Source organism: Adiantum capillus-veneris, chromosome 16 (genome assembly GCF_014529385.1).
Source record: "Adiantum capillus-veneris isolate H3 chromosome 16, ASM1452938v2, whole genome shotgun sequence".
Classification (NCBI taxonomy): domain Eukaryota; kingdom Viridiplantae; phylum Streptophyta; class Polypodiopsida; order Polypodiales; family Pteridaceae; genus Adiantum; species Adiantum capillus-veneris.
The window spans coordinates 126,163,291-126,307,469 of NC_140946.1; the positions used below are offsets into that span (position 1 = coordinate 126,163,291).

The following is a 144,179-nucleotide window of genomic DNA, read 5'->3' on the forward strand; positions in this document are numbered from 1 at the left end:
TAATTTAAGCTCATTCAAGAAAATTTATAGTGCATAATTTCTTGCAAAACAACCATTGCTATAAATAACTAATGTTAGTGTGCATATAGATTCCCCAATTATGTCCATATGAAGTATTTGTATATAAATAATTGAGATGAATGAGCAAATCTAAAAGTGGACTTTATTTTAAGGATAATCTTTGATAAACAATAATTTTAACATGCATATTTTTTTGGGATATGATATAAATCAACAAATATGGTTTGCATAACCATCAAATAGTATCACCTGAAGTAATGTAGTGGTAGATCTAGTATATATTCTGCATAAGACAATGTATATTTAGATGAACTAAATGTTTTATGTGATCGTTAATTGAATTCACAAATGTTGCATATTTGATCCATAAGACTTTTGATATTTAATTCTAGTCACAAAGAAAAAAAAATCAAGCACATATATAAATAGTTACCATGGATTATTGCATGCACCCTGCTCAATTTCTCTTAGACTAAGGTACGAGTTTTAGTGAAACATCCACTGATGTTTTTGTGTAGGTGCTTTTCATGAGTGTAGCTACTATTCCTAATAAAAGGTATTCCTAATGGCTTCAAAAAATTTAAAAGGTGCTCCTAATTGAAAGATTCCACTCAAAAACAAGAAAAATGATGCGTTAATCTATAGCACGTAACGACAGGCAATGACAAAGCGCGTGCGTGCACACACACACACACACACACACACACACACACACACAGAGAGAGAGAGAGAGAGAGAGAGAAACGCTAAAGAGAACTTAGAAGAAAACGTTAAAGGAAAATGAAAGAGTAGAGAAACACCTATTTATATGGACACAAAAGGTCTTTTGACTTTCCATCTTCATTCTTCTTTTGACTTTTCACCTTCATTTGTCTTTTCATTCCCTAAACTCACCCTTCACTTATGCACTTACTATGTTTTGAAAGAATTTTTATTTTTCTAAGATTGGGGAGTCCTAATGAGGTTATATACAAAAGTGAAGGATTATAATTTTTATGAGTAATTTGGCTAACATTTTATAAGTTTGCAAAAGTATCTCTTAAAATCTTCTTAGATTTTATGTGCAATTTTATTTAAATTTGTGAAAAAAGGACACTAAAGTGTCCTTTCTGGTACCAACTTGTGTTAAAAATATATATTTAGATAGAAAGATAGAATTAAACATAAATATCAAAACTTAATCAAAAGTGAAATGATTTGCTTACCGATTGAAACTTCAAGTTTTGATATGTCAACAAAGTCTTAAATTATAATACATGTAAAGGTTAAATTGATGTCAAAGAAAATGGTCTCTCTCTCTCTCTCTCTCTCTCTCTCTCTCTCTCTCTCTCTCTCTCTCTGTGTTGAAATTCTCTTCTTCTTCTTCCTCTGTGTGTGTGTGTGTGTGTGTGTGTGTTGAAATTCTCTTCTTCTTCTCCCTCTCTCTCTCTCTCTCTCTCTCTCTCTCTCTCTCTCTCTCTCTCTCTCGTGTGTGTGTGTATGACATTTTTGGTCATAAAATAGCCCCCTCCACATATTCTATTTTTTGGCAGGCCAAATAAAGAACAACACCCTCTCATGCATGCATGTCATCTTTATCTACATCATTTGCTTCTTTGTAATCGATTCCTTCACGAAATTGAAATGGGAGATTTCAAAACCACTTGTGACACCTTGTCCACGAAATGCCTCTGCCTAAGATCCAAATTCTTCTCTCTCTCTCTCTCTCTCTCTCTCTCTCTCTCTCTCTCTCTCCACTGGAGTCTCCACCATAGTGATTGCTTGGAGCTAGTGCACGATCATGTGGGTAAGTATAATATTGTATGCATACAAGACAATGAGTTAACTTTGCTCTTGGCCCAAGGATGGCATTGTTGGATCCTATGTGTGGCACAATGCATGCTAATGCAATGAACCATATCTTCGACATTTTGTGAATGCCTTCAATCAATCTTACGTAAAATCCCCTTTTCCAACCATGGTACCAAGTCCTAGCTAGGATAAGCTTCCCAATCAACTGCTTCAATGATGCTTACACCCTCCCCGGCATGGAATGTACATGTAGAGAATGGATAGGAGTACACAACCACATGCTACATGCTACATGCTACATGCAACATACATGGCTGTTAAGATGTACCCCTCTTGAATGTCAAGTTTTTCTTTGGCAGTTTGAAAAATACCCATCTCTAATGTCAAGTTAAATGAATACCCCTCTCTAATGTCAAGCTAAATGAATACCACTCTCTAATGTCAAGTTTTTCTTTGGCATTTTGAAAAATATTTTTTCTTTGACTCGATCTCTTAATTTTGTGCGTTGTCTTACAAATGTACTTGCATCATTTGAACACTCAATGACTATAATTTATATAAAAAATGTACGATGTAGATGATGCTTCAAACATATTACCGAGAGAGAGAGAGAGAGAGAGAGAGAGAGAGAGAGAGAGAGAGAGAACTTTACGTCGTAGGAAACTATCCCAAGAGACCATAAAGTTCTATCCGACGAGGAGTTGAACTCAAGACCTGTTATTCAAGAGGGAAATGGCATAACCAATCTACCACACTTGGGTGATAGAAAGGTTAAAACTCTCTTCCTCTTCTTATTAGCACACACCCACACACACACCCGAGAAGGAAGGGGGGGGAGAGAGAGAGAGAGAGAGAGAGAGAGAGAGAGAGAGAGAGAGAGAGAGAGAGAGAGAATAAGAAGAAGAAGAGAGTTTTAACGTCGTAGGAAACTATCCCAAGAGACCTTAAAGATCTAGCCGACGAGGTGTTGAACTCAAGACCTGTTATGAGAGAGAGAGAGAGAGAGAGAGAGAGAGAGAGAGAGAGAGAAGAGGAAGAAGAAGAAGTTGTTTCAAAGTCGTGGGAGCAATCCCTAGGGACCACAAGGATCTATTTGATAAGGGTTTCAAAACAAACAATACACAAGTTTCCTTGCATGGGGGAGCTTGCATGATCCCCTCCAATCTTTTACAATACATGGGAACGTGCTCTTTCCACGTCAGATTTGCTCAATAAATTTCCTTCCAAGTAGGAAACTTTGTAATTATAACCCACCCTCTGTAATGGAGTTTGCTTTTGATTGTACATTTGTAATCAGCATAAGTGAGTCAATCTAGAGAGAAGCCCTTGCTTTGCAATTCAGCTGCCTCGCCTGTGTACTGATCAGGTATATGTCATTTGGAGAGTAGTCCTCAACCATCACAATCTGAGTGACTTAACACATTGATAAAAGTGTTTGTTTTTGTGGACATGCACTTCTGCTTTGTACATGGACCTCAGTCCAAAACTCCCTTGCCCAATATCCTCCTTTAAGGACAGTCCAAGAGACCACATCTGGAGCTTGCTCTTTATTTTCCAAACATAGCCTGAAACCGGTGTTTGCGTTAAGTGTGCCTCAGCTTAGCCTTGAGCCGGTTGGAAAATCAAAACAGCCAGTTGAAGGGAGAGGAAGAAGGAGAAAATCTGCTTGAAATTTTGAGTTAAAATGCAAAAAATGGCGGTTATTTTGAAAAAAAATCCTCTTTGAATCTACCTAAAGGGACACTGCCTGAAACTTCTTGCTATTGGGATATCCTGCAATCATTTGTATGAAGAGACTACACATGGACAAGACACTCATCAAGAATCTAATGTGGAAAGTGTCCACAAATCATAGCCAGGCACGTTTCTTTCCAATCAATACTAAGTTCAAACTCATCTTGCATATTGTCATGTCTCCAAATTTCAAGCATAGGTGGTCAAAGTTGGTAGAAGAAAAAAGAGAATTTTTAATGCCTTGAGAACAATCCCAAGAGATCTGAAAAATCTATCGGAAGTAGCAAAAAAACCGTGCATCCTGCATTTCACGAAAAAATTCTCTGAGGTTCCTTGCGGCTCCTTTGGTTTCAATCCTTACTCGGCAAGTCAATTTCAGCTTCTAAATTAGTGGTCGAAGCCAGCTTCACCCCAGCCAACAGGGTGAAAGGCCTGCACACAGATTTGTTACTTTTATGCTTGAAAGACTTGTTGGAGTACTTTCTTTTGATGCCTAAACATAACACCCTATCATGCAATGCCAAGCAGAGCGTTGATAGAGAGAGAATTCAAATTGAACAGGTGGCCTTTCAGGTTTGATCCTCAACACCTGATGATAATGGGCCATAAATCCTTTTTGTCCTTAAGAGTGGCTATTCAAAGCTCATAAAACCAGGGACCTTAAGCTAGTCAATGAGGGCTGGAAGCAGTGCCTAAGACAGCCTCATGTGGAATGAGCTGTAGTGTGAGGAGGATAATAGAAAGAGGCCTCTTAGCGACAGGTGCAAATGATATAAACTCTTAGTGATCACCCGACTCAAAATCATTTAACAAATGGGCAGAGCCATCCGCTTTCCAGCCCTCCTTCGTACAATATTTGGCATGAACAAATGATTCAAACTGCATGAAAAGAATTTCGAAAGTTTCTTCTCCAAGTCTACACTGATGTGTCTAAAGCACCTCTTCACTGCACACATTAAACCACCTCATCCTTGAACTACATTTTCAAACGTATAATACAAACATGGACACATACTGAATTTTGAAAGCAAATCAATGCGTTGCACGATTCATAGAAATTTGCAAGCACATGCTGTGCCCTCTTGACTTTAAAAGTGGCCATATGGGCCTAACCTTACACTGACAAAAGCTGAGGAATTCCTCAACATCAAACTAAAATGTTCCTTCAAACTCGAAAAGGGCAGATTGAAGTCCAGACAATATTCAAGAGCAGTGCTTAAAGAAAGCTGGATTTCATTTTGCCACTGCTAATAACCACAAAACAGGAAGATTAGCCTCTTCCTTGAAGAAACACTCGTTCTCAACTTATAAGGCCACAACTCTGGAGGAAGAGAAACTAAGCATGCTTAGAGTAGTGTGAAGGCACCATGACTGATTGCACATACTTGCATTCCAGTATTGAGGGTGTAACCTCACACCTGTCTGAGATAGCATCACATTGCTCTCAACACCTGAAACAATGGTGGCCTGTCTTCAGATGCCCTTCTGGAAACCCTGCTGTTGTCATCATCAATTTGATGGAAGTGTGCAAGCCACTATAACACTATAATGTGGTTAAAGATCTTGCCACCATTGGATGCGCAGTCTCATGCCTAGCTTCTCTGAAGGTAAGCTGGAGTTCTTTCTAAGAATGCACATCAGAAAAGGCTTGGGGGCCTACTTGACCTCATCACAGAGACCCAATTCAAAACTTCTGCTACGGAAGCCTCCAGTCCGTCCGACCTATATTGTGGTGTAACAAACGGGGAGCCAAGCTCTGTCAACAAAGAGCCAATTGCAAATTTCACCTTAGTGTTGTCTTCAGGAAGCGTAAGTGAAAATTCATCCCCTGTGATAAGAACCATCTTGGTAGCATCATCACTCCTCCCCTCTGGCGGCTCTTGCTCATCAGAGAGCCACTCCATCAATGCAACTTTGGCTCCTCCAATGCCAAGGCCCCTTACATCCAAAATCCAATCAGTTTCAACTAGTCGAGGTTTGCTGTATCCAGCATACAGTTGCCTTCCCAGATCCAATATCTCCTTCGCTAAATCTTTGTAGCCTTTCTTCCAGAAGTAATCTATAAAGGCATTGTAAACTAACCCTCTGGCTTCAAGACTAGGCACCTCTTTCCAGTCCTCAAGAACTGAGAAAACTGCTTCCAAGACACTTAATTCCAGCTTCTGCTTCTGTAAAGTAGCATGAAAAAGAGAAGTGAGCACCTTGCATATTTTAATCTCGCTCTCTTCCACTGCCCTTGCCAATGGCGTGGTCTTGCTCTGCAAATAACTGAACGACCGGATGAGAGAATTATGAGCTACTGCATCTAAGGCTACCCCTTCCTGCTCAATTTCTTTTAGCAATGCAGCTGCATGATGATACCAAGTCCCATCGACATAAAGCGCTAATGAGACTGAGTACTCAGTGCTCGTCAAGTTGTACGGAGCTTTCCTCATAGCTTGATATATCTGCACTCAGGAAAAGGCAAATAATAAGGTAAGAACGAGACGATATCAATTGTGAAAAAACTGAATGCTAGTAATTACCTTATGTCCTTCCCTCGTTTGGTCGCATTTTTTGTACAAACGAATCAAAGTTGAGAAAGTGTGCAAGTTTGGTTGGATTCCTGTTCTGAGCATCTTCTCATACAATTGAGCTGCAGACTGAAACTTCCCCACCCTTGCCATGGCGGAGATAATACAACTATAGCTAATCTTTGTTGGCCTATAACCATACTCTCTAATAGCTTCAAACATCTTCAGAGCTTCCTCATGAAGGCCTTGCTTTCCATACCCATCTATCATCATATTTATGGAAATTGTTGTGGGCTTTGTACCGAGCACCTGTAAAAGGGAAGTGATGTTACTGAAGAAAAATGGTCAATCTCTTGAAAGCTGTTGTGAAGGTTTAGCACACATTAGAGTCGGCCTAATGTTTAAACTTTTTACTCATGGATCATTATTTCCCCAGGATACATACAGCTCTGCTGCACTTACCCATCCCCAGTCTCCCAGATGCTGACCTTTTCAGTAAAGGCTAATAGATAGGAGACCATCCAAAAGACTTTAAAATTGATGATCTATAGTTGACAAACGAAGATTCATCATCACACCTATGGTTTTGATTGGTTCAGTTTGTTTTACCGATAGCATTCCTTGCAAGCCCACAGCTTCTCTCTATTGTCTTGGATTGAGGCAATCAGTTGAATCCTTGCACCTTGAGGAGGTGTGGCTAATGTACAGTGACATGGTCTTCTGACAAAACATGGGCAGACTTCACTGCATGAGAGCCAACCAGGTATGGCCGCAGAGCTGAGACTAGCAGAAGCAGAGAAAATGCATTTGTAAGTCTGAGTGCAGCTCAACTACCGTGTCCCCTTCTTTGCCGTCACAGATTTCTCACAGCTGGCCCCGAGTGATTCTTACTAGTGTGAAGGCCCCCTCCTCCACTGTCAAGGAGTGCTCGTAGCTGGACCAAAGTCATTGTTATCACTGTGAACGCCCCCTCCTTCACTGTTGCAAAGTTCTCTCAGCTGGCAGAAAGAGTCATCCTTGTCACAGGAGTTGCAGTTTAGTGCTGTTGTTGCCATTCACCAGGAGCCCAGCTGTGTGGACTCTGTTGCTGGTGCAGAGAGGAGTGAAGGGAAGGAGAGCCCCTAAGCCTGAGCCTTCACTTCCACTTGCTGCCAGCATCTGCTGCTACAGTCACCAGATCCCCTTTTCTCTTGCACTTTCCTTTGCTCTGTTCTGTTGCTTTTCGCTTATTTGATTTCTGCTTTTCTTTGCGTTTTGTTAGGTTTGTTTCTTCGTGTTCAGGTTTTTTACTTGTAGTTGTAGCTGTAGTTGTGTGTGCACATGCCAGTGCCTGCGTGAACGTACGGAGCATTCTCAAACTGCCAAAAATCAAGTTTTCTTCCAAACCTTACGCATTACTATCATGTCAAAGGTGAAGCAGAAAAGGTGAATCGGATTACGATCTAATCTGCAACTGCAAGCAAACCTCCTCACAAACCCAACAACCACCTGATCTCGGATCTACCGCAACACAACTCCACCAAATTAGCCTCGGAACAAGGGCAGCCCACCGCACATGCAAAGTGCAGCACACAACTGCACACGAAATATCTGCAGCAAGAGGCTAGAGAGAGGGAAGTGAGATCACAATGGTAGAAATAAAGAAACATTTTTTAACGTCTACTAGAGGCCGAAATCAGCCCATGAGACAATTTAAAGTACATGAGGTAAATGCCCTCTCTGTATCCATGAATGATAAAAGATACAAAAGTAAAGATAGTATCTTATGTGCTGGCTGGGGAATGAGGGGAGTGATACATGGAGTTGAGGGGTGGAGCTCTAGATCTAGGCAGAAGATGCAAGCTTATATGATGAGGGGAAGTACAATAATGGAAAAAAAAAAACATCATAACTCTAGCACCATCTAGTATTGTAGTTAGGGTGTAAGACATGATGCATGGGTGGGTAAGGTTTTCTAGAGGCCAAAATGACATATGAGACCAAAGGGTTGCATCATGGTGAATCTGATACAAGGTCTGCATAAAAAGAAAGAAACTAACTAACTAAACAGAAAAACTACTAAAAAGGTGGGTATCAAGAGCCTAAGGGGTACACATACAAAAGGTGGGCATGTATCTCAAAGAAAAAATATAAAATGGTGAATACATGTATCAAAATCTGGAGATGACTCGCATCAGTCGATGCATGATCATGTCGATGTCCTCCATGGTGAAGGTCTGCACAAGGTGTCTCCCATGTCTCGCCAGTATACATATGACTCTTCTGCAATCTCCTCCGTTGATAGGAGCATCCCCTCGTCCTGGGCCTCCTGGATCTCCCTAACTCTGTTGCTCAATCACTCATTATACCTCTTCTAGTGATATGCCCTGTATCCCTCCTCTCTGGCTAGTCTCGTCTCTGCTCAACCTCTAGATGGAAGTAAACTGTGCTCTCCTACAGAGCCAAGCCCACCTACCAGCACCTTCTTTACCACTGAGATGGTAAAGAGAGCCATTGACAGGATGAGGACCAGCAGGGCATATGATCATGATGGTCTAGTAGTAGAGCACTTTACACATGCTAGAGATATGCTTGTAGAGGTTGTTGCAGTGTTGTTCAATCGTGCCATGTGTGAGGGGTTACCTGAGACTTGGAGGTTGTCTACTATTGTGCCTATCTTCAAAGCAGGTGATCCTACAGAGCCAGGGAATTACCGCATTATTATGGTTGGGCACACATTGGCACGGTTGTATGCATCCATTCTTGAGCAGCAGTTGAGTCATTGTTGTATGCATCCATTCTTGAGCACCAGTTGAGTCATTGGGCAGAGGGTGAGGGTGTACGAGCGAAGGGTGAGGCCGGTTTCAGGAGGGGTTTCTCCACTCTTGATCATATTCTGACACTCGGAGCCATCATTGAGGAGGGCAGGTCACATGGGAGACAGATTTATTGTAGCTTTGTGGATTTCCGCAAAGCATTTGGCAGGTACCAAGAGCTCGATTGATGCGCAGATTGCGGGAGATAGGGGTGCCCATAGTGTTGATTTGGGGGATTATGGCTCTATACAGATCAATGATGGGACATGTACGCACTCCAGAGGGGATATCTGATTTAGTTCACTCCACCATTCGGTTGCCCATCGTCTCCTACTCCGTTTGGTATGTATGTTGATGAGGTGTCTGATTACATTGACAGAGAGGATGATAGAGGTGCCCAGCTGGCAGGGACGTAGATCCCATTGTTGTTATATGTTGATGATCTTGTGTTGATCTCCGACTCACCAAAGGGTATGCAGCGACAGTTGGATGCATAACACAGTTTTGCAAAGGATAGTGGATTGTTTGTAAACCTTGGTAAAACCAAGGTTATGGTGTTTAACACCACATCACAGTGGAGGAGATCAGCACCGACTTTCACATATGGTCAAGAGATTGTAGAGTATACAGATGCATACACTTACCTTGGGGTTGTCTTCACTGGGCCGAGGTTTTCTTTGGGGAGAGCAGCAGAGACTAGACTGACTAGAGCTTTTGCGGCCTTGGGAGGCTTGGAGAGGATGTGTTCGCAGGTTCAGTTCCAGGAACCTCGGACAAAGTTATGGCTCTTTGATACTTCAGTAGCCTCAGCTATGTTGTATGGGTGCAGATATGGGGACCTTCTGTAGGCCAGGATGGTTGGAGACATGGAGAGGCCCTTGGTATCTATGATCTCTCGACTCATAAGAGCCAAGGCCTCCGTACCCCACACTATCATTTGAGCAGAGCTAGCTGCCCCTCCTATGGAGATTGAGGCGCTTACCACATCCGTCTCCGTTGTGCACAGCTTGTGGGATACTACTAGAGACAGATATGCATGACTGCCCTTAAGTCTTCTAGACAGTTAGCTCTTCAAGGTGGTATGCACAGATGACATCATGGTTTCAGACACATGGCTTCACCATGGACATGCTGCCCCCTTTCCATTACTCTCTTCAGGCACCCTCCATGTCTCTTACACAGGTGGAGATTACTAGACTCATTCGTGAGGACCTAATCCAGTTGGATACCAGGAGGACATGGATAGAGCCGCCACAGGAGTTGGGCACGAAGATGGCTTTCTACAGAGAGCATCTTCTCCACCTCACAAGAGATGGGTTTGTGATTCGACCCAGCTACATGGACACACATACGTCTCATGGTTTACAGTGTGCCATTGGTCAGATACGCACATCCTCACATCAGCTGGAGATTGAGACTGGTAGATTCAGAGCGATACCAGCAGACAGCACGATATGCCGCTTATGCCAGTTAGAGCCAGAGACAGAGCTACATTACATATGTCATTGCACAGTGTACTATGAGATACGGGGCCATTTCCACTGCTTATTCAGAGAGGGTTTCGGTCCTTTCTCTAGGGTCATGAGTTATGAGGATCACAGATGTCGTGGGCTATATCTACTTGAGTTACACAGATACAGACACTTTACGGGGGGGGGGGGGGGGGGGGGGAGAGAGAGAGAGAGAGAGAGAGAGAGAGAGAGAGAGAGAGAGAGAGAGAGATTTCGTTTCACTAGATATGGAACAGCCAGAGGAGCAGCCATCACTGCAGAGCTCGGCCCACACTCATTCAACCACTACCGGCACTCTCATCCGAGCACTGGAGCTACGGAGATCCAGACGGCCACGATTGAAGAGAGGAGCTACACAGCATCGACGGAGACTACATCAGAGGATTCGAGCCATACTCTCTCGACATCCAGAGTGCAGATGAGGATGGATTCTAGTAGTAGTATCTTTGTTCTTTTCTTCTAGTTCTATTGTACCCAGACATGGTACTAGATTCACCATTTTGTAACAGGTCGGTCTCATAGGTCATTTTGGCCTTTTGAAGACGTTAATATAACATCTCTCTCTCTCTCTCTCTCTCTCTCCATCCATCCATCCATACATGCATGCATGCATGCATGCATGCATGCATGCATGCATGCACAGACACAGACACACACACACACACACACACACACATACATATACATACATATATATATCTGTGTGTGTGTGTGTGTGTGTGTGTGTGTGTGTGTGTGTGTGTGTGTGTGTGTGTGTGTGTGTCCTAGAACAGTTGGTATCATGAGGAATGTCGGGACACTAGAGCTAGACTTCAGAAGGAAGTGCTTTTGGGGGACATCACTCATAGGCAATCACAAATTGACCTAGTGCGGCGGAAGAAGAGGGCATTTTTGGCTCGCTTAGAGCAGGATCTATACCAGCTATTCTTGAGTCAGGACTCACGTGAGGCATCGAGGCTCTTTCATGAGCACCCCCCCCCCCCCCCCTCTGCCATCACTTCTACAGAGGCTTGGGGCCAGTATGCATCATCTCTGTACACGGTTCCTGAGCAGCCCCCCCTTCCCGACCCCCCCGATCCATGCCCACACACATGTGCTTTTTTCACCGCTGAGATGGTGAGGAAGGCCATTGACAGGATGAGGACTGAGAGAGCATATGATCATGATGGCTTAGTGGCTGAGCATTTCACACATGCCAAAGATGTACTAGCAGAGCTTCTAGCAACTATGTTTAACCGTGCCATGTGTGAGGGCTTGCTTGATACTTGGAGCCTATCTACTATTGTACCTATCTTCAAGTCGGGAGACCCTATGGAGCCTGGGAACTATCGCACTATCATGATTGGACACACATTGGCACGGTTGCACGCATCTATTCTTGAGCAGTAGCTGAGTAGATGGGCAGAGAGGGAGGGGATACGCGCAACCGGGCAGGCAGGTTTCAGGAGGGGTTTTGCTACTCTTGACCATATCTTGACACTCAGAGCCATCATTGAGGAGGGCAGATCGCGTGGGAGACGGATCTATTGTAGCTTTGTGGATTTCCGCAAAGCATTTGACACAGTGCCCCGAGCTAGATTGATGCGCAGATTATAGCAGATGGGAGTACCCACAGAGCTCATTTGGGGGGTCATGGCATTGTACAGGTCAGTAGTGGGGCAGGTACGCACCCTAGAGGGTCTATCCACACCGGTTTACTTCACTATTGGGGTGAAGCAGGGCTGCACGCTCTCTCCTACTCTATTTGGTATGTATGTAGATGAGGTTTCTGACTACATTGAGAGAGATGGTGATAGAGGTGCACAGCTGGCAGGGACATGGATTCCACTATTGTTATATGCTGATGATATTGTGTTGATCTCCGACTCTCCGGAGGGGATGCAACGTCACTTGGATGCTTTGCATAGGTTTGCCCAAGAAAGCGGTTTGTCCGTCAACCTTGGTAAAACCAAGGTCATGATATTTAATACCACCCCACGGTGGATCAGGAGGTCAGCGCCCGCCTTCACATACGGCCAAGAGAAGGTGGAGTATACAGATGCTTACACTTAACTTGGAGTGGTTTTTAGTGGCCCAGCATTTTCATTGAGGAGGGCAGCAGAGACTAGATTGACCAGAGCCCATGCAGCATTGGGTAGATTGGAAAGGATGTGTTCACAAGTTCAGTTTCAGGAGCCTCGGACAAAGCTCTAGCTCTTTGACACTTTGGTGGCTTCTGCATTGCTTTATGGAGCTGAGATTTGGGGACCTTCACTAGATCATCACGGGAGGACAGGCCGCAGTGATGGATGGGGGGACATGGAGAAGCCTCTCGTCTCTCTGATCTCGCGGCTCATTAGAGCCAAGGCTTCAGTACCACGTGCTATTGTACGAGCAGGACTAGCTGCCCCCCCACTGGTGGTTGAGACACTCACTAGATCTGTCTCCTTCATACACCGCATGTGGGAACTTCCCAGAGACAGATATGCAGGCCTTGCACCTGAGTCCTCTAGACAGTTAGCCATGCAGGGAGATACAGCATGCTGGTATGGGGAGATGACATCATGGTTTCGGGCGCATGGGTTCAGCATAGACAGATTGCCTCCCTTCCAGTACTCACTGGATGCACCCTCTCTGACTCTTACACACTCCGAGATCACCAAGCTCATTCGCCAGGACTTGACTCGGCTAGACACCAAGAGGACATGGATACAGCCAACACAGGAGTTGGGCACGAAGATGGCTTTCTACAGAGAGCATCTCCTCCAGCTTACGGAGGATGGTTTTGTCACGAGGCCCAGATACATGGACACCCACTTGCCTCATGGGATACGATGTGCTATTGGCCATATATGCACATCTTCACACCAGCTGCGGATCGAGACCGGGAGATACAGCGGAGTACCAACAGAGGCCAAGACATGCCCTCTGTGTGACATCGAGCCTGAGACAGAGTTGCACAACAAATGCCACTGCCCCGTCTACTACGAGATACGAGGCCGCTTCCATTGCTTGTTCAGAGAGGGTTTTGGACCATTCTCTAGAGTCATGTGGTACGAGGATCAGAGATGCCTGGGTTTGTTTTTGCTCGAGCTACGCAGACACAGAGAGAGCCTGATGAGAGAAGAGGCTAGCCAGTCTCAAAGACAGATCACAGACTTCTTTAGAGCTGCCACTGGACACCCGAAGGAGTTACTACCACAGCAGAGCTCATCGCTTTACACCAAAGGCATACTTATCGACCGAGCTGCTGAGATGGGGAGATCCAGATGCCCACGACTGCGGAGGACTACACAACATCGACGGAGGCTGCATCAGAGGATTCGGGTCACTTTGGCTCAACATGCACGACGCTCGGTCAGACTACTGACCATGGAGGAGATTGTGAGATCCGCCAACGACTGATGCTGGATCTCATGTGATCTAGCTATCCCAGCTAGCTGTTTAGCTGCTTAGTCCACACCTAGCAGTTTAGAATTCCATAGTATTTTATTTTGTCATTCTGTTATTTTGTCATCTTGTTACTCTGACTTTGTATCAGATCCACCACATTGTAACTTTTTGGTCTCATAGGTCACTTTGGCCTTTTGAAGACGTTAATATTTCATCTCTCTCTCTCTCTCTCTCTCTCTCTCTCTCTCTCTCTCTCTCTCTCTCTCTCTCTCTCTCTCTCTCTCTCTCTCTCTCAGATCCCATCACACTCTCAATGTAGTCTGAAACCTCATCCACATACATACCAAATAGTGTAGGAGATAGTGGGCATCCCTATTTCACCCCGATAGTGGAGTGAACTAAAGTAGACAGCCCCTCTGACGTGCTTACATGTCCCACTATTGACCTAGAGAGAGAGAAATGAAATGAAATGTAATATTAACGTCTTCAAAAGGCCAAAATGACCTATGAGACCAAAAGGTTACATGTGGTGAATCTAATACCAGGTCTGGGTACAAAAAGTACAAAGAACTGAAAAGAAAATAATGGGTAGGGGTGGGGTGAAAGCTGATACAAAGGGAAGACCAAGGGTGAGCTGATACAATGGAGCTCTCTGACAGTTGAGGCATCATATACATATACATCAGTATCCAGGACGACTCCTATGTCGTGCCAGTATGGTATGGATCCTCTGTCGCAATCTGCGTCGATATCGAGAGGGCCCTCTCATCCGTGGGTGACGGGACCGCCCCAACTCTATCGCCCGATCAAGCAGTATGCCTCTCATGCCTCTAGTGTTGTTATGTTGTGGGGGCTACTCGAACTCCTCTGTCTGTGACTGAAAGAAATCAGTGATCTTCCGTTGTCGCTGGATCGCTCTCATTGTGCCCCTCTTTAAGAGATCCTCTCTGTGTTTGCGAATTTTCAGTACGTATAATCCGAGGCATCTCTGATCCTGGTATCTCATGACTCTAGAAAGTGGTCGAAAACCCTCTCTGAATAGACAGTGAAAGAGGCCTCTTATCTCATAGTATACTGGGCAGTGACATATGTAATGTAGCTCTGTCTCTAGCTCTATTTGGCACACCTGACAAATCTTGGACTCAGCGGGTACTCCTCTAAATCTGCCTGTCTCAATCTCTAGCTGATGTGAGGATGTGCGTATCTGACCAATAGCACATCGTATCCCGTGGGATAGATGAGTATCCATGTATCCTGGTCTCGTCACAAAACCATTCTCCGTGAGTTGGAGAAGATGCTCTCTATAGAAAGTCATCTTCACACCTAGCTCATGTGTAGGTTGTATCCATGTCCTCTTCGTACCCAACTGAATCAAGTCCTGTCTGATGAGCCTGGTAATCTCTCCCCTTGTGAGGCGGATGGAGGGTGCATCCAGAGAGTACTGAAATGGGGGTAGCCGGTCCATACTAAAGCCATGTAACTGAAACCAAGATGCCATCTCTGCATACCAACATGATCTATTTCCCTGCACTGCCAGCTGTCACGAAGACTCTAGTGCTAATCAAGTATATTTGTCTCTAGGGAGAGCCCGAGTGCTATGCATAAATGAAACTGATCGAGTGAGTGCCTCCATTACCAATGGAGGAGCAACGAGCTCCGCCCTAACAATGTCATGTGGTATTGAGGCCTTGGCCCTAATCATCCGAGAAATCATAGACACCAAGGGCTTCTCCATACATAGTATTGCCAGCCCCATATCTCCACTCCGTACAGCATGGCCGAAGTGACCAAAGTGTCAAAGAGCCAAAGCTTTGTCCGAGGTTCTTGGAACTGAACCTGCGAACATATCCTCTCAAGTCTCCCCAATGCTGCATAGGCTCTGGTCAATCGTGTATCTGCTACACGCCTCTAGGGAAAATACTGGACCACTGAAAACCGCCCCAAGATAAGTGTATGTATCTCCATACTCCACAGTCTCTCGACCATATGTAAAAGTGGGGACGCACCTCCTTACCCACTGCGCCGTGGTGTAAAACACCATTACCTTGGTCTTACCGAGGTTCATAGATAATCCACTGTCCCATGCAAATACATGCAATGCATCCATATGACGCTGCATCCCTTCTGGAGAATTGGAAATCAGCACAATATCATCAGCACATAATAGCAACGGAATCCATGTCCCTGCAAGCTGAGAACCTCTATCACCCTCTATATATACATAATCTGAAAACTCATCTACATATATTCCAACGACAGTCGGAGATAGGGGACAACCTTGCTTCACCCCAATGGTGGAGTGAACCATGTCGGATATGCCCTGAGTAGTGCGTACATGTCCTACCACTGTCTTGTATAAATCTAAGATCCCCCAGATCAGCTCTATGGGCACCCCCATGTCTTGCAATCTACGTATGAGTCTCGCTCATGGCAGTGTATCAAAGGCTTTGCGGAAATCCACAAAGCTACAATATATCCTCCTGCCATGGTGTCTACCCTCCTCAATAATGGCTCAAAGTGTCAAAATTTGGTCAAGAGTGGAGAAACCTCTCCTAACCCCAGCTTGTCCTGCTGCCTGTATGCCCTCTCTCTCTGCCCATCCACTTAACTCATGCTCAAGAATTGATGCATATAGCCTAGCCAGAGTGTGACCAACCATGATGGTTCAGTAATTCCCGGGAAGCATAGGATCTCCCGACTTGAAGATAGGCACAATAGTGGACATAGTCCAAGTCTCAGGGAAACCCTCATACATAGCTCTATTAAACATCATAGCAAGAGGCTCTGCAAGCATATCGCTGGCATGGATAAAGTGCTCTGCTACTAGACCATCATGATCTTGTGCTCTTCCTGTCTTCATCTTGTCAATGGCTTTCCTTACCCTCTCAACAATAAAGAAAGTACATGTTTCTGGGCATGCCTCTGGAGGGTCAAGCAAAGGTGGCTGCCTCGATGCTGTATAGAGAGATGTAGCATATTTTCCCCATGTCTCTGTGGAAATGATGGCTGGCTGGGAGAGTGCTCATTGAAAAGCCTCCATGCCTCGCTAGATCTTGACTCATAAACAACAAATACAGATCACGCTCTAATTGAGATAGGTAAGCCCTCTTCTTTCATCGCACTAGGCGGCGGAAGATAATACGTGACTATCTATGTGTAGTAGTACCCATGAGCACCTCTCTCTCTGAAATTTGATCCTCGTCTCCTACACTCCTCATCATACCAACTGTCCTGAGGCATGCTCCCGGATCGTCTGCGTGTAGGCTGGCTGTGGGGATATGCCTCTGATGCTGCATCATGTAGCGTCTCTGTCAAAATCTGGGTGAGCTCATCTAGTGGTCGTCCTAGCTCCTGAGTGCATAGCTGCTTGTATATCTCATCAGTGTACACGTGATCCATCTCCCCCGTGAAGGTATACCGAGTATGTGTGGAGGCCTCTCCCAATGGCGCTGTGTTGAACTGGAACGATAGAGTGAAAGACAAGATAACATGATCGACTGCTACCCCAACCGGTCTAGTTCCCACCACGAAATCCTAAAAGGAAGAAATGAGTCCTTGCGGAGCCATAACATAATCCACTGTACTAGCGCCATGCCGATGTGGAAAGCATGTAAAACCACCAGCTGCAGGGAATCTCTGTAGGCCATTCAAAATGGCCAATCCATGTGCAGTCCCCATATCAATCAAGTATCTACCATACTCAGTGTGCTCCTCATCCTGTGATAATCTAGACATGCCCATTTCTATAATATCAAGCTCCCGCATCAACTCCTCTGAGGTATCATAGAATACTGTCTGGTGGTGTGCAGTCCTAGCATTGAAATCCCCCAAGATAATAATGTTGCCGCCTCTGGAAAACTACCATACATCTAGGTGATGCATATACTGACGTACTAGGAGGAAAATAGCAAATAGCGATGTAGAGTGTGTACCCACAGGTCTCGTGTCGTCATACGGGGCGCTTCTCCATAATAACCACTCGTCCATCCCAATAGAAGACCACTTTCCCCTTCTCTCAAGCTGTCATTATCTCGAGCAGAGAGAGAGAGAGAGAGAGAGAGAGAGAGAGAGAGAGATGAAATGAAATGAAATAATATATTAATGTCTTCAGAAGGCCAAAATGACCTATGAGACTAATCCGTTACAAACTTGTGAATCTGGTACCGTGTGTACAGAAAAAGAGATACTAAAATGAATCTAGAGGTGCTACTAGCTAGAACTGTGTGGGGTATGTGAGATCATTGATACAATGGGTGCCCAATACAAGAGAAGATACAATGAGTGATGAATCCATCCTCATCTATACTCTAGATGTCGAGATAGTATGGCTTGAAACCTCTGTTGTAGTCTTCGTCGATGATGTGAAGCTCCTCCCCTCAGTCGTGGGTGTCTCGATCTCCCTAGCTCCAATGCTCGGCCAATGAGAGTACGCAGGTGTGAGTATGAGCTGAGCTTGGCAATGGTGGCTACTCCTCTATCTATCTAGTGTTTGGTGTAAAGAAATCAGTAATCTGTCTTTGGGATTGTCTCTCTCCAGATCTCCCGAGTAAACTATCTCTGTGTCTATGTAGCTCAAGTAGAAACACGCCAAAACATCTCTAGTCCTTATAGCTCGTGACTCTCGAGAAGGGTCCAAGTCTTCTCTAAATAGACAGTGGAAGCGACCCTGTATCTCGTAATACATTGTGACTGACATATATAATGTCTCCGTCTCTGGCTCTGTATGACATAGGCAGCATATCTTGCTAGCTGTTGGTATCCCTCTGAATCTACTAGTCTCAAGCTCAAGCTTGTGTGAAGATGTCCGTATCTGACCAATGGCACATGGTAACCTATGAGATAGATGTGTATCCATATAGCTGGGTCGAATCATAAACCCATCCCTTGCGAGTTGGAGAAGATGCTCTATATGAAAATTCATCTTCGTGCCCAACTCCTGTGTCGGCTATATCCATGTCCTCTTGGTGTCCAGCTCGGTCAGGTCATGGCAAATGAGTCTAGTAATCTCAGCCCCAGTAAAAGACAATAATGGTGCATCAAGAGAGTAATGGAAGGGAGGCAAGATGGCCATGCTGAAGCCATGTATCTAGAACCATGATGACATCTGTGCATACAAGCAATATGTGTCTCCTTGTAGAGCTGATTGTTTGGAGGACTCAAGGGCCAATCTGGCATATCTATCTCTAGTAGTATCCCATAAGCTGTGCATAAAAGAGACCGATATGGTAAGTGCCTCTATCTCCATAGGGGGGGCCGCTAAGTTGCTAACTCCTCTCTAATGATCTCGTGTGGCACGGAAGCCTTGGCTCTAATCACCCAAGAGATCATAGATACCAAGGGACTCTCCATACCTCTGCACCCAACCTGACCCACAGAGTGTCCCCAAACCTGAATCCCATAGAGCATAATTGAAGCTACCAAGGTATCAAAGAGCCAAAGCTTTTCAGGGTTCCTACAACTGAACCTGCGAACACCTCCTCTCCAATTCTCCCAAATTGCTCTCTTCAAAGAAAACTTTGGCCCAGTGAAGACTACCCCAAGATAAGTGTAAGCATCTGTTTACTCCACAGTCTCCCGACCATAAGTGAATGTAGGTGTTGATCTCCTAATCCACTACGGTTGTGGTGTTAAACACCATAACCTTGGTTTTACCAAGGTTTACACACAATACACTATCATTCGCAAAGCTATGTAATGCATCCAAGTGTCACTGCATACCCTCCGGTGAGTCAGAGATTGTCACTAAGTGATGACGTGGTTGCCAGAAACCCTAATTCTGCTAAAACCCTAACCCTAAAACCAAAAACCCTAATTTTGCTGAAACCCTAACCCTAAAACCAAAAACCCTAATTTTGTTAAAACCCTAACCCTAAAATCCGAAACCCTAACTCTGCCCTAATCCTAACCCTAACCCTAACCCTGATTTGTTGGACATCAGCGTGATTTACGAAAAGCTGGGCAGCTTTTTGGTGTTGCTTTTTCTACGCAAATTGTTGAGAAAGAGACAGAGAACCCTATTTGCTTTATTTTAGCAAGAGAGAGAAAGAGAAAGCCTCTCTACTTTATTTATTAAAAGAAAGAGAGAGGAAGAACTTTTGCTTTTTTCGCCAAGCTTTTGAGCTTTTGATTTTCAGCTTTTGGGGCTCTGCTTTTGGCAGCCCTTGTACTTTAAATAAGTGAGCAAGCCTCTCACAACTGAGAGCATCTGGACGCAGAGTCTGACTCTGAGCGCCTGCCCGCACTCTTGTACTTTGAACTCAGATTAATACAAAAAGAAATACCGAAAGGGGCGCCAATCTTTGGGGCCAATATCTCTAGGCACGGAACTCCGCCGGGCCAGTGTCGAATAAACTGTGAACTGTGAACTGTTTTGAAGTGGTTATTTGGTGCTGTCGTGGTAGATTCTTGACTTGGAGTGTCCAAGTCTGTTACAGTGGTATCAGAGCACGGCCGATTTCTCTTCTACGGGAAATCCGATCCCAAATTTTTTTCTGCGGCACCTATGGCTTCACGCAAGGATCAGTCGACTCCCTCTACATCCGGAGATGCGGCAAGGGATCACAACGAAGATTCCGGCAAGGAGTATGGCCCGCCTCGGCCTACTTAGACAGAGCGTCGAGAGATGAAGCGTCAACGATTGATCGGCAACGCAACAAGGATGATGCTCAATTTTGCGAAGGATCCAAAATTTGCAAAATATATAAGCAAGACCTCTTTCGAGGAGGTGCACATGCAGTGGCGGCAGACCACAGAACCACCCAAGAAACCTCCTACTCCCAAAATGTACACAGAGCAAGAATTAGAAAAGGTGGTTGATGCAAGAATTGCTCAGCTTTTTGACACGCAAAACAAAGCTAAAAGTACGGCAAAAAGCAGAAGAAAGGCACTGACTTCCCGAGCTATTTGGGTCGTCAGTCGACATTTGAAAAGGCTCTTGGAAAAGGGTCTTGTCGAGCCTAGTACTTCACAGTATTGCTCTCCAGTGTTGTTGGTTTTGAAGAAAGACGGATCTTGGAGAATGTGCATCGATTATAGAGCTCTCAACAAAATCACCATTAAGAACAGATTTTCGATTCCTAGGATCGATGAATCATGATATACTCGACAGATTACAGGGATCCTCATGTTTTAGCAGGATTGATTTGAAGAGCGGATATCATCAGATCAGAATCGTACCGGGAGATGTCTACAAGACAGCTTTTCGGACGACTTTTGGGTTGTTTGAGTTTTTGGTGATGCCTTTTGGCTTAACCAATGCTCCTGCGACATTTAACGGGATGATCGACAGGATTTTTCGAGAGTACAGGCTATTTGTTGACACTTTCTTTGACGATATCATTGTTTTCTCCAAGAATGAGGCAGAACATAGAGATCATCTGATTCAGGTCTTTCACGCATTACGAGATCACAAGTTAGTGATTAATGCGAAGAAAAGTGAATTTTTCCTTCCAGAGATACAATTTTTGGGACACATTGTCTCAGCAGCAGCAGTGCAAATGGATCTGGCCAAGATAGAGACTATCCGTGATTGGCCCCATTTGAAGAATGTCCATGAAGTTAGAAGCTTCTTGGGATTGTGTTTGTACTACAGGCGGTTCATTCAAAAGTTTGCAGAGGTTGCTTCCCCTTTGCATACCTTGACACAGAAAGGAATCCCTTTCTCGTGGGGACCCACAGAAGTGACAGCCTTTCAAGAATTGAAAAAGAATTTGACTACAGGACCAGTTTTTGACTTTGCCGGATTTGCAGAAGTCGTTTGAAGTATATTGTGATACTTGTGGTCGTAGTCTGGATACGGTCTTAATGCAAGAAGGCCAATGTCATTGCCTATGAGAGCTGATTGTTTTCAAGGCCAGAATTGACAGTACAGATATGTGAGAAAGAGCTTTTGAGGGCTATCCATGCTCTTATTCAGTGGCGACATTACCTACTCGGAGTCGATTTTACAGTTTTTCACAGATGATGGGAGTTTATGCTACTTCTTGTCATGGAAGCAGCTATCAGAAAAGCAGATGCAATGGGTAAATATCTTGTCACAGTTTACTTCCGGATTGTCCATGTGCAGGGACAAAAGAAATTGGTGGCAAATACTTTGTCCCGAAAGCCGTTGGTTCTGGCTATTTCCGCGATACATCATAGAAACTTCGAGGTATTGGTCGGTCAGTACGCTGCAGATACAGATTTTGCAGATGTATTCCGTTGAATACAGAAAGGGGAGATGGTAGCGGACTATTCCATTCGGGATGGCTACTTGATTTCGGAAAACCATGCTGTGCGTTACACAGCCATTGAGGGAAAAGGTTATGACTGAATGCCACTGTCCGTCTTTTATGGGTCAGAGTGGCATTGCTACCACATTGAAAGGGGTAGAAAGATACTTCTATTGGCCGAGACTCAAGAAGGATGTGGAAGAGTTTGTACACAGTTGCTTGGTATGCCAGAAGGTCACGTTTTGACAAGCATAAAGCACAGGGACTGTTACAGCCTTTTACCCATCCTCACCCGCCCCTGGGAAAGTATTGCAATGGATTTCATCTCCCGAGAACACAACGTGGGCACGACTGTTTATTGCCCAGGTCTTCACATTACATGGCATGCGTGAGACGATTGTCTTCGACAGGCACCCCAGGTTTACGAGTTTGTTTTGAACGGCTATTTGGGAGAACATAGGCACGCGGTTGCAGTTCTCGTCATCATTCCACCTGCAGACTGACGGGCAATCAGAGATTGCTAGTTCAGTGGTACTGGATTTGTTGAAGTCTTCTTTGTTGGATCAGAAGACTACTTGGGAAAGGTTTTTACCTTTGGTGGAATATGCCTACAAAAACACGCTTAACTCTTTGATGGGGAAGGTGCCATTTGAGATTCTTGAATTTGCTACGAAGGTTTCATCCTTCCTTAGCACGAAAGATAAGATTTTTCTTGAAGCCGACCGGTTCACGAGGGACTTGGTCCGGAAGGCTTTACAGAAATTTCGGTCAAAGACAGAAAAAGGCAGCAGATCATAATTGTCGCGATTTGAAATTGAAGGAGAATGATTGGGTGCTCTTACATTATGGGAAGGCACTCTCAAGAAAGAAAAAAAAAAAGGGGGAAAGGAGCGGCTTCTTTGAAAGCTTAGCATGAGATAGTTTGGACCTTTCCAGATTTTCCGAAAAGATAAATGATATCTCCTTTGGACTGAAGCTGCCAGAATACTTGGAGGATTCACAATGTTTTTTATGTGAGTCTCTTAAGGCCTTTTGAAGACGATGTGCCCAATGATGGGAAGCCAGATGTGCAACCCGAGTTGGACGAAAACGAGCAGATACTCGTTCCAGAACAGAAATTGGCACAAAAAGAAAGAAAGAAGGTAAAGCGAATTGACGGTTCTTGGTTTAATTCAAGACCTACTTCGCAATGGATACGAAGCGCATGGAGGAGGAAGACCTAGCAGATATTCCTCGGAATTTGAAGCTTTTGGTTTAGCATTGTCTATTTAATGGAACCCAGAATTTAGCTTGGCCGAAGATCTGGTGCAGTGGGATGCACAAGAGGGGAGTTACTCCGCTCCTTTGTCAACAGATGCCTCGATTTTGAAGACTAGAGTCACTGATGTCTCTTTGAGCTTCAAGGATCCTAAGAGCTGACAGTATTCTGCTGGATGACTTTATGAAATAAAATTCCGGAAATTATGAAACTGACTTGTTCTTGACTTGTTTAAGTGCAGGAACTGTTGCTGATAAATCATGGTCTAAGATCCGAATGAATGTTGATTTGTCATGTGATGTCCTGTGATGTCGTGTGATGTGACTGTCAATTGGTACATGTGCTAGATGTGTGTTCCTAGTGCGTAGGTATTAACAGTTAGTGTCTGCTAAGAAAGTTTATGGCTTTTGTCTATTTTGCAGGCGTAATCGAGGGCGATTACAATGCTTTCAAGAGGGAGGTATGTCACAAAGTGATGACGTGGCTACCAAAAACCCTAATTCTGCTAAAACCCTAACCCTAAAACCAAAAACCCTAATTTTGTAGAGACCTTAACCCTAAAACCAAAAACCCTAATTCTACTGAAACGCTAACCCTAAAATCAAAAACCCTAATTCTGTCCTAATCCTAACCCTAACCCTCATTTGCTGGACATCAACATGATTTACGGAAAGCTGAGCAACTTTTTGGCATTGCTTTTTCTACGCAAATTGCTGAGAAAGAGAGAGAGAACCCTCTTTGCTTTATTTTAGCAAGAGAGAGAAAGAGAAAGCCTCTCTGCTTTATTTATTAAAAGAAAGAGAGAGGAAGAACTTTTGCTTTATTCGCCAAGCTTTTGAGCTTTTGATTTTCAACTTTTGGGGCTCTGCTTTTGGCAACCCTTATAACTTCAAATAAGTGAGCAAGCCTCTCACAACTGAGAGCACCTGGACGCAGAGTCTGAATGTGACGCCTGCCCGCACTCTTGTACTTTGAACTCAGATTAATACAAAAAGAAATACCAAAAGGGGTGCCAGTCTTTGGGGCCAATATCTTTAGGCACGGAACTCCGCCGGGCCAATGTCGAATAAATTGTGAACTGTTTTGAAGTGGTTATTTGGTGTTGTTGCGGTAGATTCTTGACTTGGAGTGTCCAGGTCTGTTACAAAGATCAACACAATATCATCAGTATTCTCCCAATGTATCAAAAACCTTATCTATATGCATACCAAATAGAATAGGGGACAATGGACAACCTTGTTTCACTCCAATAGTGGAGTGCACTAAATAAAATATCCCCTCTGGAGTGGGTACATCTCCCACTATTGACCTGTGTAGAGCCATGATCGCCCAAATCAACTTATTGGGCACTAGCATGTGCATCAATATGGCTCTCGGCACCATGTCAAATGCTTTGCAAAAATTCACAAAGCTACAATAAATCTGTCTCCCATGTGCCCTACCCTTCTCAATGATGCCTCTGAGCGTCAAAACATGGTCGAGTGGAGAAGCCTCTCTTGAAACCGGTATGTCCCGTTGCCCATACGCCCTCACTCTCCGCCCATGTGCTTCTCAAGGATAGATGCATACAATCGTGCCAATGTGTGTCCAATCATAATAGTACAATAGTTTCGAGGCTCCGTAGGATCATGTGCCTTGAAGATAGGCACAATAGTAGACAGTCTCCAAGTCTCAGGTAGACCCTTACACATGACACAATTGAACAGAACTGCAAAAACCTCTGTCAGCATATCTTTAGCAGGTATAAAGTATTCCGCTAGTAGACCATCATAATCATATGCCCTCCTGGTCCTCATCCTGTCAATGGCCGTCCACCATCTCAATGGTAAAGAAGGTACTCGTAGATGGGCATGGCTTAAGAGGATCTGGAAGGGGTGTCTGTCCAAGGACCGTACATAAGGATGTTGCATACTGACCCCACACATCAGGAGAAGTAATCATTGAAGGAGAGGAGTGCTCATGAAAGAAACGACATGCCCCTCTCTCTCTCTCTCTCTCTCTCTCTCTCTCTCTCTCTCTCTCTCTCTCTCTCTCTCTCTCTCTCTCTCTCTCTCTCTCTCTCTCTCTCACCTTACGAAGATTGAAGACAAGCTCAACGTCGCCATCAAAGAAAATAAAAAAATGACGGATCCGACACTCACATCCGTCATAAAAACGCCTATGCAAACTCGAGAAGGACGGAGAAGCCTACATCAAAGAACGCAAAGCATGGGGGAAAGAGAAGGAAGAATGGGAGCTAGAGAGGGTGAAAGAAAAAGACGAATGGCTCAAGGAGAAGGAAGCAATGCGGGAGCAAATCGAGCTCCTCAAAGCCTCGATCGCATCCCTCACCCCCGAGGACAGGGAGCTCAAGGAAGAGGCAAAGGAAGCCCTCAAGGTAGAGTTAACCCAAGCCTTGACCGCGAGCATGGAGACCAAGCTAGAGGCTACCAAAGAGGGTTGGGTCGAAGTAGTGAAGAAGAACATTAAGAAGGAGGCGAAGGAAGAGGCACAAAAAGAAGAAGCTCTCATTGTGCATACCACTCTTGAGGAAGAGAAGATGAGACAAGCCCAGCGTCTCAATGTGCGCATCACCGGCATGGTGGAAAAAGAAGGCTCTACTCCGGAGACAGATGGGAAGACACTATGCAAGAAGCTTGGCTACGGAGACCCTCCCGTTCATCAAATCTTGGAGAGCGGGGAAGGACCCCACGAGGAAGAGAGCTCTCATTTTACACTTCCCCTCCGAAGAGGTATGATCCACCTTCCTTCACAAGAGGGTGATCTTGAGAGGGCTTGAAGGCCCCCCCATCTACCTTGATGACGATTTCACGCCTATGCAGGTAGCTGATCGCCGGACATGTATAGCGCGAGTACACCAAGCTCGCAAAGAGGGGAAGAAGGCTTCATACAGAGACGGCCGGGTCATCATTGATGGCAAGGCCATCCCATAGGGATTCGCGGCCTATGAGACACCATAGGAGATACATCTTGCAGTCTGGAACTGCAATGGAGATCTATAAACACATCCAGAGAGGCTTGAGGAGGTGTGTCGAGACAGGGATATCATTCTCTTGACAGACACACATGAGAGCCCTGACAGGAGCCTACCTCGGGTTCAGGGATTCCATTGGGAGTTTACACACAGAGATTGTACACGCCAGCACACTACGAGAGGATCAAGAGGAGTAGCCATACTCTTCAAAATTGGGCTCCAGAACACAATACAGATTCTCGCACGTGATCCCATCCCACCGCCACCCGAGCCTCGCCCTACTAGCTCCACTTTCTTCACAGCAAGGATGGTACAGAGGGCCATAGACCAACTACAGCATGGCCGCTTGGCCGACCATACAGGATTGCAGAGTGAGCATCTAATATACACAGCTTCCACTATAGCCCCTTTGATTGCACATGTTTTCAACCGGGCTATAGGGGAGGGCTTCCCAGAAGAGTGGACCAGGCACACTATTGTGGTTCTCCACAAATCTGGCGACAACCTGGACCCAGGGAACTACAGGACCATCATGATTGGCCACACCATGGCCAAGCTATACGGGGCGGTACTTGAGGCAGAGCTCGGTTCATATGTAGAGATTGAGGGTCTACGAGCACGCGGCGAGGCAAGTTTCTGACGGGCCTTCTCCACTATTGATCACATCTTCATTCTGCACTGCCTCATTGATGGGGCAAAGGTGCGGAAGAAGAGATTATATTGCTGCTTTGTGGATTTCCGCAAAGTTTTTGATACAAAGTCACGAGAGAGGCTCTTCCGACGCCTCCAGAGCTTGGGGATACCATCAGATATGATTTGGGCCGTCTATGCACTCTATGAGCAGGTGACTGGGAGGGTATGCTGTTCAGGAGGTTTGTCTGAGGCTGTTGCTAGCACCATTGGTGTTAAGCAGGGCTGCCCACTCTCCCCCACTCTATTCGGACTCTACATCGACAAGATCGAGGACTACATTCTACGAGTTGGAGGAGAGGGGTCAGACCTCGCAAGTACACCTGTATACATTTTATTATATGTTGATGACATTGTATTGATTTCAGAGTCACCCGAGGGATTACAGCACCACTTGGCTGCCTTGGATGAGTTCTGTACACACAGGGGTTTGACAGTAAACCTTGGCAAGACCAAGGTCATGATCTTCCACACCTCTCCCATGGTGAGAGCTACAGCAGTATTCACAGCCGCCTTCAGACCGATAGAGGTCGTCACTTCATATGTCTACCGTGGAGTCACATTCACGAGTTTGCCTGGTCTTTTCTCCATGAGACAGGCAGCTACAGACTGACTGACATGGGGGTACGCAACGTTGGCCATGTTAGAGCGGCGATGTCACCAGGCACACTTTCAGGAGCCCCGTACGAAGGGGTGGCTATTTGACACATTAGTCACACCAGCTATGATGTATGCAGCGACAGTTTGGGCCCCAGGCCTCACAGACACCTAGTGGAGTGCGGTCGAGAGGCCCTAGGTACGTATGATCTCGCGATTATTTCACGGGAAGCGGACACTTCCACATGACATCATCAGAGTAGAGCTAGCGGCACCTCCCATGATAGTAGAGGCATTGTTCCAGACTATCTCCTTCATTCAGTAGATGAGAGAGCTCCCAACAAACAGACTCACACGCAGAGCATTTGAGGCAACTATACAGATCTCAGAGACAGGGTATGACAAAGCTTGGTACACTCAGGTTAGAGCATGGTTTGACAGACAGGGTCTAGACATGGATAGACTACCACCCTTTCAGTATGACCCAGATTCACCCCACATCCGCCTCTCACGTAGTGAGAGGAAGACTGCTCAGACAAGATCTTTGGCAGCTCTACACCAGTCGGACATGGCTCACACCCGACCTGGCATCTAGACGGTCACATTACCGAGATCAATTCCAGGACATACTAGCAGACAGGTTCATTCAGCGACCACGATACATGGATACTTACATGCCTCACAGCTCGAGAGTAGCTATTGGCCAGCTGAGGGTTTCCTCACATCGACTAGAGATTGAGACTGGCAGAGCATCAGACACCCCCAGAGAGGAGCAGATATGCCAGGTATGTAGAGTAGAGCTAGAGGATGAGGAGCACTTTGTATGCAGATGCAGAGCATATGATGACATCAGAGGCAGATACGAGGGTTTATTCACAGGGCAGCCTACCCTTTGAGAGATCATGGACTCCAAAGATCAGCGCCAGCTGGGGCGATTCTTACTAGAGATACAGAGCCACAGAGAGGCCTTACTTGAGCCCACGACAGCTCAAACAGGAGGAAGACAGACCCAACTCACTGACTTCTTCGTCTCACGACATCTACCTTCCCCCCCACCACCCGACACACACAGAGGGGTGACTCTTCAGCAGGCTGAGACCTCCAGAGCTAGGAGACGGCCCCGGGCTACAGGTTGCCGGGCCCCCAGACTTCATCGACGCCAGATTGCGGAGATTCAAACCCGTGATCGCCGAGCCACTGAGGAGAGACGAGCCCAGATGATGGCCAACCCCACTGCAGCCATCCGAGTAGCCCTCGCTCCAGCTCCACCCATGTACCACATCTTACACCCACCCATTAGCACAGGATGGAGCTAGTTTAGTTAGTCACCCAGATGCATATCATGCGTGTACTACCCTCTTGCATATAGGCTACCATAGTGATAGCGCTCCACACACTCACACTCTCATCATGGAGATTTGTATCAACTTTATCAGTCAGTCAGTCAATCAATTTTTTCAGCACTTTTGTCTTTCCGATTGACGGAAGACACACCCAAGTACATTGATTTGTCTCATAGACCGATTTCGGCCTTCTAATAGACGTAAACCTTTCTTTCTTTCTTCTTTCTTTCTCGCGGGGGGGGGGGGGGGGGGGGGGGGGGGGGGGGGAGAGAGAGAGAGAGAGAGAGAGATGAAATGAAATAATATATCAACGTGTTCTTTGGCTCTCTCTGACACAAAAAGCACAACCTGGCCTCGGCTAAAATGCATCAAAATTGGCAATCTCCAATGTGCGTGCGTGCGTGGGTGTGTGTGTGTGTGTGTGTGTGTGTGTGTGTGTGAGAGAGAGAGAGAGAGAGAGAGAGAGATGATATATTAACGTCTTCAAAAGGCCAAAATGACCTATGAGATCAATCCGTTGCAAATTGTTGAATCTGATATCATGTCTGTGTCACAAACTGCTCACGTGTCAAGCCACTGAAGACTTGAGCCGATTTACAGAGCCCAACCAAGGGGCCTAAACCCTAAGAAGAAGCAGTAGAAGAAGAAGTAACAGCGGAGGCAGAAAAAGTTCCCACCAACTTATGGGACCCCGTCCGATGGGGGCCCAATTTTGACTAAAGCCAAAACACGACCCACAAATGACCAACGTAAAAATATGATGATGTGGCAACTGTACGGACGCCCGCGAATTGCCTTGGCAATGCTAATGTGGCACCTTTACAGATTTCTGTGTTTTACGCTAAAGATGTGGCAGTTGTACCGATTTCCGTGAAGCGCGCTTGCTGCTTTTGACAGGCCTCATGCTTTAGAACTTAAAGAAATACTGAAAAGGGCACCAGGGTTTGGAGCCCGTGCTCTTTATTGTTTGTAAACCTTGGTAAACACCACACTGCAATGGATCAGGAGATCAGCCCCTGCATTCACTTATGGTCAGGAGACTGTGGAGTACACAGATGCATACACTTACCTTGGGGTAGTCTTCTCTGGGCCAATGTTTTCTTTGAAGAGAGCAGCAGAGACTAGATTGACCAAGAGGGTATATGGCCTTGGGAGGATTGGAGAGGATGTGTTCATGGGTTCAGCTCCAGGAACCCCGAACAAAGCTCTAACTTTATGATACCTTGGTAGCTTTAGCTATGCTCTAGATTGTCTCTCTTCAGATCTCCTCAATAAATTGTCTCTATGCTTGTGTAACTCAAGCAGATACAATCCAAGATATCTTCAGTCCTGATAGCTCATGACTTTGGAGAGGGTCCGAAGCCTTCTTTGAATAGACAACGGAAGGGACCCGTATCTTGAATACATTGTGCATTGCATATATAATGCATCTATCTCTGCTTTGTATGGCATAGGCGGCATATCCTGCTGCCTGCAGGTATCCCTCTGAATCTACAAGTCTCGATCTCAAGCTGGTGTGAAGATGTCCATATCTGACCAATGTCGCACCGTAACCCATAACCCATGAGATAGATGTGTGTCCATATAGGTGGGTTGAATCACAAACCCATCCCCTGTGAGTTGGAGAAGATGCTCTTTTTAGAAAGTCATCTTCGTGCCCAACTCCTGTGTCGGCTTTATCCATGTCCTCCTGGTGTCCGTAATCTCCACCCGTGTAAGAGACAACGATGGTGCATCAAGGGAGTACTAGAAGGGAGGTAAGATGTCCATGTTGAAGCCATGTATCTAGAACCATGATGACATCTGTGCATACAAGTATGATGTGTCCCCCTGTAAAGCTAATTGTCTGGAGGACTCAAGGGCCAATTTAGCATATTTGTCTTTGGTAGTATCCCATATGTTGAAGGAGACTGATCTGGTAAGCCCCTCTATCTCCATTCGGGAGGGAGGGCTGCTAACTCCACTCTAATGATCTCATGTGGCACGGAGGCCTTCGCTCTAATCAGCCGAGAGATCATAGATAAAAAATATGGCTCAGATAAAAAAAAATCTCAAGACTCAAATCCTGCCGATCGGCATGCACAAATAAGTCGTACTTAGCAAATAATGATTCCAAGAACTCAAAAATGAACAATGGCTAAAAGCCCTTTCTTGTAAATCTGTGCAACCCTTCTAACTTCAGGAGTAGTTGACTCTCGTAAGCTACCACAGCCATCCAGCATCAACACTACTACATGCTTCACAATGCACTTCTAATCACTGCTGAACACCCAAAAGAATCAAAACATGTCCTGTAGTGTGCTTCCATTATCCTATCAAAAGTTGTGATCTGAAAAGGTCCCCAAGTAAATGGAACAACTTTCTTTGTAAGGGCATGCAACAGTGATCGATCTTTGCTAACATTCTGATGAACCTCCAACAGTAGGACATAAACCCAAGAAGCTCCTCCACGCACATTCTTCAGCTCCAAATAGCTTCTACCTTGGCCAGAGAACGTAAAGAATTTGATAGGACCGTCATCCTTGAATGCTTTGGGGGTGGGAGGTCACAGGAGCTGGCATGGATGGTAAGGCTAAAGCCATAATGAAACCATGAGTGGCTGGATGGTGGTGGCGGCCAAGATGGAGAACCTATGGTGGTAGAGGTTGACTTTCCTAAGATGCATGCTTAAATAACTAGAGGCTAAATGTTGAAATAATCTGCCCAAAACTGAGAAGTATCAGAAGAGGTTAAATGAGATTATGAATAATGAGATCAAATAGAATAATTAGAAGAAAATCTTTGTGTAGCTTCTGACTTTAGAGAGAAAATCATTGCGCAAATAGGGAGGATTCTGACTTTGACCAAGAGTTAGGAATGGAACACCATTATATGCGAATCGTCAACCAGACACAAGAATCTATTGCGTCTTTGACCACGGGCAAAAACTGAAACCCTAAAACCTGTCACACCTCCAATGTCAAGGTGGCAAGAGTCAAGGCTTGATCAAGATCAAAGATTTGGCCTCCATGTTACCAATTTGCCAGACTTCCATCAATCAACAGTAAGCCAGCACGGAGCACCCATCATGTGGTCTCTTGGCTATCATGGGTATCAAGAACATTCATACTCTATGAGACTGACACTACAAATGTTGCATCATCAAATCAGCCAACTAGGAGCATCCATCATGTGGTCTCTTGGCTATTATGAGTACTTAACCATATACCTATTCTCCAAGATTGACAATGCAGATGTTGCATTCTACATACATTGTGGATATTGTTTAGCAAACCATTTTCATTAGAAACAACAAGAGACTATTTATTAAACCGATCCTGGCATGTGCATGTGACGAGTATCATCAAAAAGGGCTTGGCTTTTAACTAATCTATGGAATGCCAAAGAAGTTCACTGACAAGGCAGTAGTCTCCACATGCTGAAGAGACTCTGCCAATGCTAAGAAAAATTTTATATGAACATATACAATTGGCACAATTAGGTTTACACACAAAAGATTGGCCTTAAAAGACACAATTTTTTTGTCTACATTGTTATCACCAGATGTTGTCCAAACAATTAGAAGGAGTCTCATTGCAAATGTATTTGAATGGAATTTACTTACAGAAACATAAGAAAGAAAATTCAATGCATCATACCGAATCGAAGTTGAGGAAGGCCTCTTTAGCCTTTTCCATCAAGCCAGCCTTGCAATAAGCATGGATCAGATAGTCATACACACTTGCATTTGGTTTGAGCCCTGATTTGTGCATAAGCTCCACCAAGTCTACGACCCGTTCATGTTGGCCTCTTCTTCCATTTAGTTGCATAAGCTTGAAAAAATCCTGAACAATCAAACCAAGGTAAACATCAATCAAACGAGAACTTATACTCCACCTTGCAAAGATTGAGAAGCAAGCTTCAATAAATCCTGAACAATCAAAACCAAGGTAAACATCAATCATACGAGAAAATATACTCCACCTTGCAAAGATTGAGAGGCAAGCTTGCAGCAAATATGGAAAATTTAACATTTCATTAAATGGCATAAAAGGCATTGTATTTCTTTAGTGCAGAGTATGAGCAAAAGTCAAATCCACCAAATGTAGCTTTGTTCTAGAGACCTAACCCAAGGTTCGATGACCCTTTGCACATATATAAGGTCACAAAACTCTGAACTTACAAACCAAAGAAAAAGACTTGCAAAAAATACACAATCTAAAAACTTACACATTTAACCGAAACATGAATTAATTAAAAGGGAAATTAAATATAAATGAAAGAAGAGTACCAAAATTAAACTAATCCAATTGTTTTTATTATATAAGACTTTCAGTCATTCACACTAGGACCAAGAGATATACACCAAGATTTAGTTCTTGAATTTCAAGCTCTTCTATCTTCAACACTAGATACTTGTTAAAAAAGTATATCAAATATGATGTGGAGGTCCTTGATCCAATCAATCTCAACAAGGCGGTCGCGATTGCTCTCGCACAGGAGATGAAGCACAGTAAGCGAAAGCCTAAGGAGAACAAGACTTCTCAAGGAACCTCTCAAACTTCTCAGAACCCGCAAAATGGTAAGAACGGTAAGAATGGTAAGAATGGTAACTCTTCTAGCCCATCTTCCTCTAATCCTTCAGAAAAAATCTCTCAAAATGAATCTAAGGGTAAAGCTAAAGCACCTGCAAACCCTAAGCTAGCCCCATATGAAAAAGCCACACAAGGAATTATAGGAGGATACATAACGGCTGAAGAACAAGTGATTTATGCTAAAGAAGGTAGATGCTATCAATGTCACGTCAAGGGTCACATTAAGAAGGCTTGTCCTAAGACAGACCCACCTAAAGAATCTAAGGCACCCACAGCTACCACAAGCACTTTAATGAACCAAGCTGAATCTTCTCATGTCTTTGACACACATATTGATGAGTCTCTCATGAAGTGTTATGGTCATGTAAAGGGTCAGCGTTTTATCATAGTGTTTGATCTAAGCAGTATGCATGATGTGATTAGTGCCTCTCTTGTTGAGAGAGCCCACCTAGAGGTTAGTCAGAAATCTCCTCTCGAGGTGTCTGTGTTGCTAAATGAACTATTTTCTTATTTTCTCAAGTAATTTCTTTTTATTGAAATTAGGATATTTAAAAATGTGCACTTGAACCGTAAGGTTAGGAACTGTAGATCTACTGGAATTATTGAAAGCCATCAGGAACGGAAAACTCTGATGTGTCATATGATGGGTGACATTAAGCATCGCGAAGGGGTTTTACCGTTAGTTCTGTAGGAGAGACTAGGAAACGAGTATTCCTGATGCGTCACGTGATGGAGTGACAGGAGCATCGGAAAGGGAATTATCTCATTGGTCTCGCAAGAAATCCGAACTGGAAAGAGGAATACGCGTAAAGACGCAAGCACAAGAATAAAGATGGGTTCTGAGAAACTTTTCTTAAAAAAGCGGAATATTTTAACGAGTTTTCCGGGAAGAGCAGACACTTTCTCGCGAGGAATCTATGTCTGCATTGCATTTGTGCATGTGGTTGCATCCAGGGACGCCTTGGAAGTGTTGTGAAAAGCATTGTTTTAAACTTATAAGGTTTTATTGAGTTTTTGGGCAAGTTCAGACCAACTTTAAAATATGCCGGCCACCCACTTAATAAGCGGGCAGCCACTTAGAAAATAAAGCAACAAAACCAACCAGCGAATTCTCTCTCTATTTCGGGTAGAACAGCAGGGGGGGGGAGGGAGCGATCTCTACCCGGCCAACCTCTGCTCGACTATTCCTGTTGTGGCCAGGGAGCTATAAAAGCACCACATGCCTTCACTCAGAGCAGGAGTTGCCAGCGCCAACAAGAGAAGACTCTGCCGCCGGAAGAGGCAAGAGATCGTGAGACTGCGCAGCACGGAAGTCGCTTTTCCTGCGCAAGAGCGACAGGTATCTATTGTGGATTCGCCATACGAATTGTTGTCCCATGTTTGTGTGTGTGTTTGCAGGTACTTCATCGCAAAGAAGAAGCGAGAAGGCTTCGGCCTACGCTTGGGAATTCCGAGAACAGAATTCATAAATTGTCTGCGGAGTCTCGACTCCCAGTACAGACGGAAAAAGGATTGAGAACTCGTTTCCCTTACGGGAAGGAACGATGTCACGTGACACATCGAACCCTATGTGTCCGTGGACAAGCTACAGCACGACAAGGGTTCAGTCAATCCAGTCAGTCTAGATTTAGAAGTGTTCTGGCACTTTTGTGAGTCTGTTCGCAGACCGTGCATGCCCAATCACTTAGTGTAGATGCATATCCTCTGGTTGCACACAGCATGATCATAAGCATTCCCATCAGAATCCTTCAGGGGAATTTTCCAGTGCATTTAGCCTATTTTCCCTACTTTTGACATTTTTCACTTATTATTTTTAAGTGACTTTTGTTGGAAAGTAGGTAGGGCAATTTTGCTAAGTTTGTATATAAGCAAACTAGAGCTAGCACTATTTGGCAGAAGAGGCAGCAGGAGCCAAGCTCAATAGGCAATTTCTCCAACAAGACCCCTTGGTGGATTTCCTCCAAGCAAGAAGAATCAACCCTAGCGTTTTCTCATCAGCAGATCACCGCGACGGAAGCAAGCCCAGTGCATAGCGTTTTCACTCAGCATCATCGCCAGATCAGCCAACAAGCTAGCGTTTTTGGGAAACCAGCATACCTAGCGTTTTTTGACCTACATCAGCCTAGCGTTTTTGAAGATTTCAGCCACAGCATGCAGCGATTTCAGCAGTAGGAAAAACATCAAGATCAGCCCTAAAGAAGTAGCAGATTCAGCCCCGTAAGAACCTCAATTTTCAGCCTTAACGAACCTCAATTTTCAGCCCTAAACCTGCAGATTTTCAGCGACAAAGACCCACCGAAAACAGCCCCCAAATCAGCGTTTTTGGACTAGTCGCAGATTTCAGCCCATAGCGTTTTTGGACAGCAGCCCTTAGGTCACTCTCGTCGTCCCCGTCGTCATCGCCGACATAGCCTAGACTTGCATCAATCTCATGCATTCAGTTTGTACCAGTTTGTGCAATCATAAATAGACCACGCTCGCCGACGAGAGTGGGGCCTTCGGAGGAGGGTTTTACGTCGTCTCTGGTGTCGTATCTCTCTTCTCTCTCTATCTCTCAGTCTCATACACTTGCACGCACAGTGTCCATTCACTTTGTTTGTGATCATAGCATTCTCTCATTAAGAACGGAAGGCTCTCCCTTCCATAAGAACAAAAGGAACCTTGAGCACAATTCGGAGCACTCATCTTGAGCAAAGCGTAAACATTCATTCCGCTGCACCTAACAAACGACCATCGAGCCAGACAATTAGAACGGAGGGGTTCTTGTGCTTGTAAAAAAGATTCTCCCTAATAAAGGATTCTCTTTAAGGGGAGGGACCAGCCCCTCTTCTGGTCCCAAATACTGTGTCAAACTTCTCCCTCAACTCTGTTTAGTTGAAAGATTATTTATGCTCTTATTCGTGTGCGCTCCCGTTTGTGACAGTCTGGCTTCGCTCCCATTATGAACTCTCTCATCACGAAAGAATGCCTTGATGTGTTGTTTACAATTCAACAAGCTACTTTCCGTAGGAAATTTCTCGTGTCTCCTCTTTCAGAATGTGATATGCTTTTGGGCATTACATGATTTCGAGAGCATAACCCTCTCATTGATTGGGAGGCCAACACTCTCACATTAAATGCCAAGACTGACTCTCCCATGATCATTTGTGCTAAAGAGGGTCTGCATTCTTTGCCTCTCATTTCACATGTGCAGGTAAAGCATGAATTACGACGAGGAGCACAAGCGGCATTCATCTATGCTGCTCCAGTTTCCCAGAGCATTCAGGCTCCAGACAAGTATTCAGCTTTGTTTACCAAGTTTAAGCATCTCTCTTTGCAGGATGATCTTCCACCCTTGAGGGGCCGGAGAACCATCACATCGAGCTTATGGAGGGGACACATCCTGTCAGTAAGGCTCCCTACCGTTTGAACAAGACACAGGAGGAAGAGTTAGAGCGGCAACTCACGGAGCTGGTGGCTCGAGGATTCATACGTCCGAGTGTAAGTCCTTTTGCTGCTCCTATTTTGTTTGTCCGCAAGAAAGATGGTTCGTCTCGTTTGTGTGTTGATTACAGGGCATTGAACAAGATGACCGTCAAGAACAAGTTTCCGATGCCTCGCATTGAGTATATCCTTGATAGGCTCAATGAGGCAAAGGTTTTCAGTAAAGTCGATCTCAAGAGTGGATACCATCAAGTACGAGTATTCAAAGGCGACATCTTCAAGACCGCTTTTCGCACAGAGCGAGGGCAATGGGAGTAGTTGTTATACCTTTTGGATTGACAAGTGCCGTGGGTACATTTAATCGTCTCATGGTAGGCCGTTTCGACGATATGGTTGGTGTATGTGTGCTCATCTTTCTTGATGATGTTCTCATTTTTTCTGCATCGTGAGAACAACATGAAAAGGATGTCGAAAGGATACTAACCCGTTTGGATGAGTGTCAGTTGTACATTGCAGCTAAGAAATCTGAGTTTTTTCTCACTGAAGTTACTTATCTGGGTTATATCATTTCTGCAGAAGGCATCAAGCTAGACCCCGCGAAGGTGGAACAGGTACGTAATTAGGATTTGCCCAAAGCTGCATATGATGTGCGTTCTTTTCTTGGTTTATGTCAAGCATATAGTTCGCACATAGAAAATTTTGCACGCATTGCCGCACCTATGACTGATGTTTTGAAAGAGGTAAAGACTCGCCAGCAGCGCAAGGACTTGCTCGAAGCAGCCATTAAGGCTTTCGCAGCTCTCAAGGTTGTGGTGACAGAAGCACCGTGTCTTATCCTTGAGGTATGGACGGATGCGAGCAATGTCGCCATAGGCGCTGTGCTTCAGTAGCATGGTCATCCAGTAGCTTTCCTTAGCCAGAAGCTCAATAGTACAGAAAAGAACTATTCATGTCACGTGACACATCCAACCCTATGTGTCCGTGGACAAGCTACAGCATGATCAGGGTTCAGTCAGTCCAGTCAATCTAGATTAGAAGTGATCTGGCACTTTTGTGAGTCTATTAGTAGACCGTGCATGCCCAGTCACTTAGTATAGATGCATATCCTCTGGTTGCACACATCATGATCGTAGGAATTCCCATCAGAATCCATCAAAATCCTTCAGGGGAATTTTCCAGTGCATTTAGCGTATTTTACCTATTTTTGACATTTTTCACTTATTAATTTAAGTGACTTTCCAACAAAAGTAGGTAGGGCAATTTGGGTAAGAAAATATATAAGCAAACTAGAGCTAGCACTATTTGGCAGAAGAGGCAACAGGAGCTAAGCACAGCAGGCAACTTCTCACAAGAACCTTGGTGGACTTTCCCCTCCAAGCAGCAGATTCCCTTCCCTAGCGTTTTTAGAAGCATCTCCAAGCTAGCGTTTTCTGCATCATTACACCATCGCCATCATCCCCAGAGCTAGCGGTTTGCACCAGTTGTCATCACCAAAAGACCACATTTACTAGCGTTTTTGCAAGGACCCAACCCTAGCGTTTTCTGACATCACCAAGCCCTAGCGTTTTTGACACTTCCTGGCATTTGCAGATTTCAGCCTCGGACAGTTTTAAGCAACGATTTCAGCCATGAAATAGTTGCAGATTCAAGCCTTGAAGAGTAGCAGATTCAGCCCCGGAAGGACCCTCAGTTTCAGCCATGAAGAACCTCAGTTTTCAGCCCTAAACCTGCAGAATTTCAGCGACAAAGACCCACAAGAAACAGCCCCAAAAATCAGCGTTTTGGGACCCGCAGCAGATTTCAGCAATAAGCATTTTTGGACAGCAGTTAGAACCATCTCATTTTCAGCCCTATTGTCGTCACCGTCATCCCGGTTGTCGTTGTCGACATCAGTTTTATGCATCATCATTGTACCCGTTTGTGCAATCAATCGTAGACCGCTCTCGCCAAAGAGAGTGGGGCCTTCGGAGGAGGGTTTTACAACGTCTCTGATGTCGTATCTCTCTTCTCTCTATCTCTTAGTCTCATACACTTGCACGCACAGTGTACACTCACTTTGTTGGTGATCATAGCACTCTCCATTAAGAACGGAAGGCTCTCCCTTCTATAAGAACTAAAAGGAACCTTGAGCAAATATGGATCACTCATCTTGAGAAAGAACAAACATTCATTCCGCTACATCTTACATTGGTATCAGAGCTTTGGTAGTGTTCTGTATCACTCAAGGAAAGAACCACAAGAATCACAAGAATTTTTTTTGCTTGGTGCGGTCGCACGAACCCAAGTTCGCTTGGGTGTGTCGATTCCTAATCGTGTTTTTGAAGAGTGACAGGAATCCCACGAAAGAAGGGCTTATCCAGCCTCTCCCCTTGTGTCTCTTTTCACTCATTGAGAGCGGACCGTGCACTTAGCGGCCGGCCAATCGACGTGAGGTGGGAAAAAGCAACCTTGGTGTGAGCGCAAGGCCGCCAAGGGGTGCGCCTGCAGAAAGGAGTAGAACTCGGGTGAAGAGAAGATCCTTCTCAAACACGGTTTGCAAGCGAAAGGAAACCTCAAGATCCTCAAGAACCCAAGAACCCAAGACCCTCAAGAACCCAAGTTCCTCGTGAACTTAAGAACCAAAGATCCTAGTGCATGGTCGTCACTCGAAGAGGAATGGATACTTCGCATACAAGTGATGAGCATGAGAGAGGCGACGAAGAGTTCTCCCCACCAAGAGATTTTTCCGACCCTCCCCCTTCGCCATCCACGCCACGAGTTGGACCAACTTCTATGGAGGCGATGGTCAAGTCGATGTTGGACATGATGGCACAACAAGAAGAAACGAATCGAGTTGCGTTGACACAACCAGCAAGCAAAGCAAAACAACAGGAAGCTAAGGACCGCGAGCGCGATGAAAAAAACAAAAGAATTGCCGCACAACAAGAAGCAAATCGCATTGCTAAGGACCGCGAGCAAGAAGCAAATCGCATTGCTTTAGAACGCGAGCGCGACGCACGAAAAGAACTAAGAAAGGAGGAAGCGACAGCATGAAGCGCGGCCTTGGAGATCGAGCGTGAGGCTCAAAGAGAACTACGCACTCAAGAGTTGATTCGACAAGTACTTGCGTCGAAATCCGAACCAGCCAAAGATCGTGGGAGTTCCTCAAGTGGCACAAGCCATGATGCGGATTCCAACCATCCAGTCACAGAGAAGTTCACTTTCAGTAAGTATGATGGTAAGATGGATGCTACGGTTATTCATTCTTGGTTGCATCAATTTAATGCTTATTTTGCGACAACTAAGAAGACAGAAAATAGCAAAGTTTTGACGGCAGCTATGTACCTTGCCGGTGATGCCATTAATTGGTACCACGCATGGCAAGAGGCACAGTTAGCCGCGCACCTAGAGGAAGTCGATGAACTCACGCCCCTTTCCTTCAATTGGGCTAATTTCCAAGACAAGCTCAAGGCGCGGTTTATGCCACCTCAGTAACTCGTACGATTGAAGGACGATTGGAATTTGGCGTGCTCTCAAGCAAAATGGTATGCCCGTTATGTCTTTTTCTAATCGTGTTTTGCAGCTAGGTACCCAATTACGCAAGTCGGATGATGAGCGCAAAGAGGAATTCCTTTATGGATTGGACGAGTATATCAAGTACGATGTCGAGGTGCTCGATCCAATCGATCTCAACAAGGCGGTAGCGATTGCTCTCGCACAGGAGATGAAGCACAACAAGGGAAAGCCTAAGGAGAACAAGACTTCCACAAGTACCTCGCAGACTTCTCAGAACCCTCAGAACGGTAAGAACGGTAAGAATGGTAAATCTTCTAACCAATCTTCCAACAGTCTCTCAGAAAAAAATTCTTCCAATAAATCTAAGGGTAAGGCTAACACAATTGCTAAACCTAAGCTTACTCCATATGAAAAGGTAGCACAAGGAATTATAGGAGGGATACATCACGTCGGAAGAGCAAAGCACTTATTCTAAGGAAGGTCGTTGTTTTCATTGTCACATTAAGGGTCACATAAAAAGAACATGTCCTAAGCTTGAATCGAATGAATCTAAAGAATCCACAGAACCAACTTCCTCTGTTCATGCAATTAATGATAACACGAGTGTGCCCCAAGTTTCTCATGACCCTCCCATTGATGATTCTCTCATTAAATGTTATGGTCATATGACGGGGCAACGTTTTGTCATATTGTTTGACCCAGGTAATATGCATGATGTGATCAGTCCCTCTCTTGTTGAGAGAGCCCGCCTAGAAGTTAGTCAGAGATCTCCTATCGAGGTCTCTGGCTTTGTTCCCGGTATGGACGCTCTCATCACGGAGAAGTGCCTTGATGTGTTGTTTGCAATTCAAAAAGCTGCCTTCACTAGAAGATTTGTTGTCTCTCCTCTCTCAAGATGTGATATCATTTTGGGCATTGGATGGTTTCGTGATGCTAACCCTCTCATTGATTGGGAGGCTAACACTTTCACTCTCAATGCCAAAAGTGATTCTCCCATTGTCATTCATAGAGAGGACATTGTTCATTCTCCATCTCTCATTGCTGATATACAGGACAAGATTGAATGGATTCATGCGAAGGAGACTCTCTCCGGCTCTTTTTCTCCAAAGCATGATACACAGGATTTGCATGATGATTTGAATGACAATGATAAGCATGATGATTTGGATGTTAATGATGAGCATGATGATTTGCATGATCAAGATGTGATTTCTCACAAGCATGATGATTTGCATGAAGAAGATGTGGTTGTTCACAAGGATGATGTGTTAGTTGATACTTTCGCTAGTGAAGCTAACATCGTTACAGATTCGATCAATCACGAAGAATCGATCTTGGCTTTCGAGTCGAGGTCCAAAGAACCCCCATAGGACGATTCGATCATTCAAGAAGAACCGATCTTGGCTCTCGAGCCTAGGTCCAAAGAACCCTTACAGGAAGTATTATGTGTTCGCATGATTAGTACGCACGCATTGATCGAGTGTTTCGTTCGTGATCATTTCCTGTATTTTAGTCAGCGTCTTTATGTGATCCCTTTTATTAGGCATGACATATTATACGTTGAGCACGTTTCACTCATGGATGAGCACGAATGTATGCGGATTTTTCATGAAAAGTTGAAAAGTATGCATTCAAGGAAGTCACATTCCATGTCTCTTCCTTGGCATGACACATTCGTAGAACGAGCACATCAAAGTATGAGCACCAAGCATGGGCATTTCCGTTGTGAATTGCCAAAGTTGATTGATTTAGATCAAAATGACAAGATTCGATCTCATTGTTTGCGTGTGTGTGATGAACGGTTTGACACTCCGTCTATTTGTTCATCTACATTGCATGCACAGTCTTTGACGAAGACAAGATTTTTTCGACTCCCTTTACATGGAATAGGTATGTTCATTGTTTTGTGTTGGAAATGGTTTCAAGAATTTTCAGCCATGGAGATTCTTGAAGAAAAAAGAAGCATGACTCTAGACGAAGTTGAAGCACCGAAGGAGCCACAGAAGACTTTGTGTCGCTTTCGGCGCGGCCCAAAGAAGAAGGCATTGCAGACCTTTATGAAGTTCAAGTACCGTACGACCCACATATCAGAGTGAGCCGGCGAAGAGTCCCTTCCAGGATTCCGGATGCTATTGGCGATCTCCCTCGACGCCATACAATTCGGTACCAGTACCTCAATTTGAAAAGGAGGGGATGTCACGTGACACATCCAACCATTTGTCCGTGGACAAGCTATAGCATGATCAAGATTCAGTCAGTCCAGTCAATCTAGATTAGAAGTGATCTGGCACTTTTGTGAGTCTATTCGTAGACTGTGCATGCCCAGTCACTTAGTGTAGATGCATATCCTCTGGTTGCACACAGCATGATTGTAGGAATTCCCATCAGAATCCTTCAGGGGAATTTTCCAGTGCATTTAGCCTATTTTACCTATTTTTGACATTTTTCACATATTAATTTAAGTGACTTTCCAACAAAAGTAGGTAGGGCAATTTGGGTAAGAAAATATATAAGCAAACTAGAGCTAGCACTATTTGGCAGAAGAGGCAACAAGAGCCAAGCTCAGCAGGCAACTTCTCACAAGAACCTTGGTGGACTTTCCCCTCCAAGCAGCAAATTCCCTTCCCTAGCGTTTTTAGAAGCATCTCCAAGCTGGCGTTTTCTGCATCATCACACCATCGCCATCATCCCCAGAGCTAGCGGTTTGCAGTAGTTGTCATCGCCAGAAGACCACAGTTACTAGCATTTTTGCAAGGACCCAGCCCTAGCGTTTTCTGACATCAGCAAGCCCTAGCGTTTTTGACACTTCCTGGCATTTGCAAATTTCAGCCTCGGCCAGTTTTAAGCAGCGATTTCAGCCATGAAATAGTTGTAGATTCAAGCCTTGAAGAGTAGTAGATTCAGCCCCGGAAGGACCCTCAGTTTTCAGCCATGAAGAACCTCAGTTTTCAGCCCTAAACCTGCAGAATTTTAGCGACAAAGACCCACAGAAACAGTCCCAAAAATCAGCGTTTTTGGACCCGCAGCAGATTTCAGCAGTTAGCATTTTTGGACAGCAGTTAGAACCATCTCATTTTCATCCCGGTTGTCGTCACCGCCATCCCGGTTGTCCTCGTCGACATAGCCTAGATCTGCATGAGTTTTATGCATCATCATTGTACCCGTTTGTGCAATCAGTCGTAGACCGCTCTCGCCAAAGAGAGTGGGGCCTTCGGAGGAGGGTTTTACAACGTCTCTGGTGTCGTATCTCTCTTCTCTCTATCTCTCAGTCTCATACACTTGCACGCACAGTGTACACTCACTTTGTTCGTGATCATAGCACTCTCCATTAATAACAGAAGGCTCTCCCTTCCATAAGAACTAAAAGGAACCTTGAGAAAATATAGATCACTCATCTTGAGAAAGAACAAACATTCATTCCGCTGCATCTTACAATTCAATTTATGATAAAGAACTTTTGTCTGTCATTCACTCTCTTAAGCATTGGAAGCATTTTCTGTATGGTAGAGAGTATAGTTCGCACAGATCACCAAGCCCTCAAGTGGCTCCAGTCTATGCCTAGTGTACATTGGAGTGATCGCCAAGCACGGTGGTCACAATTTTTTGAGCAATTTGGAGGTTTGATTGAGTATGTGCCTCGAAAAGCTAACCCAGTTGCAGATGCGTTGAGTCGCAAAGGACAGATTTTGGCTCTTGAGTCAAGACCCACAGTTTCTATTCAGGGTGTGTCCTTCGACAGCATGAAGAACCAATATGCAGATTCTGAGTTTGGTAAGCAGTGGTTGCAGGATCTTGCTTCCCAAGGGCCAAGCAATTATCTCATTCGTGATGGTTTGTTGTATTTTCGTCAACGTCTATGTGTGTTGCCCTCTCTCAAGCCAACCATATTGCATGATGCACATGACTCTCACGGGTGGGCACAGGGGAATGAACACCACTCTGGAAAAAATAGAAAGATTCTTTTATTGGCCTAAAATGCGAAAGGATGTGTTTCGTTATGTCACACAGAGCACTATATGTCAAAAGGTAAAAGCTCCTTGGGGTAAGCAGCAAGGCCTCTTGCTTCCGCTGCCTATTCCCAGTGGACCTTTTCAAGATATTTCTATGGATTTTGTGACTAACCTTCCACCTAGTTTGCATTCAAGGAACACTCAATGTTTGACAATTGTTGATCGTTTCAGTAAGTTTTGCATATTAATTCCTTGCAAGGCCACAGTCACTGTATAAGATGTGGCACGGTTGTTTATAAAGCATTGGTACCCCCTCTGTGGTTTGCCAAAATCGATTGTTTCAGATAGGGATGTTAAGTTCAAGTCCAATTTTTGGCGCGCACTCTTTGAAAATCTTGGCACTAAGTTGAATTTTTCATCGGCTATCTACAGTCAAATGGTCAGACAAAGATTTACAATCAGGTGGCTTTTGATGTTTTAAAATCATATGTTCATAATTAGTAGTCTCAGTGGGAGCTCTATCTCTCATTGATCCACGCTATTTTGAATGACTCTTTTTCCTCTGCCATTGGTCGAACTCCGTATGAGGCAGCTCTTGGCCGTCCGTTCCAATCACTTTTGACTCGCTTCGTCTATCAAATGCCTGATGCCAATGCTGAAAGTCAGTCATTGGATGAGATCGTTGAGAGTGTAAAACTTCGGCTAAGCAAGGCTCAAGAATCTTATTGACGGCAGGCTAATAAGCATCATCAAGATGTTTCGATCAAGGAAGGGGATTGGGTGTATTTAAGAATCATGAAGCAACGTCTTAAGCAAGTTGGAAAGAAGTGTCCCAAGTTGTCTTTACGAATGTATGGTCCATTTCCTATCATTAAAAAGATAAATGAGGTTTCAATGAAATTTGCAATTGCCTAACTCATGGTCAATGCACAACGTTTTCCATGTTTCTTGGTTGAAAGTGTTTCAAGGAACACCTCCACACGACATTTCGGAAGAAGAAGAACCGAAGATCATCCATGAAGCTGAAGTCGTGGAGCCGGAGCAAGTGTTGTTGCATCGGTTTCGCCAAAGAAGCAAGTGAGACGATACTTTTTGAAGTTCAAGGATCGAGGAACCCACGAAGCAGTGTGGGTCGACGAAGAGTTTTTCAAAGATTACCCAGAGTTGTTGACAAACTACAAGGAAGCCATGCAGCTCGGTACCAGTACCTCACTTTAAAAAAAAGAGGGGACGTCACGTGACACATCTAACCCTATGTGTACGTGGACAAGCTACTTCATGACAAGGGTTGGGTTCGGTTCGGTCCAGTCAGTCTAGCTTAGAAAGTGTTCTGGCACTTTTGTGAGTATGTTCGCAGACCGTGCATGCCCAGGTACTTAGAGTAGATGCATATCCTCTGGTTGCACACAGCATGATCATCAGCAGTACCATCAAAATCCATCAGGAGCAATTTCCAGGGCATTAAACCTATTTTTCCTATTTTAGCCATTTTTCACTTATTATTTTTAAGTGACTTTTGTTGGGAAACTGGGTAGGGCAATTTGCATAAGACAATATATAAGAAAACCAGCGCTAGCATTCTCTGGCAAAAGTGGAAGAACTGCACAAGGCAACAGGCTTGCAACAAGCATCTCTCCCTCTCTCTCAAGCAAGACCCCTGAAGCTCTCGCGTTTTCAACCCTAAAACCTCAACGTTTTCAGCAAGCAAGACCAGCGATTTTCAGCTTGCCTCTACAGCGTTTTTCCACCAGCACAACCAGCGTTTTTCAAGCAACACAACCAGCGTTTTTCAAGCGAGCATAACTGCGTTTTTCAGCCCTGCATGGTGGCGATTTTGGACCAGTACATCAGCGTTTTACACCTGCAGCAATCAGCGTTTTTGAACCCGCAAAGGCAGCGTATTGCCACAGCAATTCAGCCGATAAGGAATAGCCCGAAAGAAGTCAATTCAGGCAGTCGTCGTCGTCACCGTCGTCTTCACAGCATTCAGTTTTCAGCCTTAGCATCGTTGACCTCGACGTAGCATCACTTAGATTTGCATCAGCTCTTGTACCAGATTTGTGCAATCAATAGCATAGACTTCTCTCGCCACCGAGAGAGGGGCCCTTGGAGGAGAGTTTGACAACTCTCTGGTGTCCGATTCTTCTCTCTCTATCTCTCAGTCTCAGCGCCTTCATTCACAGTGTTTATCCACTTGTTTGTGATCACTTGCACTCTCTCATTAAAGGACGGAAGGCTCTCCCTTTCCTAAGTAAAAGGAACCTTGAGCACAGTTCAGAGCACTCATCTTGAGCAACAGCACCTTACAATATGGGTAAAGGTTGTAAAAATCATGGAGCCTTGTGCCTCTCAAACTTGATCTTTTGGCATACTAAGCAACTGCCACAAATGCATCCACAACCTTTTTGAGCCTTGGTCAGTAAACACCCTTCAAGATGGAATCTATGCTGCGCTGGCCGGAAAAAGGTGAACAATGGAACTCTGTCAAAATCTTGTCTCCCAAAGATTGTGTAACACAACATCGTTTTCCGCATCAAATAGCCGTCCCATATGGAAGAGCCTGCAACTAGCTCGCCATTCTATATCGGATGAAAGATGTCGGCAAAGTTGGGATCGGTGGCGTACTGATCTGTCACGTGCGCACTGCTACGTGGACATGCTTCTGCCATAGTCTAGCATGAGTCTTAGCTTAGGACTGAACCTCGCACTTTGTGAGCCTCTAGCAGGACGTGCATGCCCAGGCCGGTCATAGTTGCATACCCTCTCTTGCACAATACAATCAGTTAGCATGAGCATTTTTCAGGGCATTGAACCCTTTTTGCCAAAGTACACAATTTTCACTTATTTATTAATAAGTGACTTTTGTTGGAAAAGTAGGTAGGGCAAATTGCTAAAGAGCTATAAAAGAAACCATATTGGGCACTCAGTAGAAGCAAAAGAAGCAAGGACATAGAAAAGGCAAGCACCGCAATAGACCGGCAGGCACCCTCAGGCTCATAAGCGTTTTCTCAACAGTTCAGCCCAATGTTTTCAGCCATCAGCCACCAGCGTTTTCAGTTCAGCCCTTAGCTTCACAGATCCTCCCCATTCCGTTGCAGATCCTTGCCACATCGGCCAAGCAGAACCCAGATCAGCCTAGCGTTTTGCATTTTCAGCCAAGACAGCCTTGCGTTTTTGCATTTCAGCCCAAGTGCGACTCGGCGGTTGCAGATCCAAGCCGCAATGCCGCCACAGTAGCAGATCCATAGCAGAACATCTAGCGTTTTCAGTTTTCAGCATTGACGCCGTCGTGGTCGGCACCATCGTCAACATCGACATCGTCATCATCATCAGAGTCCCTATCTTGACGACGACACCTTCGTCTTCATCATCGTCATTGCAAATCCCTATCTTGACGACAATGACGAAGGTGTCAAGATAGGGGGATAACGATGGTGTCGTCGTCAAGATAGGGACTACGATGACAATGATGATGTCGATGTCGACGGTGGTGTTGATGACGACGGTGTCAATGCTGAAAACTGAAAACGCTAGATGTTCTGCTATGGATCTGCTATTGTGGCGTCACTGCGGCTTGGATCTACAACCACCGAGTCGCACTTGGGCTGAAATGCAAAAACGCCAGGCTGTCTTGGCTGAAAATGCAAAACGCTAGGCTGGTCTGGCTGGAACTGAAAAGCTAGGCTGACCTAGGTTCTGCTTGGCCGATGCAGCGAGGATCTACAACGGAATTTGGAGGATCCGCGAAGCTAAGGGCTGAACTGAAAATGCTGGTGGCACACAGAGCTTTGATACCAATGTCAGGTGCAGCGGAAGAGAATAAGAATTTTGCTCGGATCTAGTACTCCGCACACAAACACAAGGGACACTTTACTTCACTTGAAAGAACTGAATTGAACTGAAGGAAAGAGAGTGACACAAGAGAGAGAAAGAGACGACACAGGCATGTCGGGTCCCAACCTTCAAGGGCCCTCTGGGCCCTCTTGCTCTGTTGCAAGAGCAAGAACTTTCTTTATTCTTGCACAATGCTGATACAATGACTAAATGCTCAGATGCTGAGCTAAGGGTACTAAAGTTGTGGTACTTGATGTCCACTATGTCGACGACGTCGATGACGACGATGATGTCCCTGTCAAGTCCGGGATCTGCGACGATGGCGACGAAGGTGTCGTCGTCAAGATAGGGATCTACGATGACAATGATGAAGGCGTCGCCGTCAAGATAGGGACTCCGATTACGATGACGATGACGATGTCGACGATGGTGTCGACGACGACGGCGTCAATGCTGAAAACTGAAAACGCTAGATGTTCTGCTATGGATCTCCTACTGTGGCGGCACTGCGGCTTGGATCTACAACCGGCGAGTCGCACTTGGGTTGAAATGCAAAAACGCCAGGCTGTCTTGGCTGAAAATGCAAAACACTAGGCTGATCTCGTTGGAACTGAAAACACTAGGCTGATCTAGGTTCTGCTTGGCCAATGCGACGAGGATCTGCAACGGAATGGGGAGGATCCGCGAAGCTAAGGGCTGAACTGAGAACGCTGGTGGCTGATGGCTGAAAACGCTGGGCTGAACTGTTGAGAAAATGCTAGGGAGCCTGAGGGTGCCTGTCGGTCTGCTGCGGTGCCCGTCCTTTCTGTGTCCCTGCTTCTTCTGCTACTACTGAGTGCCCAATTGTCTCTTTTATAGCTCTTTAGCAGTTTGCCCTACCTACTTTTTCAAGAAAAGTCACTTATTAATAAATAAGTGAAAAATGTGTACTTCGGCAAAACGGGTTCAATGCTCTGAAAAATGCTCGTGCTAACTACTGACTGTACTGTGCAAAAGAGGGTATGCAACTATGACTAGCCTGGGCATGCACATCCTGCTAGAGGCTCACAAAGTGCCAGGCTCAGTCCTAAGTCAAGACTCATGCTAGATTATGGCAGAAACATGTCCACGTAGCGCAAGTGAAGTGCGCACGTGACATGATCTGTCATATCCTTGAAGCGTCGATGATGTATCACGGAAATAGCCAAAACCAAGGGCTTCCAAGATAAAGCAACTGCCACTGAGTGTTTCCGTCCCTGAACATGGCCTATCTGGAAGTGAAACTGTGACAAGATGTTAGCCCTCCGCATCTACTTTTCCGAAAGCTTCTTCTATGACAAGAAGTAGCGTAAACTCTAATGATCTGTAAAGACTGTAAAATCAGCTCCGAGTAAATAGTGTCGCCACTAAGTAAGAGCATGGATCACTGCCAATAGCTCTTTTTCATAAATCTGTGCAACTATTTCAGAATGTAAAAACACCCTGCTCTCATAAGCAATTACATGGCCTTCTTGCATCAAGACTGCTCCCAAACTGCGACCATAAACATCACGGTAAACTTCGAATGGCTTTAACAAGTCTGGTAAGGCCAACACGAGTCCAGTAGTCAACTTTTCTTTAAGAGTCGCAAAGGCTGCAATCTCTATCGGTCCCAAGTAAAAGGAACTCCTTTTTGAGTCAGCATATGCAAAGGAGAAACTATCTCTGCAAATTTCCAAATAAACCACCGATAATATGAGCTCGAGCCCAAATAAGCTTCGAACCTCATGAACATTCTTCGAAAAAATCAAGCCAATAACAAATAGTCTCAATTTTGGTCGGGTCCATCTTTACCCCTTCTGCTGAGACAATGTGTCCCAAGAAGTGTATCTCAGGGGGAAAAACAAAAAAAAAAATTGCTCTTTTTCGCTTTTTATAACCAACTTATGCTTCCGGAGTACTTGGAAAAACTCTTTGAAAATCCAAAAGTCGTCCTAAAGCTGTCTTGTAGACGTCTCCAGGAGCAATTCAGATCTGATGATAACCACTCTTCAGATCAATTTGACAAGTAGAATCTTGGAGTCTATCGAGTATATCATCGATCCTCGTAATGTGGAAATCTGTTCTGGTTCATTGTTTCTTTATTTTGGCCTCGGCTAACTCTGTAAGGTGGCCGGTTTGGTGGTGTACTACAGGGAATCAATCATGTGATCTTCAAGACGTGAAGGAAGCAACTCGCCTAGTACGCCCTCAAAGAAGCAGTCAACCTGAGCTTGCAAAAAAATCTTGTCTTTCCTTTTTCGAGGTCTTTTAGATTTTCTGTCAAGTACAATCTCTCTGCCCTTCTCATTCTTCCAAATGGCTTTCCCTGCCCTATAATCGACCACGGCACTTTGGGGGAACAAAGGGATTCCTCGGAGGACGTCACACCCTCCAAAGGCATGATGTACAAGTCCTCGTGCCCTAAATACCCCCAGCACTGCAAACGTAGTTTGCCAATGACCGACGTAATGGCAACATCCCGTCCGGGTTCCGCTAGAACGGCCTCAGCTTGTGGCCCCATTTCCTTGGGCGTAAGTCCAACTCGAGTAAATCTCATCAAATAGGTGTTTCACAAATCTCGAGTCTCTAGAGTACTTCATCAATCTTTTCATACATATGCCAACCTGCAGTTGACGTTTGTACTCTGTTCTGGCAAACTTTTTTGACAAAAAATTTGCCCAAATATTCATTCTTTTCTTCAATTCCCGCGCCGGATTTTGACTTTTCTCTGCCTCCCCACCGGGAAGTGTTATCTCTGTAAGATTCTCCGCGAGAGCCCATGTATAATCTGGAGTTCTTTAAGGCTTATGCCCTATAAGACAGAGTGATGAAGACGGGAGCGCGCCCGATGCGTGATGTACGAAAGGTGGGAGTGATTAATAAGTCCGGGGTGGGGCCACGAAGATTCTTTTACAAAAACCTGTGTGTGCTACAAAAAGGATCGGATCCTCCGTAGAAGAAGAATCTTTCTAGGCTCTGATACCACTGTAACAAGCTTGGTCACTCCAAGCGAGAAATAAATAGCAACACACAAACAGAAACTTCATAATCACTGAACTTTTAATAGAGAGAGAGAGAGAGAGAGTCAACACGGACCAGCGTAGTTCCGTGCCCAGAGATATTGGCCCCAAAGTTTGGCGCCCCTTTCAGTATTTCTTTTTCATTAATCATTGCAAAGTACAACTCCCGAAGGACCTCTGCTCTCAGACTCAGCGTCCAGATGCTCTGCAGAGTGAGGCCTTAGGGGCTCTTATAAAGTTTACAAGGGATGCCAAAAGCAGAGCCCCAAAAGCAGTTAACTCAAAAGCATCTTGTCCAAAAACTGCCCAAAAAGCAATTAGCGCGATTAGCGGAAATGCGTACAGCCTGCCCACGTCAGCAGCTGTCAGCGCAAAACACGAAAATCCGTATTGTCTGCCACGTCGACATGCCAACGCAAATTCTGGAAAATCCGTACAGTTGTCCATGTCAACCTGTCCGTACTGCAGACATTGCCACCTCATCATTTTCTGTCCGCGGGTGGTCATGCCATGTCATCAGTTTGTGACAATCGTCCTCGCCATCTCCACCACAATCCTATTCTTCTGCCGCCCCACAACTCCATCCTTTGAGGATGATCCCGTATTCACAAGCTCTCACATAATGCTATGGTCTAAAATTGTATAAAAGCATTGGATGTTAACTCCAAACCTTGTCCTATCGAATTCACTTCGACACGTTGCTGCTTTCCTTCTCCACGAGTGTACATCAGTTCTTGAGAAGATCAAATGTCTCTAACTTATGCTGTAGAAAATATAACCAAGCAAAGCGGTTGAAATCATCCATTAGCAACATGAAGTAGAGAGCTTTGCCCAAAGATGCAAGTCTACATAGGTCCACAAAGGTCGATGTGAACCATCTCCATTTCCCATGCTTACTCCCTATATCTAGCCTTCAATCAACAGTTCACGAAAAGCATCGCGAAGAGCATCAATGTTCAAATGACAAAACCGATAATGCCATAAATCACATGCAGACTTACCAATCAATGAAGAAAGCATGGAGCCTATAGACATTGTGCTCCATCATGCCCCATCTAACCTCCTTGTCAAAGATTCGATCCCGTACGGAAGCTGCATCCTCTATGAAAATGAGCTCCATGCCTAACTTCCATACTTTGTGCACCGACATGAGATAGAAAACCAAGCTTTGGAGCATAAGGAACCTTGGAGATATGCATACCTTCTCTACCGTCTATAATCAACTCCATGGTACCCTCATTGTGAACAAATATCTCTGAATTGACGCCAATGAAAATGGAACCACAGTGTCATTGCATGTTGGGTAATTGATGCTTCAAAGGTGTCATGTATCGTGAAGCACCACTATCAGAGATCCAATTCCGAGCATATCGGACATCAAGAGTTGTCTCAACCTCCAATGTCCCTCGAGAAGCCTCTAAAGGTAGCAGCTCCAAATAAACAAAGACCGATGATTATACTGCTGTCGAAGAAGTGGTAGCATCACCAACTCGCTTTGAAACTTCCTACTTTCAAAGCATCTTTTTCAACATGGGAGTGTTGTTACTTTTCTTCTTATCCTTCTGCTTCTTATTGTTGTAGTTGGAAGAACCGGACAAGGCTTCAGGGCCTGCGCATTGAACCGCTCCTCTTGGTCCAACACCATAAAATAATCTCGTCCAAGTAATGGTGTTCAACCTGCCACTCGTAATCAACGAAGAACAAAAATTGGAATACAGAGGAGAAAACTAGGCCAAGCTAATTGGTCATGTTCTCTAAGCTGATTTGCTTTCCCATCTTAAGTATCTCCTGTTGGAGTTTCTGCATCTTGTTGATAAGGTTCCTCATGGAGGTCTATTTGGCATCCAGGGTTCGCAGTTGCACCTCCAAAGCAATCCACTCCATTATCGGAGAAGGTCAATCCCAAATCTGCTTCACGTCCTTCATGAATTGGATGTGACCGATGACAAATGGTGTGCTATTGAAGATGATAAATGACAGAATCCGAGCGTTGAGATGTTCCCAGAGCTTCACTCTCACTGGATCCTTTGGCTTCAAAAAGTTGCTATTAACAAAGCCTCCAAGCTCGTAAGTTGAAAACCACCATCATAATTTCCAAATGAAATAGTTGTCTCCATCCAATTGCCATACTGAGGGAAAAGTATGAAGGGTAGGTACCTTGATTGGTTGATCACCCGCATTGAAGTAGAACGGGACAAATCTCCCTCGTTGATTGTTGTTCCATCAAGAACTTCCTCCTCTCGTCCTTCTTCATCATGGACCGAGTTAAAGTCAAAATCATCAACCCACAACACCTTAAAATCAGCCCCATGAGGGGAAAAAACAACAAGACAGCAATATGCCTCTTTTCATAACGAAATCAGCACCAAAAACCCGCACAAGTCAAGGATCCGACGCAAGAGCATGCCTTGGCTCTAAAACCATGTCAAAGGTGCAACAGAAAAGGTGAATCAGATGATGATTGAGTCTGCTACCACACGCAAATCTCCTCTTGAGACTGGGCAGTCACTAGATCTTGAATCTACTGCAACAGATCTCCTTGACAATGTCCTCCGTGTGTCGACCACCCACCGTACGGGCTCTAGATGCAACACTGCAACAACTGTAGAAAGGAAGGAGAGAGCAAGGGAAGGCAAGCACTAAAGAGAGTGAGATCGCAATGAAAAGGCCAAGCAAGAGAGAGATATCAAGTTCTCTACAAACGCTAGAGAGAGCCTGAGAGGGGAGAGGTAACACGCTAGAGAGAGGGTGATACCCAAAACGCTGGTTGTATCTGCTCAATAACATTATGATGAATACAAGGAATGTGGAAGTCCCTAAAAATGCCTTACTCACAGCCCAGCCCTCACAACTTGTAATAATTGGGGGCCACCCTAATAAATATGCAATATCACCTAAAGTGATGATAAACTACGCATATAAAGGGACAATTGCAGATCACTAGAGACTGAAAACCCTAGAAGCAGGGGTCCTACCTAATCCCAGCCTACCGGACACAACACGTAGCTGGTAACGCCGAGAAGGTACGTCTACCTTAGGTGCAGCCAGGCACAGCCACAAAACAGCCCTCACTCCCAAATCTGCTCCTGAGAAGTACTGGAGCCACCACCAGATAGGAAGGTGCAACTCTAATAGAGGGGAAGGCAAGTTGTCATTTGCAAGAGGTGGGAGAGGGTTAGAGCTTCAAGCTTGACTTGCAAGTGCCTAGGCCTAAGTACTATGAGAGTCTATAAGAAGAGGAGGGGAACAAAATCTCTTATTTAGCTAGCAAATAGAAAACCCTTTCAAATACCATTTTCAAAGAAAGCAAAAATGTACCGATTTGCCCTGCCATTTGGCCATTCTAGAATTCAAAAATGTGTTCACAAATTCCCTGGCCAATTTGTTCGACATATGATAAACAGTAGATCCGCACATAGATACATATGAGCATTGTGACTCCTGAGACAACTTTCTTAACATGTTTCGATAGATCTGCAATCTCTCTTACACCACAGGTATTACTATCTTGAGAAGCCACAACAACAATTCCATCATACCAATGGCTTACAGGCATGTTAGGTTGGAAACTTTATGCAGACTAGTCAATCCCTTAATATTCCTCTCTCTAGATTCTCCCAATCACCACCCTCTTTCATTGCATTCAAATTCTTCTCTTAATTGAAACAAAAACTTCATCTTCAACCCAAAAAAAATGCAGTGAAACGCCTCATCTATATCCTTAGCTACATGTCCCAGAAATCAGCATCTCCTGGAACACGTGTCAACTCCTAAAAGTTTACCTGCTTAGCATCATGTCCAGTACTTACTTCAGTCTCAGAAAAGCCATGGCTCCTAGGTATCTCGTGACCTTCATTCTTGATAGCTACCACTACAGAACTTGTCAAAGATTGCTCAAAGAAAACGTACATTTCAACCTTTGCAATTGCAGTGTTTCACCCTACTCGTCTCTCACTAAATAATCCCCCATAGAACAGATTATTTTAATTTCACTTGCTATCCAAGATGGGCTTCAATCTAGTGCGATTGGCAAAGACCTAGGACACAAGCCTCTTCTTAAAATATCATAATGTTCAAATCGACTGAAACGCCTCCAACAAAGATATCGTGGATTTCAATTTGTTTCATTATGTAAAGAGAAATAATTAATGTTCACCTGCATAAGGATTCTTATACCTCATGCGCATTCAAACCACTCTCGTCATATGTTTATCTTTTCCCATTACTGAACCAACATTATTTAGGAACTGCTTGCCCGAAATTATCCAATCAGAACACAGTCCCACAACCTAAAAAATAGAGTCTTTTCAAAAGATCCAAACCGTTTTGACTAAAGAAACCTAGTCATATAATATAACCAACCAACACTATTCATTGCACCAATAACATGTAATATTGGGCGTGTCTAGATCCATTGAATATGGCTCAACAAAGTACCACTTTGAATAGGTCACAAAAGTCCAATATGACCTTGTCAGGATTACAAGGCGGAGTAACAAGTATTATGACAATTGAGCAATGCTTAAACTGCACCTAAAAATTTCTTGAAAAAAAGACAAGATGAGCTGATGCAGGAACCACACATGCACATCAATCATAACATGAGAAGGAATCAGTTACCATGCCTTCATTTCTGGAGTGTGACCAGCAACCAACAAGGCCTCAAAGGTCTCCTCAGCACCTGCAACATCATTGGCTACCCAATGGAGTTTTAACAAGTTCTGGTATAGCGATGGAACAGCTGATGAATTTCTTGACCTCAAGTCTTCTACGATTTCCTTGAGTACCTCTATGGAAGCGTTTCCTTCATCAGAATAAACATGACAAAACTGACAAGCAAAAAACCTTGATATCAGTTTTCCAAACGGGAACTCTCTCTCTCTCTCTCTCTCTCTCTCTCTCTCTCTCTCGTGTGGTAGATTGGTTATGCCATTTCCCTCTTGAATAACAGGTCTTGAGTTCAACTCTCCTCATTGGTTAGATATTTAAGGTCTCTTGAGATAGTTTCCTACGACGTTAAAATAATCTTCTTCTCGGGTGTGTGTGTGTGGGTGCTAATAAAAAGAGGAAAATGGTATAACCTTTCTATCACTCAAGTGTGGTAGATTGGTTATGCCATTTCCCTCTTGAATAATAGGTCTTGAGTTCAACTCTCCTCGTCGGTTAGATCTTTAAGGTCTCTTGGGATAGTTTCCTACAACGTTAAAATAATCTTCTTCTTCTCTCTCTCTCTCTCTCTCTCTCTCTCTCTCTCTCTCTCTCTCTCTTTTGGAAAAAGTCAGGGCTGTATATTACTGAGTACAAAATAATCCCAGCGGATGCCAAAATAGCCTATCACACGGGGAGTACAAGCTGAATGAAAGAAGGAGAGCCACTATAGTGACTACTCGACTAGAACAATCTCATGGTGGTCGGTGTGAGGAATGAAGGAGAAACCACTGAGGAGGGGCATAATGCCAAGTAATCTGACCACCTGTCAATGTGAAGAAGAGTGGGGATCGTGCCCAATGTCGAAGAAAGGCAAATCGACGAGCCTCGGCTGCTCTAGATGTACCGGAGGAGGAATCCCACTGCCAAATCAGGGTGTGAATGGTGTCTAGCCAAATGGCAGTGAGGATATCCTGAAGCAGCTGTGGAGCCGCACTGAGAATGTGAAGACAACGAGCTCTCCAAATATTCCATAGTGTAATACTAGTGATGATTGAGAAAACTGCATCACGTGTCTGCGTATCTCCCTGCCAAGCAATCTGTGGTATCATAGCCAAAGTCCCTCGTCGATAACCAGTGGATGTAAGCATGAAGGCTGGATCTGTGGCTGAGCCCTCGTAGAAAAGATGCGGGCCGGGCATCGACATCAACCATGAGACAGATCCCCAAGTAAGAAATCCATGCTGAACACCTGATCTGCTGAGTAGAGAGCAAACTGCAAGCCACACTACAAGGGAAGCTGAGCATGACCAAAGACAGTGAGCAGGTGACTCAAGTTGACGCAAAGGGCAACGAGTACATAACGGATCATGACCCATAGTAGCTAGCCAAGTCCCAACTGGTAGTCCCGCATGAGCAATCATCCACATGAAAAAGGAAATACGACGAGCAACATGTAAATCCCAGATCGCGGACCAAAACTGCTGCAGATAGGCATGAGAGAGGCCTGAATGTAACCAGAAACGCATTCGAGTGAGCTTCTGAGGTTGCTGTCTCATCAATGCTAATCTTCCAATCCGGACAGTGTACTCAAAGAAAGATACGGGTGCCCCTGTGGGATCTGAGTGAGGCCAATGCCACTCTCCTGGGTCCCAGTAAAGCTGCGATAGGGCATGGCCCTCCCACACCCAAAGCCTCCAAAGTGCAGCATCAACGGAAGCAAAACGGGGATCAACACAACGACGCTTCCCGCGTGAGCCAACTACTCGCATGGCCTCCCATCGAGCACCGGAGGAGATAAGTAGTGGAGAAGTGGCCGAGTATGTCAATCGAGCATGAATCCCCTGAGAATTGTCAGTATCAAGTGTGAATAGCATGGAGTCCAAACGAACTAATAAGAGAGTGTTGCAGTCAAAGAGGCCTTCCCAGCCACAATGAGGAGGCATCTGAAGCGTGCCGCGCATGACTGCATCCCACTGTGAAGGAACGGCAGAATCAATCTCAAGCAGTCTGTCTGGCACCCCGCGACCAATGTCATAATGTTCTGTCACAAAATCTGCATGCAACATACGTGTCTCATAAAACAACCGCATAGAGGCTGCAGGGCCAGAATCCCAAGCAGCCCAATCAATGTGAGTCCTCTCTCCAAGCTGACGAGGTGGATGAACCGAAGAATCAAGAACAGTAGCATTCCAAATGAGAGGCTGGCGCTCAATCTCCTCACGACATGAGGGAGGTGAGCGTACGATAGTCCGTCTCATGGAAACCCAAATCTGAAGGAGCGATCGTAGAAAGGGTGAGAGGGTGGAAGTAGACAAAGGAGCATCCGTAAAGAGAAAACGATACCCTGAATGCCAAGTATGACCGTCTCTAGTGCCGAGTCGTGGAGGCACTGTGCAAAGAGCAGCCTGAAGAAGCATCTTCCAAGGTTCTTGGCCAGGAAAAAGACCCCGAACAATAAGCTTGGTAAGAAGTGCGCGGCTCTATAACTCTGGATCAATGATGCCAAGGCCTCCCTCTGATCTAGGACGAATGATCGTGGACCAGCGAACTCTAGCACGAGTATCAATAGTCCCGTCTATGCCACTCCATAAAAAGTTCCTTACTAGTCGGCGGAGCTGAGCTATCACACCAGAATGTAACATCCAACAAGAAGCCGTATACCATACTGTAGCCAGAATGACTTGGTTGGCGACCAATGCACGGCCAGCCAACGACAGATGACGTGAAGACCAATGGCATAGCTTCTTGCGAATAGACTGTAGTACGGGTGCAAACTGCTGCTGTGAGGAAACATCAAATCCAACCTCGAAGCCCAGGTATCGGCATGTCTGACCCGGCTGTAGCCATGTGAAACCATTAGCTGCCCCCCAAGTAGGTATGTCATCACTGCCAACCAATAACCCAAAGGATTTATGCCAGTTAATGCGTGCACCACTGGCAATGCAAAAAACTTGTAGGGCCTCCCGCATTGCATCAAGAGCGGGTAGCAAATAGCGCAACATGAGCATAGTGTCATCAGCAAACTCTTGATCGATAAGGTCTGGAGCTATAGGTACTGGCATGGTCAATCCCCGAAATGCATGACTCTGAGCACGAAGAAAGTCAGACATAGTCTCTCCCACAAAAAGATACACATAGGCTGCTAAAGGACATCCCTGACGAACAGATCGAGAAAGCTCAAAACTGCGACTGACACGGCCACCAAAGGTAATAGCGCTGCTGGCAGTTTTGAAGAGAGCGGAAATACCTGAAATCCAACTCATAGGGAAACCCATCCTAGCTAAAGATCCTTCGAGAAAGTCCTAGTCAACACGATCGTATGCTTTCTCGAAGTCTAGGATGAAAAAAGCCATGGGTTCAGAAGATGATCTTGCCCACTCTACTGCCTCATAAAAAGTGAAGTTATTATCCAGAATGCATCGATCCATAACGAAGCCTGTCTGAGAAGTATGAATAATATCTGGTAGGAACGACCGCAAGCGGTGGCTGATCAGTAACGCTAATATCTTATAGACCGAAGGGAGTAGGGTAATAGGTCTCCACTGTCGGAGCTGAGTGGTGTCACCCCCCTTCGGAATAAGAGATATGAGACCTGAACAAAGCCGGATGCATATATCCCGAGTCGAAGATGTCCTGACAACCGCGAAGCAATGGTGTATGCAATACATCCCAATATGTCAAAAAGAAGGCTCTAGTGAGACCATCCTCGCCTAGACAAGAGGATGGATCAAGACTGTCTATAGAAGCATGGAGCTCTGTAAGTGTGAAAGGCGCCAACAGGATCTCTGCCATAGTGTCTGTACAACGATGTCTAGTGTGCTGCCAGATTTGCTCACGGGCAAGTAAAACCTCAGGAGTGCATACATCAACAGTGAACATTGTCTCAAAATAATCTGCAGACATATCAAGAATTACATCAGGATGCATATGTAGTGTCCCCTGAGCATCGCGCAAAGTCCGCAGAGTGGTGCCAGGAGGGCGTTCTTTATGTGCCGCGAAGAAGTCTTTATTCATTCGATCAGCTTTAGCTATCCAATGAGACACTGAAGCATGATGCGTGAACTCAGACCTAGCCTCCTGCACGCGACGAATCTCTTCTGTGAGCTCCGTCTATCTAGCAGCAAGATAAGCATCCTGAGGCCACTCCTCAAGCAAGCGCTGAGTGGAACCAAGAGGGATGTGAAGATCAGACTCACGGACTCTCAACTGACGATGAATGATAGCAGTCTGATCACGGCAGTAAGTACTAGACTGAGAAATGCAGTGAGCAAGAAACTCTCCAGGGGGTCCACTATAAGAAGCATCCGAGGACCACAAGTCATGAATCTGCTGCTGTAATAATTGAGTGGTGAGAACACTGTCAGGGATGCGACAGCCTCGTCTCTGAGCAGAGGATCTAGTGAAGGAGAGGAATAATGATGTGGGAAAATGATCTGAGAGACTGGTTCCTCTCCATATAGTAGTAAATCCGCCTAGAGTTGCTGCCCAAGTGCCAATGTAAAAACGGTCAAGTCGCTCTAATAATCTCCCCTGCTGTCGCTGAAACCCCCAAGAGTAATGAAGAGTAGCAGGGTGATGACCAAAAGAGGGTATGTGCCAAGCGTCCACACCTTGAATCGCTAGGAGAAATCGATCCCAAGCTGGCTGCTCATCGGGAGAAATGGATGATAGAACAGGAGGTGTGGTGGCTCGCCAATCAGAATCGCTCTCAACGTTGTTGAAATCACCTCCAACAACCCGAGTCTACAGCAGGTAGAGCAACAGCCAGGGAGGACCAAAAGTAGCCCTCTCCCGAGGGGTAGTGGGTGCATAGACTGACATAAAACCAATGATAGATTCTCAAATCCGAATAGAAGCATAAACTGCTCTGCCAGCGACTAGTGTGCCATGCTGCTGAACTGAGGCCAAGAAACGTGACCCCACTGAGATGCATACACCACAACTCTGACCATGAATGCCCACAGCAGGCTCCCAAAAAGTGCGGGCGCCCGATGGCATGAGATTGCCAAAAGGAGCGACAATCTTATGCTCCTGTACTAGTAGTATGTCCACAGTGCCCACTACATGAGTGTGTAAATCTCTGCGAAGTAAAAGCTTACGGGACCCTTTTACCCGAGAAGTCTGTAAACCATTAGCATTCCAAGAAAGTACATGTAAATCCATAGACTGCATGAAAGAGTAGGTATAATATCTGACTAACTGCGCATCTTCTTGGAGGCAGCAGGACCATCCAAGGGGTGAGCTTCAGGCGGTAGGAAAGCAACCCGCAAGCCCTCTCGAAAATATGGTGTTTCATTGCACCAACTGCAAACCTCAGCTTGTTTACATTGCATTACCGATGCTGCAGCCTTGACACCCCAAATGCGCATAGACATAGGAAGCACCACATCTGAGGATACATGAATGACCATAGGCAATGAATAGCAAGCATAAACATCACTCCACTCCATAGCACCAATACATGAAGGATAGTGAGGAGACAGAACATCGAGGGCAGAAGTAGACAACCATAAATGTAGGTGAGCCATAGTCTGGGCGTGCACAAAATGGAGAACCTGATCCTCGAACCATTCCTGAGCAGCGTTGAATGGAAGGAAAAAGGAATGCGTAGGCTGAGAGCAGCTGCCAATCAAAGAAGGAACACCACCTGTCTTGTGATGCATAAGGTAGAGTTGTACCCGCAATGGTCCGTCGGAGTCACCGCACATCTCAGCCCGATGAGTGCCCCAGGAAAGAGGGCAAGAGCTGAGAAAACTGCGTGGGACGTAAGTATGAGCTGCTGAGGGAGGGGGGGGGGCAGAAGGTGGCGGGGGGAGAGCTAGGATAGGAGGAGGAGGAGGAGGAGGGAGAGGTAGTAGCGGTGAATGATCCATCTGCATGGGAATAGGAGCCTCTGGAAGAGGGGGAGGAGCGAGAGGAGGAACAGCAGGTGGAGGAGGAGCTGGTAGCAAAGGTAAGTGATCCTGTGCTGAAGAAGAAGAATGGTGAGGAGAAGCAGGTGGTAAGGGGGTGGTGGAAACTTGAGAGGGAGCAGGAGAGGTAACACTAGGAGCTGCATGCATTGGAGGTTGCGGACGAGGACGGAAGGAATGGTTACGACCCACTGTCTGCCATGCTGCCTCAGTAGGAGCCGAAGCAGAGGGAGGGACATGGAGGGTCGAAGCTCTAGGAGCACCTGCAGGCTGAGGAGGTGCTCGAGAAGTAGTAGGAGGAGCCGCTTGTTGGCGCTGACCATGTGGCTGAGTATGAGAGCCACGAGCCGGCTGCTGTTGTTGCCGATGGCGTGGCAGTGTGGGGCATCCTCGCGCCAAGTGTCCAATCTCGTGACAGCGTAAGCACTGTCCTGGACGGCCAGTGACTACCATTCGGCAAGAGTAGTCTCGATCGCGCACAGCCACAGTAACTGAATCTGGTAATGAAGTATCCCCAAACACCAAAACCTGAATGCGAGGTGGACCAGAGGAGAAGATGCAGGATCCCGGAACTACTGTGCCAAAGTGAGCAGCAATCATCTGAAGGAGATGCTCATCAATAAAATGAAGAGGCATATCCGGGAAGGAGAGGGTCAGAGGGAATCTGGGAATAAGGTGTCGACTGTCAAACTCCTCAGTAGTAAACTCGGGATACCACCGCGTCAGGTATATCATCCTGCGATCACAGAGTATCGGAGAGCGAGCCAGGAGAGCTGATGCAGTGGCGGGATCGGAAAGACGTACCATGAATATGCCTCTGCCAAGGAATGTAAGCTCTGAGATCCGTCCCTGAGTAGTGCCCAATGCAGTCTGACACCAATCGCGGATAGAAGATCGAGGTGGAGACTGTCCAATCATCCGGCCAACCAAGGCATGCTGTGCCAAGTGTTGTACTTTGGAGTCAATGCGTGTCAACAGGTTGCCAGTACAGTCCACACGACAAGCAAGTGGTGATGGAGCGCCGTGTATAGCACTCGAGACCGGCAAAGCCGCCATGAAGAATGGACGAAACTGACAAACGGGGAAAGCACGACCCGAATGGAATGCTGGACACTTTCTCTCTCGCTCTCTTTCTCGCTTTCGCTTGCAGGCGATTGAAAGAAGACGCGGTTAGGGTTTGGGACGGTTAGGTTTTTGGATTTTTAGGGTTTCGTTGAATTAGGGTTTTTGAAACTGTTAGGGTTGCACGGAATTAGGGTTTGGCTGGCTGCAGAGCACGCGCAGGCCGCAAAGGAGTGCAGGCAACAGAGCGTGCGCAGGCAGCAAGGGTGTGCAGGCAGCGCGTGCAGGCAGCAGCACATGCGCAGAGCAAGGCGCGACGGCAGGGAATAGGGCGCGCAGCAGGGCAGGCTGCAGGGTCGCGCGCAAGAGAACAGGCTGCAGGTTCCCACGACGGCCTCTCTCTCTCTCTCTCTCTCTCTCTCTCTCTCTCTCTCTCTCTCTCTCTCTCTCTCTCTCTGGGAGGGGTTTGGGCCTCTACCTAGAGTCATGCAATTCAACGACCAGAGATGCCTTGGTCTATAGTTGATGGAGATACAGCAAGCAGGGCTCTTAAGAAAGAGATAGAGCTAAATTTGGAGAAAAATACCTAGCATTAGATCAAAGATTTTTTCATGCCAGATCACAGACAAGAGCAGCCAGACAGCAGAGATAGAGACCATATCATCCGTAGAAGCATAATGACTGATCAAGCAACCTAGATTGGGAGATTCGAGGATGAGAGGCCATTCTTCTAGAGATGAAAGAGACTTCAGCAACAAATCAGACATGGGGAGCCATTGTCACGTGCACATGGCTTTGTGTGCCAGGTGGACATGCTTCATCGACTTCCAAGGCCAGTTTTCCTGGTCTTCCTAGATAGAAGTGTCTAGAATCCTAGGAGGATTAGTACCGGCAATTTTGTGAGCCTGTTTGCACGACCTGCATGTCCAAACGAGTCCATTAGGTTAGGTTTTCCAGTTTTGGAACCCTCTTGCATAAATGGTTTATATACGCATTTTGACAAATGTTATTACACTACGGTGGGCATCTGCCATGACGTGCATGTAGTGCTAGGTTAGAGGAATCCAACGAGCCATTCCCGTGTCAATCAGATTCTCAAGTGGGCATATGTGCAACAATGTCACCCAAAAACTGATCCCCTGGTCCAATTTATTAATAAATCATTTTTGTGATTTATTTTGTTGGGTCTGCCCTACCTAGCCCTTAGCAAATTTATTAAGTCAAAAACTGGGCCTATAAAGGGAGCACTCATCCTAGCATTTTCAGTCACATTTGCCAGCGCTAGCAAGGAGCAGAGCAACCTCAGCGTTTTCAACAAATTCAGCCAGTGTTTCCTTCAAGTAACCCTCAGCCTTAGCGTTTTGCAGTTTACTCTCTAGCGCTAGCCTGAGCCTAGCAGATCAACCAGCGTTTCCAGTTTTCAGCCCATGCCATCGTCGGGTCGTGCGAGATCTGTTAATGATAGCTTCTCCCAAATGCGGTCCAGTACTTCAGAAGCCCATTGAGCCTCCCCTCAGCCATTCCCTCACTGGCATCGAGTGCTCCATTGCTGCCCATCATCGTCGCCATAGAGATCAGCGTTTTCAGCCCTGCTTTACGCGAGAGATCTGCTGCGTTTCACGTCGGAGATCTGTGTTTTTGCAGCCAGCTTTCAGCCCTTCATTCCTCTCACCTCGGGAGAGCAATTCAGCCCCAGATCTACCCCTTGGTGGCCATCCGCAATCGCACATCGAGAAGGATCCAAAGGTGCATCAATTTAGCCCCGAAGGTGCCTCATCTTGAGGAGTTACCACAGCGATAGTCATCATTTGAGTCAGTAGAGTCTGCACTTGAGGTACTGCATGTTCCATTTATGCAATCAAAAGCAAATCCCACATTGGCAACGGTGTGGGGGTCCCTTGACAGCGTTGGTTGGGACCCCATGGGGTGTCAAGCGAGAGAGAGAGAGAGAGAGAGAGAGTAGGGGGGGAGAGAAAAAAAAAAAACCTCTTCTTCACTCCTGTACTCCCTCTCCCTCTCCTGTTGCGGCCTTTCAATCATGAGAAAGTAGAATGGCAAGGATGACCCGGTGGAGGATGCAAAGAAGAATTGAGCGAGTCCATCAACAAGATCAACCGCCACCTCTTAGGTACTATTAACGGACTCGACGCACGCGTGACAACACACGAAAGCACGATACACACACTCAAGGATCGCGTGAAGGCCCAAGATGAGGAAATCGCACTTCTCAAGAAAGAGCTTGCACAGGTGCGATCGCAAAATGTCCTCGAAGAGGAAAGCTTCAACCCTCTGTCATTGAAGAGCTTAACACGATTAAGAAACAAGTGCAGGCCATCAAAGAAGGTGGGGAGCAACAAAAAGAAATGACGACCTTGTAGGTATATGTCATCACAAAGACCCAACAAAAAGCAAAATCCTTTAGGGGAATTTTCCGATGCATTTAGCCTAATTTCCCTATTTTTGACAATTTTTCACTTCTAATTTTTAAGTGACTTTTGTTGGAAAGTAGGGAGGGCAAATTGAGTAAGTTTGTATATAAACAAACCTAGACTAGCACTAATTGGCAAAAGAGGCAGCAGGAGCACCTTCCCTCAACAGGCAACTGCTCAGCAAGAACCCTTGGTGGCCTTTTTCCTCCAAGCAACTCTCTAGCGTTTTCATCAACAAGTTACCCTCGCCATAGACCCCCCAAGCATTGGCGTTTTCCAGCCATCGCATCATCGCAGACAACCACAATACCTTGCGTTTTTCCTCCAAGGCGGATTGCAGCCCTAGCATTTCCAAAACCCCCAATCGCCCCCTTTTGGCATGGCGATTTCAGCAGATAGAGCACCGACAGATTCCAAGTTTTGACCACCTAAAGACCAATAGATTTCAGCCATTAAGAACCAGCCATATCAGTGTTTTTAGGATCAGAATCTTCAACGTTTTCAGCCACAGCAGATTTCAGCCCATTTGCGTTTTTGGACAGCAGTACAAGAACAGCAGATTTCAGCCCTTAGATCGGTCTCGCCATCCCCGCCGTCGTCATCGATCTAGCCTAGACTTGCATCAATCAAATGCATCCACTTTGTACTAGTTTGTGCAATCAATAGTAGACCACTCTCACCGACGAAAGTGGGGCCTTCGGAGGAGGGTTTTACAACGTCTCTGGTGTCGTATTCTCTTCTCTCTCTATCTCTCAATCTCATACACTTGCACGCACAGTGTTCATTCACTTTGTTCGTGATCATTGCACTCTCTCATTAAGGACGGAAGGCTCTCCCTTCCATAAGAACAAAAAGGAACCTTGAGCACACTACGGAGCGCTCATCTTGAGAAAGAACAACATTCATTCCGCTGCACCTTACATTGGTATCAGAGCTTTGGCAGTGTTCTGTATCACTCAAGGAAAGAACCACATAATATTTTTTGCTTGATGCGGTGGCACGCACCCAAGTTCACTTGGACGTGTCGATTCCTAATCGTGTTTTTGAAGAGTGACAGGAATCCCAAGAAAGAAGGGCTTGTCCAGCCTCCCCTTGTGCCTCTTTTCACTCATTGAGAGCGGACCGTGCACTTAGCGGCCGGACAATCGACGTGGGGTGGGAAAAAGCAACCTTGGTGTGAGCGCAAGGCCGCCAAGGGGTGCGCCCGCGGAAAAGAGCAGAACTCGGGCAAACAGAAGATCCTTCTCGAACACAGATTGCAAGCAAAAGAAGAACCTCAAGAACCTCAAGACCTCAAGACCCTCAAGAACCCGAGAACCCAAGACCCTCAAGAACCCAAGTTCCTCGTGAACTTAAGAACCAAAGGTCATAGTGCATGGTCATCACCCAAAGCGGAATGGATACTTCGCATACAGGTAATGAGCATGAGAGAGGCGACGAAGAATTTTTCCCACCAAGAGGTTTTTCCGACCCTCCCCCTTCCCCATCTATGCCACGAGTTGTACCAAATCCTTTGGAGGCAATGGTCAAGTCGATGTTGGACATCATGGCACGACAAGAAGCGACTCGCATTGATAGGGAACGTGAGCGCAAGGAACGCAAAGAAAGAAAAGCAGACACAAAAGTAGCTATGGAACGTGAGCGCGAGCAAATGCGCTTGGACGCCGAAGCAAGACGAGTGGACTTCGAGGCCGATCGCGAGGTTCAAAGGGACCTCCGCACTCAAGAATTGGTTCGACAAGTTCTTGCCTCGAAGTCTGAACCAGCCAAAGATGTTGATAGTTCCTCAAGTGGCGCAAGCCGGGATGCAGACGCCAACAACCCAGTCACAGAGAAGTTGACTTTTAGTAAATATGATGGTAAGATGGATGCTACGGTTATTCATTCTTGGTTGCATCAATTTAATGCTTATTTTGCGACAACTAAGAAGACGACAACTATGTACCTTGCCAGTGATGCCATCAATTGGTACCACGCATAGCAAGAGGCAAAGTTAGCCGCGCACCTAGAGGAAGCTGACGAATTCACGTCCCCTTCCCTTCAATTGGGTTGATTTCCAAGACAAGCTCAAGGCGCGGTTTATGCCACCTCAGTATCTCACACGATTGAAGAACGATTGGTGCGCTCTCAAGTAAAATGGTATGCCGGTTATGCATTTTTCTAATCGTGTTTTGCAGCTAGGTACCCAATTACACAAGTCGGATGATGAGCGCAAGGAGGCATTCCTTTATGGATTGAACGAGTATATCAAGTACGATTTCGAGGTACTCGATCCAATCGATCTCAACAAGGCGGTAACGATCGCTCTCGCACAGGAGATGAAGCACAGCAAGGGAAAGCCTAAGGAGAACAAGACTTCCACAAGTACCTCTCAAACTTCTGAGAACCCTCATAATGGTAAGCACGGCAAGAATGGTAAGAACGGTAACTCTTCTAACCAATCTTCCAGTAGTCTCTTAGAAACGAATTCTTCGAATGAACCTAAGGGAAAGGCTAACACAATTGCTAAACCGAAGCTTACTCCATATGAAAAGGTAGCACAAGGAATTTTAGGAGGATACATCACGTCGGAAGAGCAAAGCACTTATTCTAAGGAAGGTAGTTGTTTTCATTCACATTAAGGGTCACATCCAAAGAACATGTCCTAAGCTTGACTCAAATGAATCTAAAGAATCCACAGAACCCACTTCCTCTGTCAATGCAATTAATGATAAAACAAGTATGCCCCAAGTTTCTCCTCACCCTCCCATTGATGAGTCTCTCATTAAATGTTATGGTCATATGACGGGGCAGCATTTTGTGATATTGTTTGACCCAGGTAGTATGCATGATGGGATCAGTCCCTTGATGTAGATGCATATCCTCTGGTTGCACACAACATGATCATAAGCATTCCCATCAGAATCCTTTAGGGGAATTTTCTAGTGCATTTAGCCTATTTTCCCTATTTTTAACATTTTTACTTATTATTTTTAAGTGACTTTTGTTGGTAAGTAAGTAGGGCAAATTGAGTAAGTTTGTATATAAGCAAACCTAGACTAGCACTAATTGGCAAAAGAGGCGGCAGGAGCGCCATCGCTCCACAGGCAACTTCTCAACAAGAACCCTTGGTGGCGTTTTTCCTCAAGCAAGAACACTTCACTCTCTAGCGTTTTCATCAACAAGTTACCCTCGTCATAGAACCCCCCAAGCATTGGCGTTTTCCAGCCATAGCCTCATCACAGACAACCACAGTACCTAGCGTTTTTCCTCCAAGACGGATTGCAGCCCTAGCGTTTCCAAAACCCCCAATCGCCCCCTTTTGGCATGGCGATTTCAGCAAATAGAGCACCAACAGATTCTAGGTTTTGACCACCTAAAGACCAACAGATTTCAGCCATTAAGAACCAGCCATATCAACGTTTTTAGGAGCAGAATCTTCAGCGTTTTCAGCCGCAGCAGATTTCAGCCCATTTGCGTTTTTAAACAGCAGTACAAGAAAAGCAGATTTCAGCCCTTAGATCGGTCTCGCCATCCCCATCGTCGTCATCGATCTAGCCTAGACTTGCATTAGTCACATGCATCCACTTTGTACCAATTTGTGCAATCAATAGTAGACCACTCTCGCAGACGAGAGTGAGGCCTTCGGAGGAGGGTTTTACAACGTCTCTGGTGTCGTATTCTCTTCTCTCTCTCTCTCTCTCAATCTCATACACTTGCACGCACAGTGTCCATTCACTTTGTTCGTGATCATTGCACTCTCTCATTAAGGACGGAAGGCTCTCCCTTCCATAAGAACAAAAAGGAATCTGAGCACACTACGGAGCACTCATCTTGAGAAAGAACAACATTCATTCTGCTACACCTTACAGTCAACGAGCAGACGCATACGATGGCTTGGAGAGTGGGCACTAAGAAAAATGGGAACAACAGAGAAACCTCAAAGGAAAGGGTACTCATTCTCCGCTTCCCCTCCATGGAAGCGAAGAAGGACTTCTTGAAGAAGAGACCGACTCTAAAGAAGACTGACATCTTTCTTGGAAATGACCTCCCCCTCTCGCAGATTCCTCATATGCAAGAAGTAATGCCGGAAATTAGAGCAACAAGGGAAAAGGGGAAGATTGCTTTTTACACGGATGGAAAGGTGGTGATATTGGAGAGACGCCCCGCATGACGGTGCGAGACCTATGGGACCACACTAAAGATGGAAACCTAGAATTGTAATGGGTCACTCCGTCTTGATATAGGTGTCACGTGACACATCTAACCCTATGTGTACGTGGACAAGCTACTTCATGACAATGGTTCAGTTCAGTTCAGTCAGTCTAGATTAGGAAATGATCTGGCACTTTTGTGAGTCTGTTAACCATGCATATCCAGACACTTGTAGATGCATATCCTCTGGTTGCACACAGCATGATCATCAAATTTCTATCAAAACCCATCAGGAGCATTTTTACAATGCATAGACCTATTTTTCCTATTTTTGACATTTTTCACTTATTATTTTTAAGTGACTTTGTTGGGAATTAGGTAGGGCAATTTGACTAGCCAAGTATATTTAGAAACCTAGCGCGAGCATTTCCACATAACAAAAGAGCCAGTAGGAACTCTGTTCAACAGGCACCTTCTCAGCAGGACCCCCAGCAGGCATAGCGTTTTTGCACCATCTGCAACAGGCTAACATTTTTGTACCAAGATCAGCCAGTATTTTGCATTTGCAGATTCCCGACGACAGTAGATCAGCAAATCAGCCTAGCGTTTTGCATTTGCAGGACAGCCGGCGACAACAGACTCCAATTCAGCCCTAGCGTTTTTGGTTTGCATAACAACCCTAGCTTTTTGTGGTTCCATCGCGACATGGACTCATGAAGGACCAGCGTTTTCAGCTTTCAGCAGTCACACATCGCAAAAGAAGTCCCGAACCTCACAGATCTCACCTTCCCGCAGCAGATCCTCACCGCACGGTCAGATCCCACGAAGTTTGTAGTTTAAGCCCGGAAAACGCAGATTCAGCATCTGCGTTTTCAGCGCGTCGTCGTTGCATCGTCGTCATTGACATCATCATCGAAATAGAGTCAGAATTCAGCAGATAAAGATTTGCAGATTTCAGCCATTAGCGTTTTCAGATTTCAGCCCGTCTCGTCGTCATTCTCATCGTCTCGACATCGTCGGCAAGCCCAAGCATTGTAGAGATTTGTGCAATCAATAGTAGACCGCTCTCGCCATAGAGTGGGCCTTTCGGAGGAGGGTTTGACAACATTCTGGTGTCGTATTCTTCTCTCTCTATCATGCACCTTCATTCATAGTGTTCACCACTTTGTTTGTGTCCATTGCAGTCTCTCACTAAAGGAACGGAAGGCTCTCCCATCTGTAAGTAAAAGGAACCCTTGAGCACAGTTCGGAGCACTCATCTTGAGCAAAGTTCAACATTCACTTCCACTGCACCTTACATTGGTATCAAAGCTTTGGCAGTGCTCTGTATCACTCAAGGAAACAACCACAAGAACCACATAATTAATTTTTCTGCGGTCGCACGTAACCCAAGTCCTCTTGGGCGTGTCGATTCCTAATCGTGTTTTTGAAGAGTGATAGGAAACCCAAGAAAGAAGAGCTTGTCCAGCCTCCCCTTGTGCCTCTTTTCACTCACAGAGTGTTAGGTGCAGCAGAATGAATGTTTGCGCTTTGCTCAAGATGAGTGCTTCGAACTGTGCTCAAGGTTCCTTTTGTTCTTATGGAAGGTAGAGCCTTCCGTTCTTAAGGAGAGAGTGCTATGATCACAAACGAAGTGAATGGACACTGTGCGTGCAAGTGTATGAGACTGAGAGATAGAGAGAAGAGAGATACGACACCAGAGACGTAAAACCCTCCTCCGAAGGCCCCACTCTCGTCGGCGAGAGTGGTCTACTTATGATTGCACAAACTGGTACAAACAGTATGCATGAGACTGATGCAAGTCTAGGCTATGTCGACGATGATGACGAAGTCGACCTAAGGGCTGAAATCTGCAATCTTTCTACTGCTGTCTAAAAACGCTATGGGCTGAAATCTGCGACTAGTCCAAAAACACTGATTTGGGGGCTGTTTTCGGTGGGTCTTTGACGCTGAAAATCTGCAAGTTTAGGGCTGAAAACTAAGGTGTCTTTAGGCTGAAAACTGATGGTCTTTCCGGGCTGAATTTGCTACTTCTTTATGGGCTGGAATCTGCTACTCTTCGAGGGCTGAATCCTCAGGAAAAACGCAAGGGCTGTTTCTGTCAAAAACGCTAGGTCAGTTGGTTTCTGCTGGCGAGGGTGCTGATGCAAAACGCTAGGCACTGGGGGGTATGGCGATGATGTGCTGGTGCAAAAACGCCAGGCAAAGCTGATGAAGAAACGCTAGGATGGGGGGTCTGTTGCTTGGAGGGAATCCACCAAGGCTTGGTCTTGCTGAGAAGTTGCCTGCTGAGCTTGGCTCCATTTGCCTCTTCTGCCAAATAGTGCTAGCTCTAGTTTGCTTATATACAGGCTTAGCAAAATTGCCCTACCTACTTTCTAACAAAAGTCACTTAAAAATAATAAGTGAAAAATGTCAAAAATAGGTAAAATAGACTAAATGCACTGGAAAATTTCCCTGAAGGATTCTGATGAATTCTGATGGGAATGCTTATGATCATGCTGTGTGAAACCAGAGGATATGCATCTACACTAAGTGACTGGGCATGCACGGTCTGCGTACAGACTCACAAAAGTGCCAGATCACTTCCTACTCTAGACTAACTTGACTGAACTGAACCCTTGTCATGCTGTAGCTTGTCCACGGACACATAGGGTTGGATGTGTCACGTGACATCCCCTCCTTTTCAAAGTGGGGTACTGGTACCAAACTGTATGGCATCGAGGGAGATCGCCAATAGCATCCAGAATCCTGAAAGGGACTCTTCGCCGGCCCACTCTGATGTGTGGGTCGTGCGGTACTTGAACTTCATAAAGGTCTGCAACGCTTGCTTCTTTGCGCCACGCCAAAAGCGAGACAAAGTCTTTTGTGTTTTCCTTCGATGCTTCAACTTCGTCGAGAGTCATGCTTCTTTCTTCTTCAGGAATCTCCATGGCTGAAAATTCCTGAAACCACTTCCAACATAAAAACATGAACATACCTATTCCATGTAAAGTGAGTGAAAAAAATCTCATCTTCTCAAAAGACTGTGCATGCAATGTAGATGAACAAATAAACGGAGTGCCAAACCGTTCACCACACACACGCAAACAATGAGATCGAATCTTTCTCTTATGATCTAAAGCAATCAGCTGTGGCAATTCACAACGGAAATGCCCATGCTTGGTGCTCATACTTCTATGTGCTCTTTCTACGACTGTGTCGTGCCAAGGAAGAGACATGGAATGTAACTTCCTTGAATGCATACTTTTGAGCTTTTCATGAACAATCCGCATAAATTTGTGGTAATTCATGAGTGAAACGTGCTCAACGTACAATATGTCATGCCTAGTAAAAGGGAACACATAAAGATGCTGACTAAAATACAAGAAACGATCACGAACGAAACACTCGTACAATGCGTGCGTATCAATCATGCGAACACATAATACTTCCTGTAAGGGTTCTTGGACCTAGGCTCGAGAGCCAAGATCGATTTTTCCTGAGGGGGTTCTTTGAGAGCCAAGATCGGTTCTTCGGGATCTATCGAATCTTCTTGTGGGGGATTTGTGGACCTCGACTTGAAAGCCAAGATCGATTCTTCGTGATTGATCGAATCTGTAACGAGGTTAGCTTCGCTAGAAAAAAAATCCACTAACACATCATCCTTGTGAACAATCACATCATCTTCATGCAAATCATCATGCTTGTGAGAAATCACATCTCGATCATGCAAATCATCATGCTTGTCATTGTCATCCAAATCATCAAGCTCATCCAAATCATCATGCAAATCATTGTCAATCAAATCATCATGCTTCTCATAATCATGCAAATCTTGTGCGTCATGCTTTGGAGAAGAAGAGACTGAGAGAGTCTCGGTCTCCTGAATCTCTTGCATCTGTGCCGACACTTGTGAAAACGCAAGAACTCTTGCATGTGTCAGTCACGCTGTTCTTGTCTTGCCTTTCTTTCTGCTTTGTCTTCTGCGTGTCTGCGTTTCATTTCTGCCATTCTTGCTGCATTTCTTACTTCGCGTTCTAAATTCTGTTCCAAAAACAATTGCTCCAAAGCCTCCATAGGAGTTAAGTGCAATCCTTGACATAGACGAGGAAGGGTTAGAAAAACCTCCTAGTAGGGAAAATTCTTCTTCGCCTCTCTCATGCTCATCACCTGCAAGCGAAGTATCCATTCCGCTTCGAGTGATGACCATTCTGAAGTCGTGGGTTCTTGTGGGTTCTTGTGGTCTTGGGTTCTTAAGTTCACGAGGAACTTGGGTTCTTGGGAGTCTTGGTTCTTAAGTTCACGAGGAACTTGGGTTCTTGGGGGTCTTGGTTCTTGGGGTTCTTGAGTTCTTGAGGTTCTTGGGGTCTTGAGGTTCTTGAGGTTTTCTTTCGCTTGCAAACCGTGTTTGAGAAGGATCTTCTCTTCACCCGAGTTCTACTTCTTTTTGCGGGCGCACCCCTTGGCGGCCTTGCACTCACACCAAGGTTGCTTTTTCCCACCTCACGTCGATTGGCCGGCCGCTAAGTGCACGGTCCGCTCTCAATGAGTGAAAAGAGACACAAGGGGAGACTGGACAAGCCCTTCTTTCCTGGGATTCCTGTCACTCTTCAAAAACACGATTAGGAATCGACACACCCAAGCGGTGTGACCACAACTAGCAAAAAAAATTCTTGTGATTCTTGTGGTTCTTTCCTTGAGTGATACAGAACACTGCCAAAGCTCTGATACCAATGTTAGGTGCAGCGGAATGAATGTTTGCGCTTTGCTCAAGATGAGTGCTCCGAACTGTGCTCAAGGTTCCTTTTGTTCTTATGGAAGGTAGAGCCTTCCGTTCTTAATGAGAGTGCTATGATCACAAACGAAGTGAATGGACACTGTGCGTGCAAGTGTATGAGACTGAGAGATAGAGAGAAGAGAGATACGACACCAGAGACGTTGTAAAACCCTCCTCAAAAGGCCCCACTCTCGTCGGCGAGAGTGGTCTACTTATGATTGCACAAACTGGTACAAACGGTATGCATGAGACTGATGCAAGTCTAGGCTATGTCGATGATGACGACGGTGATGACGAAGTCGACCTAAGGGCTGAACTCTGCAATCTTTCTACTGCTGTCCAAAAACGCTATGGGCTGAAATCTGCGACTAGTCCAAAAACACTGATTTGGGGGTTGTTTTCGGTGGGTCTTTGACGCTGAAAATCTGCAAGTTTAGGGCTGAAAACTAAGGTGTCTTTAGGCTGAAAACTGATGGTCTTTCCGGGCTGAATCTGCTACTTCTTTATGGGCTGGAATCTGCTACTCTTCGAGGGCTGAATCCTCAGGACAAAAGCCAAGGTTGTTTCTGTCAAAAACGCTAGGCTGATGGTAACCAAAAACGCTAGGTCAATTGGTTTCTGTTGGCGAGGGTGCTGATGCAAAACGCTAGGCACTGGGGGGTATGGCGATGATGTGCTAGTGCAAAAATGCCAGGCAAGGCTGATGAAGAAACGCTAGGATGGGGGGGATCTGCTACTTGGAGGGAACCCACCAAGGCTTGTTCTTGCTGAGAAGTTGCCTGCTGAGCTTGGCTCCTATTGCCCCTTTTGCCAAATAGTGCTAGCTCTAGTTTGCTTATATACAAACTTAGCAAAATTGCCCTATCTACTTTCCAACAAAAGTCACTTAAAAATAATAAGTGAAAAATATCAAAAATAGGTAAAATAGGCTAAATGCACTGAAAAAATTCCCTGAAGGATTCTGATGGATTCTGATGGGAATGCTTATGATCATGCTGTGTGAAACCAGAGGATATGCATCTACACTAAGTGACTGGGCATGCACGGTCCACGAACAGACTCACAAAAGTGCCAGATCACTTCCTACTCTACACTGACTTGACTGAACTGAACCCTTGTCGTGATGTAGCTTGTCCACGGACACATAGGGTTGGATGTGTCACGTGACATTGAGAGCGGACCGTGCACTTAACGGCCGGCCAATTGACGTGAGGTGGAAAAAAGCAACCTTGGTGTGAGCGCAAGGCCGCCATGGGGTGCGCCCGCGGAACTCGGGTGAAAAGAAGATCCTTCTCTAACACAGATTGCAAGCTAAAGAAGAACCCCAAGACCCACAAGAACCCAAGTTCGTCGTGAAGTTAAGAACCCACGACTTCAGCGGATGGTCATCACCCGAAGCGGAATGGATACTTCGCATGGAGGTGGTGAGCATGGGAGTCGCGAAGAAGTGTTTTCTCCACCAAAAGGTTTTTCGGACCCTCCCCCTTCCCCATCCACGCCAAAGATTGCACCAAATCCTATGGCAGCTTTCGACAAGATGATGATGGACACGAAGTTAGAAAGCGACGAATGAATAACACCCATAGAGCGTAAATACATAGAAAGAATGGCAGCCCTAGATCGTGAAAGCAAAAAAAGAGAAGTAGAATTTGATCACGAGAACAAAGCAATAAAAGAGAAGAGCGACCAACACATGAAAGAGTTCTTGCGACTCTTTTCAAATGTGCAGGCGCAGTTTGAATAGAATCAGAAGAAGGAGACTCTCTCAGTCTCTTCTTCTCCCAAGCATGACACACATTGATTTGAATGACAATCATAAGCATGATGATTGGAATGATAATGACAAGCATGATGAATTGCATGATAATGATAAGCATGATGGTTTGCATGATCAAGATGTGATTATTCACGAGCATGCTGATTTGCAAGAAAAAGATGTGATTGTTCACAAGAATGATGGATTCTTTTTCGCATGACCCACGCATCGGAGTGGACCGACGAAGAGTCCTTTCCAGGATTCCAAACGCTATTGGCGATCTCCCTCAACGCCATACAATTCAGTATCAGTACCTCACTTTGAAAAGGAGGGGATGTCACGTGACACATCTAACCCTATGTGTACGTGGACAAGCTACTTCATGACAAGCGTTCAGTTCAGTTCAATCGGTCTAGATTAGAAAGTGATCTGGCACTTTTGTGAGTCTGTTTGCAGACCGTGCATGTCCAGACACTTAGGGTAGATTCATATCCTCTGGTTGCACACAGCATGATCATCAGATTTCCATCAGAACCCATCAGGAGCATTTTTACAGTGCATAGACCTATTTTCCCTATTTTTTGACATTTTTCACTTATTATTTTTAAGTGACTTTTGTTGGGAACTGGGTAGGGCAATTTGACTAGCCAAGTATATATAGAAACCTAGCGCTAGCATTCCACATCAGAAGAAGCAGCAGGAACTCGGTTCAAAAGGCACCTTCTCAGCAGGACCCCCAACGGGCCAACAGGCCTAGCGTTTTTGCACCATCTGCAACAAGCTAGCGTTTTTGCACCAAGATCAGCCAACGTTTTTGCATTTGCAGATTTCCAACGCCAGTAGAACAGTAGATTAGCCTAGCGTTTTGCATTTGCAGGACAACCGGCGACAGCAGACTCCAATTTAGCCCTAGCGTTTTTGGTTTGCAGAACAGCCCTAGCTTTTTGCAGTTCCATCTCGACAAGGACTCAAGAAGGACCAACGTTTTCAGTTTTCAGCAGTCACACATTGCAGAAGAAGTCCCGAACCTCGCAGATCTCACCTTCCCGCAGCAAATCCTGCCGCACGGTCAGATCCCGCGAAGTTTGCAATTTCAGCTTGGAAAACGCAGATTTCAGCATCTGCGTTTTCAGCGCGTCGTCGTTGCATCGTCGTCATCGACATAGAGTCTAAAGATTTGCAGATTTCAGCCATTAGCGTTTTCAGATTTCAGCCCGTCTCGTCGTCGTCCTCGTCACGTCGACATCATCGGCAAGTCCAAGCATTGTAGAGATTTGTGCAATCAATAGTAGACCGCTCTCGCCATAGAGAGTGGAGCCTTCAAAGGAGGGTTTGACAACATTCTGGTGTCGTATTCTTCTCTCTATCTTTCAGTCTCATGCACCTTCATTCACAATGTTCACCACTTTGTTTGTGTCCATTGCACTCTCTCGCTAAAGGAACGGAAGGCTCTCCCTTCCGTAAGTAAAAGGAACCCTTGAGCACAGTTTGGAGCACTCATCTTGAGCAAAGTTCAACATTCACTTCCGCTGCACCTTACAGTAGGGGCCTTTGAGGATAGCTTCACGGGGAGAGACATCATTTTCTACTCTGAGACGCATCAAGCACCTGGGCAATCCATGCCACAAGTGAGCGGATATAGATGGGAGACAACCTGCAGACAGGACACCAGATTGGAGCATCGAGGACAGGGCTCAGGGGGAGTGGCAGTCCTATTCAAGGAGGAGTTGCAGCCACTGATATATATAGCACGCAAGGATGAACAGGCTAGGTACATGTGGGTGAGGCTTAGGGGCCAGGGTAGAGACGGGCAGATACCTCTATGTTGCTATTTGTTACTTTCCTCCTAGTACGTCAGTATATACATCACCTAGAGGACAATCCCCCTATGCTATTTTGGATAATGACATATGGGAGTTTTCCAAGGGTCATCTTCATGCAAATCATCATGCTTGTGAGAAATGACATCTTGATCATGCAAATCATCATGCTTATCATTATTATCCAATTCATCATGCTTATCAGTGTCATCCAAATCATCATGCTCATCACTAGCATTCAAATCATCATGCAAATCATGTGTGTCATGCTTGGGAGAAGAAGAGACTAAGAGAGTCTCCTTCTCCTGAATCCTTTCAATCTTGTTCTGCATATTAGCAATGAGAGAGGAAGAATGAACAATGTTCTCTCAACGAATGACAATGGGAAAGTCACTTTTGGCATTGAGAGTGAAAGTGTTAGCCTCCCAATCAATGAGAGGGTTAAGATCACGAAACAATTGAATGCCCAAAATCATATCACATCTTGAGAGAGAAGAGACAAAAAATCTTCTACGGAAAGTAGCTTGTTGAATTGAAAACAACACACCAAGACACTCTTGTGTGATGAGAGAGTCCATACCGGGAACAAAGCTAGAGACCTCGAGAGGAGATTTCTGACTAACCTCTAAGCGGGCTCTCTCAACAAGAGAGGGACTGATCACATCATGCATAATACCTGGGTCAAACAATATGACAAAACGCTGCCCCGACATATGACCATAACATTTAATGAGAGAATCATCAATGGGAGGGTCAAGAGAAACTTGGGGCACACTTACATTGACACAGGAAGTGGGTTCTGTGGATTCTTTAGATTCATTCAATTCAAGCTTAGAACATGTTCTTTTTCTGTGACCCTTAATGTGACAATGAAAACAACGACCTTCCTTAGAATAAGTGCTTTGCTCTTCCGACGTGATGTATCCCCTACAATTCCTTGTGCTACCTTTTCATCTGGAGTAAGCTTAGGTTTAGCAATTGTGTTAGCCTTACCCTTAGGTTCATTGGAAGAATTCTTTTCTAAGAGACTATTGGAAGATTGGTTAGCAGAGTTACTATTCTTACCGTTCTGAAGGTTCTGAGAAGTCTGAGAGGTACTTGTGGAAGTCTTGTTCTCCTTAGGCTTTCCCTTGTTGTGCTTTATCTCCTGTGCGAGAGCAATCGCTACCGCCTTGTTGAGATCGATTGGATCGAGCACCTCGACATCATACTTGATATACTCGTCCAATCCATAAAGGAATGCCTCTTTGCGTTCATCCTCTGATTTGCGTAATTGGGTACCTAGCTGCAAAACACAATTAGAAAAAGACATAACCGGCATACCATTTTGCTTGAGAGCGCGCCAATCGTCCTTCAATCGTGCAAGGTGCTGAGGTGGCATAAACCGCGCCTTGAGCTTGTCTTGAAAATCAACCCAATTGAAGGAAAAGGGCATGAATTCGTCGGCTTCCTCTAGGTGCGCGGCTAACTGTGCCTCTTGCCATGCGTTGTACCAATTGATGGCATCACCAGCAAGGTACATAGCTGTCGTCAAAACTTTGTTATTTCCTGTCTTCTTAGTTGTCGCAAAATAAGCATTAAATTGATGCAACCAAGAATAAATAACCGTAGCATCCATCTTACCATCATACTTACTGAAAGTCAACTTCTCTGTGACTGGGTTGTTGGAATCTGCATCGTGGCTTGCGCCACTTGAGGAACTCCCACGATCTTTGGCTGGTTCGGACTTCGAGGCAAGTACTTGTCGAACCAATTCTTGAGTGCGTAGTTCTCTTTGAGCCTTACGCTCGGCCTCCAAGGCCTCTTTTTGAGCTTCCCGTTCCTCCTTTCTTTGTGCTTTTCTTTCTTTTCGTTCATCGCGCTCGCGTTCTAAAGAAATGCAATTTGCTTCTTGTTGTGACAACGCAATTCGATTCGCTTCTTGTTGTGCCAGCGCAAGGCGAGTCGCTTCGCGATTGGCTTCTTGTTGTTGGGCCATCATGTCCAACATCGACTTGACCATCACCTCCATGGAAGTTGATACAACTCGTGGCGTAGATGGCGAAGGGGGAGGGTCGGAAAAATCTCTTGGTGGGGAGAACTCTTCGAAGCCTCTCTCATGCTCATTACCTGTATGCGAAGTATCCATTCCGCTTCGGGTGATGACCATGCACTATGATCTTTGGTTCTTAAGTTCACGAGGAACTTGGGTTCTTGAGGGTCTTGGGTTCTTGAGGGTCTTGAGGTTCTTGAGGGTCTTCTTTTGCTTGCAATCTGTGTTAGAGAAGGATCTTCTCTTCACCCAAGTTCTGCTCTTTTCCGCGGGCACACCCCTTGGCGGCCTTGCGCTCACACCAAGGTTGCTTTTTCCCACCTCAAGTCAATTGGTTGGCCGCTAAGTGCACGGTCCGCTCTCAATGAGTGAAAAGAGGTACAAGGGGAGGCTGGACAAGACCTTCTTTCTTGGGTTTCCTATCACTCTTCAAAAACACGATTAGGAATCGACACGCCCAAGTGAACTTGGGTTTGTGCGATCGCAACAAGAAAAAAAATCCTTGTGATTCTTGTGGTTCTTTCCTTGAGTGATACAGAACACTGCCAAAGCTCTGATACCAATGTTAGGTGCAGCGGAATGAATGTTTGAACTTTGCTCAAGATAAGTGCTTCGAACTGTGCTCAAGGTTCCTTTTTCTTATGGAAGGGAGAGACTTCCGTTCTTAATGAGAGAGTGCAATGGACACACAAAGTGAATGGACACAGTGCGAGAAAGTGTATGAGACTGAGAGATAGATAGAGAAGAGAATACGACACTAGAGACGACGTAAAACCCTCCTCCGAAGGCCCAGTCTCTATGGCGAGAGCGGTCTACTTATGATTGCACAAATCTCTACAATGCTTGGACTTGCCGACGATGTCGACGGCGATGAGGACGACGACGAGACGGGCTGATATCTGAAAACTCTAAGGGCTGAAATCTGCAATCTTCTATCTGCTAAATTTTGACTCTGTCGGTGACGATGTCGATGACGACGGTACGACGATGGCGCGCTGGAAACGCAGATGCTGAAATCTGCGTTTTTCGGGCTGAAACTGCAAACTTCGCTGTGTCTACCGTGCGACGAGGATCTGTTGCGGGAAGGTGAGATCTGCGAGGTTCAGGACTTGATCTGCGGTGTCTAAGGGCTGAAAACTGAAAACGCTGGTCCTATTGCTGATTCTGTCGCGATGATCTGCAAAAACGCTGAGGTTGTGCTGCAAACCAAAAACGCTAGGGCTGAAATTTGTCCTGCTGTCGCCGGTGGTTCTGCAAATGCAAAACGCTAGGCTGATCTGCTCTGTCTTGACGACGCCCGGCCTGATCTGCTGTGCACAAATCGCCAAGGCTGATCTGATGCAAAAACGCTAGGTCTTTTGTGGAGAAAACGCCAAAGTAGTCGCGGGGGTTGGTCTTGCTGAGAAGTTGCCTGTTGAGCAAGGTGCTCCTGCTGCCTCTTCTGCCAAATAGTGCTAGCCTAGGTTTGCTTATATACAAACTTACTCAATTTGCCCTACCTACTTTCCAACAAAAGTCACTTAAAAATAATACGTGAAAAATGTCAAAAATAGGTAAAATAGGCTAAATGCACTGGAAACTTCCCCTGAAGGATTCTGATGGATTCTGATGGGAATGCTTATGATCATGCTGTGTGCAACCAGAGGATATGCAACTACACTAAGTGACTGGCATGCACGGTCTACGAATAGACTCACAAAAGTGCCAGATCACTTCTAAATCTAGACTGACTGGACTGACTGAACCCTTGTCGTGTTGTAGCTTGTCCATGGACACATAGGGTTGGATGTGTCACGTGACAACTGTATGTGACAAACTGCTCCACAATGTTCAAGGCTCCTTTAATCGTATCCGATTGACATCCGTCACATAAGTTACCTTTTACGGTAGCACATACTAGAAGCTACATGGGTACCACCTCTACTGTCAGCTCATTAAACTCGTTGATCGTTGATGCCATATTTGTACTTCTGGAAGAGCGTATTTGGCTTCGTCTTCGTCTTCGTGTAGTATTTGCAGAAGATAGGAGGGCCGTGTTTATAGACTGAAAACTGTGTGAACCGACTTCACGATCTTGACCAACAGGGTGTGAAGACCCGCTTGAAAACTTAAATGGTTAATTTAAGTTGGCCATTGTTGCAAAACAGTGTGAAATTAACAAAAATGAACACAAAGATTGTATTGTAACAAGTCTCTCCTAATGGGAGAAATCGTAATACAAATGTCTATTGGAGGGGGGACCGGCTCCACATAAATCCGGTTCTCAACTGTTGTTATGTTCTCTAAATTCTCTCTCTTGCAAAAGTATTGTGCATGCCAAGTTAATTAATTGCTATGTCTATGTTGATATCTTCAATTATGTTCACCCGTTATGCTCACAAAGTAATTTCTCAAAAGTACTCTCATTAATTTTCGCTACTCTCAAGTTAATAGGCCAATTCCATTATATATATGTGTGTGTGTGTGAGTGTGTGTGTGTGTGCGCACACACACACACACAGACAAGCAATGCCATAGTTAGCGCGGTAGTGATGGCCTTGTTAGGACCGAGTCACACCAAGGTATAGTGGGTGGAGTGGGAATATGACACTAAATCGTTTTGGGAAAAAGAGAGAAACAAGGCATGAGAAGAGAGAGAAATATAACCCCACTAGCATTTTGAAAAAGGGAGGTGTTAAACTAATTACTTTCAAGAGAAGAGCTCCTTGCTTGTAGGAAAAGTAGACCATCTGTAGTCGGCAAGCTCGTAGACAACAGCGCAGATGGCAAGCTTCGTTCGTAGCGGGCTCAAGAGACAAAATTGGGAGGCCCTTCAATATCAAAAGTTGTAGCTTAGCCCAGGGCGAACAGATTGAGGGTGGTTTTGCTCGGCTTGCAGTAGGTCGACACGCTTCTGCCTCTTTCTGTAAGCGGTTGCTCCCGCACTGTGTTGACTCGAGCCGAGGCCAAGAGCATAAGCTCTGATACCAGATGTTGAGTGCAGCTATGGGGGGTGAAACCTTTGGGGTGCCATGGCTTGGAGATGGTGTGCTGCACAGAGAGAGAGAGAGAGAGAGAGAGAGAGAGAGAGAGAGAGAGAGAATTCGACACGGTACTCCAAAGACAAAATAACACACTATATTCATTGTATCCTTTGTAAACACTTACAATATAGAAGATAAACTTGCCATGCATAACTTGGAAGCTACTTGCATGCTTCATAAAAGGGGATTTTCCCACAGGCTAGACGCACAAGGGCTTGCATACCCAACACAAGATACTTCAGGAGTATGGCACAAGGTGGGTAACAAAGCATTGCACCGGAGCTGACAAGGAGCTTTCATCTAGAAGAGCCAGCAGCCCACTTGTTGAAGGTGGCGCTTGAAGACCGTAGCTAGAGTGGCAGCTAATCGAAGGCAGTGTAGGAGGCTTTGACAAAGCATCCAGGTGGAAACCGGCTGAAGAAGCTTGGCAGAAAGAGCTGAGAGGAGTGCACGCCGCAGCTGACCAAGTTCCAACCCCGAACAAACCAACTACGAACAAACAACCACCAAAACCAAAACCCCAAACAAACAACCCATGCCAGCCAAAAGAAAGCAAAACAAGCAAAAACGACAAAAACCAAAAGCAAAACAAAACAAAAACGACAGAAACAAAAAAGTAGACAACGCAAACCTTAAGGGCAAGCTTTCACGCACACCCCACCCCCCCAAAACCCCAAAAGCAAACCTTAAGGAGACATGCACACCCACAAGACTCTAAGGCAAGCTTCCACGCGCGCGCACACATACACACACACGCACTCAAACCCACACACCCAGAAGCAAACCATCAGATAGACACACAGACACATGCCAACACAAAGAAAAAACAAAACAAGAACCAAAAAGGAAAGAACAAGGGACGCAAAGACATATGCCAGCACCAGCACAAAAGAAAAGAAAACCAGAACCAAAAAGGAAAAAGCAAACCTGAAACTGGCAGGGCACCAACAAACCAACATAGCCAACATAGGGAGAAACACCCAAACAAGTGCCAGGGAGTCTGCAGCACCATGATGGGCAGCTGGTGTGGGAGCAAGGGCACAAAAACAGCCTTCTCCAGGTAGAGACAGTTGTCCTAATGGGCTCCGTGTTGAAGGAGGTAGGGCGATAGCTTGAGAATCAAGCATGAAGACGGAAGGCTGAAGGAGGAGACCACGAAGCGAATCTATAGAGAGGCCATTGGCGACGCTGCAAGTCGAGGACGTCGCGAAGTCGGAGTCTGCAACGGATTCCTTCTACAGTAGAGGTGAGGGGAGGCAAGCCACAAGGTAGAAGGGGAGCGCCTCTTCGCAGTGAGAGGGCTTGGCGCGAGGAGGATAGATTAGATGGTTGGGGCAGGACCCGTGAAGGGCGGGGTAGGTCGCAACAGAGGCAAGTCGCAAGCAGGCGGCCAGCAGGCTAGGGTTTTTTGCACGCAGGCAGCCCTTGCTTGACATGCTCTCTCTCTCTCTCTCTCTCTCTCTCTCTCTCTCTCTCTCTCTCTCTCTCATGAAAACAGGGCTATATAACTGAGTATTGAGGGTCCCTGGGGATGCAGGGGTCACCCAATCATCAAAGAGCTGTACAAGCAGAGAAAAAATGTAGAAGTGCTCCTGGCTCAAGAAGGCTGTAGTAGTCACATTATCCACCACCCATCGGCGCCTTGTTTTGTACCTTTTACGGTTTTTTCTCACAATAACTGGATATACACTGACAGTAAAATATTGTTTTGCCTCATGGGCCGACTTCGGCCTCTAATATACATTGAAACAGCTTTCTTTTTCTCTCTGTATTGCATATGGGAGGGTACACAAGCATACATGCATACATACAAATACAGTATACGTGAGTTACATATGAGATAGGCACACAAACTAGCTACATGCCCTTAGCTTGTCCGAGTTTCAGGTAAAAGTAGTCACCTGTTCAAGAATACTGGTGTGAGGTTCAAAGCCCACGGACTTCATGTGGTGTATAAGTTCAATTGCCTTAACAAGTGATCGTCTCTTAGTGTAGGAGTCCAACAATACATTATAGTAATGGACATCTGGCTCAAGCCCTGCTTCTTTCACCTCCATTTCCAGCGTATCAACATCATCATAATTCCTCTTTTTAGTCAACACACGTGCAAGCGTTGTGTATAATTTCAGGGATGGTGAGATATTTTTAGAGCTTTGTTCAACTTCATCTTGAGAGCTGCCTGTTTCTGAATCACGTTCCGTCGACTCATCCTCCTCTTCCTGAGGTGAGGCAGCTTGGGTTGTCTCTGCAACATCTTCTCCAGACTCAGAAATATTTGCATCAGATTCTTTGCAGAGTTCATTTAAAGCTTCCGTGCTACCAGCTGACACGTGTTCCTTGTTCCTTGATGAAAAAAGTACACCTTGATCCAACACAGCCTCTTTTTGTCTGAAAAAGGCCAGGATTTGCTTAGCAATATTGCCATCTTTGCGTCCACACTCTAGGAGGAGTTGATTCCAGTCCGAAAGGGTAAGATTTTGAAGCCAAGGTTCCATGGCAGAGGGGACATCATCACCTGCATATAATTGAAGAAAAAGCTCTTTGAGGTGAGAATAGCGAACTGGCAATGAGGGCGATTTGATTGCATCACTTGGAGAGGAGAGAGCCATAGTCTCGAGGGTTTCTTGAGCCGTGGGCTCCAGGGTTTCTTGAGCGCCCTCTTGAGCTGATGAGATCAAATCCTCCTGCGTTTGTTCTGCTGCTGTCAAAATGGTCAGAGAGAGCTGGCCATTGCTACAGGAAATCAAGCTGTCGCTGTGAGGGGGAAACTGGAGGTCACGAACCTTGAGGTAGGAAGGTCTCTGATTAAGCGGAGAGGAATATGGGATCCTAGCTCCATAGCTGCTGCTGCTGCGGGCCGCCTCTGAAATGGCAAGAGACTGAATAACACTTGCCATCGCCAGTGGCTCGCACAGCATCTCCTCAACACTGATGATGCAGATAAGCCGCTAGCTTCTTCAAAAATAACAAGTGAAAGGGTCACGATTGCTTTCACAAAGTGATAAAATTGTTAGGTTGAATTAAAACTGGTATCAGTGTTTGGCAAAGGATTGCCTGAGCTTAGTCTTGAGCCGATTGAAAATCAAGACTAGTAAGCTGAAGACAATGGTATAGTAATTGTTAGGTTGAATTAAATTGGTATTAGTGTTTGGCAAAGGATTGCCTCAGCTTAGTCTTGAGCCGATTGAAAATCAAGACTAGCAAGCTGCAGACAATGGTAAATGGAAGAAATATCGATGAAATATGTGGGAAAGTCATCTAAAAATTCAGCAAATCTCAAAAATTTTGCTCGTATTTTCGGTTTTCTTCTTTGTGAGGAGGAAACTTGATCAGCAACCGCTTAATAAAAGAGACTTTCTCAAATGTTAACATTGACTCGAATCAAGCTATAGAATGCAAGAAATGTAAAGCCATGTGAAGTTGTGAAATAAAAAGAACTAATTAATATATGTGTGTGTGTGTATAGAATTTATTAGAATTATGCAAGGTGAAGCTTCACTTTAGCATTGTAAAACAATAAAATGCAAAAAAAAAAACATATGTGTGTGTGTGTGTGTGTAAAATTTACTAAAATTATGTAAGGTGAAGCTTCACTTTAGTATTTCAAAACAATAGAATGCAAGAAAAGTAAAGACCTGTCGGGATGTAAAATGAAAGGTAAGTTTCCATCATGCACTGAAACAATGAAAGTCTCCCTAACCCAACACAACACTAAGGGTTTCTTTTAGAAAGCCAAAAAGAACATATCCAGCAAAGTAACTAGTAGGGCTCACAAGAGCATGTAACTAGAATGCTTCGTTAGGCTTGGTTTAGACTCGACACTTTTTGCTCTGCTAGACCAATCATCGTGTACGCCGAGCACGGAACTATTCAGACTGCACAGTGCCTAGTCTCAACCCATCTGAGCTGGCATGCTGACTAGCGCCCAACTGCACGTGCTAGTCTTTCGGTTGTCCAGCCCGTCCATAGGTGGAAGAAGCCGCACACAACCAATGAGCAAGCAGAGGGAACCTGACAATGCAGCAAAAAGTGAAGCATGTCCAGAGCAAGTGTGAACCAACTGCTTGAACAAGCCAATTCGTGACTGCTTCTTGAGTGGAAAAGGGTTCTTCTCCTCCTGCGCAATTTAGCTTGTTCAAATTGAGTGAGTATTATGTATGTTCAATTTTGCATTCATTAGTTTTGGTAAAATCTAGGGAGATACCTTTAAGTTAAGTGTTTTAGTTTGAATAGGAGAGCAGGCATGCAACCGTCCACGTACATGTTTGTGAGTAGGGGAGAACTCATTATTCCCAAAATACCCTTGTATCTATTTGTGTTGGATTGTTCAAGATTTTTTAATCTTTACTCCTTTTTGACAATTGAGATCCGTTTTTGAGTGCTTAGCATGTAATTTGTCACAAAATACCTTGCAAAAGAAGGCAATTATGTGTAAAAATAATGAAGCAATTCATCTCCACAGCCTACAAACCAGCTCAAATTCTAGTTTTAGCAACTTATATGATATACAATCAATCTTCTTATGAAAAGCTACCAAACAATAAAATTTGGAGAGATTTACTCTCACAACCAGAGGTATTATAGGAATTTTGGAAAATTAGAAGGGCATTTTGGGAATTTACAAGAAAATATTGAGGAATGCAAGGGGAGGGAGAGGGAGGGATGCCGTGTGTCAACACGAGCGGGGAGACAAAAATAGAAATTTGTTTGCTCTATAATGTGTGCTTGTGCTCCTCTACACGGAAGGTCTCAGCTGCACACCACAAATCTCTCTATCCTCTCTCTCCACAAGAAGCCTGGGGTGTAGCCTACCGTGGGGCAAAACAGCCTTGCCTCTCTCTCTCTCTCTCTCTCTCTCTCTCTCTCTCTCTCTCTCTCTCTCTCTCTCTCTCTCTCTCTCTCTCTCTCTCTCTCGTTTGTCCGCAACCTACTTGAGATAAGTTGGGGAGGGGGGGTAAGGTAGACGTTTCACAAGAGGGTGGAGCGCGGCATGGAAAGGGGTGGGGGGCTTCCGTTATCGTCGCGAGGAAGACATTGGTGAACAGGGGTTGCAGCTGCATGGAGGATCCTGAGGTAGCAAAGAAGGAGGTTGCGTCTCTACAAAGGAACAACATGGGAGCAAGGGGACCCTATACATTTCCAAGGTGGTGAACTCATTCGAGTGTTGGCAAGGGAAGCGGGGGTATAGGAAGTGGAGAGGTGGGGTAGATTTGCACATAACGGAACAGAGGGAGGGGTGGCCTCAAATGAGGGGTGCAGATGTGTGCAGTCTCGCCAGGGGCAAGGGCATGGTAAGTGGGGAGGAGGATGGGGTGCATGTGGAAATTGGGCCAAAGGGAGAGCATTTACTTTGGTGAAAGTGGGATCAGAGGAAACCTCGACGTCTAATTAATTAATGGGACTAAGTTTAGACCGAATAGTACAAGTCCATTAGTTTGTGACAATATTGGACTCCATAAAGCGTTAGTAAAGGGTTGCATTTTGGGTGCAAATGTGGAGAATGGATTAAACTTGTTGATTAGTGCCACATGGCAACAAGCTTTCTTTTTTAATACGTAACAAATGTTTTAAAGTATTGGTACACTTTCTTGTTTTCTCTTTTGCAAAGAAGCCTCTTATTATTCACTTCCTCTCAATAACTTTATGTAGGCCATAGTGAACTTTCACTTTGTTTTTAAATATAATTATGAGGAAGGGAAGCAGACAAAAATAGAGTGAAAGTGAATTATTGCAATGAATTATGTCTTTTTTTAATCTTGTCATGCTTGGTTTGCCTTGTCTTAGCAGCTTATGTTTCTAATATCAATAGGATACTATTGGAAATTTGCTCGATAAATTTATGTGGATGAAAGATATATGTAGATAAACATAAAAGGTTTCATAACACACATCTATAGTTCTAAAACGGTACCATAATTATCATTGCCACAGCCAGCTACCTCGTTTCAAAAAAAGGCATTAGCCTAAACCAAGTAAACATTGGGTAGAAGGAGACAAAGAGAGTAAGAGTATGCAAGAGAGGAACGCATTTGTTTGCTATTGAAAACAAAAAACTTTTATTGAACAATGTCGGCATATCATGCATAATATGCAATAGCTTTCTTGTTGGGGTAAAGACGTGGCACCTTTCTGTGGGGCCAAACGTTCGGTGTCCGACCAACCAGTGTACATCCTTATTTTTTATTTACACAAAGAATAAGGAGCTCCTCACCACTTCTTAGAAGTTTGCTTCACCCACACGCTGTATTGTGCGCGTCTGTCGCATGTGTCAATTCAAAGATCTTGCTGATACACTGTGTGCGAGCCACAAATGGCTCCAAGCACATAACAAACCTAAACTAGTAAGTTCAAAGAAGACGATGGTGTGTCACTCACTGCTCTATGCTTGCTGTCGTGGAGGATTCCTCACCGCGAAGAAAAGGGAGACGCCGCTACGCCACGCTCAACCGCCTCGCCGCCGTCGTGCCGCCGCAATGCTCGATCGCACTCTCTCTCTCTTTCTCTCTCTCTCTCTCTCTCTCTCTCTCTCTCTCTCTCTCTCTCACGCATACACACACACACAAGGAGATGAAGAAGAAGAAGATGGAGATGGAGCAAGAGCACTTTTCAATTGCATAAATGGGAGAATCAGTGAATTTTAGGTTTATTTGACTTTTATATGAGCTCGCCCCATTCACACTTGGACGCCCATGCTTAGCCAACTAATCCCTTGAATGTTCCAGTTAGAGTGCGCCTCTCATCGGCGATCACTCTTACCCTTTTCCTATTGGACCGACAAGGCTGGTACCTGACTCTATCAAATAAACAATACAGCGTTCGTCTTAGGTGATAGAAATGTGCATGAGGGTTAACATGCCCCCTTCCTGATGTAGATTCCGTCCGTAGAAGCTATTGAGTTGAAGCTCGTTAATCGAGGTGGAAGAGCATTTGAGATGAATGTCCTTAGTCTTCTTCAGTCACTGCAAAATCAAACAACATTGGCACAGTAATTGCATTCTCATATACAATCAAAAAGCATATGCAGTTGTAGGCAGACAATTTGATTGGTGACAGAATTTTAAACCATTTGTTAGCAACAAACATTAGATTGCAATATAATCAAACGCATAAACATTTTTTAAGGTAAAAAATTAACAAGTCCAGGGTCACTAATTCAACGATCGAAAGGCACTAAAGATCGACTATTAATACCATGGGTAAACTTCTTAATTTTCTCTAGTCAATTAAGTTGTTTAATCGCGAGAGCCAAGTATTTCATGTTCGAGGGCTGACTAGAGGCTATACTTAGAAGACCTTGTAGTTAAGCTACAATAAAAGGAATTTCTCATGAAATCATCGCCTGACTGATTACCTTTTCTTTGATCCCCCAAAGTCTTTTCACAGTGATTCAATTTTTATGTGTGTGCTTATTTTGTATGCCTTGGGTTTTTTGCTTTTCAAAAAAAAGCGCCCACACTAGGAACCTCTAGGGCTCTAGTACCATAGGCGATACATGTAAGTGAAGTACCAAATCAAGCTGAGATTTCTCTTTCCACTTTAGATTTGACATTGTAGCACTTTGATTTTTTTTGTTTTTTTGTTTGTTCGTTTTCAGCATTTTAATTTTGTAACTTTGGGAGGTCATATAACACTGTTACCCTCCCCAGGCTCATCACATTAGTAAACTCCCTTTATAATACTTAAGCTAAAGTTTGATAGGGACTAAGCCCACTAGAAAGCCCTGGTACATTTCACACAATGCTGCCTAAATCGGATTAAGAACCTAAGTAACCATTGATTATTAGGAAGGCATTCCCCATGGTATTAAGAGAAGATCTCTAACGTCTAGCTTGATCAAACTAGCTTAGTCGGATTGCTTAATTTTTAAACCTAGACAAGTGATTATGACAAAAAATTACATCGAATTTAATGTTTGATACTAAGCAAATGCGTTGAATATTATGCTACCAATCACAATTAAAGCAGACAAATATGGATGCAAAAAGATAAGGGGCAATGCTAATGGACAAAAAAAACTTGTTTGTGTTGATGATCGCGCTTGATTTGAAAAGTGAATGAGAGAAAGATTCCATGAAGGTCCAAATCCTAACCACAGCAACACATTCCTGTACACACGAGAAAACACAAAGAATACCTCTAGGAGGCACATCAGTGGGAAAAAAGATCTTTGCTAATCACTAAACTCTAAAACAGAAACACTCCTATTGTACTAATCCTACCTACCTTCCATCACTCGAGTGATGAGGATCAAAGGTGTTTGATGACATAGGTTTCTGTTTCAGTGCACCCGATGTGAATGCGTAGGCATGGGTCAATGTTTTGACTTTTATTGTGCATACTCGTTTGCTAATTGCTCTTGCTCTTTACTATTTTTGTTTTTTTGTGAGTATAAGGCTTTATATATACATTCCCTAAGATTGGAGATTAAGAAGTCAAGGAGGAAGGTTGAGAGGGAAGCAAATGAATGATGGATGTCAGCAAACACTCGCCCCTTCCTTGGGTAGATCATATTGTTTGAAATGTGTTTGTCACCCATTGAAACCAATTGTTCCAGTTGGTAATAGGTGAGGATTTTTGCCATTAGTTTTCTATTACCTTAGGTGCCTCGTCGAGTTGCAAGGGTGCTAAGGTACTCTCCCAACATCGAACTTGAAGTGGTTCATCAGGTGATTCTTGAACATTGGGAGGTGTGGATTCCTTTGTAGCTTTATGGAGGTCCACTATTGTAGGTGGAGGCTGTGGAGAAGCTTTTACCTCTATGGATGCATTACATGAGGAGCTAGAAGCTTCATGGGACTCCCCCCTTCCTGAGCTAGGTGGAACAAATTGTTCTTTCTTCGGTACCCAAACTAGCTCTGGAGCGGGTGTATAGCATTTTGTGATTTTTTTCTTTCCACGATCGTCAATTTGTTTTGGAGTTATAGGATTGGGCGCACATGGGTCAAGTGACAGGTAAGAACACAATCTACGTTTTGGTACCCAGATTTGATCATTTCCTTGATAGTAGCCTTGGGCTTCTAATAAACGTTTAGGACTCCAACGCCACGTTTTCTTACGTTTCTTGGAGCGAGTGGGACGTTTCTTACAAGGCGCCAAAAATGTAGGCTTCTGTTTTTTAGTACTAGTTATGGTCGCTAAAGAAGCTTTAGGGACCCACTTGTATGTTTTCTTTGTTATATGAGGGTGAGTCTTGTCAGAAGCTATATGCATTGCTTGTAGCATATTTAAGGGTACGGGCATTTCATCCCCCTCAGGTGTTACCCAGGTCGTCCCCCTGTTTCCCCAAGTGTCTATGGTTGCTGCTAGGTGGACCTGATCCACATTGTCCGACTCAGTCATCCGAGGTAGTACATCCATATAAGGAGAATCTTCCCCAACATCAGTGTCCACTTTACACGTGTAACAATATTGCAATGGGTCCGAGTGAACTATTGTGTCAAATCTATGATCAATTATAAACCTGTTTCCTAGAGGATGTGCTCGACCAGTCACAAGATCCACTCGAATGATAGAATCTTGGAACTGCAAGTAGACATGGTTTTTAGACCAGTCATGCACCATTTTTGGTTCCCTCATGAAAGGACGTCCTAAGATCATCTCCGATGCCATAGTGTGTTTGGAGAAATCCATAACAATGAAGGTAATCCTTATTTTATGTCCAAAGACCTCGATCTTGAGATCTTCTAGCATCCCAATAGGTTTAACAATAGACCCATTGGCCATCTTCACTACAATGGTTGTGGTCGCAAGGTGAGGTCTTCCCATAGTTTCCTAGCAATTTTTAGTCACAATGCTAACCCCAGCGCCACCATCAAGGATTCCCTTCACAGTTAATCCCTTAGTAGTGATTGGTATGGTCGCATTGGATTCATCACCCTCAAAGTATTGTCCCAACTTGTTAACATGTATTTCTATAACAAGGTTCTCATCTAGGTTGGGTTGTGGATCTAAGTGCTCCTCCGCTATTGGCATCTCCCCAACTCCATCCATCTGTGCAAATTGTGGTAGCCCAAACTTTAGTTCTCCATTGAGGAAGGCTCGAAGAGCTGAGACTAACTTAGGGTCTTTATATAGTTTGGACATGATGGTGGTTCTAACTTCTGAAGACATGAAATCCATCAATTTGGCAATGTTTAACAGCAGCTTTTGGACTTCAGCCCCTTAAGGTGGGGAAGATGGGATCTCCATTTCATCGATAGGATCAGGTAGTCCCTCTGTAAACATTCTTTCCATCAAGAAGTGAGTTCGCCCACTTTCCCATGACTTTAAGTCACTTTCTTCTTGGATGACACTAGGTATTGCTAAGGGTCTATGGACTTGGTGAGGTTGTTGTTGCGTAGGGAACACAGTGTCCCTTTGGGTATACTCTACCAAACTCCTTAATTGCTTGACTCGCTCAATCTCCTCTGTAGGGTTTGGGTAAGTTCCTATCTTCTTTTTGGATCCTGGCCATTGTGGCTCATGAAGATCTTCCTTGTTGGTTTCTATCTTAGTGGTCGTTTTGGTCTCCATGGTTTCACTTGAATCAGAATCCTCTTCAGCGTCGTTCATATATACGGGGTCGTCACCAGTCCCTATGTTGGTCTTTGAACTGGGATCTGACTTCGCTGCTTTTTGTGATCTCTTCCTTCGTGTTTTCTTCTTTTTCTGAGATTGGACAATTGATGCCGTGTCTCTTTCCTCAAGAATATAATTTTGTTTTTGGAGCATTGATCATGTGAGTACGTTTACTGGTACCACAGGTGTACTTTGTGATGGCTCCTCGGTAACTTCAATCAAGTTTTTTGCAGTCTCTTCCTTCGTGTTTTCTTCTTTTTCTGAGATTGGGCAATTGATGCCGTGTCTCTTTCCTCAAGAATATAATTTTGTTTTTGGAGCATTGATCGTGTGAGTACGTTTACTGGTACCACAGGTGTACTTTGTGATGGCTCCTCGGTAACTTCAATCAAGTTTAAAGGCGTGATCTTCGGTGCATTTGGATCATTTGGACATTGAGCAATCAAATGATCTATGCCACAATGATTACACATGAGTATCAACATTGTAACGTGCTCGCTTGATTGGTTTGCATTAGTGTGGCATTCTTTTGTAGCCTAATAGGACACTCGCCTACACGATGTGGACCTCCACACTCATAGCATTGAAGAGGTGGTCTCTTAGCAGTGTAATTGATATTTTGGCCTCGTGTCACAAGAGCAGCTACTTGATATACAGGTTTGACTTGTCCCGAATAGTCCTCCATGTAGTATTGTGGACTTTCTTCAAGCACATCCATCCCATAGGAAATATTAGGATCTATATCTTCCTCACAGCCTTCCAAACAAGCAATAGGTGACTCACAAACCACTTGATTCATAGAAGTGATTCTTGGATGTGATGGTTGCGGTCCTAGCACTGGAGGTGGTAAGGGTATTGTTTGAACAACATTTTGGGCCCTAGGGACCATGTTATGACGTTTGTTCAAGAGGTGGGGCCGGCATCAATGCAGGCACTCGAGGTGTGTCTGTCCATGCTAAGGTTGCTCTATTGGCCATCGCCCACTTACATACTATGCAATCCTTAGCTTGATGACCAACCTCCCACAAGCATTGCAGTTTCCATTGAATTTTACTCTAAAAGTAGGGCATTCGCTGGTACTATGCGTTCCATAGCATATTGAGCACCATTGTTGCTCCCTTCTTGGATACATATGATTGTTTTGCGGAGTGCGATTGTCTCTAAGACTCTCTTGAATAGCCTTGGTGAGATCTGCTAAAGTCATCTCAGATATCTTTGGTTCCTTAGCAATAGGCTTTAGGGTCATTGGCTGATGCCCCGATGAATAGCCTTGGTGAGATTTGTTAAAGTCATCTCAGATATCTTTGGTTTCTTAGCAATAGGCTTTATGGTCATTGGCTGATGCCCCGATGCTTGCGAGCTAATAGATTTAGGCTCAACAGACACTCTCTCTCCTTGAATCATTAAATTATCCTCCAATTGGATCGCATTGGTGGTGACTGCTTCCCAAGTGGTGATACCTCTAATGACTAGGCCATTTTAGATATCCTCATGTCATAATCCCCTAATGAATCTATCAAGCAATTGATTATTATTGAAGCGCTCATTTGGATTACAACGAGAATTCAAATGCTTCAAGCGACTAATAAAGTCTCTCAACGACTCTCCTTCCTCTCGTTGGGCTTTCTGGAGCTGAGAGGCTACACCCCAAAGCACTCCCTCTTGTATGTATTCTTTTAAGAACAGTCTCCTAAGAGTAGGGTAAATCTTTTTTTCTTCCACCCTTAGGGTTCTATACCAATCCCCTCCCTTCCCAATTAAGGTTAGGCTTAAAGCATTACTCTTATGCAAGTCATTGTGTTCTCCTAGAGAATCTCATATTTTTTCAAACACTTCGATATGTTTTTTCACATCCACGTCTCCACTAAATTTTTGTGTGAGCTTGGCTATTTGTACTGCCTTACTTCTAGGTTCTCTATTAGGTGCGGTACGCATATTATAAGCAATAGATCGACCAATAGCTTGAGCAAATGATGCCAAGTCACCTAAATGAGCAGGCACCGTGGGTGAAGGTGCTCCAGAGACTACATATGGAGTAGGTATTGGCATTGGGCTTGGCGCATAGGAAGCCCTTGGGTTCCACGTTTGGTACGGTGTTGTGCCATATGGGGGCCCAAAGCTCATATGTGTGGCCCTATGCATAGCAGACATCGGATGTGACATGCTAATGCTAGCCGGTATAGTCCCATGGAAATAAGAACTTGGGTGTTGTGGTTGTGGAGCATAGGTAGTTTAAACAATGGGAGGAGTAGGGGCTACATGAGTACGAGGACCCATGGGTGTATACGATTGGTACACACTTATAGGTATTGTTGTAGGCATTGAGCTACCATGTAGCGGTGCTTTACTAACAAATGAGTTCCATGGCGTGTTTCTTGGCATGCCCATCATTGGGGTAGGCATGGTAGCCGTGGTGTCATCAAAGGAAAGATGAGCTAGACTTGGAAAGGTAAAGCTATCACTTGTGGGCTCAGATTGCACTGAGACCCCTGAAGAAACAACATATGGAGGATTTATCGGACTTATTGAGGGAGTCTCCATTTGCGATAAGGTCGGTTGTTTAGCCTTTCCTGTATCCAAGAATCTCATGAGACCCGTTGAAGGCATGTTGATCCCCTTATTCTGTCTCTCTAACTCAATGACCCTATGGATGACCTCACAAAATCTTTGTTGTTGATCCTCCACACTAGTAGCACCCATTGTGGATTGTAGGACAACTAATCAACCCACGTGATAGGTGTGACCTGTGTATAGATCGGTCAGAGTTTCCATTTGTAGTTCGTACTCCCGCTTCTCATTTAAGAACGCTCCATCTAGGATTGAGGTGCTAGGGGTGTCCTTTGAGCTAGCTGCAATGTTGCTTTCTAGGGGTTGGCCCTTAGCGGTTGCTAAGTCAGGAGCGCTCGATTGCTCTCCTAGCAAAGATATTGACATAGGAGCTTTTGATTTTAACTCTCTTCGTTGCTCCGCCTTGCGTAAGCTCTCAATTTCCTTTTCCCTTGCTGCAAGGATATACCGCTCAACCTCTTGCACTTCGGCAAGGCTTCTACCATCGGGTAATATGACCTCGGAGGGAAATAACTCTGAAGAGTCGGGAGGTGCAGTGAATGAAGTATTCACGTGCACATTCTCTAAGGGCATAGGGTCTACGTTGGTCATGAATGGAGAATTTACTTCCCCACCCCCCTCATTTACATCATTAGCTCCATGTTCGGAGCGAGTGGCTCTACTAAAGGTTTCTTTCAAGCGGCTAAGCACGCTCGGCCCGGATCGTGGACCCATGGCATGCATGTCTTGGCTTGAGCTATCGGGATTAGGCATTGGGAAACCTTCCATGACGTCGTAGTCAGAGGAAGAGTCACTAGCCGCTATGTTCGGGTCTTGGTTTGTACTACCTTGGGTCCCCGCCGAGGGCCGAAACCTAAGGTAGGTGGATATTGAGAACTCATGTAAGTCAAAATTCTCTGTAGTTTCTCCGTCTCTAGCAAACGACCAGAGCGCAGATGCATGTGCCTTTGGCAACCTACAAGCGTCGGTGAATAACCTCGAAGGTTAACCGCTTACTTTTTTAAGCATATGTTTTCACTCGTGTTTTTACGTTTTTTAATATTTTTTTGAATGATCTATTTTTTGATTAAAGTGTGTGATAGCTCAAAATGAACGTATCACTCAGAGGGTTGCGGTGTGCTTTACAACACAACGTTCGGTCACCTGAAGCTCTGTTGGTCCTCAAAAAAGTTGATTTTTAGCTACGTGTGAAGCTAAAATAATAATTTTAAAGGGCGACTGAGGCCTGAGCCTGAACGTGAGCTTGGGTTTGGATCTTGAAGATATTCCCGATCCCGGTCCTACCTTTATTTTATTTTTTTTTGGGGATAAGGTCGCCGTGGCCTACGCGCGAGCACACACACACTCTACCTACCTACTTACAACTAATACACCTACTGTTACACACTAACACACTTCATTAGCTCTCACATATCTACTTCCTACTTACTGTACTTTACATTACACAGAACTAACAACCTTAATACTAATACCTTAGCACAGTGAAAACACAGTAACCTTTCAAAACTTCATTAACAAAGAAATACACAGTAGCAACACAAAATCCTTCTTCTCAACACACACACCTTCCTCCCCTACCTTTCCTACAATTGAAATTGCACCACAAAAGAAGCACAGAGTGCCATTCAATGTGAGTGTATGGCATTCCCCGGCAACGGCGCCAAAAATGTGCGCGTCTGTCGTACGTGTCAATGCAAGAAACTTGTCGATACACTGTGTGCGAGCCACAAATGGCTCCAAGCACACAACAAGCCTAAACTAGTAAGCTCAAAGAAGACGATGGTGTGTCATTTACTGCTCTACGCTTGCTATCGTGGAGAATTCCTCGCCGCGAAGAAGAGGGAGACGCCGCTACGTTGCACTCAACCTCCTCGTTGCCGTCATGCCGCCGCAATGCTCGATTGCACTCTCTCTCTCTCTCTCTCTCTCTCTCTCTCTCTCTCTCTCTCTCTCTCACGCATACACACACACACAAGGAGATGAAGAAGAAGAAGACGGAGATGGAGCAAGAGCACTCTTCAATTGCACAAATGAGAGAATGAGTGAATTTTAGGTTTAGTTGACTTTTATGTGAGCTCGCCCCATTCACACTTGGGCGCCCATGCTTAGCCAACTAATCCCTTGAATGTTCCAGTTAGAGTGCACCTCTCATCGGCGATCACTCTTACCCTTTTCCTATTGGATCGACAAGCCCGGTACCTGGCTCTACCAAATAAATAATACAATGTCTATCTTAGGTGATAGGAATGTGCGTGAGGGTTAACATGTATCTTCTACTATTCTCCTCCCTCGCACTCCGCATCGCTTCCGTACCGAGCGCTCTCCCAAGTGGTATTAGAGCTTCGATTTCGGGCGGGTGCAATGCGATGGTCGAGCGGACAGCTCTGCAATGACAAGCGCATTGATGGTGGCAGATTCAAGAGACGGGAGAAGGGACCAGCTTGGCAACGTGTGTGTATCACAAGTTTGCGAACGGTTTTGCTCGTGTATATAGAAGCTTTTACATTGGCATTGTGTGCACGCAGATTGCAGTGTAAGAGAAGCCCAAATTGCATATCTGACCTTAAGTATGTATATCCAGCTTGTATAGAGCTTGTATAGCAATTCATTGCTGATTTTTGCAGAGAAGCGGGACCAGGAAGTGCTTCAGCTCGTTTTTTATGTTTTTGCCTCCCGAAACAATGTTTTTTTCATATCTCTGTCACATGGAGTCTGATCCAAAAGGCTAGGTTGGGATTTTGGCACATTTTGGAGGCAATTTTGATATCCATTTTTTGAAATTCTGGTCAGAATTACAGCAGGTGTAACAACATCAAGTTTGTGCTGTGTTTTTAGGCCGAAAAAGGATATTTTTGGCATATCTCTCACATATGATCTAGTAGTCTATCCTAGGGTTTTCAAATTAGAATTTTGAAATTTTGAGTGCTGAATTTTTGCAGTAACCTGCAACAATCGCAACGTATAGAAGCTTGGCAGTTTGGTTTTCTACATTGTAGAGCATGATGCGGTTTGCATCTCTGGCTATATACGATACATTGTGGTGCTATTTGAAAGAGAATTTTACCTTGCATTTGCGTGTGCACGTGATGCTTTGAGATGTGACTTTCGAATTGTTACACATCCGGATGCGATTTTATACGCATTATGACTGTGTGGATTTTTCTTCAGAGAGATTTATGCACATGGTTTTGTGCGGATTTTCTATGTATGCATATTCGGATACAAATTGAGCTTATTACATCTCACAAGTGACATGTTCATAGGTATACATGTGTTTTAGATAGGTGGAGTTGTCCAAAGAGCAACTCGTATGGGAGTGAGCTTGGTTGCCATAGTTTTGGCGTTTATGTATGCACATTGTGGATCTATGATTGAGACAGATTGGTCTCGGACAGGTTTATGTGCTTTTGATTACAGCCCACAATTTTTGTCTTGCTTCTCTCCTGTTAAGTATGGAGCTTGATTCACCCCTTGTAATTTTAAGTCTAAAAAATGCACATTTGTAAGGCCCCCGAGAAGCCATCGTGCGTGAAAAATATTCTTTTTTGTCAATATAATCCTATGGTCGATCAATTGACCGGTGGTCGGTAGTCAGTGTGGCCAGTGGTCGGAAGTCTTTGGCCAGTGGCCGAATTCAATGGCCAATGGACAAGTTAGTTTCGGGTGGACTTGTCTACGGCTACACATGGACGAATGACCAATTTCTAGAAGGACTTGTCTACTCAAGGGTGGCTACACATAGGTGCATAGAGGAGTTCTACTTGGAATTCTCTACATAAGGGGCGGCTACAGACGATTGTCTCTCATGAGAGGGGGCAACCCATTTTGGCCTATAAAAGGAGGCCTCTTCTACACAAAAAACGGATTGTGGAGTTGGTGAAGCAAGGTGTGTGAGAGGTGGTGAGAATGAAGCAAGGCGAGAGTTCCATTAAGGGTATAATCCTTTTGTAACCTACTTTTAATTTGAAGTGCAAAGCCATTGAATGGCTACTTTTCGTGGATGTAGCCCACATTGGGTGAACCACGTATATCATGCTCTCTCTCTCTCTCTCTCATGTAAAAATTATCTCTCTCCATTAAGTAAACCACTCTAGTATCTACTTAACTTATCAGAGCAAGGTTTGCTCGTAGCTAAAATATCTTTAAAAAAGGATTCCTTTAATTGAGTGGGAGTAATGGCAGACGAAGGTAAGCTCAAGATCGAGAAGTTCAACAACAAAAATTACCAACATTGAAAGATGCAGATTGAAGACTACTTCTACCAAAAGGATTTTTATTTGCCACTAGGTGGTCTTGCAAAGAAGCCCGCAATGATGGCAAATGAAGCTTGGATTTTCCTTGACTGAAAGGCATTGGAAAAAATCCGGCTATGCTTGGCGTCAACGGTGGCCTTCAATGTTTCGGAGATGAATACCACAAAGGACTTAATGAAGTCACTTGACGGCCTCTACAAGAAACCATCAGCTCTAATAAGGTATTTCTCACGAAGCGATTGTTCAATCTAAAAATGGCATGGAGTGGTTCACTTTAAAAACACCTAAATGAGTTCAACACCAACATAAGTAAACTTTAATAGGTAAAGATCAACTTTGATGATGAAGTGCAAGCTCTCCTTATACTATTGTCTTTGTCAGATAGTTGGGACAACCTTGTGATGGCTGTCCGATGGTTGTAAGTAACTCTATCTTTGGTCAATGTGGCAGGTAAAGTAGAGCAAGATGCTCTAATTCTTTCACTAGACAATGTGTCCACTTCGTGGATAGTAGATTTTGGGGCTTCATTCCATGCGACACCACACAAGAAAAATTTCTAAGGTTACACCAAAGGTAATGTTGGGTATGTATGCTTGGGAGATGATGAAGCTTGTGAAATTATCGAGAAAGGTACAATTTGTGTCAAAACTGCAAATGGAAATGAATGGAACCTAAAAGATGTTAGGCATGTTCCCTCTCTTCACATAACCTTTGTGGAAAATGAAGCAGGTACCAAGCTTAAATACCTTAGATCCGACATTGGAGGCAAATATTGCAGACAAGCTTTTAAAAGCTTTTGTGTTAACAATGGCATTCAAAGGCAAAGCACGACCCCAAGGACACCTTAACAAAATAATGATGAACATGACAATCATGGAGCAAGCATGAAGCATGTGTCTACATGTAGGCCTACCGTTGGAGCTTTGGGTGGAAGTATTAGGTACATATGTGTACTTGATCAACCGGTCACCCTCAACAACACTGGATGGAGGAGTTCGAGAAGAGGCATGGATAGGGATGTGAAGCTTTTATGCACATAGATAGAAGTCTACGATCAAAGCTAGATGTGAAGTCCAAGAAGTGTTTCTTCATCAACTATGGAATCTTGAAGATGGTAAAATCTTTAGGAGTAGGGATGTAATTTCCAATGAACAAAATATGTACAAAGATTACTTGGAAAGGAAAAAACAAAACAAAAAGTACAGCCGATGAGTACATGCAGCTTGAGGACAATGAAGACTCAAGGTGTGCAAGTGGTGACAACTTGCAACAATGTCAACCAGACAAGGAACCTCAATCTATGCCCTGAAGATCTACAAGAGTAAGTAGACCTCCAATAGAGGTTTATTCCTTCCTTCAACCATCTCTTGGTCTTAGATTCTGAAGAGCCGGAGTCATATGAAGAAGCCATGCAACACAAATCCAAACAAGAATGGACAAAGAGCATGCAAGCAGAGATGGGCTCATTGCATCGCAAGCAAAGATGGGAATTGGTTGATTTACCTAAAGGTAAGCGGGCACTGCAAAACAAATGGGTGTACAAGTTGAAGGAAGAAGAAGGCGGGAAGAAGAGGTACAAGTTATTCTAAAAATTGGACCACATATGTGGAATGATGTCAAAAAATGTCTTGAAAAAATGGGCATCAAAAGACCAGTCAAAACTCTAGACCTTGACATAGAGAAGTGGAACCAACCAAAAAGAATGCTAAACCAATTCCCATAAACAAGGTTAGAGAATACTGCGAGGGAGAAGAAGGAAATACCACACTACCCATAGAGCACCAAGGAGTAGAAACCATTGCTAACTTGGATAGTGGAGTAGGGCTTGGCATTGCAACAAAATTGATTTGGGAGAAATGAAAAAAAATTGGCCCTTAGAAAGACAAGGATAAAACTGCAATTAACTGACGACTATAATGCAAAACCTAATGGTATTCTTAAACAAGTAGTGATGACTTCTTGGGGGAATTGAGTATGAATACACGTTCGCGATAGTAGATTTTGGTACCGAGAATAACTATGATGTTATTCTAGGAAGGCCATTCATACGTTAGTTAAAGATGGTTCAAGAATGGAGCTATGATTATATCTACTTACAACACATGGAGACCACTACACGCATCAACTTAAACAACCATAGCTATAGAGATGTACGAAGAACACCGTAGAGGATTTTGATTCACTAACGATTGCAGAATCTGAAGTACTTATGTGGTTGAACTCTAAAGCTCATATGTGCATGTGTGGAGCCTCTAACTGTGACAGCTTTGTCAAAGAAGAGAGCAAAAAAGCAAGACCATTTGAAGATCTGGAATATGTACCATAGTCATTTCCTAAATAGAGAATGGAGCCCTTAGAGTGGACTCAAATCCTGGCCACCTTAGATGTATGTGTCAATGGAACCCCACCCACCAATTATTTAAACAAGAATGGCTTAGACTTAGTTCCCATATGCATAATTAGAGTAAATCCAAGCACAATTGATCAAGAAACAACAAAAACTGGTGAAGTACAAGGAGTTGACACCAAAGTGCAGTGTTTGCATATCCAAAATGAGATTTCTATCAGAGATATCACCATGCAAAGTGACTCAGACCGCACCTTGAAGCAAAACAGGGAATCAAGTGACAAATGTTACTTTCACACACTCGATGCTCACAAATACGAGGAGTTTAGTGCAGACGATGAGAAATCAGATGATCATGAAAGTGATCTTGAAACAAAACTTGAAAATTTCTTTGATTTTCCAAATAAAAAACCCAGAAGACAACAACGTTACAAGAACAAACGAGCCACTAGAGGGATGAGAAACAATCCAATGCCACATGTCGAGGGGAATCAGTCTTACCTAAGACTAGTGGGAGCTCATGATTGCATAAGAAACAAGGTAACCTGAAAGGAGACAACACCTTCCCAGCCAAATAAATCAAAACCAAACAAAAAATCATCAACTAAACCTCCTAAAAATGCCTCAAAGATGGGGATGTTGTTAATGAACCTAAATGGACCAAGATTGAGTGGAAGAAGAAATATAGCTGAAACAAACGTTGAAAGAGGTTTGGACAACTGAGATGGAAAGTGACAACAAAAATGGGAAAGAAACAACGAAAGATGGAATAAGTATACCCTCACATTACAAGAAGTCCACAATTCAACATCGCAAAGTCATCGTTGAACAGCCAATGAGAGAGAAGGCCGAACCAAGAAAGTCTTATGATGGACCTGAGGATGCTAAATGAATAGATCTAGCAAAACCAGAGAAGAGCCTAAACCTACCTACATTGCTACAAATTTAACACTAGACAAGGAAGAGTTGTTGATTCAAACGCTCAAAGAGTATAAGGTTGTGTTTGCCCAGTCTTATAAGGATTTGAAGGGGGTTGATCCTACCATTTGTCAGCATAGAATTCCCCTAAAGCCTTATGCTAAGCCAAGCAGACAACACCCTTACGCTTACAACAAAACATTTGCCAAGAAAATCAAAGAGGAAATTGACAAACTAAAGGAAGCTGAATTCATCTATGAAATTGAGCACATGGATTGGGTATCCCCGATTATGGTGGTGCCTAGTGTGCGTCAACCTCAAAAAATTAAATGCAGCTACTATTCACAATAATTATCATCTTCCCATCATTGATCATGTCTTGGAAAGGATAGTAGAGAAACGAGCATATAGGCTTTTGAATTAAACCAAAAAATAAGCACAAAATAGCTTTTGCAACCAAGTGGGCATTTTTGCTTACCGAGTAATGCCTTTCGGATTGACAAATGCACCAGCCACCTTTCAAAGACTGATGGCTCATGCATTCAAAGAATACTTGCATATCTTTTTTAAAATCTATATGGATGACTTATGTGTGCACTCAGTATTATGCAAAGACCATATAGAGCATCTAAAAAAGGTATTCAAGAAATGTCGCACCTATCGGATATGCCTGAATCTAGAAAAATGTGTTTTCACGGTTAGACATGGAAAAATTTTGAGACATATCGTGTCAACAAATGAAATATCCACTGACATGGACAAGATCAAAGTGATTGTGGATATGCCACACCCGACGACTATAAGAGGGGGAAGGATAATAAGCGAGCTTGGTGAAGCAAGCTTTTTTGCCTCCTCCACCTGTGTCGCTCACTACCACCAGATGCCACCCATTGTCGCCTCTGCCACCGGTGACAAGTGGCACTTTTTTTGAGCCACCCAAACTCCTCTTGCTCCTCCACATTGCACCACCAACTTCCAACCTCCCTTCTCTCTCTACCTCCAACCTCTCTCTCTCTCTCTCTCTCTCTCTCTCTCTCTCTCTCTCTCTCTCCCCCGTCTTCTCCCCATCCTCTTTCTCCCTATCTCTCACACAATCTCTCATGGCTTGTTTTTCCTTCTCTCTCTCTCTCTCTCTCTATGTACCTCTCTTCTTTTTATCTCTTTCAACCTCCAACCATCCTCTCTCTCTCTCTCTCACACACACACACACACACACACACACACACTATCTCTCTTGATTTTTCTTTCCTCCCTCTCCTTTCTCTTTTTCTCCTTTTGCACTCTATTTGTCTATCCCCCTCTTTCAAACACACACACACACACACACAGAATCTCTCTCTCTCTCTCTCTCTCTCTCTCTCTCTCTCTCTCTCTCTCTCTCTCTCTCTCTCTCTCAAGTGCAACCGTTTTTTGACCTAGTAGACAACGGTTCACTCTTTTGATCGTAACTTCTTCATCTAAATTCCGATTTAGGTAATCTTTAGCCTCAATCAAAGAGCACGACGTCCTCTACGCATTGATGTCAAGAAAAAAAAAAGAGTTATGGAAGGCATTTCTGCAGCAGCATTTCTGAAGTGAACATGTTCAAAAAAGTTGACTCTCATCTCTTATTTTACATACAATGTCTTCCGGCACTTGCTAGGGTTCTTCTTCTTCAATAAGGGTTAAAACCATTGCAGAAATGATCCAAAATCTTCTAAGAGATAGTAACACAATCACTCAACCAACGGCATCAAAAACCATGATCATGGCATACTTGGTATTGTTGCAAGAGACCATAAACAAACAAGGTGAAGACTTACCGGCACTTGCAATGGAGAACAACATGCTAAGGTTTCTTGTGGTCGAGAATGAGAATCTCAAGAGGACACTTGAGATGCAAACAACACATTTGATGCAACTTGAAGAGGAAGTCAAGGAATGTAAAACTCTCTCTTGTGGACTTGAATGCTTTGAAGGAGCACATGAGCAAAGTAGAGCATGCCCATGCATTGAAAGAGGAGAATCTTGACACCATGAACTGGGATGTATGTGACATGAAAAATGTATGCACAAACAAATCTTGGGTTGATGTATGTGGTAGAAATGTGGTTCCTAATTCCTCCCTCACGCAAGTTATGGCTCAAACAAAGAATGTTGAGAATGTGGATGTGGAGGAGTTGAAGGAACGAGAGCAACATTCCAAGAACATTGTTATTTGTGGAGTTCCCAGAGAGAAGTTAGAGACGCCTCCTTCTCTTGCCATTACTATCAAAGATTTCTTTAAAATCCACTTTGGCATGTTTGGAGTTATGGTCTATGGAGCACATAGAGTGGGTAAGCAAGGAGCTCCCTTCTCGGGAGAACGGCCAATTGTATGCACCATGCCGGAGGAGACCAAATGAAAGATTATTCTTGATAATAGATGGATCTATTTTAGGGATACAAAATTTTTTGTATGTGAAGATTGCACTATTAAGCAACAAGATATACATCACAAGGCATATGATGAAAAGAATAAGAAAAACAAGGGGATCTCTCACGAAGAAAATGTACCCAAGGAGGAGGAAAGTCCCTCGAGCAAATAGGGATGTGCGACCTATGAGGCCGAGTTACAATTGAAAATATGCTTTTGGAATTGCAATGGATACCCATGGAATGTGGGGGTTGGCATTGATGAACTAACAAGCAAAGACGATGTTGTACTTCTTGTTGAAACTTGGGAGCATGATACACAAAGGATTAACATCTTGGAGAATTACAATGTACATTCATTGATGTGGTCAAAGAATCTCAAGCAATAAAGAGGGCAAGGAGGGGTAGCATGTATGACTAAGAAAGGATTGGAAGATTTTGTATCAATTGTGAAAGATGAAAAGTACAAACATTATGTATAGCTGAAAATTATGACACCAAAAAGAGCACCCATTTTTGTAGCCGGTTGCTACATTCCTCATCATGGTTCCCCCTTTTATGCTTGCACGGATAGAGATGAGCCATTTTTTGATTTAGAAGAGGACATTGCTTATTTCAAAGGCGAAGGTGATTTTATTGTATTTGGGGATATGAATGCTCGCACAAAAACATTACAACATGATACTCAACAATTTGATATGCCATACATTTCACAGAGTTGGAGGAAGTTCACTTGTATGATTGTACTTCAATGGATGAGAAAGAGCCGGATCACTATGAAAAGTTACTTTTACACATGTGTAATAGCACGGGTATGCTCATTGCCAATGACGTATCTTTGTGGAGTGGAACTGTTAACCCTCACGGCTCACGGACACCCCATCACCTACGACAGACGTGTATTATTTAATTGGTAAAGTCAGGTACCGGGCTTGTCGGACCAATAGGAAAAGGGTAAGAGTGATCGTCGATGAGAGGCGCACTCTAACTGGGACATTCAAGGGATTAGTTGGCTAAGCATGGGCGCTCAAGTGTGAATGGGGTGAGCTCATATAAAAGCCAACTAAACCTAAAATTCACTCATTCTCTCATTTGTGCAATAGAAGAGTGCTCTTGCTCCATCTCCATCTCCATCTTCTTCTTCTTCACCTCCTTGTGTGTGTGTATGTGTATGTGTGTGTGTGTGTGTGTGTGTGTGTGTGTGTGTGAGAGAGAGAGAGAGAGAGAGCGATCGAGCATTGCGGTGGCACGACGGCGGTGAAGCGGTTGAGCGCGACGTAGCGGCGTCTCCTTCTTCTTCGCGACGAGGAATCCTCCACGGCAGGAGCATAGAGCGGTGAGTGACACACCATTGCTCTCTTTTGAGCTTACTAGTTAAGCTAGTTGTGTGCTTGGAGCCGTCTATGGCTCGCACACGGTGTAACGGCAAGTCCCTTGCTTCGACAGTGTGGCAAGGAGCGCACATTTTTGGCGCCGCTGCCGGGGAATCACCCTGCACTAAGCCCAAGAGGCACTTTGTGCTTCTCCTATGAGTTGTTTGTAGTAGGAAATAAGAGGAAGAGGAAGAGGAATGAGTTGTTTTTCTGTAAGTTGTTAATTTTTGTGTTGTCTGCAAGTTCTGTGATTTCTGCATAATGTTGTGTTTTCTGTTTGCACACAGTCTTTGCACAATTAGTAGTCGTTAGCTTGTTTGCTGTGAATGAATAAGTAGGCAGGCATTTAGCAATTTCTGTTACACACAGTCTGCACACAGTTTTCTGTCAAGGTTTGGCTGCACACAGTCTTTGCACAATAAGGTAGTGAGAGAGGAAGTAGGTGGACAGTTAGCTCACTGTCAGTAAGCAGTTAACAGATTAGTTAGTAGAATAGTTAGTGGTTAGTAGCACTGTTAGTCAGTAGATAAGGTAGTGAGCTGTCTGTGAGCTGTTGACTGGGAGGTTAGGTAGGCGACAGTGTGTGTGGCCAAGAAAGGGTCACCAAAACCGCGCGCGGTTGTCGCCCAAAAAAAAAAAAAGTGAAAAAAAAACCGAAAATATTTAAGCGTGAGTGACTGGGGGGCTACACTAAAATTTTGATCGGGATCGGGATCATTTTCCCAAGTGAAAAAAAAAACCGAAAATATTTAAGCGTGAGTGACTGGGGGGCTACACCGAAAAAAAAAAACCAAAAATATTTAAGCGTGAGTGACTCGGGATCGGGATCATTTTCCCAAGTCCAAGCCTAGGCTTTAGTCCTCAGTCTTATGATATATACTAGACCCACTCTTATATATATACCCTACTTCCTCAAGAGGGAATGAGAGCATGTGGGGCAAGTCCTCCACTCTCCTCCCTTCTCTTCCCACTTGCACCCTTAGACTTTCTAATTTGGGCCTAGTTCCCTACTAAAAATTGACGGTTTTAGGGATTCCGAGGGCATAAAGTGACCAAACGGAGGGCTGTAAAGCACGGCATGTCCCTCTGACCGAGACGCTCGTTTTGAGCTATCATACGTTCTATTCTATAGCTGGGTCAGAAAAAAAGGACCAAAAAATCAAAAAATAAATAAATAACAAAAGACTTGGGTTGCAAAACACCCAAAATTACTAGGTGAGCAGCCTTCACGGGCCCTCACTGACACTTCTAGGGGATCCAAGTCATATGAACCTACGCTCTGGACGAGTGTTAGAGCATGAGCATATTGGTAGTGCCTCCATTTACGCGGGCACCCATTATTCCTCCACCCTAGGTTCTGGACCTTCGGCCGGGACTCAAGGTAGCGCGACCCAAGATCCTCATATCGCATCTAGTGATTCTTCCTCTGACTACGAAGTCATGGAGGGGTATCCTACACCAAACCCTAATAGTTCAATTCAAGACATGCATGCCATGGGCCCACGGCCCGGGTCCAGCATGTTTAGCCGCTTAAAAGAGACCCTTAGTAGAGCTACTCGCTCCGAACATGCGGTTAATGAAATAAATGAAGGGAGTGGGGAAGTAAATTCGTCATTCATGCCTAAAATGGACCCTATGCTTCTTGAGAGTGTGCATGTGAATGTTCCATCCACTGCACCTCCTGATCCTTTAGGACTATCTCCCTCTGAGGTTTTACTACCCGATGGTAGGAGTCTTGCCGAAGTGCAAGAGATCGAACGCTATATGCACGCAACAAGGGAGAGGGAAATTGAGAACCTACGAAGGCCAGAACAAAGTCGAGCCCTGAAAGCAAAGGCTCCTATGACAACAATCATGCCAACCGAGCAACCGAGTGCTCCCAAGGTAGCAGTCACGGAGGGGCAAGAAATGGGGAGCAATAATGCTTCCACTTCAAGGGAAACCTCCAGCACGCCAGGCCTAGATGGGATATTCCTAAACGAAAATTGGGAGTATGACCTACAAGCAGAAGCTTTAACTGATCGGTACACAGGACACACCTATCATGTGGGTTGGTTAGATGTTCTACAATCCACATCGGGTGCTACTAGCATAGATGAGCAACAACAGAAAGTTTGTGATGTCCTCCATAGGATTGTCGAGTTAGAAAGACAGAACACAGGGATCAACATGCTTTCAACAGGCCTAATGAGATTCTTGGATACGGGAAAGGCCAACCAACCAACCCTGTCACAAATGGAGACTCCCTCAGTGAGCCCCATTGATCCTCCATATGTTGTTTCGCCAGGAGCCTCAGTACAATCTGAGCCCACAAGTGGCAGCTTTACCTTCCCAGATCTAGCTCATCTTTCTCTTAATGACACTATGGCTACCATGCATATCCCAATGGTGAGCATGACAAGAAGTACACCATGGAGTTCATTTGTTAACACTGCGCCGATGCCTAGTAGCATAGTGCCCCCAACTATACCTACATGTATGTATCAATCATGTGCACCTGTCGTACCTCAGCCTCATGTAGCTCCTACACCTCCGATTATTCCAAGAGCTTACAATCCACAATGGAATTATCCAAACTCTTATACAAGTGGAGCCATGCCATTTAATAATAACATGCCATATCAGGCACCCCCTATGCCTAGGGTCACGCCTGTAAACTTTGGACCACCGTCTGGTACACCACCATACGAAATATGGGACCCAAGAGCCGCGCGTATGCCAAGGCCAAGGCCAACTCCCATCTCACATGTGGTTCCAGGAGCACATACACCCATTATACCTGCTCAAATAGGAGATTTGGCAGCATTTGCTCAAACTATCGATCGCTCTATTGCGGAAAACATGCGTAGTGCACCTGATAGAGAGCCTAGGAGCAAGGCAGTTCAAGTAGCTAAGCTCACACATAAATTTAGTGGAGACGGAGATGCTAGAAAGCATATGGAAGTCTTTGAACATGTGTGCGATTCTTTGGAAGAGCACAATGAGCTACATAAGTGTAAGGCTTTGAGTTTGACCCTAAGCGGAAAGGCTGGAGATTGGTATAGAACTTTAAGAGTGGAAGAGAAAACGATCTACTCTACTCTTAGGAGACTGTTCTTAAAAGAATACATACAAGAGGGAGTACTTTGGGGTGTAGCCTCTCAGCTTCAGAAAGCCCAACGAGAAGAAGGTGAATCCGTGAGAGACTTCATTAGTCGCCTAAAGAATTTGAATTCTCGATGCAATCCAAACGAGCGATTCAACAACAACCAATTGCTCGATAGATTCATTAGGGGACTACGACATGAAAGTATCTATAATGGCCTAGTCATTAGAGGTATCACTACTTGGGAAGCAGTCACCATGAATGCAATCCAATTGGAGGATAATTTAATGATTGCAGGAGAAAGAGTGTCTGCCGAGCCGAAGTCAAGTAGCTCGCAAGCATCAGGGCATGAGCCAATGAAGATAAAGCCAATCGTGAAAGAGCAAACGATATCTGAGATGACTTTGGCAGATCTCACCAAGGCCATCCAAGAAAGCCTTAGGGGTAATCGTGCTCCACAAAACACTCATATGTATCCAAGAAGGGAGCAACAATGGTGCTCAATTTGCTTGGGCCCACATACTACGAGTGAATGCCCTACTTTCAGAGTAAAGTTTAACGTGACTTGTAACGCGTGTGGTAGGTATGGCCATCAAGCGAAGGATTGCCTAATTCTTAAACGCATCATGGAAAATAGACCGCCTATAGCTTGGGCAGACTCACCTCGAGTTCCTGCATTGATGCCTACCCCACCCATGGAGCAATAGTTGCCATTACAGCACATGGTCCCTAGAACCCAAAATGTGGTCCAAACCACACCGTTGCCACCTCCAGTGCTAGGACCGCAACCCCCTCATCCAAGAGTTACACCTATGAACCAAATAGGTTGCGAGTCATCTAGTACTTATGTAGATTGCGAAGAGGACATAGACTCTAGTATCACCTATGGAGTCGACATGCTTGAGGAGTGTCCCATGTACTATATGGAAGACCATTGGGGACAAATCAAACCGGTATATCAAGCTACTGCGCTAGCAGCAAGAGGCCAAAACATTAATAGTTTTACCAAGAGACCACCTCTTCAGTGCTACGAATGTGGTGGACCACATCGAGTAGCTGAGTGCCCCATTAGAATGCAAAAGAATGCCGCACTAATGCAAACAAGTCAAGGGAGTGCATTGGCAATGCCAATACTCACTTGTAATCGTTGTGGCATAGATCATTTTATCGCACAGTGTCCTAACAATCCAAACGCACCGAAAATCACACCATTGAACATAATAGAGATTGTTGATGGGACACCACCAACTATAAACATAGCACCAGTGAATGCACTCACACGGTCGATGCTCCAAAAGCAAAATTACATCCTCGAAGAGAGAGATGCTGCATCCATTGGCCGAGCGAGAAAGAAGAAAACACGAAGAAAGAAATCCCTTAATGCTTCTAGCTCAAAACCTAGTTCAAAGACTAACATATGGACAGGAGAGGATCCCGTGTATATGAATGACCCTGAGGATGACTCAGATTCGATAGAGACCACGGAGACCAAAACTATTACTACAAAGGAAAAAGCCAGTGAGGAGGATCACGAGAGGGAATTACGATGAACACCAAAAGAGTATTCAAAGTTAAACCACCCAGTTGCGAGCCCCCAAGATAAGCCACGAGAGACGAAAAATGAGGATTGCAAGAGAAAGATTGGAACCTATCCAAACCCAACAGTGGAAATTGAACGAGTCCAACGACTGAGGGGTTTGGTGGAAGAAACTCAACGAACATTAGAACCTGAACCCAAACATATCCAGATGTCGGACACAGTGTTTCCCACACAAGTTCAACCTCACAAGAACTACAGGCCGTTAGCTATAACCAGTATCATTCGGGAGGAGAGTAAGGGTAGGACATCTGAAAGTGGACACACACCTTTCCTACTAGAGAGAATGTTTGGTGAGGGAATGCCCGACCCCCTTGAGGAAGTGGAGATTCCATCTTCACCATTCTCTTGTCACGGTCCTACGTCCCACAAGATGCCATTAAATGTTGCCAAATTGATGGATTTCATGTCTTCAGAAGTTAGAACCACCATCATGTCCAAACTATATAAAGACCCCGAGCTAGTCTCAGCTCTTCGAGCCTTCCTCAATGGAGAATTACAGACCGGATTACCACAGTTTGCACATATGAACAAACCTGACTCGGTAATGAATGATGAGGAACATTTAGAACCACCATCTGACCTAGCAGGACATGAATCTGTAATTGAAGTATCCGTTAACAAGTTGGGGCAATACTTTGAAGGTGATGAATCTAATGCTACTTTGCCAATCACTACTAAAGGATTAACTGTAAAGGGTGTCCTTGACGGTGGTGCGGGAGTCAGCATGGTGACAAAGAGTTGTTGGGAGTCTATGGGGCGACCTCACCTTGAAGCCACAAGCGTAGTGGTAAAAATGGCTAATGGATCTATTGTTACGCCTATTGGAATGCTTAAGGATCTCAGGATCAAGGTCTTGGGACACAAGGTAAGGCAGACTTTCATTGTTATGGATTTTTCCAAGCATCCTATGTCATTTGAGATGATCTTAGGGCGTCCATTCATGAGGGAAGCAAAAATGGTGCATGATTGGTCCAAAAACCACGTCTACTTACAGTTCCAAGACTCTGTCATTCGAGTTGATCTTTTAAGTGGTCGAACGCATCCTCTAGGAAATAAATTCATCATTGATAATCGATCAGACACAACAATTCACTCAGCTCCATTACAGTATTGTTACACGTGTAACGAAGACACAGATATTGGGGAGAACTCTCCTTATATGGATATCCTACCCGGAATGGCTGAGTCAGACAATGTCGATTGGGTACACCTAGCGGCAACTATAGATACATGGGGAGCTAGAGGAACAACCTAGGTAACACCAGATGGGGAAGAGATACCACACATTGCACCAGTAAACATGTTAGGTGTAGCGCATGTAACATCCGATGATAAGAAAGAGGCACACCTACCTGAGAGTGAAACTGATGATTCCTCAAAGGCTTAAGGCCAATACACATCAGAAACGGAATCTCAGGGAGAAATGGATTCAGAACCTGAGGAAACATCGAGTGAGCCAAGTATAGAAACTAAACACTCAAGGTCTAGTACGACCATCTATGGTAATTTATATGAGAGTGAAGAAGATACAAGCGAAGACCTATCAAGCGAGTCGAGTTCAAACATTTACCAAAATCAAAACCTTAACAAGAAACAAAGGTCATATAAGAGACGACAATATCGAGCAAATGTGAGAGCTAGGATAAACAAGGAAAGATCTACTGCAGAATGGCTTAGCTATCTAGGGGCATGTGATGCTCATCGAAAGCTAGTAGAAAATTGGGGTGAACATCTCCAGAGTGTCATGTGGTGCAGCCCGCGACCCATTGACCTCGCTCAATTGGAGGTTACAGAGCCGAAATTGAGTCGAACCATAAGAAGACGTCAAAACCGAGAGTTAGCACAACAACAAAAGGAGGCAGAACTAAAAGAAAGGTCTCCGTCAGGACAAGAGCCTGCTGACTTACATACGGCTCCTGAACATTTTAAATCTTATACCACGGGGGAGCGAAAGGTTGTGTATGCCAAGGCCCAACGAATACCTACCAATGGAAGCAGTGGAGTCTATGATAGTCCAGCGGTAGTTAAAGAGGTAGAATTAGCAGAACCAGGTGAGGAGTCTAAACCAGTCTTTATTGCTCAAGACCTTACTGAAACTGAAGAGGCTGTACTTAAGGAGCTCCTCAAGGAATACAAGGATATCTTTGCTTGGACATATCATGACATGAAGGGCGTTCCACCTTCTGTGGTGCAACATACAATTCCCATGATCAACACTGCTAAACCCGTCCAGCAACGACCCTATCCAATGAATCCTAAGTATGCCAAAATTGTACAAGAGGAGATTGAAAAACTTATCCAATGTGGATTCATATACCCTATTGAGCACTCAGAATGGGTTTCTCCAATAGTCATTGTGCCAAAAAAGAATGGGAAACTAAGAGTGTGCGTGGACCTCAAGAAAGTTAATGCAGCCACTAGGAGAGATCATTATCCCTTGCCATATTCAGAACATGTGCTTGAAAGAGTTGCGGGCAAGGAGGTTCATAGCTTTTTAGATGGGTACTCTGGTTACAATCAAATCACAATTGCATTAGAGGACCAAGCTAAAACTTCTTTTATCACAGAGTTTGGAGTGTTTGCATTTCGTGTTATGGCTTTTGGCTTAACGAATGCCCCTGCTACATTCCAACGATTAATAAACACTGTGTTTAAAGAATTTCTAAGGGAGTTTTGTGAAGCTTTCCTAGACGACCTTTGTGTTTATTCTTCTTGGGAGAAGCATTTGTTATATCTACGAAAAATATTTGAAAGGTACAGATTTTATCGCATCTCATTGAACCCTTTCAAATGCCAATTTTGGGTTAAGCATGGAGTCATTCTAGGGCATATAGTGTCCAAGAACGGGATATCCACAGATGAGAGTAAGATTAAAGCCATTGTCGATTTGCCACCACCTACGAACTATAAAGGAGTTCAAAGATTTATGGGCCATGTTGGTTATTATCGAAGATTTATTTTAAACTTTGCCGAGATAGCGCGTCCATTGTACAAGCTTCTTATCGAGTTTCACTAGACGGAAGAATGTCATCAATCTTATGAGTTATTAAAGAAGGCCCTAACAAGTGCTCCAATCCTGCGAACACCTGATTGGAATGTACCTTTTCATGTGCATATTGATGCATCAAATTTTGCTATTGGGTGTGTTCTAACTCAACCAGGAGAACATAAATTGGACTACCCTATTAGCTTTGCAAGTCGCCAATTAAATGATGCCGAGATGAACTACACTACTACAGAGCGCGAAGGTCTAGCTATGATTTACGCAGTAAAGAAATTTCGCTATTACCTTCTTGCTACCAAGTTTGTGTTTTATGTTGATCATCAAGCATTGCTATATTTGGTAAACAAGCCGTGTTCCACTGGTCGAATTACACGATGGTTGTTAATTCTTCTTGAGTTTGACTTCACCGTTGTTGTGAGGCCTGTGAGGAAACATGTCATGGCAGATCATTTATCTCGTATCCCTAATGGCGAAGCTCCTACGGGGGTTGATGATGAATTGCCTGATACTCCTTTGTTCATTGTTGAGACAATGCCTGAATGGAGTGAAAAGATTGTTAACTTCTTAGTTAATGGTTTTCCACCCAAAGAACTGCGAAAAGATATAGCTCGAAAATTAATCAAGGAATGCGAACCCTATTGCTTACTGGCTGGAACTCTCTATAAGAGAGGAAAAGATGATGTTCTTAGACGCTGTGCCCGCGAGGATGAGTATTTATATATTCTACAAGAGGCACACATGGGCGTAGCTGGTTATCACTTTTCAGGAAAGTTGACTGCCTGAAAGATCTTACAGTCAGTCTATTGGTGGCCCACTCTGTTTAAGGATGCATCACTTTTTGCAAAGGGATGTGATGAATGCCAACGCTTCAACAAGCCACAAAGAAGGGATAGAATGCCTTTACATCCCATCAAGGTAACCCAACCATTTGAAAAGTGGGGCTTAGACTTTGTAGGACCGATTAGCCCGGCTGCACGTAACACGCAATCACGATATATCATTGTCGCTACCGACTATGTAACCAAATGGGCTGAAGCAAAAGCAACACGAAAGGCGGATGCAAAAACAACAGCTAAGTTCCTCTTTGAGAACATTATCACACGTTTTGGATGCCCCTTTGAACTTGTGAGTGACAATGGAACTCATTTTATAAATGAAGTAATAAAAGAACTCACATCAAACTTCATGATATCTCACCACAAGTCTACACCCTATTATCCCCAAGCAAATGGCCAAGCTTGGAGTACCAACAAAACTCTCATCTCCATTTTGACAAAGACAGTCGAGGCTCATCGCACTGATTGGGACCGAAAGCTTACATCAGCTTTATGGGCTTATCGTACTGCGTATAAAGTTGCTATTAATTGCACACCGTTTAAGATGGTGTATGGCCAAGAAGCAGTTATTCCATGGGAGTTTGTCATTCCTAGTCTTCGAGTAGCTTCTTAAGAAGGTTGGGATGGTAACCCCTTAGTGGAGCGATTATATATCCTGGAAAGGCTAGATGAAGAAAGGCAATTAGCTGTGCGAAATGATCTAGTGGAGAAGGATAGGAGAAAGAAGTGGTTTGATAGCCATTTAAAGGATAAAGACATCAAGGTTGGTGATAAAGTTTATATGTACGGGGTACGTAATGAAAAGAAGAAATTGAAATACGCTGGTAAGGGACCATATCGAGTGTGTGAAATTACCCCGCAAGGTACCATTCGTGTGGAGACTCTAGATGGAGTTGAAACCATTGGATTCCTTAATGGGAGTAAATTCAAAAGATATTATGATCCTCTAAGCCAGGAAGAGTTGCAAGCCATCCATCAAAAGAAGGCTGCCAAGGAACAAGCAGAGCTTAAAAAAATCCAAGCAAGAGTTGAGGCTCGAGAACGACAACAACGTCTTAGACGCCAACGAGAGGCTAATCTGGGAATCATGCAAGCATTTTTCGAGGACACAGATGACGACTCATTAGAATCTGAGCCACCCCTACGATACCCAATTGAGCTAAATAGCCCCTATGGGAAAGTACTATACAATGCCTTATTAGATACGAGAGCTAAACACAATTTGTTATCCTATGGAGTTTGGTGTCAATTAGGGAAACCGACCCTATCCCCGAGTACGATGCAAGTCAAGGGCATTAATAAAAAGAAAACTGCTATTCTTGGAGTCCTTCAGACCCCTGTTGTCTATGACAATGGAAGCATAGTGCAGAGGTTTCTAGTCATGCCCGCAGGAGCTATGGAAGGCAACGTAAAACTGGGACGCACGTGGATGTTGGCAACCAAATGCACTATTAATTGGTATACTGGTAGTGTCACGACGCGACCACCGACTCTTACCCCTATCATTCAAGCAAAGTCACCTACGTTGCAAACTCTCGCAAAGTTGAAGGAGAGCCAACATTCACAAGCCAAGGTGGTTAACTCGTCTTTGCCGGCTACCCATGAATCTAGCACTTCAACACTTGTAGCTGCAGCAAGCAGTAAGATTACAAGTACTCAACCTGCACGACCTAAGAGTACATATCAATGGGTCCCCAAGGCCTTACTTCCAACTACCTCAACCCTCCCATCCATTCCAAGATTTTTTTTTTTGGGAAAACCAAGAGCGCGCCCTAGGAGAGTCAAGACCAAATCACGATGGATTCCAAAACAACTATTAGAAGCCCAAGGCCACTATGATGGAAATGAGCAAATTTGGGTACCTAAACGTAAAATGTGTCCTTCCCTATCGACAACAAACCCATATGAGTCAAACAGTGTAACGCTAAAGCCAATGGCAGACCGTGGGAAGGGAAAGATCACAGAATGCTACAAACCTAGTCCAGAGCTAGTTTGGGCTCCAAGGCAAAACCAATTTATTCCACCTAGCTCAGGAAGGGGGGAGTTCCATGAAGCTTCTAGCTCCTCATGTAATACATCCATAGAGGTAAAAGCTTCTACACAGCCTCCATCTATAGTAATGGACCTCCATGAAGCTACAAAAGAATCCACACCTCCCAGTGTTCAAGAATCACCTGATGAACCACTTCAAGTTCGATCCTGGGAGAGTATCTTACCACCCTTGCAACTTGACGAGGCACCTAGGGTAATAGAAAACTACTTGCAAAAATCCTCACCTATTACCAACTGGAACAATTGGTTTCAAAGGGTGACGACATCATTTCAAACGGTATGATCTACCCAAGGAAGGGGGGAGTGTTTGTAGACATCCATCATTCACTTGCTTCCCTCTCAACCTTTCTCCCTGACCTCTTAATCTCCGATCTTAGGGAATGTATATATAAAGCCTTATACTCACAAAAATAAGATAAAAAAGTAAAAGAGCAAGAGCCATAACACAAATCATAAAAACAAATTATGCACAAGAACACGACCCTTGTAATATTTGCACTCTAACCATCATCTATTTTCATGTACAGATATGGCTAGTACGCTAGAGTCATCCACTCTTGCCTTGGGTGAGAGGTACCCTCGTTACTTTTCACAAATATTTCACATGGTCTTTCCAGTGCTTGCATGTGAATGGGATTTGATAGGTACGCTAGCATGTGAGAGGAATTTTGAGGAGTTAGAATGGCTGATACGTCTCTTGACCACGTCTGATCCATACTTAGTAGAGAGCGTTTCTCCCATTGCACAAGCCTACCCTTTTGACCAAGATGACTATAGGCGTCTAGTGACCTTCTTAGTAAACATGGGCACCTATGATGAAGAAGAAAATTTACACGACTACACGGATGACACATATGGTCTCATGGATGATGACTTTGTTTATCTCGACGACGAGGATAGGGGTTTAGCCTTAGGGTTTCCCCCCAACCTCTACAATATCCTATTCCCTTGACTCTCTAGGGGGAGTGCAAATAATTAGGTTAAGGTTCCTTATGTTTTTGTTGTGTTCAATAAGTGTTGGTACCTTTTTCCACTAATATGCCTCCTGGAGGTATTCCTTTTGTTTCCTAGAGTGTACAGGAGCGTGTTGCTATTGGTAGGATTTGGACCTTCATGGAATCTTTATCTCAACTCACTCTTCAAATCAAGCGCGACCATCGACACAAACATGTGTTTCTTGTCCATTAGCATTGCCCCTTATCTTTTTTGCATCTATGATTGTCAGCTTTAATTGTGATTGGTAGCCTAATATTCACCACATTTGCTTAGTATCAAACATTTAATTCAATGTAATTTTTTGTCATAATCACTTGTCTAGGTTTAAAAATCAAGCAGTCCGACAAACTAGTTTGACCAAGTTAGGTGTTAGAAATCTTCTCTTAATACCATGGGGAATGCCTTCCTAATAATTAATGGTTACTTAGGTTCTTAATCCGATTTAGGCAGCATTGTGTGAAATGTACTAGGGCTTTCTAGTGGGCTTGACCCTATTGACCTTTAGCTTAAGTATTATAAAGGGAGTTTACTAGTGTGATGAGCCTGGGGAGGTGTATCAGTGTTATATGACCCCCCAAAGTTACAAAATTAAAATGCTAAAAATGAACAAACAAAAAATCAAAGTGCCACACTGTAAAATCTTAAGCTGGAAGAGAAATCTCAGCTTGATTTGGTACTTCACTCACATGTATTGCCTATGGTACTAGAGCCCTAGAGGTTCCCAGTGTGGGCGCTTTTCCTTGAAAAGCAAAAAACCCAAGGCATACAAAATAAGCACACACATCAAATTGAATCAATGTGAAAAGACTTTGGGGGGTCAAAGAAAAAGTAATCAGTCAGGCGATGATTTCATGAGAAATTTCTTTTATGGTAGCTTAACTACAAGGTCTTCTAGATATAGCCTCTAGTCAGCCCTCGAACATGAATACTTGGCTCTCGCGATTAAACAACTTAATTGACCACAGAAAATTAAGAAGCTTATCCATGGTATTAATATCCGATCTCTAGTGCCTTTCGACCATCAAATTAGCGACCCTAGACTTGTTTAATTTTTTACCTTTACATCTGTTTATGCATTTGATTACATTGCAATTTAATGTTCATTGCTGACAAATTGTTTGAAATTCTTTTACCAATCAATTTGTCTACCTAAAACTACATATGCTTTTTAATCACTTATGAGAATGCAATTACTGTGCCAATGTTGTTTCATTTTGCAGTGACTGAAGAAGGCTAAGGACATTCATCTCAAATGGTCTTCCACCTCGATGAACGAGCTTCAACTCAAATAGCTTCCGAGGACGGAATTTACATCAGGAAGGGGGGCATGTTAACCCTCACGGCTCACGGACACCCCATCACCTACGATGGACGTGTATTATGTAATTGGTAGAGTCAGGTACCGGGCTTGTCGGACCAATAGGAAAAGGGTAAGAGTGATCGCCGATGAGAGGCGCACTCTAACTGGGACATTCAAGGGATTAGTTGGCTAAGCATGGGCGCCCAAGTGTGAATGGGGTGAGCTCATATAAAAGCCAACTAAACCTAAAATTCACTCATTCTCTCATTTGTGCAATAGAAGAGTGCTCTTGCTCCATCTCCATCTCCATCTTCTTCTTCTTCACCTCCTTGTGTGTGTGTATGTGTGTGTGTGTGTGTGTGTATGTGTGTGTGTGTGTGTGTGTGTGTGTGCGAGAGAGAGAGAGAGAGAGAGAGAGAGAGTGAGAGAGAGTGAGAGAGTGCGATCGAGCATTGCGGCGGCACGATGGCGGTGAAGCGGTTGAGCGCGACGTAGCAGCGTCTCCTTCTTCTTCGCGGCGAGGAATCCTCCACGGCAGGAGCATAGAGCGGTGAGTGACACACCATTGCCCTCTTTTGAGCTTACTAGTGAGAGCGGATTTTTTGAGATGGGGCTCAACTCAAGGCTCCCACCAGACAACCACTCTGTGAGACCCTACACACGCATATTTCTTAGGGGCACCACCCTCTTTTATGGAGAAAGAAGGAAACCAAAAACAAACCATATACAACACACACACACACACACACTCACACCTTCCTTATGTGCTTCAACACAAAATGCCCTTCAACCATTCAACACACACTCCTTAAGCAATCCGTTTGAACACTGCACAAACTCACATGCAAAGATTGACCTTCACCATATTAGTGCTCATATACTTCTAAGAAAAGCAATCACAAAACCTCAAAAAACTCAAAACACCATAATGCACAAATACTTGACAACTCCTTTCCTTTTCCAAAAGAAGAGACTACTTACACACATAAGGTGGCATGCATAGAGAGCTCTTCTCCATCTATGCAGCCCCAAGACTTACTTACACACAACATAAGGAGAGAAGCCAAGCAAATAGACACCATGGTTCACAAAAGCTTTCTCAACAAACAAGCAACCCAATGAGCACAAAATATGAGAAGCTGCCAAGATATGCTTACCAATTTTACATGCGTTTAGAGCAAAAGTGTGACGACGACACCCCAATTGCAACAATTTGTTGATCAAACCATGAGATAGATCATTGAAATTGATATCCTTGCTCTCATATAGAATCTAAAATCCTTATTTAGGGATGAGTATGGTAAGAGAAATGTTTGCAAGAGAATGGTAGCAATAGCATATTGATGCTCTCTCTATGGTGCCGCTTATGATAGCGAGCTTAGGAAATGGATAGGGAGACAAGAGGAGAGAGAGATTAGGGCTTCCCTAACCTTAGAGGAGCTTATTTGCAGCAATGGAGTAGGTGTGTGTATTTTTGTGCTTGCCAAAGGGCCTTTTTATAGCTGTACAAGACCTTGGGTTAGGTTAAACTTGACTAGGGTAGGTAATTAACCATAGTTAGGTTCCCTTTTGACCATTCCTTCAATTATGCAAATAAGGGACTTATTTTTTCATTAAAAATAGCTTTTTAAGTCGTGGAGGCTCCATAAGGGTTGATAATGTATGTGGGCCCCACCATGATGTCCCTCCAGTGGCTCCTGCAAAGTGTCCCCATCCTGTTTGTTGTGTCTCTGGAAGCATCTTGAGCCGACCCCTCCACATGCAAGTGGTTTTTAACTCCCCATTGGTATTTTAGAATGTTGGAGAAGTCAAGAAAACTTTTCACCTTTGTGGTTTACCTGATTGTAACTTTGACCTGCAGTAACAGTGTCCGCATCACCTTGTTTTCACCATAACTTTTAGCCTGTAACTCAGAATTGGGTGCTGTAAAAGGCAAAGTTGACCTTCTCAAAGTGTTTAAGCTGATTTTGGAGTGTTCTTCAAGTATACCCACGAGCTAAGGCGTTCAAGATGCATCCAAAACACCTTTTGAACCAAGTCTCCTTGTAGGGGGCCCTTTAGCATGCATCCAAAGTGTAGCATGCTTTTTCAAAAGAGAATCCACCTTAAACAAATGAGGTAGGCTCCAATAAAGTTTGATTTATTGGGGATATACATTATATTTAAGATTTGTTGACCAACACAAGTAAATGATCCAAGAGTTGGGTCACATAGTGGTGGGGAAGGGAAGGCCTACAAGGTTAACCCTACCCTTGAGAGAAGATGGGTAAGATAAGTGCCCATAAATTATTTATTTACAAATTATGGGATGTAGATAGTTATTTAAATTAGTAAAGGTAATAAGTTAAAATAATATGCAGTAAAAAACTAGGAGAGTAGAATTAAGTTTACTATTTACATTTAGCATGAAGAGAGAAATATGATGTAAATGCATAAAGATCTAAGAAGGGTAAGGTGTTTGTATGGAAAAAGGCTATTACGGAAAGAGAGAATGAACACTAGGTTAAAACTTTGACAAAAAATATGTACATTTGAGTAGAAATGTAGTTCAAATGCAAGGTTACCATTTAACGCTACTCATATTAGCCCTCCCCCTTCATCTAGGATCATTCATGATCCTAGATGAAACAAAAGAGTTTTTTCCTTTTCCTTTTTTTTTTCTTATTTTTCTAAAAAAAGGAGGAGCGATATACACTCTTTTACTCCATTAGACCTGCTTTTCATTACCTCAATCCCATAAATCGAAGATGGGAGGGTTGCCTTGGGTATGTTGAGATTCCAAGGCTGGTTCTTCTTTACACATCAAAGCTTTAAAAATAGGTGGAGCATTTACCAAGCCGAAGGGAGCCATGCCAATTTGGAGCTTAGACGATGGAGGTAGATGACTTCCTATCAACGGATTGATACGTTGAAAGTAGGGCTTTAATCTCCATCCATTGACTCTGGTCTTGTGGAGTTTTCCTGATAAATCTGCTAATCTGTAACTACCATTCCCAAACTTTGTTTTTATCATGAAAGGTCCCTCCCATCTTTGCAAAAACTTTTTGTCAAGTCGAGTATCAAGTCGGTTATCATAGCGAAGAACCAACATACCTTCCTTCAATCCTTTCCCCTTGAGCTTCTGGTTGATTTTGTCCCTTTGGCTTGTGGCTTGGGCAATGTAATAGTCGATGGACTCTTCTCTATCAAGCTCAAGTCGTTGAAGATCTAAAATTCTTTCATGCAAAGCTTCTTTTGGCCTCTTTTCTCCCCGTGAGAGAATGCGTAGACTTGCAATCTCCACCTCAATAGGAAGGAGTGCCTCCTGTCCATATAGCAAATGAAAAGGAGTGAATTGAGTGGATACCTTGAAAGATGTTCTGTATGCCCATAGAGCTGCGGTCAAATGGCGATCCTAGTCGTTTGGTTGATCTGCAACCTGCTTAGAAATGATTTTACATATCATTCCAATCACCTTTTCAACCAACCCATTGCACTGAGGGTAGTAAGGTGTAGAATGCAAATGTTTGACTTTTAACTTTGTCAAAAGATTATCTAGGAGCTCTGCTCTAAACCCTGGACCACGATCTGACAAAATCTCTAATGGTGTGCCGAATCTACTGCATATGTGATCAAAGATAAATTTTGATACCTCCTCGGCTGTAATTCGTGTTGTACTTGCTGCCTCCGCCCATCGTGTCATGTAATCTACTCCCACAATGATGAAGACCTTCCCGGTAGATGTGCGAGGTAAGGGGCCTATTGCATCCACACCCCACTTCTCAAAAGGACCATATGAAATTATTGGAACTCGAGGCTCATAAGTGAGTCGTCGATCTCCAGCAATCTGACAACCTTTGCATGACTTACACCAATGCTGGACATCACGATGTAGACTTGGCCAAACAAACCCTGCTTGCAAAATCTTCCTGTTTGTAATATCATGAGAAAAATGACCCCCACAGACATCATCATGGCATGAAAAGAGGATTCTCTCTATTTCTTGAATAGAGGGCACCCTTCTTAGCACCAAATCTTTCCCTTTATGATACAGATCATCTCCTATGAGTTGGTAAGGAGTTGCCTTTTTTACCAACCTATGCCTTTGCACTTTATCCAAGTGTTTAGGGCACTCACCAGTTTGGAGGAAAAATATGATGTCCTTCAATTCCTCTTGGCCTTGGTACTTTGGTTCGTAGAGCTTCACACCTCCCACCATGATCTGAAGTTTCTCATTGGCGAGATAATCTGCTTCCTTGTTGAGGGTTCTCACAACATGCTGTACCTGTGTAGCTTCAAAGTTCTTTATCAAAGACTTCACCTGTCTAAGCCACTCCACTAGAGTAGGGTTCTTGCACTCCCATATCCCTTGGATTTGCCTAATAACTAGTAAGGAATCACCTCTTATTATAAGTCTTTCGATGCCAAGTTTTCTGCATTCTTCAAGCCCCAACTTTAAGGTGACATACTCAGCCTCATTATTAGAATGAACATTTTCCAAGGTGATACCTTTCTTAACAAGAACTTCCCTTTGTGGACTTAGAATAAGAACCCCCCCTGCTGCCTGATCGTGTTGTCGTCGGTAAGCTCCATCAAAGCACAAAATGTGTGCATTGTCCATCTCCTCCTCATTATTTTGTGGTGTAGCTTTGTCTCCTGCCTTTGGTGACTCTTTCCTTTCTCTCACTTTGTATGTGAGAATGTCTGCAAGACCTGCCCTTGTGCTATCTTCCACAAGAAAAGTGTATTCGAACTCTTGAAGTTCTAGAACCCATTTGGCTATCCTAGATGAGAGGCTCATGTGTTGCACAACATATGGTAAATTGTTTTCCATGGTGAGAATGACAAATGGTGCAGGTAAGAGATATGATTGGAACTTTCTTACCGCAAACATAATTGTGAATACCACCTTCTCCATATCGGTGTAGCCCTTCTCTGCAGCGGTCATGACTTTGCTTGCAAAGTATACTGGCCTCATGTAGCATGTTTTTGGGTCTTTTTGCATGAGAACTACACCGAGATTATGATAAAAGTTCTCTTTACAAAATAACCTAGGTACCTTATAATGGGTCAAATGGCTTTGTATGTACAATCTAGAATTTCCATTGCACCCCGACTTTTGCAGCTAGACTAAGTACTCATTACAAATGATGTTTATAACCATAATCTGTAGTATTTATAACTCTCAAAAAATAAGTCTTTGTTGAGTTATGTCGTGTTGTTGACCCACGGGTCAACACTCCCCCCCTCTGAATTCATGGCATCCCTGACATGACCTGGTTCTCAATGTTGGTGAGGTCTTTGTTGTTGTTTTTCCTTTTGTTTGCTCCATTGCTTGTACTTTTGTGAAACCAAACAAGAACTATGATCCATCAAAATCATAATTGATGACGAACTTTATGTCTTTCTCATCCAAGCCCCGAGTTCCAACATCTATTGTTGTCATTATAGGGCAATTGCGAGATCAGCACAATATTCAAAAAATTGGATGGCTGCCATGCGATCAAAATATGATGCACTTATAGAAAATGACATATGGTCTTTCAATGATTTGCCTCTTGGCAAAAAGACTATTGGTACAAAGTGGTTCTACAAGTTGAAATGCAAGCCAGATGGTGAGATTGATCACTATAAGGCTCCGCTTGTTGCAAAGGATTATTCACAATAGAAAGGCATAGATTTTAAAGAGACTATTTCTCCCACTTGTCATATGACTACTGTGCATTTTCTATGTGCATTGATAGCTCATTTTGTTTGGGATGTACATCAATTAGACATTGTTACTGCTTTCTTGAATGGTGACATATTTGAGGAAATTCTTGTAATGTAGCCTTGTGGTTTTGTCAAGAAAGGACAAGAGGATAAAGTGTGCCATTGCAAATGTAAGAAATCTTTGTATGGGTTGAAGGAATCTACTCATGCTTGGTATGAGAAAGCTGACACTCATTTGGTCTAACGAGGCTTTCATAACAGTCCAACAAAGATCACTTTGTATGTAAAGCGTGAGGGTGATGTACTTCTCATTGTTGTTCTATATGTGGATGACTTGCTAATCACTGGTCCAAATGAGACACATATTGTTGAATTTAAGGCTGATTTGAATGCTACTTCTAAGATGAAAGATTTGGGGATGTTGCATCATTACTTGGATATACAGTTTAAGCAATGTGATGGTGGTATTGCCTGTCAGACAAGTTACATAGAGACACTGCTATGTAAGCTTGGACTTGAGGATTGCAAACCTATTGCCACTCCCATGGAAACACGTTGGAAATTGAGCCTTCATGATGCTGGTGATCATGCCGGTGTCACTCTCTACCAAACTGTTGTTGGATGCCTTATTTATGTATGCAACACGAGGCTAAATATTCAATCTGCAATCTCATAGGTCAGCAAATTTATGCATAGCCCAGGGTCTAAGCATTGGCAAGTTGCCAAGTGGATCTTTTGCTACTTGAGTGGCACTTTAGATCTTGGGTTGTTTTCTCCCAAGGGGAGATCATTGCCACTAGATTTACATGCCTTTTTGAACTCAGACTGCACTGGTTGTTATGACACATAAGTGTCCATGAGTGGCTTTTGTTTCATGCTGGTCAATTCATCCATATCATGGTTTAGCAAGAAGCAACCTATTGTGGCCACTTCCAATTGTGAGGCTAAGTACATGGCAGTCTTCATAGCTACAGTTGAGTGTGTATGGCTCAAATGCCTTATGGGCTGATTTGGGTGTTGGACAGGACACTACCAATACCATCTACACTGACAATCAAAGTAAATTGGGAGTTGCGAGGAGCCCAGTTTTTCATGCTTGCACAAAGCACATTGAGGTGCATTACCGCTATGTCACGGAGAGGCTCTCAGCAGTAGAGATTAGTTTGTCTTATGCGCCAACATAGGACAACCTTGTAGATCTTTTCACAAAGGCATTGTCTAATGAGAAGTTCAAATCTTTTTGCAAAGCTTTGGGCTTACTCCCCTTTGTGGACTAGTCATGTCCTCAGGGCATGGCACTTCCATATACTCTATGTGCCATCTCTCGTTCACCACATCACTCCCAAGGGGGGATTTGTTACCATATACATGTGGTAGTGATGTGTGTGAACACGCTTAAGATCGTCGAGGAAATTTTTCCCTCACTAGAATGTTTTTTCCATTGTGCATTATATATACGCCCACTACTCTCTAGGGCTATCTTATCTTTTCATTCCACACTAAGTAATACAACTCTTTGTTGTGTGGCTTGAGCTTCCATCATCTTTCCAAGCTGTGTGAATTTCCTTGCAACCCTATTTCCAATAGATTCTAACTAGTGTCCCATTTCTTGGTACAAGAGCTGAGTTTGATGGGTTTGTAGCTCCCCCCCTCCTAGGGTGATAACTAAAGCTTTCTCTATGAGTTGTGCTCAAGACTGTCTGACTCTATTTTGATCTCACCTTTTGAGATTGTGAAGGCATACTATGTATGACACTGTCGTTGTTTTGCATCTACAAACCTTCTGTATAATTGCATATGTACCTCCATGAAACATGACAAATGGTTCCCCAAGTCAAGTTGTAGATAGCATTATTTTTGCCATGATATTGTCTATCTTGTGGGTCTCCTATGATATCAACTTCTGTGGTTTCAAGCTGCAAGGCATCATAGCTTATATACTCTCGTCTATATCTACGTGAATTTTGGTCATAATATATGCTCGTCCGGTCACAACATTGAAGCTTGACTTCCGGTGGGTAAGAGTTTGGCTCTATATAGATTTTTGGGTTCACTCGAGTAATATCATTCAGCTCTAGAGAGGATGGGCTATAATAGATTCTTTCCTCTGAAACAAACCATCCTTTCTTATCTAACACTGGGCATAATTCTATGAGCTTGTATGTGAGCCTTTCAAACACTGGTCGACTCTTTCTGTAGACTTGCCCTTCTCGGTTGTTACTGCCTGATGTGTCAGGGCACTTACTTTTGTTTGTAACTAAGATCTTAGCTTTAAGCCTTAGGGGTTTGTTTACACAAGGACTTTATGCTTAGGTAGTTTTAAAACATTCAAATTGTCACATGGTGTGGAGTAGTTTTTTATGTAACCGACATGTAGTTTTTGCAGTTTTTCTGTAGTCGTACTGCTATTTTGCTCCGTAGTTTGATGGTGATGATGAATATATAGTGAATGCAATACTTTCTTATCTTAATTATGGTGTTTCTTATCTATTCTGTAGTTTTGGGATTAAATGTGAAGTCTCCTGCCTTGTTTACCTTTATACTGCATGTTTCCTCTACTGATTACCTGTTAGGGTTATGAGTCCTTAACACTTTGGCAATCCTGCAAATGGTACAAATTTAGCCTGAACCATATGGCACTCAAGAATGCAGCAAGGAACTGATATGTTGGTTGACATAGACCACCTGCAGGAATTCTCAAATTGGGTAACCGGCAGGAAGAGTCTGAGGAATATGCAATAAAGTTCTTGGAGGAGTTCTTCCCAAATCTGCAGGGGAAATCAAAATTGCAATTGCTGACAAGGTAGTTACTTCATTTTTACCTTTTGGGGCATGCAATTGACCTTCATGTTACAGTGTGTATGAAAGGAAAGTGTTGGTACAATATTTAAGAAAGAAAAGAAGAAACAATGTATGAGTGGGTCAGGGCAAGGGTCCAATTTACCACAACACTCATATGGCACACGGTTTAGATTGAGAAGAGAGTTCCCTACAAGGGGAAGATAGGAAGAACAGCCGGGTAGTGATGACCAAGAAGAACCTGTAAGGGGGTTTGCTGCAAGAGAAAAAACTATTGGGGTGGGGATTGTACTACAAGAACCTAAACACAGGCTACAGGAGACCCCATCTGCAAATCGAGGAGGCCAACAAACAACTTCCCCCACAATAGACCCACTTTTGGGACAATTGGTTAATGTACTGCTAACTCACACAATCTTAAGGGCAAGAAGACAATTGCACTTCATACCATCAGGGATAGGTACTTTACCTTTCAATCCACTCTCTGTAAGAGTACTCAAAACACTTTTTTTACCTCCAATGGTTGCACCAAATCCCGAAGTGGGTGCGGGAAAGTTCAATGGAAAAAAGTTTCAAGATGTTGACAGCCATGTTGGTCAATTTCAAACAAGGTGGTCTACAAGTGGTTATGAGGCGTTACATCCGGATGTAGTGAAGAAAGAGAATTTTGCAACAACACGCAAGGTAAGGCCATGGATTGGTTCTTGCAGTATGGCATGGTAGCCTTTGCTGATTATAATGATTTGATGCAGATATTTTTATTAAGGTCCATGGAGGATAAAACACCTGAAGACATTCTGAAGAAGTTGAGGAAATTGAAGCAGAAATATTTGTTGGTTGAAGATTATGCAAAGAAATTAGGAATTTGAATAATAGATTGGAGACAGTACAATAGTCTTCTATGGAGCAATTGGGAGACTACTTTTGTAATGGACTAAAAAAGGAGTTCATAAGTGCAGTGGCAGGGAGACCCCCATTCGCAAATGCACATCATTTTATTGATTTGGTGGAAGCAGCTGCAAGAGTTGAAAGAAGATATGGAGGTAAGGCAGAACTAAAGGAGGAGAAGAAGAAGAAGACTGAGGATTCAGACTCAGAGTCAGAAGAGTCAAAGTCAAAAGATGAAGATCGGGATATTGAGGAGGAAACTGATACTGCGGAGGAAGATTGGTTAGAAAAGAAAAAAAAAAGAAGTAGGAAAAGAAGAAGCATAAGAAAGATAAGGGTAAGCGAAGAATGAAAAGAAGCAAGGAAAGGAAGTAGTAATGGTAGATATAGTCAACAAAATCATTCAAAAAAATTGTAGACAATTGGAATGAGTCAGTTTGGAATGTCAGGAAAACCATATTGTCAGGTTTGTCAAAGATTTGGTCATGAATATGAAAATTGTTACTATAATCCAGATTTCAAGGGAAGAAGACCTGAGTATATTACTCAGAAAATGTGGGACACAGCTACAAATGTGAAAGCTCCTTAGGGTGCTAATAGGAGATATCAGGGACCTGCACCTCAAAGAAGGTTTTAGAACCAAAATAATTGGGGATACCAGAACAGAGGTCAAAATAATATGCAGCAGTTGCAATGTAATTATTGTGGAGTAGTAGCACATAGACAAGGTCATGATTGTGAACTGTGGTGTAGACACAAAAATGATAGAGGCATTCCTATAATTAGGTACAACAATAACAATAACAACAATATTGACAAGCCTCAGGAAAAGAATCAACAACCTCCACCTCAGCAACAATAGAGACCTCCAGGTGATGCTAATTTGGTAGTGCTAGAGGAATGGATTGAAGAAGAATGGATTCATGACAGGGTACAGTTCCATCTGGAGAAAAAGAAACGTGTTCAGACAGTACACGATTGTCAGTATACTCAGGGAATGAGTAAGCATTGCAACTGTGATTGTGCAGCATGTATCCAAATTGAGGATGTTCCTGAAAGCAGTAGGTGCACTGATGTCATGGTTGTAACAAGATCAAAATCAAAGCCAGGAAAGGAAATTGTGCAGGAAAAAGAAAAGCAGGGCAGTGTAAATTGGAAGGAGCAGAAAGAAGTGAGAACAGAAGCACTCAAGGAAGTACGAGAGTCCCAATGTGGGAATATGTTATCTGAAGAATGGGAGTTCACCGCAAGATCCTTGGTTGATCAGGGGAAAAGTACATTAGATAAAAGTAAGACTGCATTGAAAGAGACATGATGAATCCTAACTACACCAAGCAGGTCAAAGAAGAGATCGATAACCTATTGGCTATTATTTTCATTTATCCTTTGGAGAAAGTTACTTGGTTATCACCAATTGTTGTAGTTCTGAAGAAGAATGGAAATATCATTGTGTGTGTGGATTACAAGAAAGAATGCTGCTAGAGTATCTGATCCAATTTCCTTACCTTTTTCTGATACACTACTAGATGCAGTAGCTGGACATGAGATTTATAGTTTTTGGGACGATTTTAGTGGTTACAACCAAATTTCAATGGCATTTGAAGACAGGGAAAACTGCTTTTGTGACTGAATGAGGAGTTTTTGCTAGCAATGTGATGACATTTGGCTTGAAAAATGCTCCACCAACATTTAAGAAAGAAATACAACATGTGTTTTTGGAATTCCTTACACCATTTATGAGGGTTTTCTTGGATAATTTTAGTGTTTTTGGAAAGAAGCAGGAGCATCTTGAACACTTGAGGTTGTGTTTTCAGAAATGAGGGAATTCAGGTTGTCATTATATCCAACCAAATGTGCTTTTGTAGTGAAAAGAGGAGTTCTTTTAGGGCATGTGATTTGTGAAGAAGGGGTTTCTATTGATCCAAGAAAGGTGGAAGCTATTAGAAAGGCACCAAAACCAAGAACAGTTAAACAATTGAGCAGGTTTTTGGGACAGGTCAAGTGGCATAAGAGACTCTTGACGTACTTGGCTCATGTTTGCACACCATTAGTAAAGCTTACAAGGAAGGATACTGTATTTGAATGGGGAGAAGAGCAGAGCAAGGCATTCAAGATTTTGAAGAACATGTTGACTATAGCACCAGTGTTGATTGTTCCTGATTGGAAGTTACCATTTCACATCTTTGTGGATGCATCTCATGTCGTAGTGGGTGCAACATTCATGCAAGAAGCTAGTAGAGGCTGGTTCATACCTATTTACTATGCAAGTAGGGTATTGACACTTGCAGAGAAGAATTACATAGTTACAGAGAGGGAGTGCTTGGGAATGGTTTATGCATTGCAAAATTTTAGACATTACCTATTGGCAAATACGGTATTTTTTCATGTAGATCACCAGGCATTTGATCTACTTGCTGAATAAACCACACCTTTCAGAGAGGTTGGAAAGATGGATACTGCTATTGTAGGAATTTGATTATGTACTAATACGTACTCCAGGCAGCCTTCATGTATTGGCTGATTATTTGAGCAGATTAGAAACACGAGAGGAAGATTCTGGAGGTATACCTAATCAACTGCCTAATGCAAAGTTGTTTCTAGTTTAGGTGACTAACCAGTCAGGGGACTGGTATGAAGACATGCTTCAGTTTTTTACTGAAGGGGTGTTACCTGAAGCAATGACTAAGGATCAAAGAAAGAATTAGCATTAAGAAGCAAACCTTATACAATTATTGCAGGGGTTTTGCAAAAGAGGAATTGACCAATTGATCTAGAGACGTGTCCTTGAGTTTGAACAAAGAGTAGTACTAGAAAATGCTCATGCAGGTAATTCAGGAGGACATTTTTCAGGAGATGTTACTACAAGGAAAATATTTCAAGCAGGACTTTGGTGGCCAAATATTATAAAGGATGCTCAGGAATTCAGTAAGAACTATTTGTTATGTCAAAGAGAGGGTAGGCCACTGAATGTAGACAGGATGCCCTTGCAACCTATATTACTTTTGGAACCATTTCAAAAGTGGGGATTAGATTTGGTTGGTCCCATCAAGCCACCTGCAAGGTTTACACAGAATAGATACATCTTGGTTGCAACTGATTATTGCACAAAATGGGTAGAAATTGTGGCTTTGAGAGACAACACAATAAGGAGTGGAAAAATTTTTGTATAAAAATATTATGACCAGGTTTGGATGCCCTATTCGGTTGGTTTTTGATCAAGGAGGACATTTCATTAACAAAGTGATCAGTAAACTAACTGAACTGCATACAAACCTGCACAAGAAATCAACTACGTACTATCCTCATGAAAATGGACAAGCAAAAAGTACCAATAAGATTTTGATCAGGATAATCAGGAAGTTAGTCAATCAGAACATGATAGATTGGGATGAGAATTTGGATTCACCACTTGGGCTTTTAGGACTGCATTTAAAGTGACAACATGCATGACATCATTCAACTTGGTGTATGGATTGGAAGTAGTAGTTCCTATGAAATTTTTAGTACCAAGTTTAAGGTTGCAGTTCAACAGAAACTGTCTCCTGAAGAATCAGTAAACTACAAAAAGGAAGCATTACTGAAGCTGAAGAAAGATAGAATTCAAAGCATGTGTATTGCAGAGGTTATTCAGCAACGAAGGCAAGCTTGGATCAACAGGAACATAAAGTTCAAAATTTTCTCTACAGGAGATTGGGTGGTGATGGTTTACAATAGCAAGTTGGGACACAGACCTAGCAAATTGAAATTGAGGTATGTAGGGCCATTTCAGATAGCTAAAATGGGGCCTAATACTTTTGTTTTGGCTGATGAGTCAGGACAGGTAATTGCCAAACCAGTTAATGGTTTCCGACTCAAGCCAATTTTTGGAGATCTAATCGGGACAAGAGTGGAGCATAAGTTTAATGATGATCCTGGGATGTGACAACTTATTCATGTGACGTGGTTGATGAAGTGACTATTAGCAAGTGCACTACAAATTTACCTCCTCTGTGTTTTTTTGCTTTGTTCCGTTCTCCACCTTGCTATAGCATGTCAAGCCTTCGCAATATTTCTGGGGGAGCAGGGTCCAACTCACACTTGGAGGATGAAGAACCTTTTGTCATGTTAAGCCCTCTGCGTAGAGCCAGGTACCAATGGGCCATCATCCCTAACTCAAGTTTTGAAGACGAAACCGAGATGCTGACACCTCTCAAAGCTATGCCAATTGCCAAGGAGGAACCAACACACTCACTTAGAAATTTGGAGTTTTTTCTTGTTTTTGTTACATATAGCACATTAAGAGCTTCTATGTCTGCAAAATTTGAAGCGCTTTGGTAATGTAAAAATAATGAAAAATATTTTTTGAGCTAAAAGCAACATCATTACAGTCATAAGTACCTCCTCCCCATGCCTACCCAATATGTGTAGTAAAGATAAGGGAGTCCTTTGCATTGACGGGGTATTCCTCATGTGAGAGTCTCACATGAAAGAAAAGCATTACGAGATGGCCTCAAGTAGGTGCTCTTTGGACCTACTTAGAAATGGTCTCTTTTGTTTCGAATAGTTTCTGTGTTTATGCATGACTTTACATTGGGATGTGTTAATTTAAATATTTTTCATTAGAAGTAGTTTAATTGATTCTAAGTGTGTTTAATTGACTCAAAAGTAATTTACTTGAAATATGTTTCTAAGTAGTTTACTTGATTCTAATCTTATTTGTACTTATGCGTATGAAAACTTGATAATGATTATTCCTAGGATAGATAAAATATTGCTAGTATTTGGTTTTTATTTTACAACAACTGAAAGAGAAGGTGAAATATGCTTTATTAAGGATTTGGTTCTTTGGAAAGAATTATGGGTCATAGATAAACCCGGTTGGAAAGTTTTTGTATATTTGACTCAATTTTCTAGACTATCTGGTAGTTTTGAAGGATTATTGAATGATGTTATGCATGAAAAACATAGAGGTTATACATGGCTCATCTACTGCACGATATATGTAAGGTCTCCACCTTTCTAGCTGCAAAGGAATGAACTCAAAGCTTTAGGAGAAAGCATTGGACATACAAACATTTAAAAAATTATCTCCAAAGCAGTTAAAATGGTATTTTTGAAATCTTAAGCACAGCAAACCCGGTGCTAGAAATTTTAAGAATTAAATTTGGACAAAAACTGAATCCACTAATCCCTCCGGAAGATTCAATGTCAATTAATTTGATAGGAAAAATTCGTTGGTTCCAGTAATCATTTAAGCATAGACTTTTACTAAGGCCCCCCAGATATTTACCACCAGATATTTACCAATTAAGCAAAAAAATAGGTCAAAATTTATCAAATTTGATTTTTTAAAGTTGGAACGACGTGCTAGGGACAAAAATAGTAGCAGGGGGCGCTAAGAGAGCTGTAGGGCTGCCTTGGGATGCAAACCGCTGCCATTTCTAGTCTGTGAGTGCCCAAAAACCTATAAATAGGACCCCTTGCTTCACAATTTCACTCAACCTTGGAGTCCTGGCCATTTCTCTCTCACAAAGGGAGAAACTCTACCCGAAAATCACTAGGGAGCAAACCTCTAGCTAATTATCCACGGTAATTATCCTAATCCCTTTTTAATTAGCAAAATTATGCTAATTTACCTCTTATAAATTATTTTTCTACCTCTTAATATTTTGTTAATTACTTAGATTAAGATTAGGAATAATAATCTAATTAATTATTAAACCATATTATGACTAAAATTAATCTTTTAAGTCTTAAATTAAGGGTAAGTATACTAATTAAACTTAGATTAGTATAAGATAATTATCAAAGCTGTATTAAATTGTTAAGAAGCTAGAAAAATTATATCATAATTTTTTGATTAGTTTCTATAATTAATTAGGCAAAAATTAGTTTTTTTTAATCAAAAATTGATGAGAAACCTACTTAATTAACTCAAATATTCTAAAGTTAATTATCACAATTAGGAAACACTATTAGAAACATGGGGTAATTTACATATTAATAGATAATTAATCTAAGTATTTAATTAAGCTAAAATTGGTTGTTATAAGCCACAAATTAAAGTGAGAAATTAGTCAAACAAGTTAGATAAGTATGTGCTATTTATCAGAGTCAGTTTACATTGTAGTTAAGCTCTGATAATTATCTTAAGGTGAGAAAATTGATATAGTTATTATAAGCCACAAATTAAAGTGGGAAATAAGTAAAACAAGTTATATAAATATGTGCTATTTATTAGAGTTAGTTTACAATGTAGTTAAGCTGTGGTAATCATCTTAAGGTGAGAAAATTAATTTATCTATTTTTTAAAGCCAAAATAGTCTAATTCTAGCTGAAATTAAAAGGGAAAAACTAGTAAATCAAGTTAGATAACTATGTGCTATTTATCAAAGTTAGTTTATATTGTAATTAAGTTGTGATAATTAGCTTAATGTCAAAAATTTAATCTACCTATTTATTTCAACCAAATAGAATTTGGATAAATAGAATTTACTGTCAAAAGTCTCTAGAAAAATTATTATAAGTGTAAACCATTGGTTTAAAGTTGAGAAAATGTAATCTTTAGGAGAAAATGAACATAATAAATATTAAGCTTAAAACAAGCAAATTTCAAGCTTAATAAAGATGGAAAAATTAGAAAAAAGATGTATAAATTTATAAGAAAAATATGAGAGCTTAGAAAACCTTTAAGGAAGCTACAATAAAGATATCTTGTCCATATGGGTAATTAAGAAATTATGAAGTCAAGAAATTATCCTCTAGGACTACAAATTTAACCTTAGTTGGGTTAAAAAGAAAAATAAGATTGAATACGAAGATTAAGTCAAGTTTTTGAATGATTTATCTAATCAATAGACGCCCTTTTTTATAAGGATAAGAAGTCATCGCACTCAAAAGGACCCGATCCAATCCTCAATCTGATGATGAAGGTAGTGTTTCTAAAAGAGCAAGAGCGTCGCACGACAACGAAGCCGAGCCTAGTAATAGGCCTACAGATGAGAGCATTCAGGCCCCGGCACTGCAGCAAATTCTCGGCCATCTCAGGTGGATCTTCATTATAATTTGAGATGAACTTTCAAGTTCTTCTTTAAGTATTAACATTGCATACATAAAAGAGGATGTAAGGGTTAGGAAAAGTGAAAATTGATTGAAAACGGAAGACATCTTCCAAGAAACCAGCGTGCATTTGTTTGTAAATTAGGAACGAATTATTTGGGATAAGACTAATTGATTTAGGAAAGATATGATTGATCATCCTTAAGAGAGCTTGTCTCAAAACACCTCTGACTCCTTGGTATATTTTGATGAATAATGATGGCTTTCCGGCCACGGATAAGGCGGTTACCCCCATGAACGATGATTTTTTACTCACTGTCATGTCTTGATGTTTCTACATATGTTAGGATACCATTTTTATCCTATGGGAGCCGCCCGGTTGTATGGGCACCCCGAATGGATGCCGTTTTTCACCCTTTAGTGGTCTTGATACAAGAAGAGTACTAGTCATGGTTATTATGGACAATGTTTTGATTGACAGTACCTTGTCTTAAGTTTAAAGATGTCTGTTTGCTAAAAGAATGCTTTCCAATGCTGTCTTTATTACTTGATTAAAGGAATCACTGTGACGAAAAGTTAAAAGAAACCATTATTTTATATGTTAAACCAATGTGATAGTAATTAGAACACAAAAGAATCATGTGTGAGTGCGGGGTGGTAAGTGAGGATTGACTAAGGTTGTCAATCATGGACGGGTGGACCTAATTAGTCAGGTAACTATCCACCCCTGTGCATTAAAAACATTTAGAAAACTTCTTCACTTGGAAGAGGAGTCCACCAACGGCTGTGCCCTCACATCTGTTAGGGGGGGAAAAGGGTTTGTTGAGGATATCTTAGCCCAATTTGTGGGAGTTATAGGGCCAAAAGAGTTTTGAAATTTTACGAGATGGTCCCGTTTTCAGTGTGAGACAAGACTAGGTCTTCTTCTAGGGTTATAGACCCAAGCCATTGTCAATGGTAAAGGTCTATTCCCTGGATTTCTCTTGTTTAGAGACTCTGACTTTTATTAGGCCTAGAGACCTGTCAAGGATCTCATCCCGATCTTGGTGTCGGCGGGTTGGGGATCTAACAAGTGGTATCAGAGCGTGTTTCAATTAATGTCTTGGACCTAGGGAAAATTTTAAGGTGTTAGGTTGAAATAAGTGATCTTTGACAAATTCACTTAAAGAGGTATTTAACTGGAAAGAGGGAGAGAAAGAAAGAGAGAGAATTATCCCCATCTTTGCAGGAAGATTTCCATCAGACCTATCGCAAATTCATGGGTTTCAACATTAGGTTTATGAGGGCTTACCTATCCCGGCACTATTCAATGCAAAAAAGTGTGATGAAATGGCTAGATAAGAGATTTTCTCCTTCCACTTGGAGGATCAAGTGGTCAGGATCTGGTGGAATTTTCTTCATTGATGTGGGAGAGTTAGAGGTTTAGAACTTAATATGAAGAGACCCAAATGGGCCAAAGATCTTCAAGTGATTGAAGTATACTTTTGCATTGGGACAAACAATCCAGAGGAAACCTTTGTAGTGGATGGTGCCCAAGTATCACAGAATCAGTGGGTGTTTGATCAAGTGTCTAAAGTAATCTACCCAGGTAGAATTAGACCCATAGGTGTAGGCCCTAGTTTTAGTGGACCAAAAGATGTTGTATATTTTGATCTTATATCTGATCCGCCTAAAGTCCACAAGATTTTAGTATAGGATTGTCGTTACCTTTGTACATAGTAGGATCTTCATGGATTGTATTAACTCTTGTACATACTATGGTTCTCATGGGTATGCTATAAGCAGTTTTGTTTATGGTTTGGCAATTATCTTCATCTAGTGTGAAATTTTTTTTAGTATGAGATAAGTTAAAAGCATAAGTAAGAGATATTTTCATCTAGTACTAAATTCCATTAATTCAATCCTAGGGTAATACTCGTGTAAATAGCCTTTACACTGTTACTCAAGGGAAAAAATTACTACTAAAGCAAGTCCAACTCCCTACCTTCAAGGGAGAGGGACCCAATTTAGAATGAGATATTGAAGCATGGTTAGATGCTATGGACGACTATTTTAAAGCTGCAAGAATTGCTCAGGAAAACCAACAATGCTAAGTATGTTCCGTCTCAACAGAGATACCAAACTTTGGTGGAAGCAACACGGCAGAGATAATCCCACGAGTAGTCCGTCTTGGGAGAAAATGAAGCAGCCAATCAAAGAACGCTATCTCCCTCCTGCACATCAGGCTATTAAGATGAATGAATTCTTTGGTCTATGCCAGATAGGACTGTCACTAGAAGAGTAGTACACCAAGTTTGTGTCTTTACGATGCTATGCTCCCCAGATGACCATGGAGCAACAAATTTACCGTTTTTGTCAAGGCCTCAATAAACCCTTGAGTACATGTCTCGAAGCCAGGAGGCCTACATCAAATTAGGATGCCCTTATCAGGGCCAAGTCTCTTGCAACTGAAGGAGCCAACTCTACAAGGAACTATAATGGATTTAATAACTTTAGGGAAAGAGCCAGGGGAACTTTCAACCAAAGATATCAACAACGTGGAGTAGCTGCAGTAATGAACTTGGAACAGACCTTCCCAAACGTTAGGTGCTATAGATACAATCAAATGGGACACTATAGAAATAACTGTCTAGAAGAGAAAAACCCTTGAACTACTGCTAGAGCCATTCCTCAAAGTCAAGGAGACAATCTAAGAGGAGGTAGAATGGACGAGGTAGAGGAAGAGCAAGAGGAGCTAGAGCTTATGCAATCATGGGAGAACCAATCTTAATGAACGAGGAGGATGAAAGAGCTCCTCGCTTGGCCACCGTGAGCAATTTTAGAGCTCAGCAACAATAGGCAACTTTGTAAACCACTATAAATCGATAATGTAAAACTTTGAGCTACTTATATATTATAATGGTTTACGTTATTTTTCTTTCACAAATTACTTAAGGAATCTAAAGTTTATTTAGCATTGAATCAAGAAATTAAGGGTAGATCTAACCAAGGAGGAAGAGGTTCTCGATAATAAGACAAGAATTTGAATCTTAGGAATGAGATAGTTATCCAAAAACCAACTCACATTCCTTGTGCACAAGCTAGTCTTCCTTGAAAAATGACCTAGATATGGAAGTATCAATGTACGAGACTAACAGGAAGCCAAAAGAACTCTTCGTATGATACTTCTTAAAACCCTTTACATATTGTTGGTCAACCAAGATAGAGCACAGAGGGGGTACCTCTGGTGCGATAGTGGAAGCTTGTGTCGAACGTAGATTGCTCAAGATGGCAAGAATATGGCGAGGGCGTTCAGATTGGAAAAGCTGGAATACATGATACTTGTCGAACACTGATTGCTCTGAATGGTCAGTTAGACAGAGCGTGTTCATGTTTACAAGTTGGATATATGAATATTTTATGGTATAGATTTAACCTGGTTTTTGAGAGAATACAAATGGTTTGTAAAGGTTTTTAAGATGGGCTCAACACTGAGAGTTTCTTAGGGAAAATTTGAGTAGCAAGTAATTAGTGCAGAATTGTGGAAACTCCCAACCAGATTGTATCCTTGAAACTAGAAAGAACTCTCAGAGTGATCAGTAACACTTGGTAAAGTGGAAAGATCATCCCATCAAAGATGCCACTTGGGAAGATGAAACCTCTTTTCTCAAATACTTTCCCAAGTTCGGTTGAGATAAGGGCATCTCGATTTCTTAAGTTAGGGTGAATTTAAGGTCTCCACCTTTCTAAGTGCAAAGGAATAAACTCAAAGCTTTAGGAAAAAGCATTGGACATACAAACAGGTAAAATATTATCTTGAAAGCAGTTAAAAATGGCATTTTTGAAACCTTAAGCACAACAAACCCAGAGCTAGAAATTTTAAGAATTAAGTTCGGACAAAAAATGAACCCGCTAGTCCCTCCGGAAGATTTAATGTCAATTAATTTGATAAGAAAAATTGGATGGTTGCAGTGATCATTTAAGCATAGACTTTTACTAAGGCCTCTCAGATATTTACCATCAGATATTTACTAGATATTTACTAAATAGGTCAAAATTTAGCAGATTATATTTTTTAAAGCTGGCAGGTGCTGGGAGGGGTCATCACTGACCTGCCAAGGATAGAAATAGTAGGAGGGGGCACTAGGAGAGTTGTAGGGATGCCTTGGGATGCAAGCTACTGCCATTTCTAGCCTATGAGTGTCCAAAAATCTATAAATATGACCCCTTGCTTCACAATTTCACTCAGACTTGGAGTCCTGACCATTTCTCTCTCACATAGGGAGAAACTCTACCCAAAAATCACTAGAAAGCAAACCTCTAACTGATTATTTATAGTAATTAGCCTAATCCCTTTTTAATTAGCAAGATTATGCTAATTTATCTCTATTTTAATAATTAATCTAATTAATTAAGAAGATTAAACTTCTTCACATTATAAATTACTCTCTTAACTCTTAATATTTTGCTAATTACTTAGAATAAGATTAGGAATATTAATCTAATTAATGATTAAACTATATTAGGAATCAAATTAATAATTTTTAATCTTAAATTAAGGATAATTATACTAATTAAATTTAGATTAGTATAAGATAGTTATCAAAGCTGTATAAGACTATTACAAAGCTAAAAAAAATATATCATAATTTTTTAATTAGTTTGTATAATTAATTAGGTAGAAATTAGTTGTTTTTAATCAAAAAATTGATGGAAAACCTACTTAATTAACTCAAATATTCTTAAGTTAATTATCATAGTTATTAAATACTATAAGAAACATGGGGTAAATTAATTATGAATAGATAATTAATCTAAGTATTTAATAAAGCTAAAATTAGCTATTATAAGCCAAAAATTAAAGTGGGAAATTAGTGAAACAATTAAATACTTATGTGCTATTTATTAGGAATATTTTACATGATATTAAACTGTGATAATTACCTTAAGATCAAAAAATTAATTTAGCTATTTTTCTAAGCCAAAATAGTCTAACTCTAGCTAAAATTAAAAGAAAAAAACTAGTAAATCATGTTAGATAATTATGTGCTATTTGTTATAGCTAGTTTACATTGTAGCTAAGTTGTGATAGTTAGCCTATTGTTAGAAAACTAATCTAGCTATTTATTTTAGCCTAAATAGTTTAATTTTAATTAAAAATGAAAGAGGAAAATAAGATAAATAATTTTGATATTTACAAGGTAATTACCAGAGTTAGGATATACTATTATCTATCTATGATAAATATACCATAAGTAGTTAGCTGATTTAAGTAGTTATAATTGATCAAAAGCCCTATTTTTATCTGAAGATTAATTAGGATAAATAGAATCTACTGTCAAAAGTCTTTAGAAAAGTTGTTGTACGTGTAAACCATTGCTTTAAAGTTGAAAAAAATTAATCTTTAAGAGAAAATAAACATAATAAATATTAAGCTTAAAACAAGCAGATTTCAAGCTTAATAAAGATGGAGAAATTAGAAAAAATATGTATAAATTTATAAGAAAATTATGGGAGATTAAAAAACCCTTAAGGAAGCTAAGATAAAGATATCTTGTCCATATAAGTAATTAAGAAATTATTAAGTCAAGAAATTACCCCCTAGGACTACAAATTTAACCTTAGTTGGGTTAAAAAGAGGAATTACATTGAATACGAAGGTTAAGTCAAGTTTTTGAATGATTATCTAATAAATAGACGTCCTTTTTTATAAGGATAAGAATTCATAGCACCCAAAAGGACCAAAGCCAATCCTCAATCTGATGATGAGGGTAGTGTTCCTAAAAGAGTTAGAGTGTCGCATGACGACGAAGCCATGCCTAGTAATAAGCTTACAGATAAGAGCATTAAGGCCCCGGCGCTGCAACAAATGCCCAACCAGTCTCTAGTGGATTTCATTATAATTTGAGATGAATCATTCAAGTTCTTCTTTAAGTATTAACATTGCATACGTAAAAGAGGGTGTAAGGGTTAGGAAAAGTGAAAATTGATTGAAAACAAAAGACATCTTCCAAGAGACCACCGTGCATTTGTTTGTAAATTAGAAATGAATCGTTTGGGATAAGACGGGTTGATTTAGGAAAGATATGATTGATCATCCTTAAGACAGCTTGTCTCAAGACACCTCCGACTCCTTGGTTTATTTTGATGAATAATGATGTCTTTCCAGCCACCGATAAGTCGGTTACCCCCATGAACAATGAGTTTCTACTCCGTATAATGTCTTGATGTTTCTACATAAGTTAGGATACCGTTTTTATCCTAGGGGAGCCGCCCCGTTGTATGGGCGACTGGTTTGGTGTATGGGCACCCCAAACCTTGGGTGGGGGTTTATCCACCCCGGATTGTGAACAAGGAAAGGGTGTCGTTTTTCACCCTTCGATGGTGGTCTTAAGACAAGAAGAGTACTATTCATGGTTATTATGGACAATGTTTTGATTGACAGTACCCTGTCTTTAGTTTAAAGCTGTCTGTTTGCTAAAAGAATGCTTTCCAATGTTGTCTTTATTACTTGATTAAAGGAATCACTGTGACGGAAAGTTAAAAGAAACCATTATTTTAAATGTTAAAACAACGTGATAGTAATTAGAACACAAAAGAATCATGTGCGAGTGCCGGGTGGTAATAAGTGGGGATTGACTAAGGTTGTCAATCATGGACGGGTGGACCTAATTAGTCAGGTAACTATCCACCCTTGCGCATTAAAAACGTTTAGAAAACTTCTTCACTTGGAAGAGGAGTCCACCAACAGATGTGCCCTCATGTCTGTTAGGGGGGGAAAAAGCATTTGTTGAGGATATCTTAGCCCAATTTGTGGGAGTTATAGGGCCGAAAGAGTTTTAGACTTTGAAGAGATGGTCCCGTTTTCATTATGAGGCAGAACTAGGTCTTCTTCTAGGGCTATAGATCCAAGTCATTGTCACTGGTAAAGGTCTATTCCCTGGATTTTCATGTTTAAGGACCTTGACTTTTATTAGGCCTAGAGACCTGTCAAGGATCTCATCCCGATCTTGGTGTTGGCGGGTTGGGGATCTAACAATCTAAATGCATATGTTGTTCTAGCCTCGTTCTAGCTCCCTTAGAAGGTCTCAAGGGAGATGGAAGTTGGTATTGTGGCTTTCTTAAGATCAATTCATTCTATAGAAAAAACATTGCTCGGCATTGTGGTTTTTTAAGATCAATTCATTCTACAAAAAAAAAGCACTCCCCACTTAGGATTGGGATTACTTGAGGAGTCGGCTCATTTGTTGTAGATTATTACGATAGTCAGTATGTGATTAGCTTTTTTGGTTTTTTGGGGAACCTTTTGAGTTATCTTGCATGGATGTGGTTTATGAAATGGAATGGAAACCACAAGTGCATATTGTTTGCCTTCATATAGTAATTGATGAGCTAAATGTTGGTATTCTTTAATCTAATGTTGTTTTCTTAAGTATTTAGGGGTTTTAATCCATATTGCATGATCAAACACAGACTTTTGAAGTGAAAATGGTTATCAACACGTATTAATCTAATCTTACACAATTTTTTGAAGTGTTTAGGGTTATGGTCATGGTTTGTGAGAACTAGTGTGAGAGTACCGGTGCGCCTTGCAAATGTATTTAATATGTTTTTTTATTGTCAAGTGCGAAAATGATGCCCGACAAAACAAACTTATTATGCGTGCTATTAAAAAAGGAGTGCATACTGGCAATATCCTCATGTGCAAATGGCCGCATTCAACAAATAAATTAAAGTAAAATCTTCATTAAAGATCTCATTAGCACTATTTGGGAAAATATGGAGTGTGGATTGCATGCCAAAGGCCAGTATGAGTTGA

General features: G+C 43.4%; 1 protein-coding gene and 1 pseudogene across 1 annotated transcript; one reads left to right on the forward strand and one right to left on the reverse strand.

Annotated features, from left to right (window-relative positions):
• Positions 1-4,600: 4,600 nt before the first annotated feature.
• LOC147439828 (uncharacterized) lies at positions 4,601-85,657 on the reverse strand. The gene is made up of 5 exons (XM_086485569.1): positions 84,584-85,657; positions 55,731-55,934; positions 32,448-32,633; positions 6,072-6,368; positions 4,601-5,993 (listed from the first exon to the last, which is right to left on the reverse strand). The coding sequence occupies exons 1-5, from the start codon at positions 85,598-85,600 to the stop codon at positions 5,184-5,186; spliced, it is 2,514 nt and encodes an 837-aa protein (XP_086341695.1). The 5' UTR covers positions 85,601-85,657; the 3' UTR covers positions 4,601-5,183.
• Positions 27,931-28,935, forward strand: LOC147439829 (uncharacterized; annotated as a pseudogene).
• Positions 85,658-144,179: the final 58,522 nt, after the last annotated feature.

Bases quoted from the DNA above. Each gene is read 5' to 3' on its own strand.
- LOC147439828 (XM_086485569.1), bottom strand. From the start codon at position 85,600: ATGCTGTGCGAGCCACTGGCGATGGCAAGTGTTATTCAGTCTCTTGCC. The intron at 55,935-84,583 runs GTGACTACTTTT...TTTGCTTGTCAG, and splicing joins ACACCAGTATTCTTGAACAG to TTTTGTCATGTTTATTCTGA. The intron at 5,994-6,071 runs GTAATTACTAGC...TCCTGAGTGCAG, and splicing joins AAACGAGGGAAGGACATAAG to ATATATCAAGCTATGAGGAA.